The 143,834-nt window shown below is 44.2% G+C and overlaps 4 protein-coding genes across 5 annotated transcripts; 3 read left to right on the top strand and 1 right to left on the bottom strand.

The window, feature by feature from the left end:
• The first annotated feature begins 41,936 nt into the window (after positions 1–41,936).
• Positions 41,937–62,500, top strand: CHGB (chromogranin B). Its single transcript, XM_054970981.1, has 5 exons — positions 41,937–41,955; positions 46,427–46,473; positions 48,581–48,674; positions 57,021–58,759; positions 62,143–62,500. The coding sequence occupies exons 1-5, from the start codon at positions 41,937–41,939 to the stop codon at positions 62,224–62,226; spliced, it is 1,983 nt and encodes a 660-aa protein (XP_054826956.1). The 3' UTR covers positions 62,227–62,500.
• A 5,487-nt stretch (positions 62,501–67,987) lies between these two features.
• On the bottom strand, positions 67,988–84,840 carry TRMT6 (tRNA methyltransferase 6 non-catalytic subunit). 2 transcript variants are annotated; one of them, XM_054981663.1, is made up of 11 exons: positions 84,355–84,840; positions 81,317–81,444; positions 80,081–80,190; positions 78,277–78,368; positions 78,109–78,192; positions 76,260–76,384; positions 73,063–73,424; positions 72,432–72,517; positions 70,701–70,803; positions 70,533–70,619; positions 67,988–68,845 (listed from the first exon to the last, which is right to left on the bottom strand). In XM_054981663.1, exons 1-11 carry the CDS (start codon positions 84,459–84,461, stop codon positions 68,684–68,686), a joined length of 1,446 nt encoding a protein of 481 aa, XP_054837638.1. In that variant the 5' UTR covers positions 84,462–84,840; the 3' UTR covers positions 67,988–68,683. The 2 variants fall into 2 exon arrangements, with proteins under 2 accessions (XP_054837638.1, XP_054837647.1); XM_054981672.1 differs by having other exon boundaries at positions 73,069–73,424.
• A 226-nt stretch (positions 84,841–85,066) lies between these two features.
• MCM8 (minichromosome maintenance 8 homologous recombination repair factor) lies at positions 85,067–121,708 on the top strand. The gene is made up of 19 exons (XM_054978609.1): positions 85,067–85,105; positions 88,392–88,539; positions 89,022–89,096; positions 92,185–92,267; positions 94,819–94,968; positions 96,552–96,652; positions 98,233–98,431; positions 98,649–98,734; positions 99,213–99,364; positions 101,743–101,941; positions 104,873–104,903; positions 105,918–106,058; positions 106,261–106,402; positions 114,785–114,980; positions 115,763–115,982; positions 117,526–117,735; positions 118,667–118,743; positions 119,339–119,528; positions 120,808–121,708. The coding sequence occupies exons 2-19, from the start codon at positions 88,401–88,403 to the stop codon at positions 120,898–120,900; spliced, it is 2,484 nt and encodes an 827-aa protein (XP_054834584.1). The 5' UTR covers positions 85,067–85,105; positions 88,392–88,400; the 3' UTR covers positions 120,901–121,708.
• A 3,188-nt stretch (positions 121,709–124,896) lies between these two features.
• CRLS1 (cardiolipin synthase 1) lies at positions 124,897–137,193 on the top strand. The gene is made up of 7 exons (XM_055001477.1): positions 124,897–125,455; positions 129,873–130,010; positions 131,011–131,140; positions 132,472–132,557; positions 134,542–134,610; positions 135,421–135,512; positions 136,862–137,193. The coding sequence occupies exons 1-7, from the start codon at positions 125,069–125,071 to the stop codon at positions 136,947–136,949; spliced, it is 990 nt and encodes a 329-aa protein (XP_054857452.1). The 5' UTR covers positions 124,897–125,068; the 3' UTR covers positions 136,950–137,193.
• Positions 137,194–143,834: the final 6,641 nt, after the last annotated feature.

Below are 143,834 nucleotides of genomic sequence, written 5' to 3'. Positions count from 1 at the left end.
CTCCTGTGATGTCAAAAGAAGAGAGGAAGAATCACTCCCCAGATTATTCCAGGCTCAGTTTGAGGTCAGGAGTGGCTGTGTTGACCTGCCCCTTTTTGACCATTATGTCGAGTGATTGTGTGGCCTTTGTACTGGAAATGCAGAGCCCTTTGCGCATGCGCTCACATTCCTCTCTTTTGCTCTTCCCAAATGAGCAGGGACTTGCTCTGCAATCCTAAACAGACTCGCATCCCTCTAAATCCATGGACGACAGTGAGCTTAGAAGGGTGTAGCTCTGTTTAGGACCACACTGTAAATTACCAGACTTAAACCCTGCCCTTGATGGAAGAATGACTAAGGGGGCACTCTGTCAAGATATCATAAGCTACAGGGCTGTTGTTGATCTGTTCGTAGAGGGTTGGATCCAAGTACTGCTAATATAATAGAATTCCCTTGCCTTCCTCTGGAGCACCCCCAATCTCCCCAAGATACTCCTTCTGGGGGACCGAGGACCCTCAGGAATAGCATGCAGGGGCAAAGTGGGTGGATCTGCCAACGTCATCCTTCCCCCTCCTATACTGCTGATAGAAATGCCTTCCATCAATGGAAAACACCCATTAGATCTTCACGCCTCCCATTCAGATAGACTCCTTGATAACTGAGCTGTCGCCAGTAGACCTGTTGCAAGCCTTCTGTTGTGTTGATAGCTGTGCCTATCCACTTCAGATGGGGAAAAGACCTTAGAAGCCCATCCAGAAGAGAAGGGGCCGATGTGAAGAACTAAGCATGGAGCAAGTGTTTGCAGAAATCCTCAGGGTGCTCCTCTGATGCCATCTTCTTTCCAGCTCCTCACTGATGAAGTTGAAGATGATCCCCAGTTCCCAGGTCCTTATTTGTAAATCTAGCCACAAATGCTGGTGTTACTTGAAAAGCTCTGCAGCCCAAAATAAGTTTTGCTCCTCTAGTCGTACACCCACAAACAGAGCCAGTGTCTGCATACCCTGAGGTGGGGCAGCTGCTGGGGCCCAGGACTTCTGGTGAGGCCCACTGCTACCAACCCTTCGCAATTGCTCTGCTGCCTGTGCTCCCAGCCTCACCCACTGCCCAGTGCTGTTCTAGGAGGGTGTGCAGGTGGTGTACCGTAGTGGTGCTCCTGGAAGCCATGGCTACGGCACTCCAACCATATACACTGTCAAATCCCATTGAGGAAAGGGAATATCGCCAGTGACAGCGGCTCTGAGCACAGGCAGCAGGAAGGTTTGCTAGCACGTAGGGAAAAGATGTATGGGTAGATGTGGAGCAAGTGGGAAGGGGTATTTGTGGTGAGCAAAGGGAAGGGGGATCATGGGCACCCTCTGTCCAGAGCCCCCTAAAATCTTGAACTGGTCCTGTCCACAAACTAGGAGGACTCTTCTGTGGCCTGTGTTGCTCCGTGGTTGAAAGCCTAGATTTGGGGTGGTCCAAAGCTGATTTGGGGGACATGGAAGGAATGCCTCCATCACTTATTCAAGACATCTTAGCAATACTGAACAAATGAGATTCCAGGGCACCCAATTTGGAAGCCCTTGGCCCAGAAGCCAAACTTTGGACCTCAGAATGTTTCCTTGTAGAGCCCAAATCTAGGGTGGGGGGAGCATCTTCCCCCAGTTTCTTAATCTTTATTTCTCCTGGTGGCATCCCACTTTGGAGCAGATAGCAGTAAATTCAGGGGAACAGCCTAAGTCTCCTTGCCGGGCAAAGTCGCTTGAATCTGGGGATACTGGAGAGCCAGTTTGGTGTAGTGGTTAAGAGCGGCAGGACTCTAATATGGAGAACCGGGTTTGATTCCCCACTCCTCCACTTGAAGCCAGCTGGGTGACCTTGGGCTAGTCACAGCTCTCTCAGAGCTCTCTCAGCTCCACCCACCTCACAGGGTGTTTTGTTTTGGGGGAAATAATGGCATACTTTGTAAACCGCTCTGAGTAGGCATTAAGTTGTCCTGAAGGACGGTATATAAATCGAATATTGTTGTCGTTGTTATACATGGCCAAAATGTACATATGGTGTGGTGGTCCAAAGCTTACCTTCAGGCACTGAGCTTTTTAAGTATCATCTATATTTGTGATTCCCCCTTATCCCACACCGGCTCAAAGTGCCAAGGGGGTGGCAACGTATGACTTACAATTCGTGGCTGTCGTACGGCTAAGTGTGTTGGGTTGGGGAAAGCAATGGTGAACTACCCTGTAAAAACTTCACTGCGAGACTCTGCAGATCTCTCTCGACGCGCTATAGGACAGAAAGGCCTGGAGGGGGACGATCTACAGAGTAGCCGAGGGTCGGACGCGACTGTGTGGCTTGGATCGGATCGGGATATTTGTGATTAGATTGTATGCAAGGAACTAGGAGATGCAGGCTGGGGACTTCTGCTTCATCCCAAATAGTCATAGTATGTCATTTTAAAATCTCCCCTAGATCCCTTCTAGCAATGTGGCAGGAACTGATTCATGCCAAGGGACTGCCTGGTGTTTGTTAGGTAAAGGCAGACTCAGCCAAGCAACTGAATGATGATCTATTTTATTTTTCGAAATAAATGAAAGGGATTGCGTCAGCTCTCTTCTCATTGGCGGCTCTGCATTTTTCAACACTTCATAGTATATGAATATGCCATGGCATATGGTTGCTAAACTGAGCACAGAGCAGCCAACTTGCAGGCTGTATAAATGTATCCCTTTTTCATGTTACGTGTGGGCAATTCTTTTGTGGGCTAATTAAAAATATGCTTGATTCAGTGTGTTCTTAGCGATTTGCTATTTTTAATGGTAGTCGGAGAGGTTCATTAAATAGTGCTTTGCAAGAATGGGCTCCTCTAAAGCAGCGAATGGGAGCTGTAAGTAACAAAGGACGGTGTCCAAAAAAGTTCCGTGGGCTTCAATGGACTTAGAAAGATGTAGATGGATTTAGAAGGGTGTCGAGTTCGAAGAAACATCAAGAACATTGCTGAAACAACAACAGCAACAACATTTGATTTATATACCGCCCTTCAGGATGACTTAACACCCCCTCAGAGCGGTTTACAAAGTATGTTATTGTTATCCCCACAACAATCACCCTGTGAGGTGGGTGGGGCTGAGAGAGCTCCGAAGAGCTGTGGCTGACCCAAGGTCACCCAGCTGGCTTCAAGTGGAGGAGTGAAGAATCAAACCCGGCTCTCCAGATTAGAGTCCTAATCACTCTTAACCACTATACCAAACTGGCTCTCAGTTTGGAAATTACAATGGTTAGATTCTGTCTTGGTCTGGGCAGGTTTGCTTATTCTTGGTGCTGGCTTATGTGAAATCAAACTGTTGACCTACTATATTATATTTGTTTTGTCTTCTCTGAATGGCAGTGGGGTTTTCCTGAGATACTTTTAATTGGGCATGTGGGGAATAAGCTAAGAACCCTGTGGCGCAGAGTGGTAAACTGCAGTACTGCAGCCCAAGTGCTGCTCATGACTTGAGTTCGATCCTGGTGGAAGCAGGTTCAGGAAGCCGGCTCAAGGTTGACTCAGCCTTTTATCCTTCTGAGGTCGGTAAAATGAGTACCCAGTTTCCTGGGGTAAAGTGTAGATGACTGGGGAGAGTCGGTTTGGTGTAGTGGTTAAGAGCGCGGGACTCTAATCTGGAGAACCCGGTTTGATACCCCACTCCATTTGAAGTCAGCTGGGGGACCTTGGGTCAGTCACAGCTCTTTGGAGCTCTCTCAGCCCCACCCACCTCACAGGGTGTTTTGTTGTGGGGATAATAATGACATGCTTTGTAAACCGCTCTGAGTGGGCATTAAGTTGTCCTGAAAGGCGGTATATAAATCGAATGTTGTTGATGTTGTTGTTGAAGGCAATGGCAAACCACCCCGTAAAAAGTCTGCCAAGAAAACGTCGTGATGCGATGTCCCCCCATGGGTCAGTAATGACTCGGTGCTTGCACAGGGGACTACCTTTACCTTTATGGGGAATAAACCTGTGACTTCCTGCATACAAAACATGTCCTCTGACATTGAGCTAAGAACAGATCACTAGAAGGGCTATTTCTCCCATATTGTTAGTCAAATCATCAAAAATTTCCACATGGCAACCCTCTTGTGTTCATAGAGTTCTCTGTAGAAGAAGCTTAACAACAGCATTTATTGGGGTGCTTGCAGGCAACATCTAATAATGTTACATGCAATGTCAGCAAATTCCATAAATTAATTATGTCTTGGCTGAAAAAGTACTTTCTTTTATCTTACTTCACTCTGTTGTCCATTAATTTAATTTGGTGATCTATTGTTACAAGGGATGAAGAGAATTTCTATCTACTTTCATCAAACCAGGCTTAATCTTATAAGCCTTTATCATACAACCTCCCATTTTAAGAACAATCTATATATAATGACATTGGGTCTAAAACACATAGGGATGAGAGGTACTCCTGCTACCGCTAGCTGTGCCTCTGAATTCTTATAGACCATTCTTCATCATTCATCAGAGAACTGCTGTAGCATAGTGGTTAAGTGGTTTGGATTGAGAATCAGCACTCTGCTGGTTTGAATCCCACTATTGCCATGAGCTCAGCAGATAGCCAGTTTAGTGTAGTGTTTAAGAGCGGCAGGACTATAATCTGGAGAGCCAGGTTTGATTCTTCATTCCTCCGCTTGAAGCCAGCTGGGTGACCTTCGATCAGTCACAGCTCTTCGGAGCTCTCTCAGCCCCACCCACCTTACAGGGTGATTGTCGTGAGGATACACTTTGTAAACTGCTCTGAGTGGCGTTAAGTTGTCCTGAAGAGCGGTATATAAATCGAATGTTGTTGTTGTTGTTGTTGTAGTTATTGGGTAAGCCGCTTTCCTCAGCCCCAGCTCTCCAGCTGTATGAGAATAGCAGTAACACTGATTTTATTCACCACTCTGTGTGGGCACTAATCTGTCTGGAAAAAGTGGTATATAAGCCCACTGTTGTTGTTGTTGTTATTCTGCAAGCAACATCCAATCAAAACTAAAATGGTCTAGGTGTGCAGTAGAACCTGTCCTATCTCCCCCACCCACCTCATTCTTTGTCCAACCAAGCACACTACAGAAGTGGTGATATCCTTCTCTTCTTTGTCACAGTTTCTTGTTGAAGGGCATATCCATGAATGCTAATTTTTCCAAGCCTGACTGAGTGTCCAGCCTTAAGGCCTCACCAGGTTTGCTTTTAAGAATCATTGTTTCCTGAGAATGCATCTGGAGGGTGGTTCTTCAAATGGGTCGGTTCATAGGTAAGAGAATCAATGAACCCAAATCTGACATGAAATCACAACATTCACAACCCAGTGGGGAAACATTTTAATTTCCGTAGACAGTGTTGCAAAAAGTCGCTGTCTTATCAAACAACAACAACAAAACCCAAAGGGAACACACAATGCAAAAGTACTGAATTAGAACTCATCGAGAAATTAAACACTACTTGTCATCCTGGCATAAATAAAAACTTGCATTTCCTTATTACAATTTCTAATAGCTCCATAGTTCCCACTTTTTAGAAATATTGGTTATTGGCAGGGCTGGCTCGTCCATGGAGGCAGGGCTGGCAGCCGCCTCAAGTACTGAAGTGGCGGCGGCAGCACTGGCAGCTGTGCAGAAGGGCTGGGAAGCCACTCACATGCCGCCCCGGCCACCTGCCGGGCCTGGCCCGCAGCTGCTGTGCCCGGCCGGGAGTGCCTACTGGAGATGGGAGCACGGGGCAGTCTGAGCGGGCAGCCTCCCAGCCCTCCCATTCAGTTGCCCCGTGCTGCCGCCACCGCCTGCACACAGCTGTGGGCCAGGCGCGGCAGGCAGCCAGGGCAGCGTGGGACAACTGAACGGGAGGGCTGGAAGGCCACCTGCGCGCCATCCCAGCTGCCTGCCATGCCAATGGGGCCGGCTCGTAGCAGCATACTGCGTGATGACATCACACGCAGTAATGTCATCATGCAGTCCAGGTGCATGCGCGCGAGCGCGCACACGCACGCACGTGGGGGCAGCAACAGCCCTGAAGCTGCCCCCAACCTCTGGCACCAGAAACTCCGGCACCAGCCCTGGTTATTGGTAACAAATTTTATCATAGTATGCTATACAAATGTCAGTTAATGTTCTTAAACTTCAGACTGCTTCTGTGTGATTGGCTGTATTTATTCTACTTCATTATTTTGTTTAATTGTACCGCAAGAGGGGTTTAAATCTTTGGCTTCTTTCATCATCCATTCAGTGTAACAACAGCAACATCAATTTCAGTCCCTTACACGTGATAGATTTGTGACAGGGTTCACACCAAGCCGTTCTCTGCCTCATCTCCTTCCTTTCCCCTTGCATCTGTAATTTTCCCCACAAGGATTCCCAATATAATTTCCATAGCATTTCTGACTCATGAAAGCTCATGCTGAAATAAACGTTTTTAGACTTTAAGGGACCGCTGGACTTCTGTTTTTATTTAGTACTTCTGCAACATCTTTGCGGGGCAGATGGAGAAATGAAAATGCCCCAGGAGCAAGCCAAGCCAAGTGATCCTTACCATCAATTTGGACTGAAACTTGTTCTGCACTGCTGTCACTCAAGTCTGAGCTGAGAAGCTGGCCGCTCTGCTTGGACCCAGACAGAGGGCCAACTACGTGATCAAGTGGAGCGCAAGTGGAGCGCAAATGAACAGGGAGGAATACACGTGAGTCTGTTCACTTGCCGTTTAAGGGTCATTCGTCACGTGTAGCTTGGCCCATAGTGATCAAGTGGAGCGCAAGTGGAGCGCAAGTGGACAGGGAGGAATACACGTGAGTCTGTTCACTTGCCGTTCAAGCGTCATTTGTTGCTTGTAGCTTGGCCCATAGTGATCAAGTGGAGCGCAAGTGGAGCGCAAGTGGACAGGGAGGAATACACGTGAGTCTGTTCACTTGCCATTCAAGCGTCATTCGTCGCGTGTAGCTTGGCCCATAGTGATCAAGTGGAGCACAAGTGGAGCACAAGTGGACAGGGAGGAATACACGTGAGTCTGTTCACTTGCCGTTCAAGTGTCATTCGTCACTTGTAGCTTGGCCCATAGTGATCAAGTGGAGCGCAAGTGGACAGGGAGGAATACACGTGAGTCTTTTCACTTGCTGTTCAAGCGTCATTCGTCGCTTGTAGCTTGGCCCATAGTGATCAAGTGGAGCGCAAGTGGAGCGCAAGTGGACAGGGAGGAATACACGTGAGTCTGTTCACTTGCCATTCAAGCGTCATTTGTTGCTTGTAGCTTGGCCCATAGTGTTGTGGAAGAAGGCAGGAAGAAAAGCTTTGCCCCTTGTTATCATCACCGCCCAAGCCCAAGCCGAGCAGATCCTGCTGGAGCATGGTCAACAACACCATTGGGTTTCAGCTTGCTCCTTGTCTCCCACTGGCTGTCCACCAGGAACTTTCCCCATAACTTAAAGGACCAGTCCACCCTTTGGGGACCTTTTTGGTCTGCAAATCCAGCTCACCCGATGGTTTCTACTATCTGTGATTCTCCCGGCAAAGACGTCTCCAAAGTGAAAGGCTTATAGAAAATCTTCAGTGCATTTTTAAAAAAGAATGTTATAGCTGCAGATGTTGTAAGCGTGGTGATGTTCCTGGTCAGCGTTCGATGCACTTCAGTGTGCCTGTCAGCATTAGCCGTGACAGCCGGCTTCTAATTTCATTACCCTGATTGGTTTCTCTTCTATATCGTCTCTTATAGAGGATAACTTGGGGAGCGGGGAGTTGATAGAGATCTCCCACATGGCTCTGGTAGAAACAGCAGGGATAGAAACTGTAATGCTATTAAAACAGAGCAATCTGGTTCGCGTGTCATGCAGCGGCAACATCCATCAGTCATATAAGCAGGTGTCTTTATATCTGACTTGGCTATTTATGAGCTGTGTACAGTGCTTAAGTGATGCTTAAGAAGTATAGTGAGGATACAACGCATCTCGCTTGCAGAAAAGCAGTAGATGTTCAGACAACTGGCTCAGACTGAATGAATGATATATTCGGCCCCCCTCCACTTTCTCGGCAAAATGTTCTGTTTTAGGAAAGAATAGGATATACTTTTGAGCAGCTGTGGGTTTTGCATTTCTGTCTTTCTCCTCCCCCCCAAACCCCAAACCCTTCCTACTTGCTTCCAGTCCATGTTTTCTTCTTTATATTTAGTATTCATTTAGACACTCTGAATGGTCAAAGTGCTTCATGGCTCAGTTTGATCCTAAAGCAAAGAGATGGTTTATTTTAATGACAATTAGTTTGGGAAACCAGGAATTGGCTCACAGATGATCACAATCCGTGGTTCGCCTTGACAAGCATGGGTTTCATCACATTTACCCTAGCCAGGCAACTCTGTTTCTGTGTTATGTGTCGTTGAGTCGCCTTCAACCTATGGCGACCCTATGAATGAAAGTCCTCCAAAACATCCTATCATTAACAGTCTTGCTCAGATCCTGCAAGCTGGAGGACGTGGCTTCTTTTATTGAGTCAAGCCATCTCCTTTTAGGTCTTCCTCTTTTCCTACTGCCTGTCAGGTTCAGAATGCTTCCCTATATGTTGTAACCGAAGAGACTCCATTTTAATTCTTTTAGTGTTCTGAGTGCTTTCTTCACAGGTGCCAAGATGTTCCCTAGCAGCTATCTCTCAGAAGAGGAATGTTTTGACTACAGCTTTTCCAGTCCTGGGAAACTTTCACTTTCTCAGCTTCAAAGGGATTGTTTTGAGAACTATGGGGGGAGGCTGGGCCTACTGAGTCTTGTACTTTGTACTGTATTCTTTGCCTCTCATTCGTAACAATACACGTGTACCAGCCCAGATATTGCATCTGGGCCAGTGGACTATAATGGTTGCTTTTTTCAGTAAATCTTTTGAAAACAACGGACTCTTGTCTGATTGCAGAAGGTAGTCTGGATACAACTATTATTTAGCCACAGATCTGACACTGCCTTCCACTTTTCCTAGCATTACTGACTTTTCCAGATAATCTTATCTTCTCATGATGCAACCAAAAGTATGATAGCCTTAGTTTTGTCATTTTAGCTTCTAGGGAGAATTCAGGCTTGATTTGATCTAGTACCCATTTATTTGTCTTTTTGGCCGTCCGTGGTATCTGCAAAACTCTCCTCCAGCACCACATTTCAAATGAATCAATTTTCTTCTGTTTCTGAAGAGTGTGTTAGAGTGGTGCTGGGGAACAAGCTAGTATTAAGCCATGATGTTGGCATTCATACATCATTTGGGGAAGGGCTGTGACTCCCTGGTAGAGCATCTGCTCGGCATATAGAAGGCCCCAGGTTCAATCCCTAGCCTTGAAAGTTTCAGGTAGGAGGTGATGTGAAAGACCTCTACTAGAGGCTTTGGAGAGCTGCTGCCATCCGAGTAGACAATTCTGACCTTGATGGACCGCTGGTCTGATTCAGTATAAGGCAGCTTCATATGTCTATGAGTATCATGTGGAACCATAGTAAGCTGTGATTACCAACTTCAGATCATGGGGGTGGATCCAACCAGTTTTTTTGCTCAATCTATTCCAGTTTCCCACCCCGCTGTAGTCACCATTATACGTGGCTTTAGTCCACATGGGTCACATAATTCCCAGCATAGTCTTTTCCATGATTAACAGAGTCATCCCCTTCCCTCTTTTGCCTGTAGAAAAGCTGGTAGGAGACAGTCCAAGGGTTCAAATCCTGATTTGATGGACTATAACGTAGGCATAAGATGTCTGCTTAAGCTGCAGCATCATGGCTCAGAATCAGCGATATGGAATGCATCGTTCCATAGGAAGAGGTGCTGGGATCTGTGCACCTCCATTGACTTAGTTGCCACCAATGAGAGGCAGTACTGCAGTTTGGGGCAGGGTTTGGATACTGACTGTGAAATCCTAAGCAGAGTTACTCCAGTCCAAGCCCTTTGAAATCAATATTAGGTTGAAATCGTTGGGCTTAGACTGGAGTAACTCTGCTTAGGATTTCACTGTGAGTGTGGGAATAAGCACGGAGACAGAGCCCCCATGCCAGATATATAGTTTCATTTGGTTCATCCGTTGATCTCTGCATGATCTACCCATTCAGACAATCCCACAAACCACAGTGGGATATCCTGTCTATTGAGGCTGGCCTGAGGCCAGCTCTACTCTCTTTTAGGTCCTTTCTCAAATCCTATAGGGCAGGTCAGGATTAGAGATGGGCACGAACCACAAAAAAACGAATGATGGGGTTCATGGTTTGTGGGTTTTCATGAACCAGGAAACACGAATTGGCATGAACTAGGGCAAGTATACGAACCAGTTTGTGGTTTGTGTGGTTTAAATGACCTTTCCGGCCACTTAGCCGTGGCAGGGAAACAGGCATTTGACAGTTTAAAGGGACCTTTCCTGCCTTGCAAGGGGCAGGTCCCTTTAAACTATCAGCTGGCAGGCAGCGGGGGGATCCCCCCTGCCCCCTGCCAGCTGATAGTTTAAAGGGACCTGCCGCTTGCAAGCAGCAGTAAAAGTTTATATGGCCATTTCCCTGGGGAAATGGCCATTTAAACTTCCCCTTTAATACAACCCAAATGAACCAGTAGACCAGTTCATGGAAGTGTGTGGAAACGAGCTTCCACAAACCACTGGTTCGCGAGCCACAAACCAACCTGGTTCGTGCGTTTTTTTGTGTCGTAATTCGATTTGTGCCCATCTGTAGTCAAGATTAATATCCCCATAGTGCAGATGGAGGCTGAGAGAGAGAAAGTGTCGTTTGCCTAAGGACATCTCATGAGTTCATGACAGAGATGACCTTGAAACTGAGGAACTTCCAAATTTGTACTTCCAATTCAATTACACCTCGAAGGTCCACCAAAGTCAATAGGTTTAGTAGGAGGTAATTCTGCCTAGGATGGGAACTGCTAGTTTCTTAAGCATTGCACTACATAGTAAGAGGAAATCATGCCTGTGCAAGAAGGATTGTGTTTTACTTAATAGCTTTTCAGCTATAGAGCCGCAGCGGTGTGGGAGAAAAACAAAACCTCCTTTTCTCTCGTTCAGCCTTTGGGGAGCTTTCATTAGTATTCTCACTATTGGAGCACCAGAGCCTGTTTGCCAAAGGGCAAAAGGCAGAAGCAGAAACAGCACTCAGAAGCAAAATGCACTTGTTTGACTTTATGAATCTTTCCGATTTGCAGCCTGTTCACAGGCGACAATATTTTAACACTTTAATCCATGAATATAGGGCAGCAGCTTATTAGCCAGAAAACTTCTCTGATCCATAGTGCCTCAAAAGCAGATGGCAAAATGCGACGCATAGTTTATTTGGAGGTGGTTTGGTGGGTGCCCACACCTACTGATTTCTGGCCAACGCGAGACCACTTTGGCATTGGGATGCAGAGCAGATAGAAATGCTGGAAGGATGCCTGGGAAATCCATCCTCCATCAGATCTGCCTGTAGCATGGAAAGAAGGCACAAGATGATGGTAGATCGATACATTCTGTGACTGTGATGTGTTCTGCTAACTTGGTAGGGCAAGAGCATGGACGTGTACTACAGATGCTATGTCCACGCCTTCATCTGGAATACCCATACTTATGCGCAGTCCCATTTGTGTCCAAACTAGCCCAAATTATAGTGCCTTGAGAATTCTGTACTAGAATAAGATGACAGGATGCACGACTTGGGTCCAATCCCTGGTATTTTCACTGAAAACAAAGCTCGCTGGCAGGAAATTACCCCACCTGATCTGAAAGTTGGAACGCTGAGGAATATGGATTTGAAGAAAGGGATTTTATATACCACTTCTGTGCCTTTCAGTATTACATGCCTTGCACTTTTTTATGCTCAGGAGCCATTGTCGTATTTGTAATGCAACCTGTAATAATATGACACTTGAAACAAGAAGACCAAAGAAGAATGTACACTGAAACTCTGTAAGAACTGAGGACTAAACAATATACTGCTTGTAGAGATGCACCTGTAGAAATATTACACAGATGTTATATTATCCTATGGGATTCCAATAGTAATCAATACAAGAGAGCCTTTTGTAAAAACTTTCAGCATTCTCTCTCTCAAGGCTGCGAAAAGGGAGAGAATGCAGAAGTGGGGGAACATTCCTTCCTGCCCACGGACCTCAGTTATCTGAAGGCCCCAAGGCTGCCAAGATGAGACTTCATGGCACTGGTGAAGGTAACATTGGCAAAAGGGAGGTGGGCAAAGAGGAGGCAGAAGGTGTCCTTCCTAGGGGAACAGGTACAAGGACAAGATAAGGAACTGCAAATTTTGGAATTCCCTCAAGTAGGTAGCTGACCTAGATTTGCGTCTTCCAATCAAACTAACCCTAGACACCTGTGTCAAAGACTACGAGCCAATAAGATAACAAATATTAGAATATTGTAATATTATTATAATTAACCTGAGAGTATTAATTGCCTTGCACTTCTATTGTAGCTTTGATGAGCTTTGGACACAAGGAGACCACCTACTCCTGTGTAAAATTGCTCCTCCATTGTTTAAATTAAACAATCTATTTTGCTTCAATTCAACAGGACTCCGGGAGTGTTTTTTTCATTGTGGTTTGGCTAAGAGAAAGAGAGATACCACAAAGGCACAAAGTTTGTGCATAACAAACTCTGCCAGTTAAAGCAGGCAATTCCTGGGCTACATGGCTAAGGCTATCGTACTTTGATCAAATCATGAGAAGACAAGATTCTCTGGAAAATTCAATAAAGCTTGGAAAAGTGGAAGGCATTAGGAAAAGAAGAAGACCTAAAACGAGATGGCCTGACTCAATCAAAGAAGCCATGTCCTCCAGTCTGACAAGTCTGTTAATGACAGGATGTTTTGGACGTCTTTCCTTCATAGGGTCGCCATAAATTGGAGGTGACTTGATGGCACATAACACACACACACATGTACCAGTGGTCTGTCTTAGAACAGAGTAACTTCATATATATTGTCAGGGGCACCCAACTGTATCAAACTCCTCATCCAAGACAGGCTACGGGTGCACTCTTTAAAGATCTTCCCACCAGCCAGGTGACCAGTGATGGCTTGGCTAGTCCTTGAATAGCTGGTCATCTGACAATCAGCTTCACTCTCAGGGTGGGAAAAGGAAGAAATTATTCCCAGGCTGCTATGCTACATGCCTCCATGGGGCTTTTGGGTAGAGGGAAGCCGCTGGGCATGCCCCAGGCATGGTTGGGACATATAGAAAGCCTGAGGGAGGATTCTGGACCAGCTCTGGCTCCCAACTCAGAAGGGAGTAGTGCAAGGGGAGAGGAGGTGGAATAGATTGGTGCTGACAGGGCTCATTTCGAGGGGGAACGCACAGGAACGCAGTTCCGGCAGTTCCCCAAAGAGGTCACATGTCAGGTGGCCCCGCCCACCTGACTCTTGGCCATTTTGGGCCCGTTTCAGCCTGGATTGGGACTGAAACAGCCTGGATTGGGCCTCTGATGGGTGGTGGATCACTCTCCCACTCAGCAGCGGCCCAATCTTGACCATTTTGGGCCCCTTTTCGGTCATTTTCAGCCCCTTTTTGCCATTTTGGGCCCAATTTTGGCCCTGAATGGCCAGGATTGGGTCCACAACAGCCAGGATAGGTGATGTCAGGGGTGTGTGGCATACACAAATCAGTTATGCTAATGACACACTTCTGGCGCTGGCAAGGGGCGTGGTGTATGCTAATGAGTTATGCTAATGAGTTCCTCCCGTTCTTTTTCTACGAAATGACCTCTGGGTGCTGAGCTCCTACAACTCTCCATCAAAGGCCAAGGGGAAGTTGCCGTTGGAAGAGGATTCAGCATTGTCCCTTTCCTGAGGTTTCAGAGGGGGACAAACCAAAGAGTTAGAAAGATAGAGAGGTCAGGCCACTCTGTTTACTGTTTACTTCTCTGACTGTCCTTTGATGTGTAGATTTCAGGACTTCCTCCTCCTGACTTCCTCCCTCTCACTTCTCTTCCTGGCCTTGTTCCAGGCAACACCTCTCTCCCTCTCCTCCCTCCATCTTGGCAGCATAGATGCAGGCCTTGTCCTAGCATCCATGCCCATCCTTAGACTAGACAGATAGTTGATCTGTCTCTCTCCCTTTCCTATCAGAGTATGGAGTTCCTACAATAAAGAACTCTTATTTTTTTTCTAAATATAAAGCAAGTGTATGATTTTCTCTCCCGCACACACACCAGCCAATCACCTATAATCACACTTCGTATGCCAAATGATATACTCTGCTAAGGGCCCGAACATGGAATCCTTCAAATAGGTTTCTGGGGCCTACATATGATTTATTTATCAGTTGCTTTTCAGCCAAGTTGGATCCTAGATCATCACGGTTGTGGTCTGGGATCTGACACAGGTGTATTAGAAGCAACTGCAGCTAGGTCCAGGGCTTGGGTAGAGGGTGGATGATACAGCAGCACTGACAAAGTTAAGCAAGTCTATTGAGTTGGTAGACCGCCTGGGAAGTCTATTAAGTGGCACCTTGTGTTGAGTTCCACGAGGGAAGAAATGCAAGTTCTTCTCCCTTGGACAGTTGGCAGAGGTGTGCGGCATATCTTTTATGAGCAGTGATGCTCGGCGTGTTGTAGGCTATCAAGATTTCCTAGTATGGATGATCTGTGAGAAAGAGTTGGCATGTGTTTCTCTTTAAAATGTAGGGATTTTGCCGAAGCCTTTCTATTACGTTTTATGAAATCCATAAAAATCAATATGAGAGAAATCCTTCCACAAAACGTGAGAGGCAACAGAGAGAAATACAACTCAGAGCTTCAGCGCAGAGCAAATAAATGTCAGGATAAACTTTGGTGTTTTTTAAAAAAAATGCTTATTTACTAAGCTCCAAATAGCTCCTATGGAGATACTATATTATGATTGCAGTACAGCTATCTTTAATTTACAGAGCTGAAATTAGCCTCTGTGAATCTTCTAGCACAGTTTAGCACCCTCCGAAGAAATATTATTCTTTATTGAGCTGCGGCCTTATTTAGAAATGAAGCTCTATAAATATTTAAATGTGTGAATTATTAAGACTGTCTGGCTAGCCCAGGATGCTGAGAACATGAAAAGGGAACAGGGCATTAACAGATAAATCACCACTATCAGTATTCTCTCTCAAAGTAACTATTCTGAAGCCGGAAAAGAGTGATACGGCTTATACTTTCTCTACAAGGGATAGATTTGCCCTCCTATTCTTAGACAAGTGGCCTCAGCCCTGCCACAACAGTTGGAGTAATGCAGTGATTAGACTGTGAGACTACGACACTGAGCCACTTTGGTGTAGCTGTTAAGAGCAGCAGGACTCTAATTTGGAGAACCAGGTTTTATTCCCCACTCTTCTGTTTGAAGCCAGCTGGCTGACCTTGGGTCAGTCACAGCTCTCTCGGAGCTCTCTCAGCTCCACCCACCTCACAAGCTGATTGTTGTGAAGATAATAATGACACACTTTGTAAACTGCTCTGAGTGGGCGTTAAGTTGTCCTGAAGGGCGGTACATAAATCGAATGTTGTTATTATACGATCTGGGAATGCAGGTTCAAATCCCCGCTCTGCCACTGAAATTTGTGGAGTGACCTTGGGCTAGTCGTTTTCTCTCAACCCAACCCACCTCACAGGGTAGTTATTGTGAGAATAAAATGGAGGTGGGGAGAACAATGTAAGCCTCTTCAGGTCCCTATTAGGGAGAGAAATAGTCTATAAATACTCAAATAAGTAAATAATCCAAAACAGAGGACTAATAATAACAAGATGGCATCAGGGGATCTAGTTTACCAAGAGTCCAGTGTGTTGAAAATGTTCCCACCGCTGATATCTGCTGTTTGCCAGTCAGTAGGCGATCTGAGCTAGCTATTAGCTGTGACGATTAAAGGCAGTAGAAGACCTCTGTATGCCTCATGGCCCCTATAGAAGACCAGACTCAACAGATATGGAGATTCTAGAATCCAGTTAATGCCAAGCTTCCGTTCAAATCAGTAGAGGAGGTATCTCTTCCCTTTTTGCCACTCCTAAAAACCTGGTACCCTAAACAATTGCTCACGTTTGCCTGGTGGTCAGGCCAGCACTGATGTCTTCACATCTCTCTCCCCTAGTTCTAAGGATATTCTTCATTTGAACCTACTGTTAATCTTGCCAAGTCCCCAATTCTCACATGTTCTTCTTCTTCAGGAGCTTTCTGCAAACTAAGGGATTGGATCCTAGCAGCTTTTCCACTGGTGCACAAGGGAAGAGGGGGCTTCTCTCACCCACTTCTACTCCTTGCTGTGTGACTCTGTCTCACATGGTCTTTTGTCCACGTGAGTCGTATGATCCTTAGCACTGCAGTCAAAGGGGGCATTTCCTCCTCTTGTTTTGTGTCAGAAGGAAAGCTGGTAGGGTCTAACCTAATGACTACTAGAGCCTCATTTGGAACCTGACTAAATTTACAATGCTTTACTCAACAAGGAGACGTGCACAAGGATGACTTTCTAGTACCCTGGAGCAAACAAGAAAAGAAGCTCCATAAAGGACTCTCATTTTCTCGTGTGCAAGCAGCTGTCACCTCTGCCAGGAGGCAATCTTCCCATTTCAAAAAGCAGTTCTCATCATTTATCAAACATGCACAATTAGTGGGAAAACGGTGCCTTTCAGAATATTTCTCAGCTCGTGTTAAATTTAAACCACAATTTACGGCTGTGTTAATACACTCTCAGGTTCAGTTTCCATGGCAAGTTATGATCTGTTTCCATTTTCTTTTGCAAACAGATAATCTGATCTGTCATTTCCAGAGTGCAAATGGGGAAATGTGCACAGATTGATTCCAGAAGTGAGAGCTCCAGATGTAAGGAAGATGTTCTTGATCAGTTCAAGCCACTATCACACTGTCCTAAAAATCAGTGTAGGGCAAAAAATTTTTTTCTCTATGTGGATCTTTTTTTCCCTTTTGGAAATTACGCAATGTGTGTGCTGTCAAGTCACAACCAACTTATGGTGACCCCGAGCAAGGAGTTTTTAAGGAAAGGCAAGAGAACAGCGGGTTTGCCATTGGCCTTCCCTTGCAGACCAAGTCCAGTCTTCCTTGGAGGTCTCCCATCCAAGTACCGACCCCGCTTAATTTCTAAGATCTGACAAGATCAGGCTATACCATGCTATTCCACCTCCCAAGTCACTCAAAAGCATCATTATGAGAAAAACATTATATTTACTGCTCAGAACAAGCATACTTCAGCTGAGGAGCTGTCAGATGTCAAAAACAGCAACATTTTTCAAAGTCAAACATGTTGAGAAATACAGTTTGGAAATATATCTAACTCAGTGAACTCCAGCCTTGACCTGGATAGCCCAGGTGAGCCTGATCTTGTCAGATCTCAGAAGCTAAGCAGAGTAATTGGATGGGAGACCTCCAACGAAGACCAGGGTTGCAGAGGCAGGCCATGGCAAACCATCTCTGTTAGTTTCTTGCCATGAAAACCCCATCAGGGGTCGCCAGGGCCGGCAGCAGCATTTCTGGTGCCTGAGGGAGCTTCAGGGGTGTTGATGTGTGTGCACCCGGACTGAGTGATGACATCACTGTGTGTGATGTCATCACACGGGGGCAGGGATGGTGCATGGGTGGCCTCCCAGCCCTCCTGTTCAGTTGCCCCATGCCGCCCTGGCCGCCTGCTGCACCTGGCCCTCAGCTGTGTGTTGGCAGTGGTGGCAGCACAGAGCAACTGAGCTGGAGGGCTGGGAGGCTGCCCGCTCAGCTAGCCCAAACTGCCACTGCCAGCACATGCTCCTGGCCGGGCGCAGCAGCTGTGGGCCAGGCGTGGCAGGCGGCATCCTCCCTCCAGCTCAGTTGCTCTGCGTGCTGCCCCAGCTGCCTGCTGCGCAAGGCCCACAGCTGTGTGCCGGCGGTGGCAGTGGTGGTGGTGGCAGCAGCACGGAGCTCCTGGCCAGGCGCAGCAGCATGAGGCAATTGAGCTCCGTGGCGCGCACCCCTGCCCCCTCACCCCCTCTGGCGCCTTAGCACTCAAGATGGCTGCCGGCCCGGCCTCAATGGGTGCACCGGCCCTGGGGGTCACCATAAGTCAGCATTGACTTCAGGGCACTCTTCACCACCACCACCAGTGAACTCCAAAGTTGTGATCTCTTTTCTCTTCATTTATTTTTTTTTAGTGGTGTGGTAAGGATTAAAGGAAGTACTTCTTAAGCCAACAACTAATTAAATTGTGGAGTTGCATGCCAGTGGGCATTGTGATGGCCCATGAGCATAGATGGCTTTAAAAGGGGATTAGACAGATCGACGGAGAGTTCATGGTCCATTAATAGCCATGGGGAGTAAAGAGAACCTGTCCCAATTACAGACTCACACAGGCAGCAGGCAGGGAAAAGTTCCCAAGTTGTCAGAGCAGGAAAAATCAAGGTTCCAAGGTTCAGGAACCATGGTGTCCGGGGTCTGAGGCTCCGCCACTGGACTCGCTGGGAGTAGACGGCGGGAGGCAGCCAGGAGACAGCAACCCAGCAGCCCCAAGGGACACCCAGGTCCAGGATCTGCCCGCAACAGGGAGAGGGAAAGAGGCACCCAAGCTGCAGAGGGTTAAATGGGGCAGGTGAAAGCCGGCTAGCCCCACCCTTCGGTGGGAGGCTAAGAGCCCAGGCTGGGAGAATGGGGACAGACAGGAGGAGATCAGACCAGGGGGAGAAAGCCCAGGAAGCAGGGATAGCAAGCTGGCAACAAGGCAGCCAGCAACCTTACCTGCAGTGGAGGAAGGGCAGCCCCAAGCCAAGCCCCAGCCTGCAGACAGGCTAGAAGGAATCAGCCAGGACCAGGTGGGGCTTGGCAGCCAGCCCAGAGCACACAGCTGTCGATGTCTGAAGCAGCTAGACAAGCTACCCCAGTTGTCGCTGCTTGAGACAGCCGAGGCCGTGGCTAGAGTGCAGGGTGTGTGTGTGGCTGACAAGTGGAGCAGGGAATTGGTAGAGGGATAAAAGGGAAGTCCACCCACATGGTGTGGTGGGTTGTGTTGGAGTCAGAGTTGTTGGAGGTTGGATGGAGAAAATGAGCAAGCAAGGAAAGAAGGTAGTGAAGGAGGCAGAGGAGGAAGATGGACACAGGAGCAGAGCTAGGTTGAGCGGGCTTGCTGGTGGCTTGAGAGGGTGCATGGGTGATGTGTACCTCCCCTCCTTCCACAAAGTAGGACCCTGCATGATCCCTAGCAGCATCCCGGTGCCAAAGCCAGGTACCCTGGCGCCCAATGCAGCAGCGCCCGGGAGAAAACCTGACAACAGGTTAGACAACACTCACAGCTTGGAGTCCAAAGGGGTTAAAATCAAGTCCCCAATAACAGGCCAAGGGCAGTTCCAAACACAAGCAGCCAGGTCAGTAATAGGCAGACACATTGCTTTCACACAGCCACTCCCTCCTCTGCTGCTTCTAAGCCTCACACTGTTCAGCCACATGTGCTGCATCGTGCACCTGCCAGCCGTCTCAGTCCTGCTCCTGCAAGCACTCATCATCACTGTCGATGCTGGGCCGGTGCTGAACTGCTGGCCTGGCACTGCGCCTTCTGGCTTGGAGGGCTCTCCTCTCCCTCCTCTGACGGCGCTGCCGAGGCTCTGATGATGAAGGGGGAAAGCTGGCTGGTGCTTGGCTCCCTTTTGCCAGCCCAGGGCTGGGAAGCTGAGGGACTGATGTGCTGGGACCTGGCTGTGGATCTATGTCTGATCCTTCAGAGACTGCCTCCTCCTGCAGTGCCTCTACCACTGGCCGTGGATCTGGGTCAGGTTCACCAGCTGCCTCTTCCTTGGAAGAGTCCTCTGTGTCTCCCTGTTCTGCTGGGCTGGTCCGGTCCACGACAGAACCTCTTACTCAGAGGCAGCAAATCTCTGAAACCCAATGCTAGCTGGCAATATCAGGAGAAGGCCTTGGCTTATCTGTCCTATTTACTGGCCCTCTATAGCAGCTGGTTGGTGACAATATGAAACAGGACATTAGACTTAATGGACTACTGGTCTGATCCAGCAAAGCTCTTTGTATGTTCTTCTCTGTTTTGCTCCATCACTGGACATTCTAACAACATATCCTTGACAGAACTATACAGGGCTCGATTAAACCTCTGATTTGTGCTTTGGCCTCAAACTCTCAAGTTACAGGATTAGAACAGATGCTGCTTTCCCCGTTCTAAAAATGCACATGGATCTGTTTGCTTGCAATGTGAGGGCGACTGTTTTGTTGGTATGGTTATGATATGATCTAGTCAAAGCCCATGTGAGAGGGTGCAGCAAATCTTGGGATCTGGCTGCAAATGAGTATGCAGAAGAAGAGAGGCCTACCAGATCAGCAAAGCACTGTGCTCCAACACGAACCCTGCCGGAGACAAAGAAGATTCCGTCCAAAAATGTAATTGAAGAGCTGGAGAAGTAGCAAGCAATTATAATGCTAATCCCCATTCTTCAACTGAAGTTTACTGGGTGAGGTTGGGCTAGTGTGATGGATGGCCTCTAATGCCACCCTTCGGGCATTACAGCAAATCCCGGCCTGCAGGGGGAGTATACAAATACAGCAGTGGCACCAGGTCATGAAAAGTTGTGGAACCTCTGGGAGACGGTTGGGAGGGAAAGTTGGGTTTTGCCTCAGATAGGGCTTGAGGAAACAATAGAGATAGGGAAACCACCAGCAGGTTAGTTAAGTAGTTAAGTTTCCCCCACTGAAGGAAAAGAAGACATATATAGCAAAGGTACATAGGGCTCAGGGGCTGAAGGAGAGGCAGGGATAGAGTAGAGCCTGTGTTGCCTTAGGGAAATAGTGGGTTAGTGACTTGTGAGGGGATTGAGGGAAGTATTCTTAGAGATGTGCTGCTTCAGTATGATGAGATTCTTGGGTCTATTGAGAAGGTCCAAGTGAAATCTTCCTACCCCTCTCTCTTTGGAAAGAACAGCCTGTCAGCTCAGAGCCAAGCTACAAGTGACGCCTGACACAGGTTGGACACTTGTCAGCTTCCCTCAAGTTTTGATGGGACATGTAGGCGTCCTGGTCGTGCAGCTGTAATGGAGAGCCAAGCTGTAAAACCAGGACGCCTACATTTCCCATCAAAACTTGAGGGAAGCTGACAAGTGTCCAACCTGTGTCAGGCATCACTTGTAGCTTGGCTCTCAGTAAAGCTGTTGGTTTGAGAGACTGTAACCATTCTAAAGCAGAGCTTATGCTATCCATTGCTGTAAGTAACCAATAACCTGTTGCATTCTTTGTCTTACCTACCATACCGCTAAGAAATAAGCCCTTCTAAGGAAGAGACAAGAAACTTATTCCTTTTGTTGTGAAACAAAGGTGTTGCAGTGAATCATTCCAGGGGAAGGGACCAGATGGAGGGGAAGTGGTAGAAATTACCTCAGATTCTCATTCTAGCTTCCCAGCAGCAGCACGTAATCTAGCACGGTTGTTAACATTGCCTCACTAACCACTCACAACCTAGGGCACAATGCAAATCAGTTCAGTCACTGCTACTGGAAGGTATGATGGGAGAGAATAGTGTAACAAAGTAAGCATCTGGCAGTCATAGCCAGTCGTTTTCTTTTGGCTTAATCTACCTCGAAGAGTTGCTTTGAAAATGAGAAAGGGAGAACTATGTGTACCTCCATGAGCTACTTGGAGGCAAGCCAGAGTAAATTTAATAAAAATGTAAATAGTAAAGTTAATAAAAATTTAATACAGGTTAGAAAGTGCAGGCCTGGAAGCCGGTTCCATATCCAAATGATGGGTTGTACCCCATGGAAGATTTCTACACGTGCGCATGTGGGAATGCTTAAATTCCTACATGCTGCCTGCTTGTGCTAAGTGCAAGCGATTATATCCCTGCCGTCTCCTCCTCTGTTCATGACATAGCCCAAGTTGTTTCTTCTGGTACAATTTCAAAACGCAATTAAATGAAATCAAATGACCCACCTCTTGTATAGATTCTATTAATCCATAAATCTGTTATTTTGTTAAAAACTATATTAAAGTGCTATGTGTAGCTGCAGCTGCCGCACGGCTTCTTGGACAAATGGAGACGCGCTAAGTACATGTTCCTTTCTTCTCAAAAATTGCTAGACTCAACCCATTGCCTTATATCACATCTTGTTGACAATCCGTATGACAGAGATGGGAGGCCCAAATTCTTCCCTGTCAATTTTCCATCTGTGCAGCTGAAGGTTTTTATTTTTTGAGGAAATTTTGGTGTCGCCCAGTGCGGTAATTTACCTGCTAGCTGTGCAGCTGACCTGAATGGAGGGTTAGGGAGAAATTGAGATGCCTCCTCCTCGTAATATAATTAATAGTGGGATTTTCAGTGTAATTAGCAGACTAAACGCACGGCAAGAATGCACTCACCCCGCTACCTATCCCCTGAGCTTTACTCTCCCTCTCCACCTTGCTATCATTATTCATTTTACACATTCGTCCTTAATGTTTTGCCTCTGTTTTATCTGCTCACAATGGATTGTTTTGCCTACAAAAGGATGGAAGACATTTTTTATGGATACAACAATTAGCATCCCTTAATAGAGGCACGCTCGTAACTGCTTCGTTTCCACTGATCAGAGAACAATAATTGTGTTCCATAGAGCTGTTTACTGGAAAATAATGGTTCAGAAGCAAAGTGCCTGTTTCTCTTCTGATTTTAGGCTCCCACCCCCACTTTCATCTCTCATGTTTCATCAGCGCAGCTTCAAAAGGTTTAACAATGAAGGTCGAGTTTGTCTTTATCAGTAGTCTGTATGCCATTTTGCCCTGTACAGGTGTACTTTGGCCCAGGGGTCATTTTTTAGAAAAAGAGCTGGAGGAACTCATTAGCATAACTCATTAGCATATGCCATACCTCTTGACATCACAGGAAGTGTGTCATTAGCATAACTGATTTGCATGTGCCACACCCCCTGACATCACCTATCCTGGCTGTTTTGGACCCAATCCTGGCCATTCAGGGCTGAAATTGGGCCCAAAATGGCAAAAGGGGCTGAAAATGGCCAAAAAGGGGCCCAAAATGGTCAGGATCAGGTCACTGCTGAGCGGGAGAGTGATCTACCACCTGTCAGAGGCCTGATCCAGGCTGTTTTGGCCCCAATCCAGGCCGAAACGGGCCCAAAATGGCCAAGAGTCAGGTGGGCAGGGCCATCTGACATGTGACCTCTTTGGGGAACTGCCGGAACTGCGTTCCTGAGCATTCCCCCTCAAAATGAGCCCTGCTTTGGCTGTTTTCACACTGCTTACCAGCCATGGATCATCAATTCCCGAGCAAAATCACACCAGGAAGACACTGCTGTTCTGGGAGCTCGGCGCAATGTTCCATGGCCGGTAAGCAGTGTGAAAACAGCATCTATAATAGAGTTTGTAGGCTGGTCACCTAGAGAAAAGATGAAAACACCGGTTTTCGGTGCAGCCTCACATATGCAGGATCTTCTAGGAAGTTCTGGAAGGAGAGCATTAGCTCCCGACATCCTGCCATGTGCATTATGAGTTCTACCGAGCCAACTGTTCCTTGGATTGTTCCTTTTGCATCATACCGGATCATACTAAAAGCATTATAAGGATGCAGTCTCAGTGCTCTTGCACTGTATTTTGCAAAAAGTTTCTGTAATATATTTATTTTGTGACTTGAATCTAGGCCAGTTGGACCATCACCACTGGTGTTTCCAGAGATGCCTCTATATTTATATAGGACTATATAATGAAAACAGCTGGACTGATACCCCAAAACTTAGCTTTGCATCCTGTTTTGCATCTACACTGCTTGAGTTCAAAGATGATATCTGTACCTAGGGGTAGGTTGCTATATACTGCGCCGGATCCTGACTGCATTTTCCACTAGCAGAAGACACTTCTGCAGAACTGAACTTCCTTGCCTCCTCCTTTTGTTGCAGCTCAATGATCATCAAAATGCTGCCCCTGGGGGATAGGAGACCCTCAGGAATGGCATGAGGGGCAAATCTGGGGGTCTGTGGCTAGGAGAGGAATTGTCAGAAATTGTACCCCCTTTTGTTAATGAAAAATTTATTCCGGATCCAGTGCCTTGTTGACAGGTGTCTGTCAGTCTCCTGCCAACCAAAGGGAGTTGCGCATGGGAGTTTTGCCTGGGCTTCACCGAACTCTTCCAGACCACATACCATGTAGAAAGATGCAGCAAGATGCGGCTTCTTATGTACCTTGTCACTGGTGGTGGCTTTCTTTCTCTGGTGTTGTGAATGTTATCCAGGGCATCTTTTCCAGTGAGGATGCCACCATTTGTTTTGTACAAAAGGCACGGATATTTTTCCATTGGCTCTGGTGAGATCACCCATGATTTGGGATGACCAAGATGGGCAAAATGCTTGTCATGTTTCCATCAATGTGCCCTTTGGTTTCAAAAGCTCCAGTCTTGTTAGTTCCTTTGAATGGGGATACCAAACTAGCGGATTTCCCCTCTTCTGGGAGCCAGTTTGGTGTAGTGGTTAAGAGCGCGGGACTCTTAATCTGGAAAACCGGGTTTGATTCCCCACTCCTCCACTTGAAGCCAGCTGGGTGACCTTGGGCTAGTCACAATTCTCTGGAGCTCTCTCAGCCCCACCCATCTCACAGGGTGTTTTGTTGTGGGGATAATAGTAGCATACTTTGTAAACCACTCTGAGTGGGTGTTAAGTCATCCTGAAGGGCGGTATATAAATCGAATGTTGTTGTTGTTGTTGTTGTTGTTATTATTATTATTATTATTATTATTATTATTTAATAACCAATCAGTATGACCACTTTTTCACACTGCTTTCAGAGTAGGGTGGCAAATGGTGATATGATGACATAGAAAAGAATAATCATAAAAAAGATATCAGAAGAATAAGGCGGCCAGCTCCTTCTAAGTTGTGGGTGCCACTCAGCATCACTTCTGTGCCAGTTTTGTGTAGTGGTTGAGTGCGGGACTCTAATTTGGAAACCTGGGTTTGATTCCCCACTCCTCCACTTGAACGCAGCTGGGTGACCATGGGTCAGTCACAGCTCTCTCAGAGCTCTCTCAGCCTCACCCACCTCACAGGGTGTTTGTTGTGGGGATAATTATAATATACGTTGTAAACCATTCTGAGTGGGCATTAAGTTGTCCTGAAGGGTGGTATATAAATCGAATGTTATTATTATTATTTATGACCTCTCTGAGTGGTCTGTTGGTTTCTATGAAAGTGTGTGATATGCCACAACAATTTGCTTTTCACATCCATGGAGCTATTCAAGAACTACATATTTTCATAACAATTGAAATGTGATATCTCTACTAAAAATACCCAAAATAAGTTTCAGTAGTATACTTATCTTGAGACTGGAATCTAGTACAATTAGGCTGTCACCAATGTTTTCAGTTATCTTTGTCTAGGTCTATGCTGTGAAGACCATTGTAAGTTTTGTTTTTGTTTTTGCATATGCTGGGAATTTTCTTTCCTATTTCTATCAATAGCATCATTCACACAGTGTAATAAACAGACATCAGAGTGCATCAGTAGCTTCTTCCATCAATGTACTAATTCAAATAGTACTGGGGCTTCAGAACGCTGTTTTTCGGTTTCAATAATAGAGAGTGCTGTACCTTAAAAAACTGAAATAATAGTGTTCTCTGCAACCTTACTGAAGAGCTTTGCATCCATGGGTTAGGACTCTCCCTTGTCCCTCCTCCAGCTGCAGTCTCAAATGCCCCTTGAAATGCTGCCCTGCAGGGGTCATTTCATAGAAAAAGAGCTGGAGGAACTCATTAGCATAACCCATTAGTATATGCCACGCCCCTTGACAGCACCAGAAGTGTGTCATTAGCATAACTGATTTGCATATGCCACACCCCCTGACATCACCTATCCTGGCTGTTTTGGATCCAATCCTGGCCATTCAGGACCGAAATTGGGCCCAAAATGGCAAAAAGGGACTGACAATGGCCAAAAAGGGGCCCAAAATGGTCAGGATCGGGCCACTGCTGAGCAGGAGAGTGATCACCACCTGTCAGAGGCCCGATCTGGGCTGTTTCGGCCCCAATCCAGGCTGAAACGGGCCCAAAATGGCCAAGAGTCAGGTGGGTGGGGCCACCTGTCATGTGACCTCTTTGGGGAACTGCCGGAACTGCGTTCCAGCATGTTCCCCCTCGAAATGAGCCCTGCTGCCCTGGCATTAATGGGACCCTCAGAAATGGGAGGAAGTTGGGGGGCTGCAGGAGCGGGGAAATTGTCAAAAAATTGTCCTCCACCTTCTTTTCATGGGTATTCCCTCCTGGATCCAAGTCATTGCCTTCTCTTTTAATTCATTTGATTTGCTGGTTGTAAAAGGAAGATCAAATATGAGCTCAGTTGGATATACCACTTATCCTAATACATCTTAGGAAAGACTTGGCTCATTGCTTCTGTAACCAGAAGCCCATTATAACAAATGTCGGAGGAACCCAGATAGATATGAATTACATCAGAAATAATGTTCCAAAGGGAGTGTTTACCTTGAGGATAAAGAGATTTGCCATTTTAATGCTGTTTAGTTATTCCTAGTATGTGTTCATTTTACTTTCTATGGTTGCAGTGTAAAAAAAATGCAAAAGATCATAGAGTAATATAATAGCAGTAATATAATAAGATAATACCAAACTCTTGGGTCACTAATGCTCATTTAGAAGAGAACATTTACACAGATGTAATTTCTTCCACCATAACCATAGAGAGGTGGGAGAAAATCTTATCTTCTATGAAAATGTTGAAGTCACAAGAATTTTGCCCTATCTTGGGCTGCAATCCTATGCTGGGCATTTTATTTACTTGTTTATTTCAGATATTTGTTTTACCATACCTTGCCCGTAATTTTTGCCTGCCTTATGTCATGATTAAAGCAATTGCTATAATAACAATAACAATAACAACAACACTTGATTTATATATTGCCCTTCAGGACAACTTAATGCCACACTTAGAGCGGTTTATAAAGTGTATTGTTGTTATCCTTACGACAATCACCCTGTGAGGTGGGTGGGGCTGAGAGAGCTCTGAGAGAGCTGTGACTGACCCAAGGTCACCCAACTGGCTTCAAGTGGAGGAGTGGGGAATCAAACCTGGTTCTCCAGATTAGAGTCCTGCCGCTCTTAACCCCTACACCAAACTGGCTCTCCAGTCCAGTTAAAGTGTAGTGTTAAAGTCTCGGTCTAGGATCTAAGAGACCCAAGTCTGAATTTCCACTGTGTTGTGGAAGCCTGCTTAGTGTCCTAGGCCAGTCACAACCTCTGAGCTTGATCTACCTCACAGGGTTGTTGCGAGGATAAAACAGAGGAGACGAGAAGCCCTTTTGGCGACCCTATTGGGGAGATAGGCCAGGTATAAATGAAGTAAATAAGCAAACAAAGGCAGAACAGTCAGATACAAATACCGTAAGGATGATTTTTCCTGCCAGGGGGACCTCAGCTGGAAACTGACTACTTCTAGTGTCCATTTCTGGATAATGCCTTGATTTGACAACACCTCGCTGTGCCTGTACTGTTTTCATGTTAAACGCTGTAGACACTTATCAGAGAGATGCAGGTGGTTTGCTCCGTTTCTAGTCAGTATTTGGGTTTGGAGGAAATAGGACAAAAGGCCGGATATCACCGATCATTTCATTCTCCCCAGGAATAATCAAACTGCGAGGAAGAGAACAAATCCTTTTGTAAAGTGTCTGCCCCTCTCTGGGGCTCGTTCCATTTCCTTACATCACAACACATTATTAAATAAGAGGCTGTTACCGTGGCAGTGGCTTTCGCGAAACCGTCTCCTGGTGGCATTTGGTGCGTGTCTGATAAAATTAACAGAGGTGACAAAACTTAATGGCCAAAGATGGGCCTGGTTTGAGACAAAGATCTGCGCAGAGAAACAGGAGGGAGGGGAGCGCGTGTGAGTCTGGGTGAAGCTGGAGGAGGGAAGACCGTTCCTTTGGACAGAGAAGATCTGGAGTTTCCTAAGCCTTGGGGAAGCCTTTCCGGGCAGGTTCAGTGTAGTTCGTTCATACGTGCGCCCACCTTTTCAGACATGGAGGAAAGGGGAGGATTATATTCGTGTGTGTGTGTTAGAGAGACGGAGGAAGAGAGAGATTCAGGTGGGCAGCCGCGCTGGTCTGCAGTAGAACAGCAGGATTTGAGTCCAGGGGCACCTGAGAGCTTTGGAGAGCTCCCTTCGCAGAGGAGTGTTTGGAAATAACGCCTCAGTCGAGGGGCTAAGGGAAACTGCGCAGCTGTGAGATCCTCACCTAGCCAAGTCGTGTAGCTTGTGCCGGTGGGGGTCTTACTGCAGTCCTGCTGCTTTTTGGGAACCGGGGCGGTGGTGGGTAGAGCTAAGCCGATGAAAGGTAAGGGGAGGCTCCGTGCAGGTCCTTGCGGGGAATGGAAGCTCTCTGCCTCCAGCATCTGGGGGCAGAGTGTTTGTCTGGCTGTCCCGGGGACTCTCCGCCCCGCTCCCCTCTCCCCCGGGGTCCACCGCTGACGCAAGCGCCGGCCCCCTCGCCTCCCCCGCCCGGCTCTGGCGTGTCCCCCCTCCGCCTCCTCCCTCCCTTAAATAGCGCGGAGCTGCGGCCAGGAGGGAGCCGGCGGCGAAGCAGCTTCAGCCCGCAAAGGCAACCGGAGCGCCTCCTGCCCGGCTATGGTGCCTTCCGTGGCGCTGCTCAGCCTCCTCGGAGCCGCCGCTCTGGCAGGTGAGTGCGGGCAGCGGGGCGCGGGGCAGATCAGCACCTTGGACAGCGGCGCGGAGAGCGGCTGGGGCGAGGGGAGCTCAGCCCCTCGCCTGGCCGGCTGGAACCCGCAGGGGACGGGCAGCCTCCATCCCAGCGCTTACCGCAGGGAATAGCCCACTCCGGGCGGCCTCTGGCTCCCTCTCAGGGGTACGGCAAGGTTGCTCCATTCATCCGTCCCCATTCCCAGCAGTCCTTCCCTGCCCGCGGTTTATTTATGCACATACAGAGCGTCGGTGAGTCTAGGAGATACTCACTTCAGTCTAAAGAATCGCAAGCTCTCTCCGATGCCTAGAGGGAGCTCCAGCATTCATCGTCTTCTCCTCTTCAATGGGCACAGGCAATCTTCTCCCAAAAGCATTTGGGATCAGCCCAGTGAATGGGCTCCTTGCACTGGTGAGAAGCGCGCACTGGAGTTCCAGTGGGTGCAACCGTGTGCTGTATTAGGGTCTCTTTATAGCAGTGGAGTGGCTGAAGCCAACACAAGGAAAGGTGTATTTTGTACAATGTGTGTGTATTTTCCTTATATACAACCATGTGAGTATGTGAAGAAGGGACTGCTAAGGATGTGGGTACAGTAACTGATTTGGCATACACAAATATGAAAACACACTGGCATGTGGATCGATCATTTAGAGCTGAAACTATATCATGGAACACCCCTTTCCCTGAAATTAAGTATCTGGCAATGTTGAAGAAAAGTGACTTCTTTTACACCAGGACAAGAATAATACCAAGAGACGAGACGATCAGCATTTTCACACCTTTGTTTAATTATATTACAGTGTCTGGCCAGATTGATCAGCAAGGGCCATTTAAATACATTATTAATTAAAGCCCAGCTAGGAGATGTCAGTTGTTCAAAATGATTAAGTTAATTATGTTGTGTCTCATTAAAACAAATACTCTTGGGATGAGATTTACCTGCCAGTAAAAGGAAACTGTTTTCATCTTGGAAGATTGCGGAAGTTTTGCTGCTGCTTCCCTCGACCCCTGTAAAAACTAGACTGAGGATACACCTATACCTTTTCCCCCAGGATGAAACACTGGATCCCAGTGCGTGGATTTTATGCTCTTCAGAGTTCAAGCCGAGCAAAATGGCATAGGAAGTGGGACAGGTGCAGGAGGATCCAATTTATTCTCGAGAGGCTGGTTTCCATTAAAAACAAGATGAAGCATCCTTTGTAGGAAAGGATACTATCTGAAGAAGGGCTCTTTGACCCTTGAAAGCTTACCCCCCCAAAAAACCTTAGAATCGTAGAATCATAGAAGTGGAAGGGGCCTTACAGACCATCTAGTCCAATCTCCTGCCTCAATGCAGGAACAGCCTAAAGCATCCCCGACAAGTATTCATCCAGGCACTCCTTGAAGACTGCCAATGAAGGGGAATCCACCACATCCTTAGACAGCTGCTGAATTACTCTTACCGGTCTCTATGGTGCCACTGGACCCAAATTCTGCTGTTCTGCTGCAGACCAACAGGGCTACCTACCTGAAACTCCCCTTCGTAGGAAAGTCTCTGAAATGCTGCCCATGGAGAAATGGGCACTTAACCAGAGATTCAGAGAGATGTGGACTCTATGAAATAGATGGTGGTATACTAGTAGGATACAAGATATTTCCATAAAGGCAAATGGAAAATGATGCTACTTTGATAGCTAAATCTAGCACGGCTTGATGTTTAGGGTGTCAGACTAGGGGCCAAGCTACAAGTGACGAATGACACAGGTTGGACACTTGTCAGCTTCCCTCAAGTTTTGATGGGAAATGTAGGCATCCTGGTCTTGCAGCTTGGCTCTCCGACTGCTGCCCAATGGACTTTTCAACTGTCACTTCTCCAACATTCTGCCAAGCTGCCTACATTTCCCATCAAAACTTGAGGGAAGCTGACAAGTGTCCAACCTGTGTCATTCATCACTTGTAGTTTGGCCCTAGGACTATAGAGACCCAGTTTCAAGTGTCCATTCGGTTTTGAAGCCCGCTGGGTGAGTTTGGGCCAGACTATTTCTCTTTCAGCCCCAAAATATCTCACAGGATTGTTGTGGGGAAAAAAATGGTGAAGGGGGAATTGCGTATCTGAGTACATCAGAAAAGCGGAAAGTTGGAATGTAAAATGTAACCGAAAATGTATTAGACGTCCCAATACACAGATCTCCCTAGACAACAAAATGACTAATGTCAACAACGTAGTTGCACGAGTATCCTATTTGATGATGGGTAGGGAGACCACCTCGGGGGCCTGTGCCTGTGAGACCCCACAAAACAATTTTTGTATATTAGTTATCTATATTGCTAAAGAAAAAAAGTCTCGCTGCAGAAAACATATGCAAAATGAGGTCTCCTCTTCTGGGAGGGAGGAAAACAAACAGGAGAACTGAACAGACAAAGGACTAAACAGTTGCAGAAGAAGACTTAGGAGGGTCATAGAATCATAGTGTGCAATGCTAGCGAATGCTTCTTCCATTTTCTGTTATTCGGCATCACAGATCTCTGCCCACTCAGTCAGTAGAGGTGCAGCAGCAATACCAATGCCAGAGCCTCTGCAGGCAATGTGGAGGGTGTTATGAGCTAAAGGATGCTGAAATGCTCTAGGCAGGTAGATCTCGGCAGTATTGGTCAGGGGACTCCAACGCAGGTTGCAGGTCAGAAGGGCTGCAGGGAGGGTGAACTTGGAAAGGAGTCTCTGGGAGGCTCAATGACAAACCTGGTTTGCCTCTGCAGAATAAGCAAAATGGCTCTGAAAGGCAGCCAGTAGCTCGATAATGGTATAAATACTAAAAATGAAAAATATTTCATATTTATTTGCGTCATTTATACCACACCTTTCTCCCCAATGGGAAGCCAAAGCTGCTTACACTGTTCCTGCCTTCATTTTATCCTCACCACAACCCTTTGAGGTAGGTAAGGCTGAGCGTGTGCAACTGGCCAAAGTCACCCAGCTAGCTTCCACAGCACAGCGGAGATTCAAACCAGGATCTCCCAGTTCCTAGTCCAGCTTTCTAACCACTATACCACGCTGGCTCTCTTCTAAACTTGTTGGGGAGGGGATTGCTTTGCAAGTGGGCCCCCAAAGTACAGTAAGTTTAGAAGTTAGCCTCACTTTAAAATTTATTTATTAGACTTTTTGTCTGCTCTCCCCCCAAGCGGGCTTAGAGCGGAACACAACATGACAGTAAACATAAAGATAAAAATAGTGATAGCAGTTATAATTATAATAGAACATCATAATATAACACTAAGTGCATATCCCCATTTTTGTAATTATCAGGACCTGTGGGGTAGGGAGGCCATCCTACCCCACAGGTAGGATGAGAAGTGCTGTTCTAGAGCAGGGGCCCACAACCTATGGTTCTAGAGCGAAATGCACCTCCGTATGGAACCAAATATAGCTCTTTAAACAAGAAGAGGAAATCTTTTAAGTTACATTATATGGGACGATAGCTGGGATGCTAGAATAACTAGTATGGGAAGCGAATGGCAGGCAAAGATTTTATGGGACTGAAAGGCTTCTTTGGGATGCTTTACCAAAAGGGCAGAGGAAAATAGTTTCTAGGAATCCAAGTGCAAACCATACACATGCTTATGCCAGTGCACTACAATCATCTAATGAAGGGAACTTTGACTCTCTAAAGCTCATACCTTGGTAATTTAGTTAATCTTTAAGGAGCTGTTGGACCCAGATCTTGCTCTTTGACTGCAGATCAACACAAGCTACCCACGAGAAACTATCATCACACAGGATCATCCGGTGTATTTCTTCCTTATTGTGAGATTCCACGTGTGCCAGTTCCTAATAAAAGGCTAGCAACAACTGGTGTTTGGGCTGCAGAAATATTATGGGTTATCAGTCTGTGCAGAAATTGTGGATGGGGATCCTACATTTAAGTGAAATACACTTCTAACATTCTATCATTCCAAAGGGCAGCACAAAAAGCTAGATTCAGTATTGCGGCAACATTTAATCTATTGTTGAATGAGAGCCAGTTTGGTGTAGTGGTTAAGAGCGCAGGACTCTAATTTGGAGAGCTGTGTTTGATTCCCCACTCCTCCACTTGAAGCCAGCTGGGTGACCTTGGGTCAGTCACAGCTTCTAGGAGCTCTCTCAGCCCCACCCACCTCACAGGGTGTTTTGTTGTGGGGATAATAGTAACATACTTTGTAAACTGCTCTGAGTGGGCATTAAGTTGTCCTGAAGGGCGGTGCATAAATTGAATGTTGTTGTTGTTGTTGTTGTTAATGTCCTTTCACTGAAATAGTCCTTAATGATAGGAGACAGTTGCTGTTGTCTGGAAATTTTGCTTGATCGTTTTCTTATCTCAAGAATGCCATCTTTACCTATTATTTGTGGGAGATTTTCACTATGTGCTTGTCCACAGCTGAAACTTTGCAGGTCAGATATGAAACCTAAGGCTGAAGCAGGTGTGCTTTTTAAAAAGTTGGCTTCAGATCAATGGCTCCTCTAGGCTTTCCCTCTTTTCTCCAGCAATGGCAAACAGCAGCTGTTGCCAAGGGCATGCACATGAAATAGCCATCATAGCCAAAGATTTAAAAACAGCCAGAGAATGAGATTTTTGATGGAACTGTATTTTCTGCATTAGTTGAAAATCGAGGCTAGGAATACTGGATTCTTGTTAAGGCTCAGCCGGGAAGGTAATATGTGAAATTCCCCTCCTGAAATGCCTCTTCTCCCCTTCAGTGAACATCTCTTCACTCCATAGGACAAGACTTGGCCTCCTCTCATATTTGGCATCTATTGCTATTTAATCTTACAGTTCAACAATGCATTGAAAATGTTGCATTGTACTGAATGCACGCTCACACTCATATACTGATGGTGGGTACAGGGCTCATTGGGTCCAGTTGCCACCAACAAAGCATTGGGTTCTGCATCCTGGGTGGACTACCCAGGTAGGCAGAAAATAATTCCTAGGCATTTCATCCTTAAAAGAGAAAAATGAAACAAAATGAAAATCTCCCCACAACAACCTGATAAACATTGAGCAAGGTCTCTAGATCTAAGAGTTACAGTCTACTGAGAACTCTTGATTTTCAGCAAAGGGGCAGAGGAGAAGTGGAACACTGAGAAGAAATGGGAGAATTGGCCTGCTGTAGCTCCTATATGCTCATAGTATTCAGTAAGGGTGTCAGGGCTTGTCGCTGCCGCCGCTGGGCAGGGCCCCGGCTAGGCCAGCCCTGACATCAGAGTGGCACCAGGGATACTGCAGGACCCTGCTCTGTGGAAGGAGGGGCGGTATACATCACCCAGACTCCCTCTCAGTCCACTCGCTGGCCTGCTCAACCTGGCCTGCTTACCCTCTGCGTCCTCCATCATCTCCTCTTCCCAGAACTTTCCTCCAAGCTTCCACTCTCGCACTGCTCTGCTCTCACTCCACACCACCACTCCTTACTCACACCCACCACCTCAGAGCTCTTCCCAGCCACCTTATATAGGGCTTCCTTTCCCCACCCTGCCCTCCTTCTAGGCTTGTTCCCTCTCCTGACTTGGCCCAGCTGTGCCTTCCCTCAGGTGTTTCCCTCCTACCACTAATCCCTTCTTGGCTTCCTTGCCTTGCTGGCAGGGTGGAGTTGAATGCGAGCCATCCCCAGCTGAGGTCTCCTTGGCCTTGCTCATGAGGAGCTGCCCCAGCCAGCTTCTGTGCTGCTGAGCATGCCTGGCCTTGCTTGCAAGGAGCTGCCCTGGCCAGCTTCTGGGCTGCCTGCTCATTGATGCCGGGCGGGGCTATCCATCTCCTTCCCCAGAATGCCTGTGGCAGCTCCATCTGGAGGGGCTTGGCTTCTAGCACCTCCTGAGCCAGGTTGCTGTCCTCTAGCCAGGGTGTGGCTCTGGGTTGTAGTGGCTGCTTCTCCTCCTTGGAAGGTAAGGGCTCTGTCTGGGCTGTTGCTGGGCCCCTATTCCCCCTGCCTTGGCCCTTTCCCCCTAGCCTGCTTAGCCCCTTCTCTTCCCCCTGGGGGGTGGGACTAGCTGGCTTTTCCCTGCTCCCTCCAGCCTTCTGAGGCTTTGGCCTTTCGCCCCTTCCCCCTGGAGTAGGCAGGTTCTGGCTCTGTTTGCCAGACAGAGCAGTTGAACTGCTGTCTCCCGGCTGTCCCCTGCCGCTGCCTGTCAGCAAGTCCGGGGGCTGGGCTGCTGACCCTGGACAAAGGGGAGATTTGAGTTGGGGCCAATTTCTTAGGGATTCATTCCCCCCAACAATTCCTCATAGGCCCCCAACTTGCCATTCATTAGTAAATTAACATTGCAATCCTATGCAGGGTTATGCCAGTCTAAGATAATTGATTTAAATTGACTTAGAATGGAGTAACTCTGCATAGGATTGCCCTGTAAGGCATTCTGGTTGTTTTCTTCTGGGCTCTGACTCTCTTTTAGGGAATATGGCCTTTTACTAAGCCAAATTTCCGCTTAAGTGAGTATTTATTGCATGGTGATTCTTATTCTGTTTCATGTAATCAAAAACTGAACTCCAAGAATATTCAGTATTGTACTGCGTTTTTTAGAAATGCATGCAGAGCAATATAAGTTGTGGGGATATACTTATTTTCGGATTAACCTGCTTAATTTGCAAGTTTCCCACCCAGTATTTTTGGGGATTGTTTTTTTTTTGTAGAAGTTTGGATTTTATATCAAGAAGTAGAGAGCGTGTAGGGAAGATAAATAAGCGGAAGTGAGAGCATATGGGAAGGAAGGTGGCATGGTACAGCACAATCTCACCAGATCTCAGAAGCTAAGCGGGGTCAGTACTTGGATAGGCAATCACCAAGGAAGACTCTGCAGAGGAAGGCACTGGCAAACCACCTCCGCTTCTCACTTGCCCCTTCCTGAAATCACCATAAGTCAGTTGTGACTTGATGGCACATACGCAATCATGCATGAGAGCATATAGACAGAAGGACACAAATTGAATTCATATAGAATGGAGTATCAGTTTGACCGTTGTTATTCTTGCCCAACTCTAGGAGGTTTTTGCAAAATTTTCTCAGTCCATCTTGTTTGTGCACTCAGCACTCCGTACGTGGAGCTCCAGGATCTGTGGAACTGTTTGCCATTATAACAAATGGGGAAGCTCTTGCATGAAGGGAGCTACCACACGGGTCTGGAAACTCCTGCACCCAGTGTAGATTCCGGGCACCAGAAGAGAGTCCATATTTCCTGTGTGCCTTTATATAAAGCTTACAAATATCAATGGCAATGATTAACATAAGAAGCTGCCTTAAACCACGGCAGGCCATTAATCCATGAAGCCTACTGTGACTTGCAGTGGCTCTCCAAGGTCTTTGGCAGAAGCCTCTCTAATCTTGTTAGGCTCCTTTAACTGGAAAAACAAAAGACTGAACGTGGTGGGACCTTATGCCTGCAAAGCAGGTACTCTGCCATTGAATACTGAAACCAACGCTAAAGCTCTTTGCATTCTGAAATGCTGTGCCAAATAAGCTGCCACAAATTTGTTTTTTAACATACGGAATCTCCTAGATGCGTGCAGTCGTCTGATGAAATGTCCCTGCATAGCAATATTCTCTTAGCAGGAAATTACCACATTAAGCTTTGCAAGTTTCCATGGCAATGGATTCCTCCAGGTAATTTTGCATTACAAGGAATTAGTTTGTTTTGAAATATGTTACTATCATCAGGTGCTGCCTAGTTTACAGTTCCTCAGTTTCCCTTTGTGAAGGACTCTCTTAAATGGCCAGATGGCAATCTCTCTACCCTCCTAGAGATGGGCACGAACCAGAAAAAAACCGAACCATGTGGTTTGTGGCTCGTCAAATTTCACAAACCACGAACCATGAACTTTCACGAACCTGTCCCTGGTTCAAGAACCGGTTTGTTTGGTTCATGAAAACGTCACATCCAGATCAGAAAATCATCACTTCCGGGCCAGCAGTAGGTCACTTTTGTGTCAGCAAAAGATCTACAGGAAGTCCATCCCTTGTTGCCTAGAAAACTGATTGATTAGCACCAGGCTGTCTGCAGTGACAAACCAAAAAACGAACCAAATGAACCAGCTTAAAGTTTGTGGCAGTTTGTTAGAAATGGGATCTGACAAACTGCTGGTTCGAAAATCATGGACCGGCTTGGTTCGTGCTTAATTTTTGTTCATATTTCGCTTCGTTCCCATCTGTATACCCTACCACCTCCCTCCACGTACCTTGAAACAAAAATGTGATTATGTTTTGGGGCACACTTGTCTTTCTGGCAGCATACTGGTTTATACACTGGATAGTTGCTGTTGTAAACCATTAAGTAGTATACTAAATTAAGAGTGTCATTCTAAGCAGGTCTGCTCCAAATCCTACTCAGGTCTATTTAATGGGGCTTACTCCCAGGAAAGTGTTCTGAAGACTGGACTGCAAATGTACTAAGCATGCAATTCCGTTAGCCTTGAAAACTGGTGGTTTTCAACTAATGAAGCTGACACACATGTAAGCACCAAAGTTAGGTCATCAATCTATCTAGTCCAGTTTGTCAATTCCATATGGAAGCAGTTTTCCAACACAAGCGTTCCTTCCCCCAAGGCATGCTCGGAAAGATCCTTCCAAGATGTTCGCATCTGAGACCTTCAATATGTGAGGCATAAACTCTACCATCATAAATTTGCAATGTGATCTCTAGTGTCTCTTCCTTTTTTGAATCCAGCTTGAACATCTGGTTTTTCTTATTCCATATATAGCAAGAGTCTATGCTGTAGAACTTTGAGCATCACTTTGCTTGCATGGGAAATTAATGCAATAGTCCAATAGTTGCTGCACTCTTTGGCATCTCCCTTTGGAACAGATCTCTTGTTCTTCCTTTTTAATTGTTGTCTTTTATTTCTTTGCACTGGTTATTATAATAAATTTCTTTGTCTCTGTGTGCAAGTCGCTGAAAAGCTGCATTTAGAATATTGACCCTATTTTTGTTACCTTTTGCTTTTGCTTCTCGTCTTATCTTTAGCAATTTTAAGAGTTTCCTCAGTCATCCATTTAGGCTACTCCTTTCTTTTGGCTACAGGTATAGTCCTTGCACATTCTTTCTTGATAATAATCTCTCTAGTTTAATTAAACTTAGTATTGCAAATCTGTTTTTTTCATTCATAGGGTCGGCATAGGTCAGAGGTGACTTGACAGCACATAACACACACAAACTCTACCACACTGTGTATTGTCGAAGGCTTTCACGGCCGGAGAACGATGGTTGTTGTGGGTTTTCCGGGCTGTATTGCCGTGGTCTTGGCATTGTAGTTCCTGACGTTTCGCCAGCAGCTGTGGCTGGCATCTTCAGAGGTGTAGCACCACACTGTGTTCAAGTCCTTTCTGGGTTGCTGACCTGCTGTGGTCACTATGAGATATAAAATAAGCCTCTAATCACAAGAAATATTCTGTGTACTATCTGATTTTGGATGTATTCTGGAGCAGATCTTTCGAACATACTGACTCTTCCCAATTCCTACTCCTCAATGTAGTATTTGTAGTTCACTATTAACTAGCATGGGAGGGAAGGCGGTATACTATATAGCCTGATCTCTTCAGATTGCAGAAACTAAGCAGGGTTGGTCCCGGGACCACCTCTGTTCTTTTCTTGCCTTCAAAACTCCTTGATGGGGGCGGGGTCACCGTATGAGCTTAGGAGGGTGTAACTCTGCTTAGGATGGTCCGGTTAGTGCTGAAGAAGCTTCAGTGCTCTGCTTTCTGTTCTGCTCAGAAGATTCAAAAGATGCATAAGACATCATTTGGGAAAGCAAATCAACATAATACGGCAATGCAAGCCTTTCTACTCCCTTGATGCAGAGTTCATGCGAGGGAAAGATACGGCCAGAGTGAGCTGTGCTCTGGGAGTGACACTGTGTGCAAGCAGATGGTCCTCTGTGGTCCTTTGCCAGATGGCCAACGCCAGCCTTTGATGCTTAAATTTACAGCACAGAGAATCTGACAGTGTTGCATTTGGCTTCCTGAAGCGTGTCTCTTGAGCGCATCAAAGAGTTCTTCATTACCATATATAACATGTTGCGCTTTATTCAGATTCCCTTCTGCTTTAGCTAATCACAGGCGAGGCATAAAAGAGGATAGTCTAGTTAGGACCATGTTTCCAAGAGGGACCAGCAAGATGTTTCCTGAAACAAATAGGGCACAGAAACAACCACTCTCCTGTACACAACTGTTACTCAGAGATATAGGCAGGGCTTTTTTTCAGCGGGAATGCGGGGGAACGGAGTTCCGGCACCTCTTGAAAATGGTCACATGGCCAGTGGCCCCGCCCCCTGATCTCCAGACAGAGGGGAGTTTAGATCGCCCACCATGCCGCTCGGAACCATGGAGGGCAATCTAAGCTCCCCTCTGTCTGGAGATCAGGGGGCGGGGCCACTGGCCATGTGACCATTTTCAAGTCTGGAGATCTGGGGGGTGGGGCCACCGGCCATGTGACCATTTTCGCCGAGGGCGATTTAAACTTTAAAAAACTCCCCCCTTGTTCCAGCTAACCTAACGTGACATCATTATGCAGTCCTGAGTTCCACCACCTCTTTTCCCAGAAAAAACCCCCTGGATATAGGTAGGTAAAGGCAGTCCCCTTTGCAAGCACCGAGTCATTACTGACCCATGGGGGGACGTCATATAACGATGTTTTCTTGGCAGACTTTTGTTATGGGATGGTTTGCCATTGCCTTCCCCAACCCAGAGATATGGAGGCTCTGAATCTGAAGGTTCAGCTATTGTGTCTAATAGCAATTGATGGAGCTATCCATAAAATTGACTAACCCCCCTTTCTAAGTCAGGGGCCATTACCATATCTCATGGCAGTTTCCACCGGACAGGTGTGACCTCATCTTTGTACTCCTCTTTCAAGAACAGAATTCCACAGGTCAATGTTAGACCAAGCTAAACAGTTGCACGTGCCTATTTGTCAGTCAATGCTACGTATTCCATTCCATAGTTGCAAGATTACCTCTTAGCCAGAGGTGGAGAACACCCCTCTCAGCCAGGCCCATCAATTTACCTGGCCCTTCATGGTTCTTATTTAGGTAGCTTCACTCTGCTATTGATTTCATCCAGTCCCTCACTGAAAATGTGGTGGAATTCCAAGGAGACATGGAAAGCCTTGAGCCAATAGGTTGGAAGAGGAACGTGCTCAAGTTTTGGTGAGAACCATTAGCTCAGTGGGACCAAAGGATTCTCCATATATGCAGTCTAAGCTGTTGTTTGGTGTTCTTATTTAAGAAAAGACAGAATCTAATAAGACGGAGTGAAATAGCTGCATCCTATCACTAGCGTTGCATGGTAATGGATGACAGATATCTTTGGGCAAAACTAATTTGCCTGGGGATAACTACAGAAATAATTTACTGCGTGCGTAAGTCCTAAGAGGGCTGTTCCAATGTTTTATTCAGTGCGCTTCCACTCTGCCTTGATGTTATTGTTACCTCCTTTATTAAACACTGAATATTATATATCTTTGTCCCACAATATTGCTTAAGAAACTTTGGCTGCGCGTTGCTTTTGAAGAGGTTGGTGCATTGGCATTGGATCAGTCTTAATTTTCAATCTGGGGAGAAATATTGGTTCTGGCCCCAGCGCTTGATCCTCGAGGGATGGCTTGAAATGATGGCTTCTAAAATCCTGCACTGTGTGGATGGTTTGTTTTTTTTAACTGCGAATGGGCCGGTATCAGATGGATCACTGTTATCTCTGTGTTCCCTTTTTTCATTATTAAAAACAGCTTCAGCAAAAACAGTTTGCTTACAATGGTGCAACAAATGGCATATGCTCCTTTGGCTTCAGACCAGAGACATTGCAGAATGAGTCAGCTGCCCTCATGGAAGTGAAAAGAGAGTGTGAGTCAGATGATAAGGTGGTGGTAGAGAGGCAGGGAACAAGATCTAGAGATCCCCTGATACAAGAGGGTGGAGGAAGTGCCATTCCCACTGCATGACTCATTCTTAAGTTTATTATTTTTTTCAGGGCTTTTTTTCTGGGAAAAGAGGTGGTGGAACTCAGTGGGCTGCCCTCGGAGAAAATGGTCACATGGCTGGTGGCCCCGCCCCCTGATCTCCAGACAGAGGTGAGCTTAGATTGCCCTCTGGGGGCGGGGCCACCAGCCATGTGACCATTTTCAAGAGGTTCCGGAACTCCGTTCCACCGCGTTCCAGCTGAAAAAAAACCCTGATTTTTTAAATTAGTGCTGGAAGTCCCAGACAATGTAAATATTCAGAAACTTGATCATGCCTCCTTCTTCTTTTGTTCTCATTCGAATCCGGGACATTTAATTTTTTTTAAAAAGCTTATATCAATCAACAGCTTCAGCAGAATACAATAATATTTTGTAGTGGCGATGGAGGATCATTAGTATTAAAAATATACAGACTGACTAGAACAAAAAAGGACCAAATGGTAAAAAAAAAAAATTGTACTAGACCAGAATGCTTAAATGGAGAAAAAAATTAGGTAATTACTTCCACACAAGAAAGTGCTTACAGATGGTGATATACTCCTATTGGCTGCAGATGGAACGAACTGCAAGCACATAAAGCAATATGTGGGAGGACTGTATGCCTTTGAGGTATTTTCCAAGCTTTTGTGCTTTGCCTTTTTTAACAGCTCAGGGGGAAAACAACAGGCAAGACAGAGGCCTATTGACTGAAGTATGTAAAAAGGGTTCATTATTACATTTTTACCTCACTTAACGAGCTCCTAATGGGCTCAGGATGATATAGAGCAGTGATCGCCAACATGGCACCTGTGGATGCCGTGGTGCCTGCTGTTTTTTTTTTAATACTTACTTGCTTCTTCCTCATAGCAGTGAGTAGGGCTGCCAAGTCTTTAGTGGGGCTGTTTTGGGACATTTTTCTAATGGTTTTATTATAGTCCTTTTACTGTCAGATTTTGTTATATTATGTTAGCTGCCTTCTTATGTAGGAAAAAGGCCAGGGCTCATTTTGAAAGGGAACGCACAGGAACGCAGTTCCGGCAGTTCCCCAAAGAGGTCACATGTCTGGTGGCCCTGCCCACCTGACTCTCTGCCATTTTGGGCTCGTTTCAGCCTGGATTGGGGCCAAAATGGCCCGGATCGGGCCTCTGACAGGTGGTGGATCACTCTCCCACTCAACAGCAGCCCGATCCTGACCATTTTGGGCCCCTTTTTGGCTATTTTCAGCCCCTTTTTGCCATTTTGGGCCCAATTTTGGTCCTGAACGGCCAGGATTGGGTCCAAAACAGCCAGGATAGGTGATGTCAGGGGGTGTGGCATATGCAAATCAGTTATGCCAATGACACACTTCTGGTGATGGCAAGGGGCATGGCATATGCTAATGAGGTATGCCAATGAATTATGCAAATGAGTTCCTCCAGCTCTTTTTCTACGAAATGACCCCTGAGGAAGGCGGTATGCAAACATCCCAAATAAATAATATTGCACTCGTCAAAGGGCACCCAGTAAGCCATATTATGTATTCATTTCGAAAATGTTTATGCTGCTTCTCCAGGGAACCTGCCTGAGGCCGCTGAGCTGGAATTTAACCTTACAGCTCCATTCAGATATCACAAACAAGCCACCGTTTCTTTGTGATGTGAACAAATCTGAAATCCTCAAGTTTGTGTATTCCCTCTCTCGCTTTAATCCTGCTTCATGCAGACTGAGGAGGAAAGGCTTATAGGCTTAGGATTTCTTTGCTTTAACTACGATTTCTTGAGATTTCTATAGTCAAGCACTTGGAGTTGATTGTTGCCCGGAATCTGGGGCTCTAAAGCAGGATTAAGTGAAATTTTAGAATCCTGGCTTGTGGGCAAAAAACATACCTCACTTGGCTCCTATGTCCATATTTGGATGTCATAACAAATTGTGGTTAGAACGAAGACTTCATAAACCAGGAAGTCTTCAATCTTGGTATGGCATGCAGGAGAAAGAGGAAGGGGAGAGGAAGAGAGTGCAGGCCCAAAGATTTCATGCTTGTTCACACTGAGAACAAACTAGGACTTGTTCACTGCTTAACAGGCTGATTCTGCACTCTCAGAATATGCCCTGATATTTTCTTTACAGCAGAGTTGTGATGGGGTATTAGCAGTGCAGAATGTTTACGTCAGCGGAAGCCCAGGGCCAGACTTTCTTCACCCTCTTCTTCCCTCTATGTCCTGATTGGTTGAGCTGCAACATTTTGGCGCGTGTTTTCCAACCCCTCTCTCCCCCCCCCCTCTGTTCAAGGGCATTTGCCCTATGTTCCTAACTGCAGTTTGTGTGCAACTGTCTTCCTGCATTCATCAACTGCAGCCATCCCCCCATTTAATTTTTTTTTTTTAAATTGCACCATTGCATCATTACCATACACTTCTAAAATAAATGTAATGCACTGGCCCACCAATCGATTGTTTGATTCCTAAGAGCAGACAATCTTATCTCATTACCATTTTTAAAAGGAATGTTGGGACCTAGCATTCATTCCTAGGGATATTTTATTAATTTTTTTTTAAAAAAATTATTGACAATGGTCAGACTGTCTTCCTGCCCCTTTTGTCTAAAGAAAAAAACTTAGAAATTGAGAGATCGGTGTGAGCACGTATGTGATTCCCTGCACTGCACCAACATGTTGATGTAATTTGTCTGCATAACCAGAGCAGACCAAAGAGTGCTTCCCTTCCCCGCCCCCACATCAAAACTTGAATTTTGGACAGTGACAGGCTAAAGGGATAAAGGGGATGGAAAAGGACCATTGCAACATTAATACATTGCAACACATGCACAATTTTTTTTTAAAAAAAGAAAGTAACTGATGCTACTTCTGACGCATAGACAAATTCCCCTGTTTACTCCGAAACAGTTCAGGGGTTTAAACCTGGCGCCCACCTGGTGGAACTCTCTGCCTTTGGAGACCTGAACCCAGTGCGACCTATTGTCGTTCTGATAGGCTTGTAAGACAGAGATGTTCCACCAGGCCTATGGGGGTTGAGGTGGGTGGTTTCTCCAACCAGTCTCTCACCAGTGGGGAGGAGGGGACATGTAGCCCTCCTAATTTAAGTTGTCATCAGATGAATGGCCACCCTACCCCACGGGCGCTGATATTTAAAAAAATGGGGATGCATTGGGTGCGCCGTATTATGATGTTTTAATATAATTGTAACTGCAACCATTGTTTTTATCTTTATGTTTACTGTCATGTGGTGCTCCGCTCGGATCCCGCTTTCAAGGAGAGCAGACAAAAAACTGAATGAATGAATGAAAGAGAAAGCAAAATTCAACACACATTCGAATAAAACAACGTGCAAAAGGCTGGAAAACCAAATTGAATTGCATTCTCTTGAACCAAATATGGAAAAATATCGCCAGGGCTTTTTTTCTGGGAAAAGAGGTGGTGGAACTCGGTGGTGGAACTCAGGACCACACAATTATGTCAGTTTGGTGCTGCGTGGAGGGCAATCTAAACTCCCCTCTGTCTGGAGATCAGGGGCGGGGCCACCAGCCATGTGACCATTTTCAAGAGGTGCCGGAACTCCGTTCCACCGCGTTCCTGCTGAAAAAAAGCCCTGAATATCGCAATAAGCTGACCATGCAGAATCAGCCTTAGTGAGGGAGGGAATGTGGCATGGTATAGCTTGATCTCATCTGATCAGGGCTGTTTTCACACGTCTTTCCCCTCATACAAAATTGCGTAAAACTCACGGAACTACGGCATCTTCAAGGCACAATTTCCCATCATGATTCTGTTTCGGGCACGATTTTTGATGTCATTGCGCCATGAAATGAAATCATGATGGGAAATTTGCCTTGAAGATGCCGTTGTTCCATGAGTTTTGTGGAATTTTGCGAGAGAGGAAAGAAGCGTGAAAGTGGCCCAGATCTCGGAAGCTATGCAGGTTTGGTATTTGGATGGGTGACCACCAAGGAAGACTCTGCAGAGGAAGGCAACGGCAAACCACTTCTGCTTCTCATTTGCCTTGACAGCCCCTTGCTGGGGTTGCTGTAAATTGATTGTGACTTGACAATCACACACTTGACACACACACCACTATTTTTAGCATGAGGAGAATTTTATAATTATTTCAGGCTGCTAAATGTTTTGCATGATGGTTAGGTTTTAATGTAAGTTAATTTTATAACAACAGTCATAGTTTATGATTTTGTTTTATTTTGTAAGCTGCCCCAAGAAGGTTCTCTAGGGAGGTGGCATATAAATTATCCATATACATACATACATACCTGCCAATGAGTGAAAACTTTTTTGTTTGGTTTAGTGTTCCCTCACTAACTTTTACTAGCCCTCCTCCCTGTTTGCATGTTTTTGTGTTTATGTATTTATATGTTTTATTTAACTGTTTTAATATTTATATATTTAATATTTATATTTTAAATGTTTTGTAATTTTGAATATTTGAATTTTTAAATGTTTGCTGCCTTGGGGACCTTGAATTGGGTGGAAAGGTGGCATAGAAATGTTTGAAATACATATATACGTATGACATACATGCTTAAATAAGCCCAAGATTAGTGATGTGGGAATTTGCAGCGGCTGCTCAAAATATAAGACTGAACACTGGCAGGTCTGGCATTGATAAGTCTTTCTGCACTGCTTGAAGATAGTCTCAGGTGAATAGCCATGTTGGTCTGCAGTAGAGATGGGCACAAACCGAAATACAAACCAAAGTTTGTGACAAACTGGGTTGGTTCATGGTTTGTGGTTCGTGAACCGGCGGTTTGTCAGAGCCCATTTCTGACGAACCGCCACAAACTTTAGGCTGGTTTGTTTGGTTCATTTTTTGGTTCATCACTGCAGACAGCCTGGCGCCGATCAGTTTCTTAGGCAACAGGGGATGGATTTCCTGCAGACCTTCTGCTGGCCTGGAAGTGGCTTTCTGCTGGTCTAGAAATGACCTTCTGCTGACCCGGAAGTGATGATTTGCTGACCTGGATGTGATGTTTTCATGAACCAAACGAACTGGTTCACGAACCGGGGCAGGTTCGTGGCAGTTCGTGGTTCGTGAAATGCGACGAACCACAAACCGCATGGTTCATTTTCCCCCCAGTTTGTGCCCATCTCTAGTCTGCAGTAGAAGAGCAAGTTCTGAGTCCAGTGACACCTTAAAGACCAACAAGATTTCCAGAGTATAAGCTGTTGAAAGTCAAGCTCCCTTCATCAGTTGGTCTTGAAATTGCTACCGGACTCAAATCTTGCTCTTGCGCTGCTTGGATAAATCAGGCCACTCACCTCATCAATTGGTGCGCATCACAAAAACACAAAACTCTCTAAGAACTATGTGCTGAATACCAGCAATCTCACCGGTGCTTTCTAGTTCAGTGCTCTCTTCTTATTTTAACTTGCTTTTCTCTTACTTATGGAAACTGTTGCAATGATAAAAAGTGAAGCAGACAATACTAGAAATGAGAGAGGAAAAAAATTGCAACTGGAGAAGCGTTGTGGCGTTTTCTCCCTATCCTCTGCAAAACACATATTTTTGATATTTTCAATGTTGGTAGGGAAGACGCATATGAGGCCCTTTTAATTTTGGAGCACAGCTTGGAAACTGCAAGTGAAACAAAAACTGCAGTCTGTTGCTGGATGTTCAGTGCAATTCTAAGCAGAGTTACTCTACTGGAGTAACTCTTCTTTGGATTGCATAGGTTGTTATTTTAAAAAGTTTGGGAACCTAGGTACAAAGGTGAAGACCAAAACACCTTTTATAAAAACTTTTTAATTGTGGTTAAAGTGCCTTGAATACCCAATTGTTGCCGTGCAAACAAATACTTCAAAATGCTGTGCTGAGGTGTGTTCTGCCGTTCTTAGAATAATATGGCGATCTCTGCTTGTAAAATTCCCCTTTCCCACAATTTTCCATGTCTCTGACCTCTGAAATTTTTTTCTTCAAAGGTGTTAGATCAGCACCGGTGGAAAAAGATGATCACGTTGAAGAAATTGTGAGTAGAAAAGGCCTTGTTAACATGGGGATTGAGGCAAGATAATTAAGTTTCCTGCTACCAATTATCACTCTCTTCTAAAACTTATCAAATGCACCAAATATGTGGAGCTCAGAGATGCTCATTTGTTTCAATGGATGGCACAGATGCAAAGTAATGAACCTTTAGAGCTGTCTCCAATTGAATGGACAGCTCTTGTGGGCAGGATGGCTCTGAATATTCGGTGGAACCTTGTGCTCTCAAGGTACAAGTTCAGAACAATGGAACCCCCAGAGCTGAATAGAGGCATAGGATTCTTATCTTATTACAGATACTAATTTCTGCTCTAATCAAACTACATTGTACCTTTACATCCTGATTCCCTTCTTTGTTTCACCCCTTTGACCTCCTGACTGGGATATAAAGGCTCAGGGATCTCTACTCCTCCTTGTATCTGAAGAAGGGAGCATTGACTCCTGAAAGCTTGCACCCTGAAAATCTTGTTGGCCTCGAAGGTGCCGCTAGACTCAAATCCTGCTGTTGTCCTCTCAAGCAATGTTTGTATTAGGCACATATGTTTTTATTGTACAGTGTAATCTGTTTAGAGTAGAAAGTGACATCAAGAGCTCTTTTGAGGCTATTACCCTGCACATTATTAGGTTGCTCAAGTCCCATTGAAGACACTGGAACAAGCAGCCCGACTGTGTACAGGGTTGCAGCCATAGTTTACAGAGGCGTGGTTCAGATGACATGACAAATTCATGGTTTAATAGATAAACTGGTTAGCCTGATGGTCTAAATGCCATCGACTCCACTAACTCTGGTTGGTTAGGCTATGTCAAATCAGAATAGCCAGGTACGGTCTCACTGGAGAATAGTAGCAGCAGCAGATGTTCCGATCAAGCATCTTGTGTGCATTTTGTGATTTGGGACTGAGGGTGGGGCCCAGAGAAAATCCTTGTCTGGGGACCCTTGGTGGCTCCCGGCAGCCCCGAACTGATGTCTTAATTCCTGAATGTCACAAATGTGAAACAGAACAACAAAGGATGCCATTTAAAAACTGAACAGAAATTCTAATTTTTCATTCAGTTGAGAGATACAGGAAACGCAAAAGCCAAGTTAATTATCACTGGGGGTGGCGGTGGCTTTTTTATAGGCTGTATTGGGTGACCATCGCTAATAATTTGGTGTAGCAAAGTGACCAAGCTTTCACTGTTGCCCTCACCCACCTTTTTATAAGACAAGAGAATCTGGAATAACTCATTTAGTGCTATGAGTGGTAAATGCTCTGTATAAACAGACCATAGTTAAATGACAAAGAAGGGGGTTCCCAGCAATTGGGAAATAAGAAATACTGCCCAATAATTAGTTTGGGCTGAAGGATCTCCACCATGCAAGGGACCCGAGATCTGGGTCCATATGCTGAAATGCAGCCTGACCTGGGCCGTTTTCAGACGGCTTACCTGCACCCGGGACGTCGCGCCACATTTCAGATCGTGCCGGGGAAAATGCGAAATATCGCATTTTCTCGCGTGACTTTTGCACAACATCGCGCAAAACTCGCGCAAGAAAACGTGATATTTCACGTTTTCCCCAGCACGATCCGAAACATGGCGCGACGTCCCGGGTGCAGGTAAGCCATCTGGAAACGGCCCTGTAGAGTCTCTCTTCTCTTCTCAAATCCTCCCCCATATTCCAAAACCATTTCAAGCATTAAATGCAAAACACAGAAAACCTAACACAACATTTCACTAACCTTTTCTACCCTGTTGTCCTCAAAACATGTTTGGGCTGCAGCAACTTTTCTCATCCTGGATTGATGAAAAGTTTTGGCTTAGTTAACTCAAGAAGGTTGTTCAACTGCTTGTGCTTGTGCTTGTGCTTGTGCGTGTGCGTGTGCGTGCGTGCGTGCGTGTGTGTGTGTGTGTGTGTGTGTGTGTGTGTGTGTAGGGGGAGCAATTATACACTGTATGTTACATTCACTTAATTTTCCTCTTTGTTAGAAGACAAAAGATTATTGGTATTAAATACAGCTTCAATTTTGTGTTGACTTTCTGATTAGCATGATGGGCCACAGTCAGAATTCTTAAAAAAAAAACCTATCTCCCCTTACTCCATTTTCCTCTAGGTCACACGATGCATCGTAGAGGTCCTTTTGAATGGTCTATCAAAACCCAATGCTCCACCAATCAATCCCCTGTGCAAGGAGTTTCTGAAGAAAAGTAAGTGCCAACCTAATAAGAATCTCATAGGCTCATCCATCTCTGCCCTTACCTAGTAAAATTGTTTGGTAGGTGTGACTGTTTCACACATGCATATCATAACCATCCAAGAATCCATTCACAAAAAAAACCCAAACTATCAGACAATTCATTGGTTCAGACACCAAAAGCTTTTTCACATGAGGTGGCCCACCTGACCCTGGCTGTACATTTGCAACAAGAATGCCGCATGTGACCCAGTCCATCAAGGGGGTATGACTGCAGCAGCCTGGAAGTAAATCCTGTGACTGTGACATAAGAAAAATGTATCAACATATGCAAAGAGATATTGCTCTATTGCAGGGTGGCCAAACTTGCTTAGTCTAAGAGCTACATAGAATAAACGTCAAATGTTTGAGAGCCGCAAGACATGATGCATTGAAATGACTTCAGATGAAGAGGAAGGTTTGGGGGAGTGTCCTGAAAGTGACATCACAGGAGGGGTGGGTTTTTGGTGCAGTATGCTGGAAGTGACATCATCAGAAGGGGTGGAGCTTGGGAAGAGCCATCACCTGACCTTTGACTTGGAAGTGACATCACAAAAGTGATGAGGCATTCTGGCAGGAGGCCAGAGGAATGATGCATGTAAACACGACCTCCTATCTTGACATGGCCAGTCCAGCCTCCTGGATCCACAGTGTGGTAATGTCGGGACTTGACTACTGTAATGCACTCTACATAGGTCTCCCCTCCAATTGGTGCAGAAAGCTGCATCTTGATTATTATCAAGAGCTAGACAGAGCATACATATTACTCTCGTTCTGCAGTCACTCCGTTGTATACCCATCGGTTACTGGGCTCAGTTCAAAGTTTTGGCTATCACGTACTATCACCCTTCATGCCCTTGGCCCCTCATATCTACAGGACTGCCTCCATCTCTATACTCCACCATGGCAACTTTGCTCATCTAAATGGGGCCTTCTGAAGGTACCACTCTGCCAATGGGCAAAAGCAATATTTGCCTGTACATGCATCTTCTCTGTTGTGGCTCTCATCCTATGGAATGGCCCTTGAAAAGGTCAGGAAAGCTCCCGCTCTGCTGGTTTTCTGCAAACTATACAAAACTGAATTATTCAAGGGGGCTTTCTTACACAGGTAAGATGGCTGTGATGTAAATAAATGATTCAGAGAGATGCTTTGGGAAAAGGATAGGGACTATAGACGATACTACTGTGTACTGTCTGTTGCTGCAGGTATGCTGCTACTGAGAAGTTTCCATGTTGTTTAATATGTCATGTTAAATTGCTAATATTTTGTTTCAGCTGAGCTCTGATGAGATCAGGTTTGCTGGGGCATTTGTCCTGTTAGGGAAGCTTATAGATAGGCCACCATAACTTTCCCCAGTGGAGGAAACAACAGCTCTCTATGGTCACTTCAGGTTGGGAAAACAGCAGGAGGGAAAGAAACCTCTTCTCCCTGCACATGGCAGTCCCAGTTCGAATCAGACCCCTATGTGCCTGAGAATTAAGATTCAAAAATTCCTGGGAGCTCTAAGCATGGAATTCCTAGCACCCATCTGATTTGGCAGTACACACAGCGGACATGGATTGGATTCAGAAACAGTGTACTATGTAGTCAGGCCTTTAATGTGGAGGACATGCTCAGCATGCAGAAAGTTCTGGCAGCTCCAATTAAAGCAGTGTTTGCCAACTTTTGGGTTCTGACCCTAAAGTGAACTGCCAGGCCTGTGAAAATGGTTCCTAGTGATTTGCTGTTTTATTGATTTGTGCATGCTCTGTTTTTTTCCCCTTAAAGTGGTGTCACCATACTATGTAAATTTGGACTGGTGGGTCACCCATATCAAAAACTTTGGGAACTACTGACTCAAAGGATCCTGGGTAGCAGATATTGACAACAAATCCTTTCCCCCTTAAGAACTTGTGAGTTGTCCCCAGTTGGAGCAAACAATACTAATCAGTGATTTGGGTCAGTATAAAGAAATGTGAGTATATATGTACTCACATAAATATTTCCATGATTCCTTGTGGGGAAGGCACTAAACAACTCAAAGATCCCTTTTCTAATAGACACTTAAAATGGGATGTGTGTTGTGTGTGTGTGATGTGCCATCGTCACCTCTGACCTATGGCGACCCTATGAATGAAAGACCTCTAAAACATCCTATTATTAACAGACTTTCTCAGATCCTGCAAACTGGAGGACGTGGCTTCTTTTATTGAGTCAAACCATCTTGTTTTAGGTCTTCCTCTTTTCCTACTGCCTTCCACTTTTCCTAGCATTATTGACTTTTCCAGAGAATCTTGCCTTCTCATGATTTGACAAAGGTACGATATCCTCAGTTTTGTCATATTAGCTTCTAGGGAGAATTCAGGCTTGATTTGAACTAGTACCCACTTATTTGTCTTTTTGGCTGTCCATGGTATCCACAAAACTCTCCTCCAGCAAGACTCAAAGATCCCATTTCTAACATACACTCAGGGCTTTTTATCAGCTGGAACACAGTGGAATGGAGTTCTGAAACCTCTTGAAAATGGTCACATGGCTGGTGGCCCCGCGCCCTGAGATCAGGGGGGGAGTTTTTAAAAGTTTAAATCACCCTTGGTGAAAATGGTCACATGGCTGGTGGCCCCGCCCCTGATCTCAGGGGGCGGGGCCACCAGCCATGTGACCATTTTCACCAAGGGTGATTTAAACTTTTAAAAACTCCCCCCTTGTTCCAGCTGACCAAAGTGACGTCATTGGCCTTGGGAGCATGCATGCACTTTGCACGCGCACATGTGGTACCAGGGGCACCACCTCCCGCCAAGAGTTGCCCCCTGTGCTGGCAACCCACTGAGTTCCACCACCTCTTTTCCCAGAAAAAAAGCCCCGCATATACTTAATATGTGTCATAGTGGATCATACTTATAAGGGGTGTGACTTCCATAAATAGGATAATGACTTAATGTATTGGAACTTAGCGTATGGGCTGATTAACTAATATATCAAAAATGAAATATTGTTGTATGACTGGAATGTGTTCTTCAGTTAAAAAAAAAGAGGGCCATTCTCTGTTACGTTCTGCTTTCAAAGAAATTGCCTGCTTGCATTTCCCTACCGCCTGGCTAACAATGCCGTAAAATGTAGAGATATGAGAAAAATTCACTCTTGTTAATGGGTATTGCTTCTCCACAGAGAACAGTGACCCCCTTTGGGGACGAACAATTGGCCTTTAATTCAGGCTTCTGCGCTTTGTGCCACATTAACAGAAAAAGTGATACTCTCCTTGGGAAAGCTCTGATTTCTCTTTTACAATGAGCGTGAAGATTGCCGCCGCGATGCTGCCGCTGTATCTGCAGACAGCTAGACACAGTTGCTATCTTCTCCACATCACTGTGCCTCTGGGGGGCTGTCAAGGGTCTTTGCATGGAAGAGATTCTAGCGAGTGGAACTACCCCTTGATCAGGTATGGACAAGCGTAGGGATCATAATTCCAAAGAGAACATTTTGGGAGGCTTGGTGCTCAGCACCAAGTTTGTGTGAATGAGCTCAAAAGCATTCTTCCTTTTAAAGAGACGCATGCTTAGGTGAATTGGTATAGTGTAGAGGCTAAGAGAATCTGGGAAGTCTGCAGTTCAAATTTTGCCTGCACCGCAACTCTACTAGATGGCTTTAGGCAAGCTGTTCTCTATCTGCAAAAGTCTGCAATATGGGAATAGTTTGAGGAGGAGCTATGGCTCAATGGAAGGGCATGTTCAGAAAGTCCCAGTTTCAATCCCATTCCATCACAAGCTGAAGGTAAAAGGTATTGAGAGACCCTTGAAATTACAGCTGTGCATAGCAGAGCAGAGCAGAGCAGAGCAAAGCAAAGCCATAACCATAACCATAACCATAACCGGAGCCCACCAGCCACATGTACAACCTTCCAGTAGGCATAGATTGCCAACATCCAGGAGGTGACTGGAGATCTTTTGAAATGACAACTGATTTCCAGGCCACAGAGATCAGTCCCACCTGGAGAAAATGGCTGCTTTGGCGGGGAGGACTCAATGGCATTTAGGGTTGCCAGGTCCCTCTAGCCTCCTGGTGGGAGGATTGGCACCTGGCACTTACCTCTCCCGTGTTCCATGCAGACCTTCTTCATGTGTGCATGCACGCCCGCGCCCCAGAGCCAGTGTGATGATGTCACTTCTGGAAGTGATGTCATCACGCTGGCCACACGGTGCCATCACTTCCGGAAGTGGCGGCAGCAATGGCGGCCACTGCACGGGTGGAAGGGTGCTCCCTGTGCTCCCCAGGGGCTGAATTGTCTGCTGTGGGGCCTGATTCTACCCGAAACAGGCCTGCTTCGGGGCATGATTCAGGGCACAGGGGCATGCACCCCAGGGAGTATGCCCTGGGGAGTGCGGCCCCCCGCCAGGCAAGTAAGTGGGCGTGGGGGGGAAAGGGTGGGATCTAGGGATCCCCCCACTCCCGGCGGGGGAATCGCATCCCTAACGGCATTATACCATGTTGAGGTCCTTTCCCTCCCCAAATTCCACCCTTTCCAGGCTCCACTCCTTCTGTCTCCAGGAATTTCCCAACCTGGAGCTGGCAATCCAAGTGATCATCAGAGCATGCAGATATTTATTTGTTTATTTATGTCATTTATAGTCTGCCTTTCTCAATGAGACTCAAGGCTAATTAATACAATCAATTTCAAGGACATTTTTATAAAAAATGCCATAGGGTAAATAAACACAAGTTTACAAAGACATAGCATTAGTAAGGATCCTGTACAGTTTTAGTATGCACATATTGACCTCTGAACTTTTTCAGAGTACACATTCATGTACATTGACAACTCCTTGAGAGTTAGGGATGGAGCCTGGGGAGGGCAGGGTTTGTGGAAGAGAGGGACCTCAGCAGGATATAATGCCATAGAATCTGTCCTCCAAAGAAGCCATTTTCCCTAGAGTGGGGGAATGCTCCTGGGGGCGGCCATGGCTTGTGCGATGATGTCACTTCCTGGAAGTAATGTCATCATGTGAGTCAGGTAGGTGCCAGGTCCCCCACCTCCCTTCGGGAGGACAGGGGGAACTGGCAACCCTATCCAGACCTCACCAGGAGATTGGCAACCCTAATCACAAGCAGTGTGTGCTACTGGTTGGTAGGCTCCCAATATGCAGGAGTGTAACATCAGAAAAGGGCTACAAGTTAATGTACCTAGTGTGCTCTTCATACCAAAATGTATTGGTTGTGGCTTCTGTGACATGTTTTGCCGCTATCAGTTTGCTGCTATCAGTTTCTAGGCCATCTCAACTGTGGGCCCATCCCTTTGGGACCAGCTTTCATTCAAAGCTCTTTTTCATAGGCCTTCAGGGAAGGGCCATTAACATGGTCTTATTCCAACAGGCATTTTTAAAAGTTGGAATTGTCCTTGTGGCTTTGAAACTGCTGGCTATGTTGTTTTATTTGTGTAGTACAGGTGGTTGTAGATGGATCTGTCAAAACCGTTTTGATCGTGTTGGTGACAGTGCATGTAGTTATCCGCTTTGGACTTTTTGGAGGAAAGGCAGGTTAAAACAATGAAATGAAATGAAATGAAATTTAGCTGGCAGCAGCATGGCTGAAGGAAGATCAAGAAGATCTATGGAGCATCTGCAAAAGACTGGGTAGCATTTTGGAGTGTTATATTATTTGCCATTTCTATGTGAAAGAAGCAAGGTAAAAATGCTCTACATCCATCAATCAATGAATGTATCAAGTGAGAATACACATTCTTGCAAATTCCCTCATGCTATTTCTGATGTTCTGCCATAATATACCCAAGCCAAACTTTTGAATCCGTTCAGGGCTAGATGGTTTGTTTGAAAAAGCTCTTATAAGGTACTCTCTCTGAACAGAGAAAAAATGCACATGCAAGGGAGAAATCTTCTAGCCTAGTTATCTTGGTCACACAAGCATTCTAAGCTGGTATAGAAGGCCGTTCAATGTGACGGGCTGAATTGGCTCATTGGGGAATGGTAGTTATTCTGGATTAATCAATACAGAACTAGCATTTTGGTGCATACTGGTGGGGCTTCACAGATATCCTTCCATCTGAAAGTATGAAAATTAAGAGAGAAGTTGATCTGATAGCATAATAACCACGTTCATTATGTAATAATAACAATGGCAACAACATTAGATTTATATACCGCCCTTCAGGACAACTTAACACCCCCTCAGAGCGGTTTACAAAGCATGTTATTATTATCCTCATGACAATCACCCTGTGAGGTGGGTGGGGCTGAGAGAGCTCTGGAAGAGCTGTGACTGACCCAAGGTCACCTAGCTGGCTTCAAGCGGAGGAGGGGGAATCAAACCTGGCTCTCCAGATTAGAGTCCTGCCGCTCTTAACCACTACACCAAACTGGCTCTGTAAAAACTAATTTGGAAAGTCCCAATGGTGGCTTGATAAAGAAATAAAATGGACATCTGTTGAAGTTATGGGCAATAGGTTTGGTACAGACAAAAAAAAATACTTCTTTACTCAATGAGTAATTAAATTGAGGGAATTCACTGCCAGATGGTTCAGTTATGGCCGCTAGCACAGATGACTTTGGCTACTAGCCGTGATGACTAAAGAGAACCTTCACATCCAGTAAATCTCTGAATAAAAATGCTAGGAAGGAACACGAGGGGAAGGCCCTGGCTTCTATGTGCTGTTTGTTGGTCCCCCCCCCCGAGCAATTGGCTGGCCGCTGTGTGAAACAGGATGCTGGAATAGATGGACCACGTCTGCCCCTGAAGGGCACCTTTTATGTTCTTCTGCTGGGGAATGGCAGCTCCGTATAGAAGTAACTCAGGAATTACTTCTATATCAGAACATTTTTATAAAATGATATATCGGTGGTATATGTCCCCAGATAAACTAGCTAAAATGGCCAAAGTTATTTCAAATAAATGTTGGAAATGCGAACATGAAGGGACATTTTATTACACTCTTGTGTATGAGTTAAAGTTACTTTATTGATGAGATATACCAGTATCAGTTCTGTTTGGACAGAAGCATTGGCAGAAGTGACGCAAAGTGAGCAAGCAATGTTAATTATAGGGGAATGTTCCCGCCCCTGGGAAGAGAAGACCGTTAGGGTTTTGGCGCGAAGTGTCGAAGCAAAGGAAGAGGAGGGGAAGAACGGAAGGATGAGCTCATCCTAGTTCTCAGGGAGGATGAGACGGCCCGGGCTGGGGGACTTCAAGGCCACATTCTCAGGCTGGCCGGGCGAAAGCAAAACACCTGCAAGGTAAGCAGTTAACAGCCAAGCAGCAACTGTATCCCCTTTGCACATTCTCAGAGGTACAGAAACACACAAGACAATCATGGCAGATATACTGGGAGTATCTGACATACTGTCATAAAGCAAAAAAAAATGGTCACAAATCCATATGATAATACAGAAAATTTTAAAGACTGACATACCACATACAAGACTAACATAAACCCAAAGCCTTTTTTGAGGGACTAATGGACAAACTGTTGGAAAATAATTATGGTACCTTATTTTTATATATGACAACAGTGGCAAGGTTTTTATATGCTCAGTGATGGAAAGTACATTACTGCCATCAATAGATGACGGGATTGTGAAAATGTTGAAGTTAGCTGAGGTGGATAAACTTACGGCTTTGATTATAGATAAAACATTCTCTACATTTATAATGAATTAAAAAACCCTTATTGACTTTCTGTGTGAAACAGAAAAAAATAAACGGATGATTTGCGGATTTGACTTACAAGAAGATAAATTTGGGAAAATTTAAACAAAAGTGGAGGGATATTTAGAAAAGGTTATATTAGTAAGACTACAAGTATATTGTTTGTAATGATGTATGTTTTGTAGAGAAAACTGAAAATGGTTCAATATATATGTATTCTTTTACTTTTCTTTTTTCTTTTATTATCCCCCCCCTTTCCCTTTAATGGGATTTTAATCTTTTTATTAAAATTAAAAAAAAAATAACAGCAAAGGAATTACAGTGGCACAGGGCTAAGATGTGCCTGCTTTTGAAATTCAATATTACAACCCTCTTTTAATGCTTTTGTGGGCAACAAACACTTTCATAGTTATGTACTATTTTTGTTTTATGTAGCAGAAACACTGGTGACAGATGCACGTTCTCCTATTGTTGGTTAATCAGCTGATATCAAAAGAGAAAATGGATCATGGGAATTGATTCTTTTTATCTGGTTCTCCTCAGCCTTCCAGATGAGCAGCAAGGGAGGGGAGGACAGCAGTGGGAGATATCCAGTGGTGAAAGGTAGTTGCAGCCAGGGTGTAAATACACAGTTGTACACTCTACCTCACCAAAAAACCCACAGTTTGGTTTGTTTATTTTGTTTAGGCAGCCCGCAAAAGCCAGAAGAGAAGAGTGTAGGCCAAGACATAGAACTTAACCCAAGGCTCTCGTCAAAATCCAAAGACCCGGAGAGACCACCAGAAGGGACTGTGAAGGAAGGATTGAATGAAGAAGAATTTAAAAGACAGACCAAAGGAGGTGAAAAGTGGCATCCAGAGGAAGCAAAACATGAGGAAAAAGACGACCAAGAAGTTGCCTCCCAAGGGAGCCGTTATTCTTATGATGAAGCCCACAAAGAAGAAAAAAAGAATGAGAATGAGAAAGGAAAGGAAGAAAATGGAAGCTATACAAGAAATTACCACAGTGAAGAAGGAAGCAGAGAAAAGAAACATAATGAGGAGGTGGAACATGAACCTCTAGACAAAAAATCCCTTTCTACAGTTGGAAGGGGATCTGAGGGTGATTACAAACATTCTGTGGGCCTAAAGCACTCTGAGGAAAGTGTACATGGCCAAGAAAAAGGAAACCAAGAAAGCAAGGAAGAAGAGGAGGAGGAAGAGGAGGAAGAAGAGGAGAGCAGTGAAAAGTATCACCATAGTTTTCGAGAATATGAAGACTCCTACGAGAAAGAAGCTGATGCAGAAAAACGAGGCCACAAACCAAGAGAGTACCACAGGAAACCCAGGTTGGGCAATTCCTCTGAATATAGAAGGCATCATAATGGTGAGAAGAGAGATTCACCAGAAGAGTCAAGTGAGGAAGAAGGCGACTTCTGGGATAAAAGGAGCCACTGGCCCAAACACTATCATGAGACAGGACATCATTATGAGGAAAAGAGAAACTCTGGGGAGATGCTTGGTTCTGAAGAAATTGAGGGAAAAGACAGGAGTAAAGAGTTTCCTGACGGAAAGTATCACAGCAATGAAGAGGAAGATACAAGACATGATGGTGGGGAAAGTGAAGAAAAACAGCACCGCTATGAGAGAAAAAGAATCCACGAGGAGCCTCAAAAGGAAGTGAGACACCATTATGAGGAAAGGAAGCCTCACAGCAAGGGAAGTGAGGAAGATATGGGCAAGCAACATAGTTATGGGGCATGGGATGAGAAAAGACATCTTGACAGAGAATGGCAACATTTACAGATGGAAGAGATCCCAAAGTCTCCGAGTATGGACATGGAGGATGAAGAGCAGAGGTTCTACAGCCCGGAAGAGGAGACCAGGGAAGAAAAACGGTATTATCCTGGTGTCATTGAGGAGGAGCTTGAAAAGAGACACCACAATGAGGGGAAAAAACATGGGATTAATAAAAGGACATTCCTGATTGAGGAGGGCTATCCAAGAAGCCACTATCTTGTAGAGAATGTGAAAAGAGCTGCAGCTTCATACATCCCTTACTTCCAACAGCTCAGATGGAAGAATAGACATGCTGAAAAGAAGGATGATCTGCCCAACCCATTTTTGGAGAGTGAAGAAGAATCCAGAACCCACCTAGATGAAAGAAATTTCTTTCCGGAGTATAACAATTATGAGCCGTGGGAGAAAAAGCAACTTATGGATGGCCTGAATCACAAACACAATGAGAACAACCGCCATGGGAAAATCCACAAATTTGATGTAAAGCGAGAATACAACAAGATGGATGAACTTGCCCATCTTCTGAACTACAGGAAGAAATCGGCTGAGTTTCCAGAATTATATAGCTCCAGTGAAGATGTGAAGAGAGGACACCTGATAAGAAGTGGTGAGGGCAAACTCAGCCAGAGGCCTCTGACACAAGAGGAGGTATTTATTTATGATTTGATATGAAAGGCTAATGGAAATAATTTTTGCTTAAATTAAAAGCTTAACTTCCGCAATATAGATATATTCAGTGTCACACAGCAGAGAAATTCCCAAGCTCCATAATGTGAGTTGGTTCCTGCAGCTGTGGTAAAGATAGCACCTCCCTGATGGAAGAGGGTATCTTGATGTTAATAGAATGGATTTTTAGGACCCAACCCAATATATAGGTAATGTCCTCCCTGTTCACATCCAGGCAGCATATAGAAATTACCATCAGTGGCCTGTATCTAATATGGCATTTTCCTGCACTCGTTCTTAGAGTCCCATCTGACCCCCCAAGAAAGATCATTCCCGGGTTTGTGAGATCACTGTGGAGGAATAGCCATTTAGGGTTGCGGGGGAAAGATAAGGGGTGAAATTATTCTTCCACGAGCCAAACGCTTCTAAAGGAATGGAGTTATTCCATCCAATCTCGCCTCTGCTCACTCCAGCCCCCTGACCCACATGGCTATCTCTCCATATAGATATCACAAATCCTGGAATGACCTTTCCAGAGGTTGGAAACTTTTCAATGCAAATTAAAGTTGGGTTTAATGTGAATTGCGTAGTCTGCTAATGTTTCCCCACTGTTACCCGCAGTAACGGTCAGCAAAACTGGGTTCTTAGGAGAAGTATTGAATATTGTAAAGTCTGAATTTAAAAATGTTTGGGATGTCTTGAGGCTTAAATGGGCTGTTAGCGTGAATTGTCTCATAACACGAGTGCAATACTTACTTTGGCCAAAACGTGCATTAGATGGCTCCTTCACCACATGAATATATTTTGCTGTACAAACATGGATGTAGGTTAAAGTTGGTGGTGCCCCAGAGAGATTTCTGCCGCCGGTTGAACAACAGTTTAGAACATGGGATATGTCATTCCATAGGAAGAGGCAACGATTGTCCATGCCTTTGATGTGGCTGCCACCAATGAGAGACAGCTTTGATGTTCAGAACAGGGCTTGTATTCAAAGTAGGGGAACAAGCAACGCTCGAGTGACACAAACCTTTTGACTTCTGGTTTGATTTGGGAGAGTCATCAATCTCTGCCTGATCTGCCCACACTGCAAATAACTGAATGATACAGTGTAGCGTAGGGATCCCAGACCCCCCAGTGGGGGTGGGGGATCTCCCACCCCCACTCCCCACACCCCACCACCACTTACCTGAGCAACGGGGGCGCACCTTCCTTGTGCACTCCCCCGTGGCATGGTATACTCCTGTGCACCGCAGCCGCTGGGATTGGGCCCGTTTTGGCCCGGATCAGGGCTGCTGCAGAGTGCAGGTGTGCTCCTGTGCTCCGCAGTGCTCAAAACGGGCCTGATCCATGGCAAACCGGGCCTGTTTTCAGCAGCTGCAGAGCGCAGGAGCGCTCCTGTGCTCTGCAGCGCCCCAAAATGGGCCCGTTTTGGCACAGATCAGGCCCGTTTTTGAGGCACTGTGGAGCGCAGGAACGCTCCTGTGCTCCGCAGCACCCACATTGGGTCCGTTCTGCCATGGATCGGGCCCATTTTGAGGCGCTGCAGAGCGCAGGAACAAAACCGGGCCCAATCCGCAGCAGAACGGCCCGTTTCGGACGTGTTCTGCAGTGCCCGGCCGCACGATGACGTCACCCCCAAAGTGACGTCATCGCGCCTGTGGGGGTGAGTGCATGCACACACCCCTCTCTCCAAAGTTAAGTGCCAGGCCCTTGTCCCCCACCAGGAGATTGAGGGGGCCTGGCAACCCTAGTGTAGTGGTTGCAGCCATCCATTTTTGGTGGTACATGCTATGAACTTGATAGTGCAAGGGTTATGCCATACATTATGGATGCATGTAAATAGACGAGAGAGGGAGATAGAGTCAAGACAAAGCTGATCATGTTCTTTCCTTTGTGAATGAAGAATTCCCAAGTAGCGTGTAGATCTTCATATGCTCAAGGGAACATATAAGAGAAAACCCTCCTTCCAGCATCCCTCACGTAAGCCATGCAGGGTTTTAAAGATCAACAGCAGCACTTTGAAACAGGCCCCCCTAAAAATGGGCTACTGTCCATCAAAAGCTCTGTGCCTGGGCTTGGAACCCTTTCTCCTTCCCACGCACTTTTCAAAGGCAGCCCTGTACAGAGCACATTTCAATAACCTGCTTTGGAGGTTGCAATACATATTGTGATAGCCAGAACCATGCCTTCCAGGAAAGCACAGTGCTGATTTTCCAAATGTAGTTAGAAAAGAGCACTCTTGGCTGCAGCTTCCACCTCAATATCTAAAGGTAAAGCTGGGTCCCAAAGGGGAAACCCCAAATGCAAACCCCATCCAGCATGGGAGTGTGACCCCCATCCAGAACATGCCAAAGTATAAGTGCTCAAGTTATTTATGTAGGCTGGAGAGAAGTGCTCTTCTTGCCCCCATGAAGCAGGAAGAGGAGTTTGCTAGAAGGAAGGAAGTCCCTGCGAGCAGCAATCAGAGTAGACAGAGAGACAGTAGCAGAACAGACAAGAGGAAGGCTACAGAGGAAACTGACCCCGCCTAACTCGGCGGGTTCCATGCTACTGCTGAGGAGTTAAAGAGTGTGGAATGGCTGAAGGCCACTGGCATAGGATAATGGTCTTCAACCAATTGGACGGGACTCTTAGGTGGGTTGTGATTCCCCTATAGGAGGTGTCACTTTTTTGGTGCCTTTGGGAGGACCTGCTTCATGGAGAATGGAGGCACCAAGCCTCCTGCCTCTCTTTGTGTGAAAGCAGCAGCAGGTCGGGACAGTGAAATCACACAGCGGGGAGGATTCCATCCTCATTGGCTGTGACACGTGGCTTGTTTCTCGCTATGGTGTGCCTCCTGGTGCTTGAGTTGTACTATTGGATGGTCCCCAGCTCTTTTGGCCTTGACACCAGCGAGGTCATAATTCTGGCTCCCCTTCTTCTTCCTGATATGTTTGTGGCACAGGGTATCCTGGTTTGGGCAATATCGAAGGCTAATTCTCTAGGGAATAAGATGTCCTTGTAGTATCCCACAGGATAGGTAGAACAGCTTCCCCCAGCCTCCCTGAAAGATGGGAACAGAATTACTGCAATGCAATACCGTTAATCCCCAATCCTGCCATATGTTGGCAGATGTGATCAGCACTATGATAGGTCATGGAAAAGGCAGCTGTGCAGAAATTAACATGTGCAAATCAACCATGACGAGATAAAAAAATTTCCACCCTGGGCGGTGGCAGCACCCCTTTGATGTGAGTGAAGACTGCTGTTATGTTTATCCTTTTGATCTGTACCGCAATCAAATGTTACTTCATACTAATTTTAAAGTGGAATTGAAGCCTGTGATTCTATGAACTACAAAGGATCTCCTTTTCCACGCTATACAGGAAAAGGAACTGGAAAATCTGGCCGCTATGGACTTGGAGCTACAGAAAATGGCGGAGAAGTTCAACAATAACCGGCGGGGATGAATATTTTCCTGGCATGATATGGGTATGGTAAAGTGTAGCTTTATTGACAGTAACCTATATTTATTGGTAAAATCACTGCCATCACTGATGTTCCCTTCCTAACAGAAATGCTGTTCACTGTGCACTAAATATATAATGATTAACACACCTGCAAGCATCTTTCTGTTGCAAATGTGCTAGGAAGATCAGATTAGCATGAATCCTAGCAGATAGGCATACATCCAAAGTAGATGTTTTTTAACATGCGTGTGGCAATAATTGTGTTTGTGTTATTCAGAAATGTACTATTGGTCTCTTTGTTTGAAATAATAAAAAACTGTTGTCTAAAATATTATATGGCAGTCTTGTTTGCAGAATATCCCACTAGTCACATGAAGAGGCTATATTATATATTTAAATACTTATACCCCACTTTTCTCCCCCAATGGAGACCCAAAGCAGCTTACAACGTCATTCTACCTTCCTCCATTTTATCCACACAATTACTTTGCAGGTTAGACTGAGAGTGATTGACCCAGCAAGCAACAGAGGGCAGATTCACATCTGGGTTTTCTAGATCCTTGTCTAACCAACTGTTACCCAAATAGAAGGTCTCCTTAATTGCTTGGGGGAATTAGCATTAAAGGAGACACAGCAAGAGGGGATAACTAGGAATCTCCACCTATGTATATGGGGATTGTTCCCTTAGAGAACTCCCAGATAAATCAGGCAGATGTTCAACAGGAAAGGGTTTTTTAATTAAAAGAGAAATAAAAAGGGCAAGCATACAGAAAACACACAGCATGCACACAAGGCTAACTAAATCACGGAAGAAATAATTTGGGATAGGGTGATAATTACCAATCCTGAAGGAGGGGTTTGTGGGCGCAATGTTTGGGGGGGGGGGGGAGGTGAGCGGACTCAGACATATCTGAGGGTGCATGTATGGTTCCAGTATACACACCCAGAACACATGGCTGGGTCATTCAGTTATAGAGCAAAATGTATCCTGGTGCAAGGTTGAGGTCTTGCTCCCCAAAACAAGACCTTAATGGCTTGTCCAGAGGTAGGACAATAAATTGGGAAAGATATTACTATCTGGGATGGACTATAGGTAAAAATATTGCTTGGGTGACCTGGTAGCTGCTGGGAAAGAAGGCTATCAGATGTGAAAGGGGATTAAAATATCACAGTTGTCCGATGAACAGAAGCCTCAGTAAAGAAAGTTATGTGCTGGTGAGATCTCTCTACCACACCAAAGTTTAGCTATTTCCCTGTTTTCCTCTTCATACCACCGGCGAGATAGTGCTAATCATCTGTTTAGCAGGAGAAGGGGATAATTTTCATCAACCAATGTTGAAGCAAACGTGTGGCAAAATTATTACACCATCCTTGCTAGTGGTAATAATCATAGCTCTGAATTCGATGCATGGAAACCACCACAAGTATGAAGTGGACCCAAATGAACCTTAGCAGGAAAGCTGCATGCTAATAAGCATCTCCTTAACGAAGTATGAGAAGAAAATTATACCTTGTGAGGCTTCAAATAAGCAGCCCTCTAAAAGCACCACAATGGCATGATAAAGAAATTGCATCGTATTTTATCCATAAAAGGCAGAAAGGCATGAGGGCCTGGAACAAAGCAAAATGCCTGTTATACCTTTTCATTACAACTGAGAATTCTGTTACAAGATTAGATGGTATCCAGTATTCAGGGTCTTATGCATTACGAGGGTTTAAAACAAACAAACAAACTATATAGGGCATCTTGTCCATGGCGCCCAGTGCAACATATGTAGAAAACAAAGGACCACCAAATTGATATAAAGCAGAACATTATCTATCCTTTGGATGAACATTCTAGCCTTATGGGCTACTCTGTCAAGGACCTCAAAAAGATTGTCCTTAACGGAGGTGGCAAAGCAGCAGAACCAGTGCAAAGAATTTATTACTTGACCCAAGGTCTCAGTGAGGCCTTTGGATCTTTTCTCATTAATAAACATGAGGGAAGAAGTTAAGATCTCTCATTTTAAGATTCCGCCAAAGCATTTCCTTTAAAAGTCCGTACCTTTATATACTTGTTTAATCTATTTCAACATTTGAGAAAATGACAAAATGGGGTTTGTGCTCTTAAAATAACCACAGTATTGCATGATGCTGAATTTGACATCTATGAACAAATTCAAGAGGAAGATATGCACAGAAGTGTAAAAATAAAGTGGACATATAAAGTAAAAGAGACAAAAACGAGGTGGCAGTAGGGTTGCCAGCTCCAAGTTGGGAAATTCCTGGAGATTTGGGGGGAGAAACCTGGAGAAAGTGGGGTTTGGGGAGGGAAAGGACCTTGGCATGGCATAATTCCATAGAGTCCACCCCGCAAAGTAGCCATTTTCTCCAGGTGAACTGATCTCTGTGGCCTGGAGACCAGTTGTAATTCCGGGAGATCTCCAGCCACTACTTGGGGGCTGGCAACCCTAGGTGGCAGAGCTGGCATCTACTGGTTTGTGAGGACCAGATGTTTTCACAAGGCCTTAGCCCAGCTACACCAGGATTGCCGCCATCTTGGCTGCCACCTACTGGGCATTAGAAATACAGCCTAACATGTATAGGTAATGCTTTCATTTTGCTTTCTTGGCTCATGATGATGTGGAAAACATGGTTTTTGTTTTTACTTTAATATTGTTTGTGGGGTAGGCTTCAAATTTGATTGGAGCAGTGGTGAGAGGGAGGGAGTACTAAACCTTTCCCCCCTGCAGTCCATTTGCCTGTTAAAAATTGCTCTCCCTCAGCGACCTTTCTCCTTAGAGGGGGATAAGATACACCATCCTGGTATCTTTCCCCCCATAGATGGGAATGTAGCTGAGGGATATTGCGATTGAGTTACACTAGGAAGGGGTTAAGTACCTCCACCACTCATTGGGATCTCCTGTGCATCATTCAAATATATATTTGTAGTCCAACTATCTCACAGTAGAAAAGATCAAGAGTCCAGTAGCATCTATAAGATTAACAACATTTGTGGAAGGGTATGAGCTTTCGTGAGTCACAGCTCACTTCTTCAGATACTTGAAGTGAGGTATCTGAAGAAGTGAGCTGTGGCTCACGAAAGCTCATACCCTACCACAAATTTTTGTTAGTCTTATAAGGAGCTACTGGACTCTTGGTCTTTTCTACTGCTACAGACAAACACAGATACTCATCTTGAACCATCACATAGAAACACAGGTCTGCAAACCTGGAGTCCTCTAATTTTACCCTCACAAGAGACTTGTGAAATAAAATAGTGGACTCGGTTCATCCAAGGCCTTTTAGAGAACTCAGCCCGATTCCCACCTCCAAACTCAACACTCTCTTAACTTCCCATAACAGCTCTGAGATTTGCCCATATTAATTCATAATTAGTGAGCACTTACAATGGTATAAACTGCTTCATTGTGGCAAAATGCTGAACATTTAGCTGTAGGCTCCCAGCAGTTGTCAAGGTATTTAAATTTCTGAGCTCAAACAGAGGAGACAAATAGGAGGCCTATTCCTGCCAAAAAATGCAAGCTGTAGGATTCAGGCAAAGGAGACTTTAACCATTCAAATGCCACTCAAGTTTTACTGTTGTGAGACTGGCTCTCTCCCCTTTGATATTTATTTACTTCATTTATACCCAGCCTTCCCCACAAAAGGGGAGCCAAAGTGGCTTACCTTGTTCTTCCTTTTTTTATTTTATCCTCACAGCCCTGTAAAGTGGTTTAGGCTGGGAGTATGTAACTGGCCCAATTACACCCAGCAAGCTTCCGCGGGAGACTGAAGAACTGTACCTCAAGTGTCTCAATTATAGGGTTGCCAGCCTCCAGATGGTGACTGGAGATCTCCTGGAATTACAACTGATCTCCAGGCCACAGAGATCAGTTCACCTGGAGAAAATGGCTGATTTGGAGGGTGGACTCTATGGAATTATACCATGCTGAGGCCCTTTCTCTCCCCACACCCTGCCATCTCCATGTTTCACCCCCCCCCCCCCAAATCTCCAGGAATTTTCCAACTTGGAGATGGCAACCCTACTCAGTTCCTAGTTCAAAACTCTTAACCACTACACTATACGATATTAGCATTTTAAAGGAAAGAATACGTATTTTTTAAGGACTTGTCTGCTCAAAAGCAGTCTCTGCTTTGATACTGGTATTTTAAAAAGGGATAAAGAAAGCCAGTGGAGGCTGAAGGGTTAACTCCCCCCTCCTTTCCCCACACAACCCTGAGGCAAACAGAGGCCACACAAACCTACAACTTATATTTTATGGACCATGATCTTAATGAGCCCATCTGTGGGGAGGGCAGGGTATAAATAGAATAAAATAAATAAATAAATATCGGAGCTGTGGTTTAATTGCAAGGGCTACCAGTAAGTCAAAAGTCTATTTCAACAGCAACATAAGATTTGAATAAAGTATCCCAGAGACGCACTTACAAATGTGAGTTAAGCAAATACTATTTGTTTCCTGTGCTGGGCTAAATATATATATTTATAAGCTGCATGCAAAAAGATGCTTCATTTATTTATTTATTTATCGCAGCATCTTTCGGCATGCAGCTTATATTTTTGGAGTTCAAGTACAAAATCAGAACACTGTCCACGAGGAAACTACATCCAACAGGCATCCTGTTGTATTGTTATGTTATGTTGCTGAGGAGAATTACACTTTAAGAACAGCTTTATACCAACGGTTACACTCTGTAGGAGGGTGAAACAACCCAGGTTTTGTCAGTGTATTAGTTTTTAAAGCTGCCAACAGCATATGTGACTGCTGAGCCAGAAATTTTGTTGGCAAACACCTGAATTTATACCCAGCCTTCCCCACAAATGTAAACAGAATCGGTTGGGGGGCATTTCTTATTTCTTCAAAACTGGCATCCTCTAGCAGGCTGAAATTATCTATCCAGCCTTCCTCCACAGGCCTCAGTCTTCTTTGAGTCCTTGCTCTAATTCCGAAAAATGAGACATTCTGAAAATACAATGACAGCCAGCATGGTGTAATGGTTAGATTGTCAGACTAAAAGCTGGAAGACCCAAGTTTTAACCCCCAGTTTGCCATGGAGACTCACTGGGTGACTTTGGGCCTGTCACACCCTCAGCCTAGCCCATCTCACAGGGCTGGTTGTGAGGATAAAATGGAAAAAGTTGTAAGCTACTTTGGGAGAAAAGTGGAGTATAAATGAAGTAAATTTTAAAAACACAGTAAGCAGTAAGACATAGACTAGGAAAAAAATGAAATCCCATTAGATACATCACAACTGGCACAGACTTGAAGGATGATGCAACGTGAAAGAGACTACGCTATTCTCAGGGTTTGACTTCAGAGAAAAAGGAAGTTCAAAAAACTGACCTACACCATCCAACATGATTTGTTACTTTATATCATTAGAATCAATTGCTGGTAATTAACTGCCCCTCTCCACCAAAATACCTGTTGGCCTATCTCCTTCCACTGTGATCAGTCAAATTTGAAGTCTTCTACCAGCCTGAGGGGCATCCTCCAGCTTGTGGATCTTTCTCTAGTAGAAGAGCCACACTAGTTGAAGGCTCCCGAGGGTGACGGAAGGCTTCATACTCAACTCAGCAGAGTAGCAGGCCCCAATGAATAACGATTATATCCTCCCTCCAAATCCTCAGAGGGGCTTACAATAAAAGAAACTCAGTACCAAAAATAGTATGTCCACGTTTCTCTCCTATCAACATGTTTTCACGCTCAAAAGAAAATCACTCTTGTATTAGAAAAAAGATCCTCAGAATTTATTGAAATGCAGATTTACAGATCATAAATTCTACATAATACAAAAGTTGTCACTTTTTTTTTTAAAAAAGGAAAGAGGCAAACCAACGTTCATGAAAGAATAGCAAAAAATGAATGACTGGTATTTTGAAATTTACAACACACACCCAAGGTTTCTTAGTCCTTGCATTCAAAAGTAAAGGGTAAAAAAATAGGATGTTCTCATGTCAAGAGTCCTATATGTTCATCTGCAATGAACTTGCATGATTTTGCAATACTAATTTCACCTTGTAAAAAGGTGTCAGAGGCAGGTGCAAGTCACAATTTTGTCATCAAAAGCAGGTGCCAGTGGAATTAGAAATAATGCTCTTGCATAAATTCAAATCTTATTACTTATAACAGAATGGAAGAACCCAACCATTTTTGCAGCATCTCTAGAAAGACTATGGTTTATGATCCCCCATTTTTTTCACTACCTGAACTTTAAAATAGACGTTTGAAACTATGGCACTACAGAAGCCTGGATTGGTTTGGACAGCAAAGCATTCTACTGTTTAAAAGCCTCTTTTCAGCTGGTAGCCATTCCTGAAATACATTTCCTCTGTTTCCGGCAGCAACTGCAAGGCATGTACATTCTTCTGTGCTCTTAAACAGAGTTAGCAATAGAACACAACGCAGTTCATGTCCTAAGGAATTAAAGGAAACATCTTCTTTAAGTGTTAGGGGTCTTGAAGTTTACGTTTTTTGGATGCTGGTTCTTCGGTTTTCTGTTCTGAGCAGTCATCAGTTTTTAGATTCTCGTTTATTACAGTGATGCCTGTCAACAGGTACCCTCCGCCGCCACTCATTGTCAATTTGGGATGACTTCGATCTGGCAAGATCTTTACAAAGAACAAAAAATAGTACACATAGTATCACCAAAAAGAGGAAAGCCCCTTAGGGTTGGATCCTAGCTAGAGATGGGCACGAACAGAGAAAAAAAACCCCCAAACATGATGTTTGTTGCCATCCACGAATAGGGACTCACGAACACTTATGAGCATGACCTGTTCACAAACATGTTCATGGTTGGCTGTTCGTGGGGGCCAGCAGGCTCTCTTCCAGCCATCATCCAAGTTTGGTCAAAATCCCTACCGCACCACTCCCAGAAACCTGACCTGAGCAGGCAGCAGGAAAGGTACCAATAATAAGTGATAGCTTGGCTCAGAGCCTGGCAGCAGCCCTGGAACCTGAAGGGGTAGATCCCTATCCCACCACACACAAAGAAAATTCAAGCTCCAATGCACTCTATCAAAATGCCAACAGCAGCTGTCTCTCCGTCTCCACTGCCAAAGCTGGGAGCCCCCCTCCCCCCGGTCTTTGCTCCCTTGTAACAAATTTGGAGCTCCACACTTGAAAGGAAGACCTGCCTATCAAGCTAAATTGGGCTTAGACTGGGGTTTCCAGGGCAACAGCAGGAGTTCAGACAATCCCTGTCTAAGTTGCCAAGGGAATTGATTGCAGGTGCCAGACTGTCTGGCTTAATGAACAGCAATGAACGAGGCTTGCAACATCCACCTGTTCGTTTAAGAACAGGGCCTCACGAACAGCTTGTTCACGAACAGCAGATTGGGCTGTTCATGGCTTTTTTTTTGTTTGTATTTCTGTTTGTGCCCATCTCTAATCGTAGCAGCTTTTCCTCTCAATCTTACTTGATTCCCCTGTTCATTACTTTTGTCCACGCTGCACCCATGAACTTCAGCATAATCTTTTTGGGAGGTCAAAGGGACTCTCTCCTCTCTGTTGCCACCAGAAAAAGCTGATAGGATCCAACCCTTATTCTACAAGGTCAATATTCTTCACCTTTTAGAGAATGTACAGCAATGTATTTATGTACAATCTGAGTATTCAACAGTTGGGCACTGTTACAGAAGCTGGAGAACGTGTGTCAGAATGACATCACAGAGGTTCCAGAAAATTGTCAACACCATTTTGAAAATACTGGCAGGGAACTGCCAAGTGCATGTAGTAGTGCATAATCAAAACAGGAGGCAGCCCAACCTTTCACTTGGTTCACTAGAAAATAGGTAATTGTGATGATGCACACCCTGCCTTACATGGATGTTTATTTAAGCCAAGAACTATCTACTTAAGCTCATAGTTACCCCACCCCCAAAAACTGGGCAAAGGGGGACCCTTCCCAAGCCTGCCACCTAAGTTCTTTTTAGCGGGAGATTCTGGGAATAGAATCTGGGATCTTCTGTCCGAAAAACAAATGCTCTAGCACTGAAACTCCTCCACAACATTTTTTTGCTGGTTTGAGAAAACTCTAGGCCACACAGAAGCCAGGGAACTACGGAATGCCTCACTCAATAGCCATGGGTTTCTGTTTGCTATAACCATGACCCCAGAGTTCGCCTTACTCCATTTTTTTCAGAATAATAATATATAACATAATTTTTTCTTGCTTGGACTAAGAGCAGCCTTCATTTTTTGAGAATGATGCCTGATAAAACATTTACTGTATCTGCGATCTGGAGCTGAGAGATTGGGGGAAAGTAATCAACTTCCTCATTCACATTTCCTTACCTGATAGTTGCGTAACCAGGTTTCGGAAAGCTTCAGGTTAACAACCCCGCCTTTCTCTCTCAGTTTTGTGTAGCATTCCAGTAATGGCTAAAAGATAAAGGGGGGAAATGGTTAAATGAACTCGCTTGGAAACTTTGATGAGAAAAAAGAAAATTGTATTGGATTCACCTCTTTATATTGGCAGTAGACAACAAAAGGCCTCGAGGGAGCAACGAATTCTAATAACGAGAGCAATAAAGGCGCTGGATGGAATCGACTGGCTACAATTAAACTGCAAGAGAAAGTTGTGCACAGGTTAGCTCTATTCCCCAAAACATCAGTTAAGAGAATAATGGCTTGTGTCCTTCAGTCTGCTTTCACCTATGGTCAGGCACTTTTGGATACCTCTGGGAGGGAATGATTTTTCAAATTCCTCCCTCCCATAGCAGATCCTCGCCTTTACCGTGTTGTTCATGCATGCCCTTTGGTCCCCAAAAGCAGAACTGGAGGTGGGGGGGGGCAGGGGAGGAGACTCAGCAGCTGAAGGAATGAGGTGAGAAAACCCTGTTCCTTGAGCATCATTGCTGATTAGATAAAGAAAGGCGATTTCTAAGTGAAGTTAATATCCTGGCCTTACTAATTTTTGTTCTGGAACAGAGACTGAGCAATACCGAATGCATTTGTGGCCTGAGGAACACTCTCTGAGGAACCTCAAACTACTTAGTGGCCAGCTCCAGGGAAGTGATAAAATCTCTTTGAAAGCCACTGATGCACACACGGATTATTAAATCTCACCCAATACGGAAAAAGGAGTACTCAAGAAGGGAGGAATTTCAGTCACAATACCACTGGAAGCAAGCAAAGTTAGAAAAACATCACACACAAGATTGGTAAATCCAGAATTATTGTTTAGAATACTTTGAAGATGGTCTGGGTAGAGGAATGAGTGTACATGTATACATAAAATAACCATATGTTATGTTTGGGTGGGAAATACAACCCGAAGTGTTTGCTGTTTGAATTTGGACAAAGAGGTGAGATCACTGGTCCTGGATGTAGCAGGATGGCAAGAAGTTGGGGCGGGCGGGGGGGAGCCGCAGGGATCCTTGGAAATCTACTGCTGGATTGCTTCTATTCGGGTCTGCTTATGTAATTGTAAATTAATCAGGAAGATACCAAAAGTCTTTAGAGCTTTCTATCTCAAGAAAACTTAAGGTGACGATACTCTTGGATTTCCAAATGTTCAGGCAGAAGGGTAGCACTTAACAATATTTATAGCTTAGTGGAGGACTGTTCTGTCCTCAAAGATCACTGCATGGATGGTACTGAATAAGGGGATGAAGTCTTTAAGGAAGGATTTAAGGTAGATCGAGAGGCCACTATGCCAAAGGCAGGCCAGGAAACATCAAAATAGTGCAAATGCTGTGAGAGACTGTGTAGTGCATAGGTTAGAATGTCAGAATAGACTCTGGGTGACCTTGGGCCACTTTCAACCTAGGCTGATTCCACACACGTTGGATAATGCACTTTCAATGCACTTTATCAATCGTTTGAGGTGGATTTTTTGTTCCGCACACAAAAAAATCCGTTCCAGATTATCTATAAAGAGGGCTGGAAGTGCATTATGCAACGTATGCGGAATCACTCCTAGTCTAGCAGGGAAGATATTGGGGGAGGAAATGGGGCAGTCTCAGGAAGAGGCTGAAGCGATGGGTGAAACACGAGAGTGAGATGGGGCAATCCAGGGCATGGGCACTGTTGACTTGCACCTCCAGAACCGAGTACTGAGAGACCACAAAAGACAGACTGACCTGTTCTGCTTTGCCGGAAACCTACCTTGATCTATTCTATTTGACTTTCTGAAATGAAAATAAGACACTGCTTCGGGAAAAGTATTTAGTCTTATGTAATCAAACTTACCCATCAGCATCTTTGTCTTTCAACAAAGCTGCGGCTTCTGTCAACTTTTTCCTCCTTTCCTCTTGTTTCCTTTGTTTGTCATGCATCTGAGAAGAACATAATTGAGGGTTGGGTTTTTTTTAGATATTTTAAGCAGCGATACAGGAGCTACAGGAAATCTTTTTATGAAACTTTATGGATACCCCTACACAGAAAACAAATCATTTGCATGATGCTCTTGCTAATTTATTTTTAAACAATAAGAGTGGCCTGGGTATATGTTGTTATGTTCACGTCTTGCCATTTTCTTGTCATGATGGGGAGGAGTAGGATTGTGGGTCGCTGTATAATGTGCCGTCTCTATCATTAAAACAGAATTGTTGTGGGAGGCAAGAGATTCTCCAGTAGTTGCCATAAATAAATAAATAAATAAATAAATAAATAAATAAATAAATAAATACAAGTATGAATAAGCCCCTGAAAGAACTATGAGAGCATTCGGAGTTCTCTCAAAAGGTCCTGACGTCAACCTTAAACCAGGATAACACAAGAACTGAAGCTACACGGTCTCTTTGCAGTCAGTGTTCACTGGTTGGATGGATTCTTAAAATTAAAACATTTCTACAGCATGGAAGAAAACTAGTTACTCAACTCTTACAGTAGTCTTTGTTTTATCGTTTCCCAATGCTTCCCCATCACTAGGAAGATCCGCCATTTCTTGCTCTTCAGGCTGACAGGACTCCATCGGTATCTCGGTGCCGCACTCCGTATCTGCTTCTTGTACGGAAAGTTGCTTTTCATCCAGCGATCTGTCGTCTTCGTCTGCCAGCGGTGTGCTCCCTTCGGTTTCTGAAGATGATGCCTCAAAAGAGAATGTTCCAGAGAGAAGACTTCCCACTTTGCTGAGAGGGAACTCGTAAAGTTTCTGGAAAAAGGACTCCGGAAACCCAAAACAGTTTGTGGCTGCTCGAACGACTCCACCTCCTGGGTACATCTGAATAATGGACCCATAACCTGCAAACAAGGGTCACCGTTAACTTCATATTCATCTAAAGTCTGCTGCAGTGCAATAATCTCTAGCTAACGCCCTGCATATACATGAATATGTGAAGACGTGAAGCTGCCTTCTCCTAAATCAGACCTTTGGTCCATCGAAGTATGGTCTATTCAGACTGGCTGCACCTCTCCAGTGTCTCAGGTGAAGGCATTTCACATCAAATACTACCTGATCCCTTTACCTGGAGACACTGTGGATTGAACTGGTGACCTTCTGAATACCAAGCAGACGCTCTGTCACTGAGCCGCAGCCCCTCCACTGTGCATACTCAAAGGATAGAAAAGAGTCCACTGTGCATACTCAGGGGATGGCTGCAAGATCAAGTGATGACTTGCGTGCAAACAGAAATGAAACTTTATAGTAGTTTCTCATCTTTTTGAATAATGCTTTTCAATGGGGACAGTTCATATAATAACCTAAGCCTCAGCAATTCAGTAAGAGCTCAAGCGACATATATACGTCAATAAACAGGCACCATAGGAAGTCCCACTGACAACTGATATGAACAACAGGAAGGTTTTTGGGACTGAACATAATATTTAATGGGCTGGATCCGATGACTCCCTTCCGCTAAGTGAGAAGCACTCCTCTGACAGAATGTCTCCTTCTAACACAGAAAGGCTCCACACTTAATAGAGAAGGAAGATTCGAGTCCAGTAGTGCCTTAAAGACCAAGAAGATTTCCTGGGTATAAGCTTTCAAGAGTCAAAACTGCCTTCATCAGATACCTTCAGATGACGAAGGGAGCTTTGACTCTCAAAAGCATCTATCTTGAAAATCTCAATGGAAATCTACTGCAAACCGCCACAGCTCACTGCTTGACTCTTACTAGAAGGGAACCAACTGGATTCAACGCTTCCATTAATGCAGCAACTTGAAATTTCAAGCCCAATGAAACAAAGATTGCCAATAGAGCAGTCTACAGAAAGATGGGGGAAATTTGGTCTTCCAACGCCTATACCTCAAAGTCAATTGTCACTAAGATGCAAACCTACAAAATAGTTAACAGATGGTGTATGACTCCAAAGAAAAAATCCCAGATCTCTTCCTCATCTTCGCCTAATTGCCGGAAAGATTGAGGAGAAGAAGGAGATTTTGCCCTCTGCTGGTGGAGGTGTAAGCACATAGAAAAATTCTGGAAAGAAGTGCTAAAGGAAATCCGAAAAATAACAGGGTATGAAATTCCTCTGGCACCAGAAATTATCCTGTTAGATCAATGGGATAATTGGCAGACCCATATTCCCGCATTAAGGAGAGACCTAATAACCACCTTACTGGTGGCTGCAAAGAGTGCAATAGGTACGCTTTGGAAATCTTAAGGCTACCCCCTCAATTGACAGCTGGCATAAAAAAATTTGGGACCATTTTATATCGGAAAAGTTGTATGATAAAATCTATCAAGTAGAACACTTTCCAAGAACAACTAATTTTATGGAGAAATGGTTTCCATTTTTTGAATACCTGGAATGTAACAGCTCCTTACCCGGCTTTAAAATTTTTCATACATATGCAAATATATAAGTTATCTATTAGTTTCATAGAGTAATTGGTGAACTTTGTAAGAAATCCCTCCCTCTGTTAGATCAGCTATAATTCCTTATACTGTAATAACCTGTACTTTGTATAATTATTACTTATTATTAGCATAGAGTTCTTGTGAGTTGTAAATCTTTGTATATTTAATCGTTGTTTATTACTTGTGCATTTTGTGACTTTATGCATGTTTTTAAATTTGTGTGTGTTTATAGTTTAACAGTTTATAGCTGTGTTTTATAGTTTTAATAAAATTGTAATAATTAAAAAAATGAATGCAGCAACTCTGTGCAAGGCTCTTTACTGCCTCCTGCTTCCCAGTGTACCCACTTGTGCCCCCAAAGGGCTTGGTGGGGGGGGGGGGTCTCAGAAACACAGAGGAATGTAGGATGGGAGAAACAGGCAGAAATCTCACCCCACAAAAGGTTCTGCTGTGTTTTCAAAAGCTGCTCCGCTTGTGCAAGTGTGAAGAGGGATTCCTGCGAATTCTGGCTTCTTAAAGCAGGCCTCCTCTCCCCAAGCATCCCACACAGTTCTCAAGGGTCCCCTGACACTTAGCAGCAGTTTTTCAGAGACAGCAAAATTCCCTTCCAATAACTCCCTCCATTTGCGGAAGGCCTGGATCCAACCCTATGGTTATGATCCCAAGAAAAATGAAACAAGTTCTACAAGCCCCTGAGTGACTGCGGACTTGTTTATAGCTGCACATCCCATTTTAAAACTACAGGGAGTTTCAAAAGCCGTTTGGTTTATCAACGGGGCTCTACTACCCAGTGGAAAAAATCCACTGGGAACGGCTCAGCTCTCAACCATATCTAAAGTAACTCCAAGTCCTGGAATAACTGAATCAACAACACCATGCTGCCATTCTTAAAACAACTATTCACAAGTGACCAGTCTGGGGCAGTGAGCGATTACTTACAGCAGGAACAAAAAGGGTCTTCCAGTTGCTTATTCTACACACGTGAACTTCTCAGACAAAATGCAAAGCAAGGGGGAAGTGAGTGACAGACCTGAGATTTGGTCAACGGCTTAACGATTTCACACTTCTTGGGGACTCGACTAATGAATTAGGGCTGCACATTTTTGGTCCAAATGCTGTGCATTTGAAAAGTGCTTTTCCAACACGAATGCCTTACGCGCATAAGAAAACCAAAGGTCAAATACATGTTCTATAAAATGATGCTTTCATTTTAACGCTTGTGCTCTCATTCCAAAAGAAGCCAGTATCTAGGAACCGTGAGGCTGCCTTTTCTTACCTCCCATCCGTTCCATTGCTGCGCCCAGCACCAATCCTGCACAGGTCTCCATTATGATCATCTTATTCCCGGCATGGACGTTTCCCCAAGTCAACATTTGGGCTAGAGTATCATATCGTAAATGGCTAGAAAAAGAAGACATCTTACTCTCAGAGAGACAGTAAAATAGTTTGTTGCATGGATCAATTAATAATTCAGCTTTAGTAATAATGGTTCTTTGTGAGGAACACAGTAAGACATAGCCAAGCCCAAGACTTAAGTGGGTGAGAAATAAGGGTTGGGCCAATAATGTCTACCCACGGTCTGCAAAGCGCTTTTTCTAACAGGGAGGTTATCATCATAAAGAACTATACAATTCCAGCTCAAGTAAACAGAGGAAAACAGCAATAATATTTCCTAAGCCCTCAGGAACAAGAAGGAGAACAGATATTAAACATTTCACTGTGAAACATTACAATACTGAAGACTTCCTTTTATGGGACGTACCACGTGTTAAACATGGATCCCTGTTATCAGCCTGTTATTTAAAGGCATGTTGACTCATACTACTGATTTCAGATCAGCAAAAAAAACAACAGGTTGATAGGAATCCAAAATCTAAAAATATGAATTTCTGAGTTTGCACAAACTGTTGCCAGGCTGCTATAGGTAAACAGGAGTGTTACACACGTTCTATTAAACAATGAGAGTGTGTAACATGAAAAGCGGACCAGTGTGATTTTTGCACTCTCAGGGTATACAGATGTCTACAAAATGTTTGATATTTCACCCTTATTCTCCAAAATGAAAATCTCTAAGTAGAGCGCAATAAACTTCATTTGTAACATTCTCTGAAGTATGCACTGGTGTATGTGTATTTCCATAAAAGCAGAAATTTGGGACTGTCAGTATCTCCTGGGTCCTAGACTGTAAGCATATACTTTCCTCTTAAGAAAGCCAATGAGACTGTCATTGTTCAAAGTTTCAGCGTGTGGCAGGCTATGAGACAAATCCTGGGTGATGGGGTGGAAAGTGCCCTCAAGTTACAGCTGATTTATGGCAACCCCTGCTGGAGTTTTCAAGGCAAGAGACTAATAGAGGCAGTTTGCCATTGCCTGCCTCTGCAACCCTGGTCTTCATTGGAGATCTCCCATACAATTACTAACCAAGGCCAACATTGCTTAGCTTCTGAGATCTGACAAGATCAGGCTTGTCTGGGCTATCCATTTCAGGGCAAGATCCCAGGACATTTGGATAATTTCACAGGTTACTCTGGGATTTACAACAGCCAAACAAGCAATAAAAACTTACTGACTTCTACAGTTGTCAAATTAATTTGAATATCTAGATCCAGAACTCTCTCTTTTTAGATTTTGTCTACAAACACTCAAACCATGTTGCAAGAGATATGCCTCAAATTCCACAACCTTGCATGTGTTTCCCAAACCAGTTCAGCCAAGGACAGAGAGGTGATCTACTCTACACATTTTTCAGAATGTACAGTCTTCCAGATCATAAATATTCAGACAGTTGTTGAGAAATAACATAAGCTTCTCCAATAAACCCAATATATTTGATACGTTCTAACTATTTTTGTCAAGCCAAAAATGGAGACTGTTCTAGTCTGTCATGTAACCACTTCCTTGTCCATTATGTCTTTTAAAGTATGACTAAATTTGTTATTAATCCTGAAAGCACTATAAATCCTCATTGCGCAGGTTCCCCACAGTTGCCAGAAGAAAGCAAGATTTGCTGCCCTTATCAATCTCAAGCAAGTCTATTTTTTAATATAGATCACAGTGTTTCAAGGAGAGATTTTGGAGTTTAACAGACCAGGTTTCCGAAAACACTGAAAAAAATTAAGCCTTACTTGATTTTTCCTGGTTCTCTTGCATAGTACATTGTTGAAAGAATTCGGGTAGACGGCTTTATGATTGTAATGACTGCCTCATACCTGCAAACAAATCACAGCAATGATATTAAAATGGCAAATGATCCATCAGCCACTAAATACTCTGTTTTCTACTACTGAACTTACTTTTTCTTCTTTTTCTTTATGTATTTATCTTGGGCAAATTCTGTCTTGTCTCTGAATGTGGCACTGTTTTCTATCAGCTGCTGAACGATTTCCTTTAGGGAAGAGAATTTTAAATCATTTTTCTGTATAATATAAGTCTGCTTTTAAAAAAAGATTCACTTGAAAATCGTAAGACAGGTAAGCAGTTTCTAATGCAAGTTAATATTTGTGGTTGATGACATGGGGTTGGCCCTAACCTGGATGGCCCAGGCTAACCTGATCTCATCAGATCTCAGAAGCTAAGCAGGGCTGGCCTTGATTAGTACCTGGATGGGAGACCATCAAAGAAGTCCAAGATTGCTATATAAAGGCAGGTAATGACAAAGCACCTCTGAATGATCTCTTACCCATGGGATCACTACAACTTGGTTGTAACTTGACAGCATGTTACACACACACTGGGTCACTATTCTGCCAATGTAACAGCAATTATGAAGGCAGAGAGGCACTTTCACTGCTGGAGGAAAAGATGGTGACATGCACACACACACCCCGCCTGCAGACCCATACACTGACACACACACCCTCCACTGTTCCTGAGGGTCCCTTGGATTTCTTTGAGGGTTTAACTTTATCGGCGGTACTTCGGTACCCATGAAGCTTTGCAGTGAATTTTTGGGGTACTGAATTTCAGCTAATACGACTCAACTTGGGAGAATTTGAGGGGGCAGGCTGCAAGTAATATAATATAATATTTACTCAAATGCAAGACTATGTTTTTTCACATGTATGCCATCAAAAATTAAAAAGAGGGGTCATTTCACATTCATATACAAGTTACTGATATACACAATAATATATATGTCTGTGTGCATCGTCTGTAATATTTTAAGGGAGTTGCCTTACATTCAGGGTTGTCTGTCTTTTCAGTAAATATGGTAACAAAGTAAGAGTACAAGTTTTAAAAATTGGCAATAGTGCAAAAAAACAAAAACAGAAAAACCCCAACCAGCTACCTTCCTTTTCCAAAGGCACTGAGGCACATAAGCTACAAATACTCTTAGAGTAGCCTGAGGGTGAGTTCCCACAGAAACAGAGAGCTAAGCTACAAGAGACAAATTACACAAGGAGGAGCACATGAAGGGAGTTGCAACGTTAGCCGTGAAGCTGAGTTTTAAAAGAGTTCAGAAGGCGTTGTCAATTTCCCCTCTCTACAGAGCCCTGAGATGGCTGCTCAGAGGGTTTATTTCCTCTTTGCCTGTTAGAAGGGGAAGTGAAACTGACAGCGCCGTCCTGGAGGCAAAAAGGAAATTAACAGACCCTCTGAGGAGCATCTCCCTGGCTCTGTAGAGAAGGGAAATTAACAAAGCCTTCCTATCACTCTTAAAACTCAGCTTCCTGGCTAACATTGTGACTCCCTTCATGTACTGCTCCTCGTGTAATTCATCTCTTGTAGCTTGGCTCTGAGTCACTGGTTCCTTCTAGGGGACATGAAAAGGCTCCTTCTTTAAGGTTATGGCTTATGGTCATGTGCCAATGTGCCTGGCTAGCCCGTGGATAGATGGGTAAAGGATATGGTATGGGAGAAGATGGATTGTGCCAACTTTTTCTTCTCATTAAGAGGGATTCTCTTAACACAGACAATTTCCTTATTACATGATTTTCCAAAACAATAGCAATAAAATAGTTTCTCTAAGGAAAAACAGGCAGGCACCCTGGCTTGAAGCTGCGGTGCCATCAGATACTGTAAAACTGCTCAGGTGCAAGTAGGAAAAGTATGAGATGGACCACTAAAGCAACATCACGCGTCCCAAATGATAGTTACCTGTCCTTTAATGCCTTTATCCTTCAAAGCCTTTATATCATCGTGAGTCAGTTTTTGAGATTTTCCATCATCAACTATGTTCCGGTTATCTGTGCCTGCTTCCTTTGTTTCTGAAGAATTAAAAAAAAGTCTGCATTTGTGAGACATTCATGGAGGACTGCCTTCTAAGAACTAAACACAGAAAGTTTAACTCAGAAAACATTACTCCAGGCTTAATGTGGGGTTTTTGTCACCGCTATACTATTGAATTGTACAAGTTGAGCAGTAAATAAATGTTCTTGGAAAGTTCAGTGATAGCATCACAGAACTGAAAAGGCACTATAAGTACAAACAAAAAGATTTTTGAACTAGCCAGAAACATTTCAGCTACACATCAATTTTTTAAAAAAATAGGAAAAGTAAGATATCCAGGAAGGGATAATAAACTTAGGTGCATCTGAAGGCCAAGACTGCATAATAGCAAACGTGTTACTGATTCCTATGACCCATTGAGTTTCATAACAAAGACTCTTCCTCCAGAGCAAAAGGATTGATTTCTTAGAAAATGCTGTACAACACAGTCATACTCGCTATAAAACTGGTAACGAGAGGAGATGAGTTCTCCCCTTCTAAGAAGATAGTTTCAGGTAGGTAGCCATGTTGGTCTACCGTAGAAGAGCAAGATTCGGGTCCAGCAACACCTTAAAGACCAATTTGCTCCTGAGGAGCTCTGACTCTTGAAAGCTCATACCCTGGAAATCTAATTGGTCTTCAAAGTGCTACTGGACCTGAATCTGGCTCCCCTTCTAAGTAATTTTAACAGAGAAAGTGTGTGACAGTTTCATTTAAGAAATATTTATTCTGTCCCCTCGAGGAAAGGACAGCTGGCTGGATCCTCCTCTTCCATTCCAATGGCAGCAAGAACATCTTCTGTCAGTGGAAAGCACTTTGGGAAAATGGAGTTGGCAGCAATTCAGTGATTTAAACAGCACTTATCTAGAATAAATAGCAATAATTTTTGTACACTGTTGAGACTTTCATTTTCTGGATTACTAATCTCTTCTTCATCTTTTTTTTTAGAGCAATACTGAACAGATTTGGAATGTATACAGAACCAAGAAAATGAGCTTATTCTTTGGTTCCAGCTGCCCTAATATTACAGGAACAAAATCATACTTTGGTTAAGAGAAAGACCCAGATATACAGAATTGCATTTACTGTATTTCTGCCAGCAACTGGGAGCCGGCTTTCTCCTACCTGCAGTTGCTTCTTCCACCCTCTTCTTTGGCTGAAGGCTTCCCCCACTAGTCACTTCAAAGGTAGTTCCATAAATATGCCCAATGGCATTATCCAGATAGAACCACTGTTTTTCGAAAATAATTTTTCTGAAAGAAAAATCAGAAGTACATCAATATCCTGCAGTAGTCACATTACTCAATCTCCTAAAAACTAAGCAAAACATGTAAATACCTTCCAGATTACAATGCAAGAAAAAAACCAATCGTCGTAGCTCCTCTAAAATTAATGGAGAAACTACACCCACAATTAATTGTAATCACCATTTGAGTAAAAATTGCTAATTACTGATAGCTTTTAGCACCGCTAACACAGATTCTTTGGGAGGAGGGATGTAATGATTTAAGTGTGTGTGTGTCTTTAAATGCTTGGTGTGGTACAGATGAACAGTGGGGGTAAAAGAGAGGGATGAGTGAGTGAGATGACTGGTTGATGACTGAGAGTGTGGGCAGAGTGAATGCAGTTTTCAGTTACTGAGTGGAGAGAAAAGATCTAGTCTAGGCAAAGCAGGCAACCTGTGTGGAAGCCTGAGGGGATTCTCATTCTAGTTCAGTTAGGCAATGTGTGTGGAAGCCTGAGGGGATTTTCATTCTAGTTCAGTTAGGCAACCTGTGTGGAAGCCTGAGGGGATTTTCATTCTAGTTCAGTTAGGCAATGTGTGTGGAAGCCTGAGGGGATTCTCATTCTAGTTCAGTTAGGCAATGTGTGGAAGCCTGAGGGGATTTTCATTCTAGTTCAGTTAGGCAATGTGTGTGGAAGCCTGAGGGGATTCTCATTCTAGTTCAGTTAGGCAACCTGTGTGGAAGCCTGAGGGGATTTTCATTCTAGTTCAGTTAGGCAATGTGTGGAAGCCTGAGGGGAATTTTCATTCTAGTTCAGTTAGGCAACCTGTGTGGAAGCCTGAGGGGATTTTCATTCTAGTTCAGTTAGGCAATGTGTGTGGAAGCCTGAGGGGATTTTCATTCTAGTTCAGTTAGGCAATGTGTGGAAGCCTGAACTTTGTGTGTCTGTGAGAGAACTTTCATTCTATCTGAAGCAGGCAAACTGTCTGTGCGCACCTGAGAGAGAAAGCTTGTGTATATCTGTATATCTGAGCCTATGAAAAGAAACTTTAAGAACTGAGAACTATCGTAGAAACCATCAAGCTTAAATAATAGTGTGAAACAGATATGCTTCTTGTAAAAATAAAGGTTTATTTTGTTTTTATCTCATCCCAGAGTATGTTATTCCTATGTCCCATTCCTTTCCTCATGGCCACAAAGACAAACGAAGGAGTCTGACGCTTGGGCACGTTATTAAAAGGGAACTTTAAGTTAACTATTTTGGAATATAATTCCTGGTGGCAGCAATCTACCCAGGGGGTGCAAGAAGAGAGTTAAAGGCAAAATTTAAAAGACGAAGAAAGGGGGTCGTAATAAGGGACAGTATGCGCAAAACATATTCAGGACATTCGTATTTACACATGGGCAGTGGACTGCCTGCTTAAGGCAAGTAACAACTGGCCTTGAGCCCAGGACATAGCAGTGGAGAAGAAAGTATGCTCATATGGCTATAATTAATTTAGGAAAACAGTATCATCGTGATTGTTTCAAGAGCATTACTGTGTATCCGTAACAGTGCTGAGATGTAGCTTCCCTGGCGGAAAAACTCAGTGCAAGTCTATCCTGGGTACTGAGCGACAGATGCGGCAGTGGGGTGTTCATGGTAACAGGAGAGGCATCAGAAAGTAAGATAATACAAATATATATTTATGGAGCTGCTTCTGGCCACAGCCTTGGCACTGTTTGTATACACAGCATTTTTGTCACAAGACTGAACACTAATTAGGACAAACGAATGTCCACGATTTACATAAGTATGCCTACCAAAGTATGTGTGAGCACTGATGCTGGTAAGAACTGAAAAGTGAGAGAATGATTTATTTGATTTGCATTCAGCCAATTTGACTTATGGTGTACAGAAATGATACGCTTGCATAACTTAAAGGGGGTGTGGTTCAAGCAACAATTTTGAATGAAAGAATATGCTGGGACTAGGAAAGATGATCTACAGTGAATAATCAACACATGAATACATTGGAAAAGCAGGAACTCATGCAATGTAGCATGGTGTAGTGGTTGGAATGTCAGACTAGGATCCGGGAGACCCAGGTTCAAATCCACACCCTGTCATAGAAGCTCCCTTGGGCCAGTCATACGTTTTTAAACCTAACCTACCTTGCAGGATTACTAGGAGGATAAAACGCAGAAGAGGAAAACAATGTACACTGCTTTAGGTCCCGATTGGGAAGGCAGCATAAAAATGAAATAAACAGATAAATACAACACTGATTTTTCTGTCATCCCTGTATCTTGCATGGCAACAAAGACTATTACATTAATTAGAAAGGTTTCTACCAGGATTGTATCTTCCATTTATGCCTCTGTCCAATAAACAGACTATTTTGATTTCCTCAGTCTTAGAGCACTTGCTTTGCATGCAGGATCAATCCCTGACATCTCCTGTTAGAAGGATCAGGCAGTAAGCGATGGCACAAACTTTCTCTGGAAAGCTGAAATGACTTTGAAATGAAGCCTTAATAATGAAACACCCACAAGATGAGGCAGTGTAGTGTAGTGGCTAGGGTGATCGACTAGGATCTGGGCAACCCAGGTTCTAGTCCCCACTCTGTCATGGAAGCTTGCTGGGTGTCCTTGGAGTAGTCACCTACTTTCAGCCTGACCTACCTCACAGGGCTGTTGGAGGAGAGAAGAATGAGAAACACAGCATCAAATGTCTTAACTGTGGATTATACTGTATTGACTTGCATGGTGCAATCTGCCTTGGTTCTCGGTGAGAAAGGCAGACTACAAATAACAACAACAATAATAACAATAATAAGGCAGAATAAATAAAGGATGCTTGTGCTGAGAGAGTCTCTCTCTGTTTTAGATATAAGGGAGGCTGAACAGTAAAGGGAAGCTAGCCAGCCTAGGAATCTGTTCCTTATTTCCCCTTACCTTCGTTTCAACACAGAAACCGCTTTGAAGACTTCGTCCCGCTTGAGCACAGCGCAGTCCCCTTCGCGGATCACGTTGAGGGGACCCGATGTCGGGCTCTCCGCCATGAGCTACACACGCGCGGCGCCCCTCCGCTTCTTTCCCCAGCTGAGGCAGCAGCCCCTTCACCCGGCGCCGGCTCACGCTCCTCGGAAACAGAAAGTGCCTCCTCCGCGCATGCGCCAACGGGACGGAACTGAAGACCTCAACCGCCGGGTTTCTCTATATGGTTTCGCCTCCATTTTGAAGCTGAAGGACTTCCTCCTGTAAAGGACGCATGCGCAATGGCTATTCTAACTTTAAAAAAAAGTTTTAATATTATCTGTTTGAGCGTCTAAGAAAATAATGGCTAATAGCAAAAAGTGAAAAGAATATTTCCGTACTATATGACCGAGGTTACTCCAACCTATCCCTACGCTCTTACTTGGTGGCTAAGAAAAACACAACTGCGCATGTCGTCGGGTAACACCAAGGCCTTTTCTCCCTGGGTGCCTATGAGAGATGCGGGCATCACAATAAAGCCATGAACTACGCATGCGTCCCGGGAACCTCCTTTTATTTACATGTAGGCCTCGCTGTGTAACTATGGCAACGGAGTGCCGCCCGGTTCTTACTGGCCCCGCTTCCGGATGTGGGAGGAGACTTGATTTTTTTGCGCCAAAGTAGAAATTAAGGAAGAAAAACGGTGGGAGGGCTGGCGGCGAGTATAAAGGTGAGTGCTGTATTTTAAGGTTGCCAACCTCCAGGTACGGGCTGGAGCTCTCCCGGAATTACAACTGATGTTCAGTTAACAGAGACCAGTTTCCCTGAAGAATATGGCTATTTTGGAACTTTGTGGCATTAAGCCTGACGAGCTCCTTCCCCTCCCCAAACCCTGCCCTCCCCAAGGCTCCTCCATCAAAATCTCCAGGAGTATTTCAACTTGAGGTTGGCAACCCTATTTAAAATTATCGTGAGACGTAGTGAAGTCCCCCCCCCCCCCCAAACTTCGGGTGTTGGGAAAAGCTTACCTGGCTGGGAGATTCATTTGTGCTGAACACTGAGTCCCTTCACAACATCCCAGCCAAAAAGTTCCTTCCATGTTGAAAGGTAGCATGTCGGGGGAGTACTTCTTACCTAGGAGTCTCCCTGCGATGTTAGCTTTCAGTAGGCACAGAATTCTATTTTATTTTGTCCTTTCTATCATAATTGGCCTCCCAGGTGGCTTACCTACAGAGTAGCAAAATATAAAATGTAGTAATGTAGTAGTAGTAGTAGTATAAAATGTAGTAATATAGTTCCCCCACTTTCCAGTCAAGGAAAGGGAACTAAAGCCTTATTACTTGTGCCACTTAAAATCTGTACATAGTTCTCTTCTGACTTTGGAGATGCCTCTATACATCCCCCACATCCTTTAATGCTTGTTTTCTCAGCCATAAGGGCTAGAAACTTTCATTATAAAGTGAACTAAAAATTCTTGCTTGTGGTCCAAATTCTTACCTCCCACCTCCACAAGTACACAAAAAAGCTGAGATTGGCTAATCCTTCAACCATTCTGTCACTACGGCTTCGCATGGTGATGGCGAGGTCTATTCTGCCCCCTCCCCAAATAGATTGCTTGAGTTTATGCTTGACTGCCAAGTATTGGTGGTGTCTGTGGGGTTGGAACTTCTTCCCCTGTGCAGTTTTCACTCTGTTGTTAACTACTCCTCTACATGTGCCCTCCCCATAGTCCTTAAGACCTCATTTCCACTGCTGCTAAGAACAAATAAGAGCTCTTGCTATCTGGCTAATGTATTGACTAATATCTACCCTGTGTTTCTGTTTGCAAAGCAATTACGATGGCTTCATTCTGATCATAAAATAAAAGACAGTTCAACTAAAACATCAGCGTGAAACGTAACAACCTCAGTATAGACACACGGTAAACCAACTGCAGTCCTTCTCTCTGATGGTCTTGGTGTTGGCCAAGGGCCCTCAGTAGGCTGGTCCTGATGGATGTTTTGCCAGGCTGCTGTCTCTCCTTCAGTGATGGAAGACTATGCCAGCATGTGACCCTGCAATCTGAAGTGGTACAGCCCTGACACAGGCTGGAACCCCTTACTGAGGACTGATGTTGTTTCCTTTTCTAGCTAAGGCTTGAAGGAGTGTATTTGTTGTAGGTTCTCATGAGATGAAAGGTAGATCTACAGCAACATCAACAATGTCTAGTTATTTATGGAGCGTTCCCCCTCCCCCCCCTTTGGCAATATATTTTAATAGGTCTCTTGGCCTCTACAAATTAAACCATTTCTAGATTTATTTTCATTTTTAAAATTTTACTTCATTTATACTCCATTTTTTCTCCTCAGTGAGGACTCAAAGTGGCACACATTGTTCTCCTCTCCTCAGTTATATCCTCACAACAACCCTGAAAGGTGTTATTTCCCATTATAAGAGCAAGATTTGAGTCCAGTGGCACCTTAAAGACAAACAAGATTTTCAGGGAATAACCTTTTGAGAGTCAAAGCTCCCTTCGCTGGATATGTTAGAAGGGAGCTTGACTCTTGAAAGCTTATACCTTGGAAATCTTGTTGGTCTTTTTTTTTCCAGGGCAAAGAGGGGTATAGAAAGAAGAGGGAGGGATAACGAGGTCAAAGGAACAGTAAGATTTTGTACTACAAGAGTTATTAAAATACAGAGTGCACAAAACATATTTTAATCAGAGTTCATCAGCTTCTGTGCATTTTCACGTTTACCTTCACAAACTAAATACGTTCTTTTTCCTACTCAGTGTTCAATTTTGGATCAACTAAAGGTCAAAACGAGCGGTCTCCATGTACATTCTTAGTGCTATATCTTAATATGGACTAATGCTTCTATACAGATCATTTCTATTTATCTTAACTTTATGCCAAAGTTTCCATATCAAATATCATTAATATTTAACCATTTCCCATCTTATCATATCCTAATCTTACATTCAATCTGTAACAATATATCAATATACAATCTTATTCAAATTTCTAAAACGAAAACATTTTATGCAATCTTACGACCAATCTTGTTGGTCTTTAAGGTATTCCTAGACTCAAACATGGTTACCCACCTGGAACTAGCCAGCACATGACACACTGATGCTATATTTCCATGCTGGTTTACATCAGATGTTTCTGTAGTTCACCTTTTATCTTCAGTAAGTACCTGTTGGATGCTGTACAGGTTACAAGAAATTTCACAGATATAGGGACAAGGCATGTATACTCTTCAAGTAGTATGAGGTATGAGAAGCTGCCTTGTATTAAGTGAGATCATTAGTCACCTGTTCTGGCTCTCCCTGGTCTTTGACTGTCACCACCATTAAACATGGCAAAACATGGGATCAGACTTAGAGTCTTGTACATGCAGAAACTGACAGTGAAATCCTAAACACAGTTACTCCAGTCTAAACCCATTGATTTCAAAGGGCTTAGACTAGAGAAACTGTGTAGGATTTCACTGAGAGTTATTTTCCCTCATTTTGAAATCCAGCTAACTTCCATTCATTGCACCCAAACCACCTGCTGATGTTTTTGTAGTTTAAATTGTAACATGGAACAAAACAAAAGCATCTAATTACTATTCTAGGGATTTGTATCTAAAGAGGACCTTCTCCTCAACGAATCCCAAATCATCCCCACTTAATCCCATCCCATTTATTAATGAGAAAACATATTGTTAAGCCCGGTTAGCTTCTTATTTATTTTTATGCATTTAATTTATACCATGCCTTTCTCTCCTATGGGGACCCAAAGTAGCGTATGTTGGTGTCCTCTGTTTTGTCCTCGCAATAATCCTGCCAGATAGGTTAGGCTTAAGAGTGTGTGACTTCTGTGGCAGTGTGGGAATTCGAACCTGGGTCTCCCAGATTCTATTCCAACATTCTAACCACTATGCTACTCTCTCTCTCTTTACATGCATTTTTAAAAATGTTGTTACGTTCTTCCACTGTAATCAGTCCATTACTTGTAAGTGATAATGTCATTTGCCGATGGAGTTAGAATGCTGAGATGAGCGCTGAGTCCAGGGGTAAAGGGCCTGGGCCCAGAGGAAGAGGCTTCCAGTGGTGGAGAGGAAGAGGAGGATGGCGAGGAAAAGGACGAGGGCAGAAAGGAGACTGGAAAAACACTGCTGGGAAGTCAGGATCAGGTATGCTAACGTTACAACATAACTTTACTGGGTTTTGTTGCTGGGACTTTTTAGTTCTATGTTTGTTGGTTGGTGCAAGAATAAGAACAACACTGATTGCATTTTATTACATCTGTATCCTCATTTCTTCCATCCTGGAAGTCGAGGAGTTGTATGTAGGGTTCTCTGAGGATTTCCATCCCGGAGCTGACCAGACCCAGGCCTACGTAGCTTCAGTAAGGATGTTGCGTCACATGTCTTCCAATGTGCTGCACAGTAACATTTATGTAATGTCTGGTCTCTGGGCTTGCAGTACTGGGGAAGAAATCTGGGGTGGATTGCAGAGCTGAATCGCATGTTCAACTTGTTTCTCTGTATTCCCTATTCTTTTATCACGTTGGTTCTCAACTGTGAACTTCTTAATATATATTTCTACCCTGTTTTTCTTAAAATTGAGAATTTCATGCCCACTATCACTAACTGATAGTTTTGATTCTTTGCAGCTCCATCCCAGCTTGTTCAAACAACACTGGACCCAGATACTCCTTACAGAGGCTGGAAGCTTTATTTCTCTGAAGGTGAGCTTTCTTTTCTGAAGTACATGGCTGCTTGTAGAGAGATCTGAGGGCTGACATTTTAACTTGTAAATCTTCCCTTTAACACCATGAATGATGAAGCTAGTTCCTTGATCTGGTGACGACTTTCCAGTAAATAATCAAAGTAGAATTGCTTGTACAGTTTTGATAATTGTACTGTGCCCCCTTTGTGCAATAAGCACACAAAAGTTTGCAGAAATTCTAGGACCTGCTATATTGACTGAAGCCCAAATTACAGTTTCCTACATGAGGGACTCAAATTAGTTCTCCCACTTAGATGGAAATATTGGCTTGTAACATGTGGTTCCAAATATTTCTGCTTTTATCAGAGGTACTTTGGTCCCTCATCATCTTCCTTGTCTAGTTTATTTATTTATTTTATTTATAGTCTACCTTTCTCACTGAGACTTAAGGCAGATTACAAAGTCTACTTCAATAAGATCAAGGGCTGGGATATTAAGTAATCAGGACAAAAATAGGATATGGATTGCAGAAATTTGAAAAGAAGCAGAAATCCGATACAGAGCTGAAATAATGCTGAAACAAAATAGAAGCAATTTAACATGACATTTTAAAAGTGGAAACTACGTAGTAGCAGCATACCTGCAGCAACCGTCAGTACACAGTAGTATAATCTACTGTCCCTATCCCTTTACCAGAGCATCTTTCTGAACCAACAGCACAGCTCTATTGTTTGTGTAAAAAGTCCTGAATAATTCAGTTTTGCATTATTTGTGGAAAGCCAGGAGAAAGGGAACTTTCCTGCCCTCTTCAGGCAGGCCATTCTGTAAGGTGGGTGCCACATGCACGCCCCCCGTCCCTGGACTGTGTGATGACGTCACTGCGAGATGATGTCATCATGCTGCAAGCTGGCCCCATTGGCCGGCGGGTGGCTGGGATGGTGTGTGGAGGCTGCCTGCGCTCCGCACACTGCCCCGGACGCCTGCCATGCCTGGCCCGCAGCTGCTGTGCCCGGCCAGGGTCATGTGTTGGTGGCGGCGGTGGCGGTGCGGGGCTGGTCCGCAGCAGCAGCTGCGGGCCAGGCACACCAGCTCCGTGGCATGCGCCTCCGTCCCTGGCACCCTCTCCGGCGCCCCCTTCAGCACCTCAGTGCCCGCAGCGCCCGCCTCACCGCCTCGGTGGTGCCGGCCCTGGCAGTAGTTGATTTCACCCATGTGTAGGGTGATTTCTTGCAGAAGGCCCTTTTCAGATGAGCAAAGCTGCCATGGTGGAGTATAAGGCGAAAGGTGGTTCCGTAGATATTAGGAGCCAAGGCCATGAAGGGCATTTGTACGTGGTAGCCAAAACCTTGAATTGAGCCTGGTAACTGATGGGTAGTCAATTGAGTGATCAACCTATAGGAATAATATTCATTCTTCACCTAGCTCCTGATGATAACTGAGTTGTGGTGTTCTACACCGACTGTTGTCTCTGAGTTGACTTTGATGGGAGATCTATGTAGAGTACATTACAACAGTATTATCTAGTATTATTTGTCATGTAGAATGATTTTACGCATTTCTACTTTCAATGTCCCATTGAACTCTTGACTGTTCCTAAGAACAGCCCATCCTGTGCAAAGCTAGGTATGCCTTAGTGTATAGAAATCAGTGGACCAAGGCACCCTTGATTCTGCTCTAACTGTGCTTAAAACTATAGTTTGTAGTACAAAGGTTTCTGTTGAAATCATAGGTATTGGAATCAGTGGGTAAATATTGGTAGGATTGTATTATCTTTATAATAGGTCCATTACCACTTGGAGAAAATAATTGCTATTATATCTAATAGTAGAATTGATGGCTCATGCCAAGTATGAAAGCAGAAAAACCTGGCCACCCACAGATAGGGATGAAGTTTCTTCAGATTTGTGGGCGGCGGGGGGGGGGATCCCTGGGTATTAGAATCATATAATGTTTTAATTAACTTAAGACGGGCCCCCCAAAACAGCTTGATGAATACTGAGCATGTTCCAGGAAACACAGAATATGAAGAACCACTGAGAATTGGCTGAAGGTTGGGGGGGAAACCCATATGGAGATCTGGAGATTGGCCTGGACCTGCCCCTGCCAGCATATAGAATCCTGGAGTAGGGAGCGTGTATATGTGAAAGTGTGATATTTCCAAATGTCTGTTTTGCCTCTCCTGTGCAATTCTTTGGGGACTCCAAATTTGTTCCCGCTAACAATAGACTTGACAATTGACTGCCTATCAGCAGAATGTCAGGATAGGGATTTCTGCATCTTAGCAAGGGGCCTCTCCAGGAATGCAGAAAATATGACTGTGTTTGTTTTTAAATAAGAAACACAACTCCCCTGCATGCTTACTCTCCTAATCCTGAGAGTTACTTAAAGCGGGGTGGTGGTGGTGGTGGGAGAGATGGGGAAATTGATTTTCTTATACCCCTAAAAGGTAGTATTATCATAGAGAGGGAAATTTGAGCAATTCCCTTCCACAATTCAGCTGTTTATCCCTATGTGATTCGTTGTGGGCTCCTAGTTTGTAACTGATAGTACAGAAGATTGAAAAACGTCCTGGAATCCAGCATAAAATCTTCAAGAGTTGCCAGAAAAATTCAAAATGCCATCCGTTCCTTTTTTAAAAAGATGTGACTTCTAATAAAAACAACATCTACAGATTAGGGCCTTTAAAAGGTTCTGCCCATCAAACAAGAACAGCGGTTGCTTATTCCAGAGCGTTTTCAAGACGGTTCCTATTTGGTGGCATGGCCGTCCTGGGGATGTTGGGAAGGCCCCTGAATTTTTGGTCTTGTAGAATTATTGCTAAGCAAAATTATTTAGGTCTTTTTATGTTTGCCTAATCAGTTTGGTTTATAAGGTTTTTATGGATGGATCCTAGCCTGTTTGTTACTTGTAATGAAATTTTAGACTGGGGGCTTTAATTGTTGTGGTTGTCAAATCATTATAATCCACTTCATGTTCTTTGGAGAAAGACAGGCTAAAAGTATTTAAATCTGATTAAATGTGTATACCTTTAGTGTATAAAATTGGGGGGACTTAGGGGTTTGAATCTCTAAATAAATATCTAAACTCATGGAAATTGCCCAATTCAGCATATGACGGCAACTCCCCTTTCGTTCAGAAGATTGGAGCATTTGAAAAGTTTTTCGTGGCTCGGATAGACCTTTATGATAAGGTAAGGCATGCCATTATGTTATCAACACCTGTCCACCATGTATGTTAAGATCTTCAGGAGAGGCTTTAATGTGGTGACAGAAGTAATGTGGCCTTTACTTTCGAAGTGTTTTTCCTACGTAGGCCCCTCTTAGTGAGGCTGAGCAGAAAAGTTGTGTGTACGGGCCATGGGGGAGATTGTAAAAGCATTCTGCAAAGTCTTTGTGTATTGGTGTGGTAGCTATACTTTGAATCCTTTTCACTGACTGCAGGGGTCATTGCCTAGAAAAAGAACTGCAGGAACTCATTAGCATGACTCATTAGCATATGCCACACCCCTTGACATCACAGGAAGTGTGTCAGAAGGCAACATCCACCCCTCAGGCCCCTTTCCCCAAAAATCTCCAGGTATTTCCTTAAAGCAGAATGAACTCAAAGCAGCTGACCCTCCTCTGGAGAGCCAGCCCTGCTTGCTTGCACGCACGCACGCACTCTCTTTCACAAGTCACAAATGAAAATAAAGCAGCAGAATGAATTGAAAGCAGCTTACCCTCCTTTGGAGTCCAACCCCACCCAGCTTTCACTCACTCACTCACTCACTTTCTCTCTCTCTCTCCCTCCCCCCCCCTCTCTCACGAGTCACAAATGAAAATAAAGCAGCAGAGCAGAATGAATTCAAAGCAGCTTACGTTCCTTTGGAGAGCCCTCACCGCTTACAGCCCTCAAGGACAGCCCATGCCCCCACCCCGCCCCCCAGTTCCTACCAGGAAAACCAGGAGGTGGTGGTGCTGCTGCTGCTGCTGCCTGCTGCTAAAGACAAGGACAGCCTAGAGGAAAAGGAATCACGTGGGTGGGGCCAAAACCCACGTGACCTCTTTTCAGATCTACCAGAACACTGTTCAGGCGTATTCTGCCTCCAAATGAGCCCTGACTGACTGTATTTTCATTGTTTTTTCTCACAACTGGATTTTGTGTTGCTAATTTGTCTTAGTGTATATATGATTTTATGTGATGCTGGAGGAGAGTTTTACCAATACCATGGATGGCCAAAAAGACAAATAAGTGGGTTCTAGATCAAATCAACCCAAATTCTCCCTAGAAGCTAAAAATGACAAAACTGAGGCTATTGTACTTTGGTCACATCATGAGAAGACAAGACTCTGGAAAAGTCAATAATGCTAGGAAAAGTTGAAGGGAGCAAGAAAAGAGGAAGACCCAAAATGAGATGGCTTCACTCAATAAAGAAAGCCACGTCCTCCAGTTTGCAAGATTCAAACAAGTCTGTTAATGATAGGACATTTTGGAGGTGTTTCATGCATAGGGTTACCATATGTCAGAAGTGACTTGATGGCACATAATACACACATGCTGTGGATAGCCATGAGGGCCTTGGTGTCCAGAAAGCTGTGCTATTAATATCCTCTATTCTAAAATCCAATTCAGTCTTAGGCCTTGAATAGTAAAGGACATCAAAGAGATCTCCCTTGCTTTGCCTGGATCTGTATGTGCTCAACCACATCCACTGCATGTGTTAAGCCTTCACACAGCTTATTGTACAATACCCCAATAACAGTATGGCTTAGTGAGGAAACAGGAATACCCAGGCCAGAAGTTTCTTCTTGATTCAAAGAACAGCTTGATAAAACCATTCAAAAGGTTCCAGGGTGTTAGTGAAGCCATATAATTTCTGTGGTGATTGAATATCACCTTTCCTTTAAACCATTTCAAGAGGAAAGTATTAATGATATCAGGAAAACACTTGATTTTTTAAAATCAAGTTTTATTGTAAATCATGAAAAAAAAATGTTAACTAACAATCATTTAAATACATAAACAACCATGAAATACAATCACAACATCATGTTCAACCAACAATATAATCTGCTATCAGTATATATTGTACATTATTATGTCATCTTTTATATGTCTTTAGCATTGTGAGTCAAGAATAGCTTAAGCCTGAATGAGGCTTTATGTTTCTTTGATATAGTTTTTGGCTTTTTAATGTTCTAATTTCAGAAATTTTCGATATGTCATTGATGTATCTTGCGATTCTTTAGTAGAAAGATAGTCTATAAATGGTTGCCATTTTTCTACAAAACCTAGCACCTTGGTACAGTCTGTTGAATACTGTATACTATTCGCTATTTTTTCCATTGCCATAAGCTCCCAAACTTTGTTATACCACGCATTTATATCAGGTGGTTGAGGTGATTTCCAGCATGATGCAATGGTTGTTTTTGCTGCTACTAAAAGTGATGAGATCAATTCTCGCCATATATCCAAAAAGATAAGTTCAGGCCTAAACGGTATCTTATAATTCGTTATTGATTTAATATGTTGTAATATTTGCTTCCAGAATGAATCTGTATAAGTACATTGCCACCAGCAATGCGCGTATGTTCCTGTTTTGCCACATTTTTTCCAGCATAGTGGCAAATTGTTGGAGGTCATTCTAGATATTTTTTGTGGGGTAAGATTCCAACGATGAATAGCAAAACACTTGATGACAATGATACAACCTTTGTTGAAATGTTGTGACAAGTCTACTTCCCCTGTATTTCATTTTATAGGATGAAATAGAAAGGAAAGGAAGCATTCTTGTGGATTATAAAGAGCTGGTTCAGGATAAAGGCGTACTTGAATCAATGCCTGATATTTCCGCTGAATTTAGGGATATGCCACAGAAAATACTGGACTGCATGGGCTTGGCAGTACATCAGGTAAATACCTCAAATGGGTATTGAATAATACAGTTTTGAGCCTAAAACGCTTACAGAATGTAGGAAGCACTATTGTTGGGGGCAAGGGGAGTGTAATTTATGGTTGTAAAGAAGCAAGGCTGCAGGGGGAAACAAGGGCTGATTCCGCACACGTTGGATAATGCACTTTCAATGCACTTTAGCAATCGTTTGGAAGTGGATTTTTTGTTTCACACACGAAAAATTCAGTTCCAAATGATCTTTAAAGAGGATTGGAAGTACATTATCCAACATGTGCGGAATCAGCCACCATTTAAACTCTATAAGCACTGACTTGGAGGTAATTCTATTGAATTCTATGGGACTTCTTCCCCAGTAAATGTACATAGGCTTGCAATTCAAGTCTCCTATTCTAAAAAATAATTACATTTGGGCTACCAACCCTTTTGAGTGGAACAGTCATTCCACCACACTACCCTGAGTACTTTCCTCTGTAAGATCAGGGCTAACTCACTGCCAGTTCTGCCCTAAGCAGAGTTATGCCCTTCTACAGGTGTTGAATTCAGTGGGCTTAGAAAGGTGCAACTTGCCTTAGGATGGCAGTGTAAGTGTATTTTGTAATCTGCATTTTCTCTATACAGTAATGCCGCCCATAACGCTGCTTCATTATAGCATCTTTCATCCCAGGTGTCATTTTTAAAAATAAAACATGGGGGAGGAAGCTGGCTGGCAGCTCTGTGGCCAGACTGGCCTTGCCAGAAGTAAATATGGCTGGGCTGAGAGTGACATAGTGCTGCTGTGGGCAGGACAGCCACCTCCAGACTATGCTGAAGAGGCACAGAAGACCCACACAGCTGAGGAACAAGGCCTCCGGATCTGTGGGCCTGCCACAAAGAAAGAGAGTGCAGCTCTCCCATGAGGAAGCCTCAACACGGAGAGCAACCCGGAGAGGCTTCCCGGAATGTTCCGGCACAGGACCCTAGCAGAGGCAGTCAACTGGTGACTTCCACCTCCTCCAGTTGCCACCGTTTGTGAGAAATGGTGGTACTGTGAACATAGCCCATTAGAACCCGTGCTGTCAAGACCTCGTTATAGAGCTGTTTTGCTTAGCACTCTGTTTTCTGAAAGAGAACCAAGGACTGATCTCATTTGACCGGAGGAAAACTCTGCTGAACTGGCAAGTGCTCGTATTGGTATCATGCAAAACACAAAGGTTAGGAAAGGGATTACTTTTTAAAAAAGAGTTTCTATTGGGAAAGCTTATTCTGATTCTTGTAATTTTTTTTTTTATGCCTACTGGAAATTCTTGCTCTCAAATATCATCAGCATCTTAGGAGGAGGGCTGTGGCGTCCGCATTGCCTTAAAAAATAACCATTCATAGGACTCAAGTGTGTATAAAACTAAAATCCGTTGAGATTTTCTCCCATTTTCTTTCCTGGATTACATTACTGCAACATGTGGGAATCCAAGTCCATATACCAGATTTTTAGGTTTCTAGGGCCATTGTTCTAGAAATATCTACAATTGGTATCAAACCTTTCTCGCTGTTTCTTTTAACTTGTACAAATTCCTTGAAGTGTTTTTTGCATCTTTTGTTCTTGAGGTGCTAAGCAAAGATCTTGAGAAACACGCAGCAGAATTGCAGGTGCAAGGACTGTCCATTGACAAAGAACCCATAATCAACGTGCCGTATATCCATGCAAGGTAGCTGTTCCTTCAAATTGATTTGGTAGCACACTGTCATGCTATCCCTTCCATCAGCCAAAAAGATTTAATATAGCATTAAAAACACATCTTTCACATGCATCTAAAGTGAATAACATGCCTAAGTGAGTTTTTAAAACATGTACAATTGTGAACACCCCTCCCCTCTCTCGTATCCCAAAGATGCTGAATTTTTTCTTGTACCAGTAATGGAAAAGTAGAGATGGCAAAGAGCGGTGACACCACTCAGATGCACTGTGGGGCCCTTAGAAGGTACTGCCTCACATCCAAGTTAGTCAGACCCATTAATTAACAATGGGATGCATATCTTGGTTCTTTGGATGTTTATTTGGAGCTAATTCTCTGGAGTTCAATGGGACTTTCTCCCCAGAAGAACAAAATCTGAATTCAGTAGCACCTTACAGACCAATAAAATTTCCCAGAGGAAATCTCTCTTCTTCGGATACAAACTGACAAATCATATCTGACTGAATGAGCTTTGACTCATTGGGAAATTTTGTTGGTCTGTAAGGTGCTATTGGAATCGAATTTTGTTTTACTTCCACAGATTAGTACGGCTACCCACCTAGATCCATCTCCCTAGAAGGTGTACCTAGGAATGTGTAGGATTCAAAGGAGTGCGCTTGGGACACATCATAAGACAAGACTCACTAGAAAAGACAATGATTCTAGGAAAGGTGGAAGGCAGTAGGAAAATAAAAAGACCCAATTCAATAAAGGAAGCCGCGGCCTCCAGTTTGCAAGATCTGTGCAAGGCTGTTAATGATAGTTTGTTCTGGAGGTTTTTTATTCATAGGGCTGTCATAAGTTGGAAGTGACTAGATGGTACATAACACACATATGCAGGGGAGTGTGCCCTGACCTAGATAGCCCAGATGAGCCTCATCTCGTCAGATCTCAGAAACTAAGCAGGGCCGGCCTTGGTTAGTAATTGGATGGGAGACCTCCAGCGAAGACGAGGGTTGCAGAGGCAGGCAATGGCAAACATTTGCAGGGGAGTGCACACCTCTACCCTCAGAAGCCCCCTTGTCGATTGTATGCCTGCCCACCCCATCTGGGGCTTGCAGAGCCTCAGAACTGGAGAGGGGAAGAGATTTGTAGCTCCTGGTTCTTCCTCCTGTCCACTGAGTCTCTCCTGCATAGCCTGGAGAGAGAGAGAGCCCAGCCCTCTCCTCACTTGCCTGTTTATAAGCCCTTTATGAGGTCAGCGCAACAGGCTGCCCATGCCCAATGAGCTCGCCTGAAGTCTTATGACAGCTACCAGTCTTGTGAGACTTTGGGGGAACTGCAGGCTACATCTTGTTTCCCCCTCCCATTGCCTGGGTCAGGCGAAGCCACTGACAGTAGTGGCCCCCTTGGGGTCTTACAAATTTGTGGCAGCCTCCTCTGTTATCCTCATAGTAGATTTCTGAGTGACCATCCCGTGGCTCCAGGGTAAGTCTGTGGGAGGCTCCCAGAGAGAGTGTATCCATTAGAAAGATTAATGTTCTTTCTGTTGGGGCGGTTACACTTAAAGCACCACTAGGTAATATCTGTTCTTTCTTAACCACTTTTTTTAGAGTGTACAACTATGACCCGCTTACTCAGCTAAAGAATATTCGAGCCAACTGCTACGGGAAGTACGTTGCGTTGCGCGGCACTGTTGTGCGTGTCAGCAACATCAAGCCTCTCTGCACCAAGATGGCATTTATATGCAGCGCCTGTGGAAATATTCAGAGTGTGTCTCTGCCTGATGGAAAATATACGCCCCCTACAAAGGTAAACAAATCACTTTTAAAACTTCATTAGCTACCTTTTTCATTATGCAGCATTATAGACACTAATAAAAGGAGACTTCAGTAAAATGAAATTGCAATGTGTGATTTATGGGGAAAGAATTCAAAGCAAATTAACTGCCCCCCCCCTCAAACGAAGCCATTTCAGGTGTTGTAATGTACATTTTATTAGCTCTAAACCTGAACATCATCTGTTTTAGTGTCCTTTGCCTGAATGCCATGGACGATCATTCACTGCTGACAGAAGTTCTCCTTATACCATTACTGTGGACTGGCAGTCTATTAAGTAAGCACATAACACCTGTTCCTTCAAATAGTTGAAATTTTGTATCTTGACTGAAAAGTTATTTCAATGATTTTAGCTCAACTCGAATAATAGGCACATAAGGAAAACACTGGTACGGTCTTCTGAAGAAATCTTGTAATTTGCTTATCTTAATTCTTACATGACGTAAGGAGCAGAATGATGACTTAAAGTTGTTTCTGAAATGGTGATGAATAAAAATAAATCCAGTTAATAGTCGGGTGGTAGTAGGAATAATGAACATGCAGCACGAATTGAATGGTGCGCATATGCCCTCTGAGAGTAAGGTAATGGATCTAGGTTGCACAGAATTTGGAAAGAGGCCGCAACCTGGCCTACCTCACAGGGGGGCTGTTGTCACAAAGGAGGGGAGAATGATGTTGTAAGCTGCTTTGGGTCCCCGTTATGGAGGAAGACAGGATATAAATATCATACTAATGAGTTGTGCCGTATGTTCTAGGATTCAGGAGCTCATGTCAGATGATCAGCGAGAAGCTGGAAGAATTCCTCGCACAATAGAGTGTGAACTGATTCAGGATCTTGTAGACAGCTGTGTCCCAGGAGATGTGATTACCATCGCAGGAATTGTCAAGGTGTCCAACACTGAAGAAGGTAAGCTAAATTTGGCCGTACTTTGGAATCGAATTGATGTGATACTTTGGAATCGAATTGATGTGATGGTAAAGAAAATATTTAACAGCATGAAAACATTAACTGTTTAATGTGTGGGGCTGGTTTCACGGGGACTTCAGTGTGAGAACCAGAGGCTAATTGTTAATGGCTTCTTTCCATGGGGCCACATTGTAACAGTACTTTGTGTTCTAAAACTGGAAATCTTGGGTCTGAATTTCAGTAAGGCATCTGATGTCTCTATAAATACGTATCTGCTTTCGCCGCACAATGGACCTCAGGGTGGTTCACAGAATGTGACTGAGCACGTAACAAAAAATGTTAAGAACAATGTGCTTACCTTTAGGAATTAAAAATTAAAAGTGTAAAGGAATTGAGCTTTCCAGAAAAAAGACATTGGGTATATTTTAGTTTATTTATTTATATTGACTTTTCTCACTAATGGGCCCCGAAGTGTCTTACAGCATTTTCCCTTTCTCTATTTTATTCTCACAACAACCCTGTGAGGTAGGTTAGGCTGAAAGTATGTGACTGGCCCAAGGCCACCCAGAAAATGTCCATGGTAGCGTGAAGATTTAAACATGGGTCTCCCAGTTCCTAGTTGGATACTCTAACCACTACGTCACGCTGGCTGTCCCACTGGCTCTCCACCCTGGATTGGATCCCACCTAGCATTTTTGCCAGTAGAAGAGGGGGTGATTTTTGCAGACTTCTCCCTCTCGCCGCTGCAGACTTCTGACTCCTTGCTTGTGCTGTTCCTGGGTGGCTCACAGGAGCAGCAAATGGGGCTGGAGTGGAGAAGCAAGAAAGTTGCGCTCTGCTGGTTGAAATCCTTCCATCAGCAGTAATTTTGGGTGGGATCCAAACCACTGAGCATACCACCCCAACCAAAATCCCTACAGGCCACTGAAACACAACTTGGCTGAGGGCCCTTTCATAATAGGCCTGTCTTAAAAGCTCTCCTGATAGCTACTAAGGAGGTGGTAGATCTAACCACTAACTGGTAGCCTCTGAGAACGTCCTTGAATGGGCAATCACAGAATGAGAAGGTAGGAGAAACGGTGTCCATGCACGGGCTCGTATGGGTGATGTGCAAGTAGTAGCAAGGCTTCTGATGTATTCCCAAATCCATGTTGCTTGAGGTGTTGGCTGTCGCCTTAGCCATGCGCCTACATGTGCAGTCTCTTAAAAGAGCAAGGCAGCTGGGATAGGAATGCTGGCATTCTCTGCAAGGCACTGGGCTGATCGGAAAAGAAGAGGGGAGAGATTTTGACAGGTGGGTTGGAAAGGCTGGTTGTTCCTGTACAGTGTCCATTGAAAAGCGGAATGCTGAATGAAGCAACCCATTGCAAGAGTCCTTTTTGACATATCTGGTAGTCTTGTTGCTTGATTACGGGCACATCTTTTATTAGATTACAAAAAGTATCTTCTGAAAGCAAACCAAGAACAGGTAGTATATTCCTTGGTGGTCACAGTGTTCTCTACTTTGCATTAGGACAAACCAAAAATCACAACTACATTGGACGTCCAGACAACTTGCTTGTTGGGAAAGGGACTGAAAGCCCACCTGGCTTTATTCCTGCTGTGCCTAATTCTAGGTCAGCCATCAGTAGGCAGTTCATATTCAAAGCTGCTTCACTTGTCTTTATTTGCAAACGCCAACTGAATAACCCACCGTGTGTCAGGCTAGTTGAAGAATCTCTTCCATTGTGATCTCTTCTGAAATACTTAACCATATTCTCACCATACCATCTTCAATCATCCTGCCAACAGCTTTATAGGGATCCAACTGGGAAAGAACTATTCGCGGTGACCCTATTTTCTACTCAATTACTTCTCCAGCCTCTCCTTCCCCATGAATGCTGAAGACACCTATTTGTTTTCATTTCTGGAAAGAAAGAGTGTCAGATCCTCTTAGGCATAATAGGTTGGATCTCACCAGTTTCCCACCCTTTCCCTAGGTACATTCTGTGGCCCCTGCAAAGCTAATGCTTGGTCATTGTTGATAAAAAGCCATGGGCGCAGAGGGCCGCAGTGAGGGTGAGAATTGGGTAAGATTGGCCTTCCCCTCTCTTCTAGCAGCAGAACATTGGCTGCGTACAACTCAGTGTTTCTGCTGACCATTGTCTGATATCCATTATGGAAATAAAGCATCTTTCATTACAAGTATCTGGTTTATCTTAGAACAGCCCATACTGATAATGTTTGTCCAGGTATTCCAGAAGCATTAGGAAACCGTCATCCTTTGCGTTGTCCTTCACACATTTTAAAAACGAAACCTACTGATTACTGTGAGACCTTGTAAACTACAGCTTTGAAAATAGATATTAAAAATACCTCTGTTCTGACAATTTTAACAGGAACATCTAAAAATAAGAACGATAAATGTGTCTTCCTATTATACATCGAAGCAAACTCAATCAGCAACACTAAAGGACAGAAAGTCAAAGATTACGAACATGGGATGAACCATCGGCCGTGCATGGAGTTCTCACTTAGAGATCTTTACGCTGTCCAGGAGATCCAAGCGGAAGAGAACCTGCTCAGACTCATAGTCAAGTATGTAACAGACATTAATTTCCCATCCGCCTTTGCTTTCTTTCCTACTTTGGCATCCCATTCTTCCTGCACATAGATATTAACTGTAGAGCATGAGCCATTGGTTAAACATGAACTTGTAGGTAAAAATAACTGCAGAATTTTCACACATCCCCAAAATAAGTTCACTTGTGGAAATCGGCATGTTTCACTGTGTTCTCAGCCTCTGAAGGAGTAGGAGGAGGATCATATCAATGTATACTTTGCCCTAGAAAAGCGTTTTTAGTTTTTAAAAAGTCTCTTAATTCCTTTCCCTCTTGATGTCCCCTTTTTCTTCATTCCTAATTCTAGAACCTTCAATTCCTTTCTGTCATGATAATGCTTCTCTTTCTCATGTCTTGCCTTTCCCACAATTCCTTTTAGCCTCAGATCTTTCTTTCTCTTTCATTTTACGCAGAAAAGTATAAATGCCGGAGAGAAAACAAAGCCAATCTATGCCCCTTCTAAGATTTGTAGTGTTGTGGGTTTTTTTAAACCTCTAACAACACTGTAAACAATTACACATTTCCTTGTGGTATATTTCTACCCCTAGCCGAAGTCCAATTCCAACACGAGGAGGGAATCCCAACCCTTTGTCGTCAAGTGTCAACGCACATGCATGAGTTACAAACTTAAATGGTTTTATTTAACTTCTTCATACATGTAAGCAGGGCTCATTTCGAGGGGGAACACACAGGAACGCAGTTCCGGCAGTTCCCCAAAGAGGTCACATGTCAGGTGGCCCCGCCCACCTGACTCTCGGCTATTTTGGGCCTGTTTCGGCCTGGATTGGGGCCAAAACAGCCTGGATCGGGCCTGTGATGGGTGGTGGATCACTCTCCCGCTCATCAGTGGCCTGATCCTGACCATTTCCAGCCCCTTTTTGCCATTTTGGGCCCAATTTTGGCCCTGAATGGCCAGGATTGGGTCCAAAACAGCCATAATAGATGATGTTGGGGGTGTGGCATATGCAAATCAGTTATACTAATGACACACTTTTGGTGATGGCAAGAGGCGTGGCATATGCTAATGAGTTATGCTAATGAGTTCCTTCAGCTCTTTTTCTACAAAATGACCCCTACATGTAAGGAATCTCTACTCACAGTTCTTCTAAATAACGAAAGGAGAGAGTGCATCTTTCATGCATAAAGGCGCTTGGTGGAGCTTTGTAGACCTAGTGAATGTGGTGGAAAAAAAAGAGATGAGTTGCAGCTCTCCCTGCCGAGGTGTGAATGTACAAAGGAGGCCCTTACAAGTTTTGGTGGACTCTGAATGCCCCAGGAACTGAAACCTGTGGGGTAAAGGTACTACAACTCCCAAGATGCATTTCTCATAAAACTATCGGCATGCATTCTAGTCTAGTACATATTGATTAACTGGAACAGTACACCAATTATTTGAAAAACAAAACCTATGTCTAAGCCTAAGTTATTAGATAATTAATACAAACTTCCATGCATTTTAAAGGAAAGCATCTAAAGAACATCTTTTAACAATTTCTAACACTTTTGTACCTTGGGGTATATTTTCTACTCCAAGAACATATCTCTGATGTGAGGTAAATATTTATCAGGAAGTGTCATCAGTTTGTCATGAAGATGCTCTGAAGAGCACCTTAAAGAGCTTTCCTGAAGCAGCATTTTATTAAAAACTTCATGGGGTATTTTCCTACCCTATTTTCCTATGTGGACTGGAGTGAAAAAGCTACCCAAGCTACCCAACAGCAAGATGCATAGATTTCTGGGACTGTTTTTTTTTTTTACCCCAGGTGCCTTTTTGCTTACAGTAAGAAAATTACTTTGGGAATACTGTAGGGTTGCCAGCCTCCAGGTAGTGGCTGGAGATCTCCCGGAATTACAACTAGTCTCCAGGCCACAGAGATCAGTTCACCTGGAAAAAAGGGTTACTTTGGGAGGTGGACTCTATGGAATTATGCCATGCCAAGGTCCTTTCCCTCCCCAAACCCCACTCTCTCCAGGTTTCTCCCTCTAGATCTCCAGGAATTTCTCAACTTGGAGCTGGCAACCCTAGAATACTGCCTACTACTGAACAAGGGACCAGAGGAGAAGTCTCTAGAGCCACTTATCTCTGTGTTCTGCCATTTTAGCAAAAGACCACCGGGGGTTGATCATGAGGAGCAAAGTAAATGAGGGAGAGCTGCAGTTGAAACAATGTCATGCCTTTAGATCTAAAGCAGCAAAAGTAAGAAAATCTGAGGGCTAAAATATGCTGACAGTGGCAGACAGGATGTCCCCTGGGGCAACAAGTCTTTTAGGAAGTCTTCTCAGGGACAAGAGGGTTTCATTTGTGACCTCGTCGATTCTTCCAGTGGAGAAGGCGATTTTGGCCATAACCACACTGATGACATAGGAATGTAATTTTCCTACTGAAAAAAATCCTACTGAAGAATCTGCCCCCCCCCCCATCCTCACTTCTTTTTCAGTCTGTAAATCAAAAATAAGATACATCCTGTTCTCTTCTCTAATTGATGCCTGGGAGGGGAGAGAGGAATGCCAAATGTAGGACAGGAAGCAGCCTGAGCAGGATTTATGAGGTGATACTACAGAAGGATCGTAAAACCTTCTAAAACCTTTGTGTGTGTCTGAAGGATCTGAAATATCAAAAAGTTGGATTCTGCTGAATGTACAGAAGTAGCGGCAAGACTTGCAAGAAAACAAAAGCAATAGTTCTGCTAACTCTGTTGCTGCTGGCAAGATAAGAGTGAAGCCATGTGTATTCCATGACAGAATGTGATATTAGGCAAGGATAATAATAACTGCGCTTATATACTGCTCTTCTAGACAGATTAGTGCCTCACCCAGAGCAATGAACAAGCTAGTGTTGTTATTATGCCCCCAATACAATACTCTCAGTTGTGTGTGTTAACATCACATTCTCCTTTTCTCTCCATAGCTCTCTTTGTCCTACTATCTACGGTCATGAGGTAAGTGCATCCTGACTAAGAGAGCCAGTTTGGTGTAGTGGTTAAGAGCGCAGGACTCTAATCTGGAGAGCCAGGTTTGATTCCCCGCTCCTCCACTTGAAGCCAGCTGGGTGACCTTGGTCTAGTCACAGCTCTCTGGAGCTCTCTCAGCCCCACCCACCTCACAGGGTGTTTGTTGTGGGGATAATAATGACATACTTTGTGAACCGCTCTGAGTGGGCATTAAGTTGTCCTGGTGGTATATAACTCGAATGTTACTATTATTATTATTAAATTCTAAGCCCTTGAAAAGATCGGTGGTCACCGTTTTTGTTGTGCATTCATGAAAGTCATGATGTTGTTACACCTGCTTCAAAGGTGAATTCTTTCCGGGTGGAGACATGAACGCATGAAACTGCCTTATCCTGAATCAAACCTTTGGCCCGTTGAAAAGTCAGTACTATCTACTCAGACTGGCAGTGGCTCTCCAGGATCTTAGACATGGGTCTTTTGCGTTTCCTCCTGTGTGATTCTTTTACCTGGAGATGGTGGGGAATTGAGCCAGAGACCTTGTGCGTGCAAAGCAGAGGCTCTTCCACTGAGCTGCGGCCCCTCCCAGTTGACAGTGAGTTGGAGATGTCAAGTGTTTGATTTAAATTTAGCCATCTTGAGCAGGACTCTGGAGCAGTGGCGTTCCCTAAATAAATTTGGCTACGTGCTTGGAGCATTTTGTATGATTTACACAGCAGTTCATTGGTACTTTTATATACTGGTATACGTGCATAACTTTCTCCATGAAAAACTGTCATAGTTATTCAAGTTTTATATTTGTGTATTTTCTTTTTGTGTCGTCTGGAAAATTAATATATAAAAAAAGATGTGAGGGATCTCCCCTAGTATAATCTTCCTAAGCTTAACATCAAATCCTATAATATAGACCTGAAATGCTTCAGAATAAATTACCTTGCAAGGCATATTAATGTTTCCACTTCTGTGCTTTGCCACTTGTTTTACTGCCCCTGTTTGATTTAACAGGTAGTGAAAGCTGGTTTAGCACTGGCATTATTTGGAGGATGCCAAAAATATGTGGATGATAAAAACAGGATTCCTGTTCGTGGAGACCCGCATATCTTGGTGGTTGGAGATCCAGGACTGGGAAAGAGTCAGATGCTACAAGTATGGAATTATTGGCTCATAAATACAGCTTTTTCAACGTTCTGTAATCCTCAAAAGTTTTAAAAGAAGTCGCACTAGCTATCATGTTTTGATGAAGGCAGAAAAATACCACAAGTCCTTTTTCCTGTGTTTGCTCTTATAGTATAACTATGGTAGCCCAAACCAGGCACACTCAAGAAACATTTTCCATTTGTTCCTTTAGGCTGTATGCAATATTGCTCCTCGCGGGGTGTATGTTTGCGGCAATGCCACAACCACATCTGGCCTGACCGTCACTCTATCTAGGGATAGTGCCTCCGGGGATTTTGCTTTGGAAGCGGGTGCCCTTGTGCTTGGAGATCAAGGTACTGTGTGAAGCTATTAGTTTTCTTGCATAGACAGCCTCAGCTAATTTTGACCAATTTATTTAGCAGATGATATACTGCATGGCACTTTTAAAAAAACGATCGGTTCACTGTCCGTCTTCTGTGCAGCCCCACATGGGACTGCGCCTGCGCAGGCCTGCCGACCGGATTTTTCTTTTCTAGCAAACGTCCACTAGGGGGCGCATGTCCGCTCCAATGCGCATGCGCGGCCGTTTCCCGCCCGAGCGACATTGGGCGACGTCGCCCCCTTTCCCCTCAGTTTCTTCTTTGCCGCCGACCGGTAAAGATCTAGCTGTCCGCTTTGTGAGGAAACTTTTTCCTGAGGAGATCGATCGATCGAGAACATGTCGGAGAAGTCGCTGTTTAAGCGTTGTTCCACCTGCGCCACGAAGATGACGAGGACGGACAGTCACTCTGTCTGCCTCGAGTGCCTGGGCGAGGGGCACATCGTCGGGAAATGTGAGCACTGTCGACGGTTCACCCCGAAGGCCAGGGCTGAGAGGGCGAATAGGCTGAACGCCCTGCTGTGGAGAAGGGCGATGCGGGTTTCGGGGGCTCCCGGTACCCCGGGGGGGCCGCCACCGGCTGGTGGGACTGTTGACACCCCCCCTGAGATGGGATCTCAAAGGGCCGCTTCCACTTCGCGTTCCCGCTCACCGGATTGCCGGCATGCCCAGCGCCCGACCCCGGATCCGAAGGAGGCTGCGAGTTCCGCGTCGGGTCGCAAGCACTCAACTCCGAAGTCGGATCCGACTCGGAAGCGGCGCTGTTCCAGGTCCCCGTCGAGGTCGGAACCGACCGCCACACCGGCTCCGAAGGTGCCGAGGACTTCATCGGATCCGAACATCCCTGCTGGGTCGGCTCCCAAGCCGTCGGATCCGACACCGACTCCGACAACGTCGGCTCCGGAGCCCGCTGAATCGGCTCCCACCGGCCTTGATCCGAAGACGGGCCCCCGATCGGATCCGAAGGACTCGGATCCGTTGGCCATATTGCCGGTTCCGATAGACCGGAACCGAAGCTCCAATCCGACTTCGGCCCCCAAGGGCGGAAAGAAGTCGAGGAATAAGACGAAGCACAGGCAGTCGGCTTCGGTCCAGACGGATGAGGTCCTCTGGGAGAAACCCTCGACCCCGTCACCGCACCTGTCACCTCCGTTGCACCACTCCACTGATGACGATGGTGACCTGCCCGACGCTACACCTCGGTTTGCCCACACTTGGCATTCGGGTGACTATGCGGACAGGGAGGACCGGCCTTATCACCGAAGTGGTTATGACAGACCTGGTTCCCTGTATGCCAGCTCTCCGTCAATTGGCAGGGAGTATTGGGGTGACACTCGGAGTGAGTTCTCCCACTATGGTTCTCCCAGGCACGTTTCGCCTTACCATCCTGCAGAACCTTATCAGGGCCCGAGTCCCAGCCCTCCATCTGACCCGTCACCTGACGAGATCATCATTGGGACCGGTCGTGTGTCACCATCTGAGGACTACCGGCTCTATTCTGAGCAGATGGTCAGGATGGCCCGTTCTCTCGACATCGAGATATCGGCTGTGGATCCTAAGCCAAAGGACAAAATTCTACAATATGTCCAGTCCGGGAACCCTCCAACTATTGCTTTCCCGTTCACCGAGGGCTTGGTGGAAATCATCCATGACATCTGTGAGAAGCCAGCTTCTGTGTACCCGACATCCCGCAAGCTGGAGGCCCTGTACAAAACACGGGATGACGTTTGTGCATACCTCTTTGCACATCCACCTCCTTCTTCCCTCATTACGGAGGAAATGCAGAACCGTCAACGCCAGGGGTCTTATGCGGTGCCCATTGACAAGGAGAGCAGGAAGCTGGATTCCTTGGGCAAGAAGTTATACTCCTCTGCCGCCCTGACGCTGAAGATCTCCAACTATTCAGCCATCATGGGGGCGTATCAAATATTCCTTTGGAACCGCATGGCGGTCTTCATGGAAAAACTCCCGGCAGACCAGAGAGTGTTGGCAAAGGTGATTCTCGATGAGGCCCTGCGGCTGTCTCGGCAACAAATAAATGCGGGCCGTGACACAGTTGATACCTCTGCGAGGGCGTTAGCATCCTCCGTTGTCCTCCGCAGACACTCGTGGCTTCGCACAACTGCATTGCCGGTCGAGACACGTAATAAAGTTGAGAATCTGCCCTTTGAGGGTCAATCCCTGTTTTCCTCCAAAACAGACGACTACTTGTCGCAGAAGCGCAAAGATCGGATGACAGCCCGTTCCTACGGCATTCTTCCGACCAGACCATCCACCGAGAATCGGTTCCAGTATCGCCCTTCACAGGGCTATCGTGGACGGCAGCAACGATACCAGCTGTATCCACGTTATGGGTCCTACAGGCAGTTCCAGCCTCCTGCAAGTTCCTACCAACGCCGGAGGCCTAGCTACCGCCCTCGTCGCGGTCCACAAGCCCACGATGCCAAAGAGTCAGCACCGCAGCCAAAGCAGTTCTGACTAGAATTCGAACAGTCTGTCGTGTTTGGGAACAGATTGGTTCAGTTTGCCTCTGCATGGGCGGAAATTACGTCCGATAGTTGGGTTCTTAAAATCGTTACAGTTGGATATAAAATTCAGTTTGATGTTTACCCAGTGTTGTCTCTTCCTGACCACTCATTACAATCCTCTTCTGATAACTTACAGGCTGAGGTTGTAGCGCTACTGGAGAAGGGGGCTGTGAAGGAGGTGCTCCCTCAGGACCCCCTCTTAGGTTTTTACTCCAGGATGTTCCTGGTAGATAAAAAGGATGGAGGTGTACGACCCATCTTAGACCTACGGGAACTGAATAAATTCGTTCTCGTCAAGCGGTTCAGGATGCTTACCTTGAACACAGTCCTCCAGTTGATGCCTGAGGACATGTGGTTCGCTGTCCTGGACCTCAAGGATGCATATTTCCATATTGCCATCCATCCTGATCATAGGAAGTACCTTAGGTTTCTATGTAGCAATAAAGCCTACCACTACCAGGTGCTTCCCTTTGGTCTTTCAACAGCCCCACGAGTTTTTTCTAAGTGTATGGCTGTTGTAGTGGCTTATTTGAGGGAACAGGGTTGTACCATCTATCCCTATCTTGACGATTGGCTTCTGGCAGCACCCTCTGCTGATGCACTCTTGACCCAGATTCATACGGTGCTGCTCACCTGCTCCAGGTTAGGACTTTTGGTTAACCTGCGAAAGTCTAACCTTACCCCATCCAGAAGAATACTGTTTATCGGTATGGAACTGGATGGTGCTGTAAATAGAGGTTTTCTGCCCAGGGAGCGTGCCTTGAAGATTGGCAGGATGGTGAACCTTTTTTCTAAATGCAGATTCCAATCCGTAACAGCTATCCAGAGGTTGCTGGGCCTCATGGCCTCTTCTACAGCTGTCACCCCTATGGCCAGGTTGCATATGCGACCTCTCCAGCTGTGGTTCCTCTCGGTCCATGATTTTGAACATGAGTCCCAGGATAAGCGATATTCCATCCCCAGGGGTATTCTCCGGTCCTTACGATGGTGGCTTGATGAGGCTAACCTCCTTGGGGGTGTTGCGTTTGGGTCCATCCAAACCGAGATCACAATCTCGACTGATGCCTCCACGATAGGATGGGGAGCCCAGTGTGGTGCCCTTAGGGCACATGGGGTCTGGTCTGACCAGGAGAGAGCAGATCACATTAACCTGCTAGAATTGAGAGCGGTCCGTTATGCCCTTATCGCTTTCGCAGACACGCTGCAGCAGAAAGCAGTTCAGGTGCTCACAGACAATTGCACCACGATGTTCTACCTGAACAAGCAAGGGGGCACTACATCCAAGGCCCTCTGCGACGAGGCCGTTCGGATCTGGAACTGGGCCGTGGACAGAGGCGTGTTCATTCAGGCGGTCCATATTCCTGGCACCACCAATGTCATCGCGGACACGCTGAGTCGGATGCGATTCGACAGCTATGAATGGACCGTAGCAGACAGTTACCTGAACGCCATCTTTTTGGACTGGGGGTTCCCAGACGTAGACCTCTTTGCGGTAGAGGCCAACAAGAAGGCCCCGCAATTCTGCTCCAGGGGAGGGCTAGGTCACCGCTCCCTTGGGGACGCGTTCCAGATACGCTGGACAGGGCACCTGTTTTATGCCTTCCCTCCGTTCCCACTGCTGTCTCGGGTCGTCAGCAAAATCCAGAGGGATGGGCCGCACTTAATTCTAGTGGCCCCCTTCTGGCCCAGACAAGCATGGTTCCAACATGTCATGCAGCTTTCACAGGGGTCATATTATCGGTTCACACTGAACCCGGACCTTCTGTCCGACAAAGGGGTTTGGTATCACGACCTACCCAAACTCAACCTCACTGCTTGGCACATTCGGGGACGGAGGGGATGTCTGACAGGGTAGCTGAAATTTTGCTGAATGCCCGTAGGGACACCACTCGCAGATCATACGCAGCTAAATGGAAGCGTTTTGAGGCCTGGGCTGCTGCCAACGCAGTTAATGTTTGGGATTGCCAGTTGTCTTCTGTGTTTGAGTTCCTCCTGTCTCTAAAGGATGGGGGACTCTCTAATTCCTCTATTAAAGTTTATTTGGCTGCCATTTCAGCCTTCCACCCTAAAATAGATGGGAAGACGGTGTTCTCCCACAGTTTGTCGAAGTCTTTTTTGAAAGGGTTGTGTAATATGTTTCCACAGGTCAAGGAAATTGTTCCCCAATGGTCACTACAAGTAGTATTGGCGGGGCTTATGAACTCACCCTTCGAACCACTGGCCACCTGTGATTTAAAATGGTTATCCTGTAAAGTGGCCTTCCTGATTGCCATTACATCTGCCCGCAGGGTTAGCGAGCTTGCTGCCCTTAGGTGGGATCCTCCCTTTTTGAAGGTCCATCAGAATAAGGTGGTACTGAGACCTGACCTTCGTTTTAGACCCAAAGTGTCCACTCAATTTCACACCTCGCAGGACATTGTCTTGCCTGTCTTTTTTCCTGACCCTTCCAGTAGCTCTGAAAGGGCCTTACATTCCTTGGATGTGAGAAGGGCTATTTTATTTTACCTACATCGTACGTCACAGTTTAGGATTGCCAAACAGCTGTTTGTGTGCTATTATGGGCCCAGAAAAGGAAAGGCTGCTACAGCCCAGTCAATTTCTCGCTGGGTTACTCAGACTGTTAAGACCTGCTACTCGCATGCTAAGTTACCTTGCCCTTTGGAACTAAAAGCTCATTCCACCAGAGCACAGGCTGCTTCTGCGGCCTTCCTTAGGGGCGTGCCCTTGCAAGACATCTGCAGGGCTGCAACGTGGTCGTCTTCTGACACGTTCGCTAAACATTACGCACTAGATGTGTGGGAAAGGAAAGAGGCTGCTGTTGGTAATGCTGTGCTTCAGTCTCTTTTTCGGTGAGAACACATGCCCGCCTCCTGGGTAAGTGGCTTGTGAGTCTCCCATGTGGGGCTGCACAGAAGACGGACAGTGAAAACAGAGTTGCGCTTACCGTAACTACTGTTCATTGACGTCTTCTGTGCAGACACACAACCCTCCCTCCTACCCCGCTGTGTTCTTCCAGATCATGTGAAGGCATTCGGCGGCAAAAGGAGAAACTGAGGGGAAAGGGGGCGACATCGCCCAATGTCGCTCGGGCGGGAAACGGCCGCGCATGCGCATTGGAGCGGACGTGCGCCCCCTAGTGGACGTTTGCTAGAAAAGAAAAATTCGGTCGGCAGGCCTGCGCAGGCGCAGTCCCATGTGTGTCTGCACAGAAGACGTCAATGAACAGTAGTTACGGTAAGCGCAACTCTGTTTATTCTCTGCGGGTTAGATCCAGTTCAAGAAGACTTTGAGGACTGCACAAGGATCACTGATCTTCCTAACTTGCCCATCCCACCAGCAACCCTTTGCAAATGTGTTCATGGAGTTACAAGACGTATGTGGAACAATAGCCACACAGGTCAGAAGTCTACAGTGGCGAGGAGGAAGAGAGTAGAATCATTCCCTTCTCTCGCTTCTGTCGGTGGAGCTCGGCTCAAGCAAGAAAGAAGCAGGAGGGGACAATTCCACCCCTCCCTCCTCCCTACTGCAGCATCCCAACCCACATGGCTGTTGGTCTGTGCAGGCCCCTCAGCCATGGGAATAAACTTTCCCATGGCTGGAAAGGACTGCTGGGGGTGGGCATCTGTGAGCATCAGCATCTTCTGCTGGCAGCTCATGGGAATCATCGCAATAGCGTCATCTTACTGGGTTTTAAAATCCCAGTGAATTCTGGAGTGTGTGCGGTGCGTGTGCGCTTTTGTTTGGTGGACTGGAGTTTCATTCTTGAATAAGATTTGCCATAGGCTGTGGATGTCTGCGGCATACACACACTAGAAGTGAGTTGTAACTAGCTCTGCTCATGTTTGAGCCACTCCCATTAAACTTAATTGCTAGCACAGAACGAGATCTACGGGGCATTCGTCACACATCCAAATTTCTGTGGGCAGGAAGCAAGCCTGTTTGCACACCTTGTTCCTCCCCCGCAGCTCTTACTTGGCAGCCAATCATGCAGGATGGTCGAGTCAGTGTCTGCTCAGATGCGAGTCTTTTCAGTAGCAGTGCTGTCTTTACCCCCGAAACATCTTCCCCAAAGAGGTGAGGCCAGCACTGCAAGGTGGATGTGTCCCAGAGGGCTTTTCCTATGTGAAGATTGACAGTTGATAAGTAGATTTTTTTTTTCTGACGTGAAAATATTTGGTTGCCTTAATATTTTTCAATTACTTTGTTGTGTACTCTTCATCTTTGATGTTAACCATTTCAGGCCCCCATTTGTGGGGGAAAGGCAAGGTACAAATGTGCTGAAGGGTTGAGTCACCTCTCAAGAAATATGGCTACTTTGGGTTAGTTTTCTTCACAGTTTGAAAATTATCTTTGCCGTACAGAGTTGCCTTGTGCGAGCCGCAGCGCAGCCAGTGGAAAAGCCAGTGTGCCTGAGAGCAGAACCACAAGTGACAAAAGGCACAGATTGGACACTTGTCAGCTTCCCTCAAGTTTTGATGGGAAATGTAGGCATCCTAGTCTTGCAGCCTGGCTCTCCGACTGCTGTCCAATGGACTTTTCAACTGTCACTTGTCCAACATTCCGCCAAGCTGCCTACATTTCCCATCAAAACTTGAGGGAAGCTGACAAGTGTCCAATCTGTGCCTTTTGTCACTTGTGGTTCTGCTCACAGTGGCTGGAATATTGGACTAGAATCTGGGAGACCCAGGTTCGAATCCCCACTCTGCCATGGAAACTCACTGGGTGACCTTGGGCCAGTCACATCCTCTCAGCCTAACTTACCCTGCAAGATTGTTGTGAGAATAAAATAGAGCCTAGGAGAGCAACACAAGCTGTTTTGGGTCCCTGTAGGGGAGAAAGGCCAGATATCAGTGAAGCAAATCAGTAAATGAGTTGAAGCATGGTTTGATCCCTTTCTGCGTTGCCAAAAGGTACTGTGACTCCTAAGTAGGTAGTTCATGCACAGGGTTAAGTATCGTGCTAAATCAGGAACCATGTAAGTATGTGCCATCCATCTCCGGCAGCACTGTCAACTTGAATAGTACCACTTGAACCAACTGAACAGGGCTGGTAGGGATGGCGACTCAGTCCAGTCTTTCCTTTTTCAGGCCATGTGGTTGGTGTTGGTGGGCACATATTCTGGCACTTGGTATTGCTGTGTATGCATACATCATTTGCTTCAGAAAAAGTATGGACTCTTTTTTTCTAAACAAGTATCTAGTTGCCTTGTGCGAGCAGCAGCGCAGCCAGTGGAAAAGCCAGTGTGCCTGAGTGGAGCACTACAATGCCAAGACCACGGCTATACAGCCCGGAAAATCCCCAACAACCAAGTATCTAGTTGGGTGTCTCAAATCAGTCAGAACTGATGTCTTGACACACACACACAAACACACACCTCCATTTTCACTGTCAGATTATGATTCTAATTTAGAAGAGAGAAATACAGGTTCAAAGAGCTGCTTTGGACATAATTCCAGAGGAGTTAGCCGTGTTAGTCTGTAGTAGCAAAATAGTGGTTCTCGAAAGCTTATGCTACAGTAAAGTTGGTTGGTCTTAAAGGTGCTACTGGACTCTTTACTATTTTCGACATAATGGGGCAGATCCTGTCCCTATTGTCCCACTCCACTGAGCAAAATTTAGAGCCTTCCTCCAACCTAAGGAGTTTCCCTCCAACTTAAGGAGTTCTTTCGTTGGAGGAAGGGCCACTTAAGATGGAGGGCGGTTGGATCCGACCCCGTTCTCTCTGATCCTTTTCCTCTGATGCTGCCCACTGTCATTGTGATAGTTCAGCAAAGAATGCGTCTGCCAATGATTTTCTTCCCCCACCCCTTTGTGAAAATTATTTCCAGGTATTTGTGGAATAGATGAGTTTGATAAGATGGGCAACCAGCACCAAGCCTTGCTGGAAGCCATGGAACAGCAAAGTATCAGTCTCGCAAAGGCTGGTATCGTTTGCAGCTTGCCAGCTAGGACATCGATAATAGCAGCAGCCAATCCAGTTGGAGGTCACTATAACAAGGCCAAAACTGTATCGGAGAATCTGAAGTAAGTACTTTTACAGTGTTTGTGGTGTTGTTTTGAACAGAAATGAGATAGGTGGGAAGTTTCCTGTTGTTCATGCAAAAACTCAAGGCTACATTGTAAGAAACTGCTTGTGTGCCTGTTGCCCTTCTAGGAGGGAATGCGCTTGTTGTTTTCTCCAGAATGCACAACTTGAATTGTTTTTGCTGAAACAATGCAAAACCGAATTACTCAAAAAGGCTTTTCACTCAGATAGGAGGGCTGTATTGTAGATCTCAGATGCTTTGCTACTGAGAAAGGGACCATAGACTTCACCACTATGATGCCCTATGTACTATCTGTTGCTTTAAGTATGTGCTCCTGTGAGCTACCTGTGCTTCATGTTGTCTAATGTCAGCCCTAGAATTGCTTATGTTCTGTTTCAGCATTTCTTCAACTCTGTATTGGATTCTTGCTAATGCTATGTCTTTGTAAACTTGCATTTATTTACCCTATGCATTCTTTATAAAAACATCCTTGATACTGACTGTACTAATCTGGTACTATGTAATCCGCCTTGAGTCTTAATGAGAAAGGCAGACTAAAAATGACATTATCATCATCATCATCATCAATAATAATAATTTTGTGCAGCTTCTTAGTAAAGATTTGGAAATGTATGTTGTGGCTTTCTTTGAACAGATCTTGTGCATGTGAGTTCTTTTCCACATTGTGCTTTCTAATACGTTCCACTGTAGAAGAAATACATAGCTAACATCCTACACCGTTACTGATGATGTGCTCGTTTGTTTTCCTCCATACTGTAGAATGGGCAGTGCATTATTGTCCCGGTTTGACTTGGTGTTCATCTTGCTGGACATACCAGATGAAGACCATGACCACTTGCTCTCTGAACATGTCATGGCAATGCGTGCTGGGAAACAGACCGGGCATAGCAGTGCTGTAGCGATGCGTGGAAACTCGCAAGGTTCACATGTATCAGTCCTTGAAGCCATTCCGGATAAGCCATTATCAGAAAGGTTAAAGGTAGTGTAATCTGTTTAGGTCCTTAAATTGAATTGAATTAAATAAAAATAATAATAACATACCATATCATCGTGGAATGAGCAAAGACTGCCTTGATATGGTGTTCTTCAGAAGGACTTGGGGCATTTATTAGAAGAAGGAGCTTGAGCATTTATTTTTCTGCATCTCCCACCAATCCCCCTCTTGTGTTAGGTCTGTGATGTTGTGAGAGCTTTAATCTGCACTTCATTGTCCTGTTCTGACTTCTTGAGTCCTTGCTTTCTATATGCTTCAGTTAAACTTCACTTATGATGCTTCTGTGCACCACAGATCCTTCCTTCATTCCCTCCTCCCTCCAACTTGTGTACTCTCGCTCATTATTTGTTTACCTCTTTTTTTCCTCTCTATTTCTGCTAAATACTTAGTTTCTTCTACACAGCTATCTATTAATCTTGTAGCAAGCTCTGCCTATTTTTGCAGAGTTCTTAACATGTCCCGAATCTCCTTCTTACTTGTTCTGGATGTAATTCCCCCCAACCCCATTCTAGCCAGCTGCTTGAGAGGGATCCCATGGTTGACAGTATTGAAAGACACCGAGAAGTCCAGAAGCAACAATCAGGGTGTGCTCTCGATGTCAGCTGCCCAATGCAGGTCATCTAACAGGGAGCCCAAGGTAGTTCCTGCATCACAGCTAGGACAGAAATCATACTGAAAAGAACCTTTAGGCATTTATTTTCCTTCCAAAAACCCTGGGGAGTTGTGCCTTGCCCCAGAAGGGTAAGGTGGAAATCGTGGTTGGAAATTATTTTAATCCTGAGGATCCCATGACGGGTTTTTTTCCCAGCAAAGAATGACTAACAGCCTCCTTTAAGACTGCTGGAAAGGATCCTTCATGTAAAGGAGGTGCTTGGTAGGTGCTCCAGTCAGAACTGTCTTTGGCAGATCTTGACAGCCATAGAATAAGAGTTGAGAATGCAAGTGGTGGCATGCAAGTCTCCAAGGGTTCAGTCCATGTGCTTGGGCAAGGCCAGTCTCAACAGATAGCTAGAAAGAGGGCTGGTGGAAGCTTCGGGAATGACTTCAGCAGCTTCTTCCAGGAGGGCTGGGATCCAAAATCCTTTTACCAGGATCAGGGTCACCTATAGCTCTTTTACTAGTCGTGAGCACATGATCCCTCTGCACATTCAGTCAATGTGCAGATAACTAAAGGAGGCACGAGTGTGCTGGTCCCACCTTGATTGGTGGCTTGTTAGTGCTTTCCCCACTAGTTGAGAAAGTGCACATGTGTATGCTCCCTCTTGGTGATGGAGGGGCACTGCTTTTCAAATGTTTCTGAACATAGAGAAGGGATATATATATATACATGCTTCCTCCACATGTAGGCACGATGCTGACAAACCACCAATGTCATGGGGCTTGGGAGGCAAAGGCAGCTCCCCACATGCATGTCCCCCCCACCCCCGTCCGTATATTGACTAACCTCATGGAGGGGTTGTGCTCTCAGAGCCGTTATGTTGGTGGAACTGGAACCCTTTAACACCTGAACTATATTTGTCATTCTTAGGTCATTCCCGGAGAAAGTTTTGACCCAATCCCACACCAACTATTAAGGAAGTACGTCGGCTACGCTCGGCAGTATGTACATCCGCGATTATCTCCAGAAGCTGCTCAGGTCCTCCAGGATTTCTACCTTGAGCTCCGACGGCAAAGCCAAAGGGCGGACGGTACGCCTATCACGACAAGGCAGCTTGAGTCCCTGATACGTCTTACAGAGGTATGCTTTCATTTCATACTCATTTCTTTATTAGAAGTTTTACAACTTCTGTGCATATTTTTGCCTGAGATTCTACTGCATTGGGAAGTGAAAAAGACAGTATGGTGATTCTTGCACGTACTTCTATCAAAAATATTTTATTTTGATCAGTACCCAGTTGGAGTGAAACCGGATCAAAATTTCCAGGTTTCTTGTGGGAAAAACTCTCTGTTCAAGAGGCAGCAGCTTGACCTTGGTCATCTTCTCTTAAAATCCTTTGAGCCTTTCATAGTCACTCTATATCCCTTGGGTGAGAGTTTTTGTCACTTTCTTCCATAGATTGGCATCTAACTAGAAACAATGGTCTGTATCTAATCATGTAGTTTTACCAATTACCCCCTCCTAGAACAGGCCACTGATCCCTCTGATGTTTTATACTTGGGAGGGGTCAGCGGACCTTAGGGAACGACATAGAGGGCACAAAAAGAAGATCAGCAATGGGAGGGGGAATTAGTGAGAATTGTTCCTTCCACCTTCTGAAGACACTTTCAGCAGTGCATGGCCGGATACAGGTCATTGTTTTGAAATTTGATGCTACAAACTGTAGGCAGCATTCCTGATAAAATCTTGCCACTGGTGACATTTTTGTGTGTGGGGGACCCCCCCTTACTGCAAATGCTACTGCAGCATGAGAAATAGTAGTATTAGCTGCCACTGCCATTAGCCTGTCTGCTTCTGCTGCCCCCAGAAAAAAACAGTTCCCTTTTCCACATTTCTGCTGCCACGGGCCTCTTGAAAAATAGCACGAAAAGCTATGCTTACTGAAGTACGTGGTTATGCTTGCCACTGGACTTGTAAAATGTAGCAAACCCCACCTAAAGAAGTTCTCCTCTTATTAAATATGCGGGGAGGTCAGGAATTAGATAAGCTCAAGTATAATTTTTCATTTAAGGCCCGATCAAGGTTGGAATTAAGAGAAAAAGCCACCAAAGAAGATGCTGAAGATGTCATAGAAATAATGAAATTCAGGTATGTACAGTAAATGAAACCTGATTGTAGTAAAACCAATACTTGATGGGGCTCCCATAGGTACCTGGAGCTCTATGTGCCTCCTTCATTCACTTTGGTTAGCTACATACATCCCCAAAGGATTGTCTTTATTTACTAAGAGCACCATGTGGAGTCCCACAAGTGAATGTCTGTTTCAAATCGTTTTAACTGTGTTTGTTGTGCAAACAAATGGGTTATTAGCTAGTAGAGATGTTGGGCTAAGTGTGATGAGGAGTTGGATCAAAAATTCTGTCTGCTAATGGCAGAGCCTTCCATTGGTGGAACATACTTCTTCCACTAGAAGAAGGACAATGAACATCCACAAATAAGTAACATAGACCGATTCCGGTCATATATGTTCTTTTAACATTTAGAATAATTGTGTTGTCCGTAGTCCTGGTCTCTCCCTAAGATTTATTTGCATGTTTATCATTTGCAAACTGATGTAACCTGAAAAGAGTCCAAGGAGGATCTATACTTTTAATACAGTAGTAGCTATTGTTCAAATAATTATTAGGATTTGCAAACTGTCGTTGATATGGGTGTGTGCATGTTTGTTTTTTTCTGTCTCAAGCATGTTAGGAACTTACTCGAATGAGTTGGGGCAGTTGGATTTTGAGCGTTCTCAGCATGGCTCTGGTATGAGCAACAGATCACAAGCCAAGAGGTTTGTTTCTGCCCTCCACCGTGTTGCAGAAAGAACCTACAGCAACCTCTTTGAGTTTCAGCAGCTAAGGCAAATTGCAAACGAGGCAAACATTAAAGTAAGTCGAAAACTAAAAATGTGTTGAGCAAGGGATGAAATTTACAATTGTTTTCCAGGTGATAATGCTGCTATATTAAAGTTATTTTAAAAAATTATTCCTATCTCTCTACTTCCATAGCTCAGAGCCAGTTTGGTGTAGTGGTTAAGAGGGATGGTACTCTAATCTTGAGAACCGGGTTTGATTCCCCACTCCTCCACTTGAAGCCAGCTGGGTGACCTTGGGTCAGTCACAGCCCTCCGGAGCTCTCTTAGCCCCACCCACCTCACAGGGTGATTGACGTGGGGATAATAATGACATATGGTTGTTGTGGATTTTCTGGGCTATATCGCCATGGTCTTGGCATTGTAGTTCCTGACGTTTTGGCAGCAGCTGTGACTGGCATCTTCAGAGGTGTAGCATCGTTTTTTCAGTGCTACAGCTCTGAAGATGCCAGTCACAGCTGCTGGTGAAACGTCAGGAACTACAATGCCAAGACCACGGTGATACAGCCCGGAAAATCCACAACAACCATTGTTCTCCGGCCATGAAAGCCTTCGACAATATAATAATGACATACTTTGTAAACCGTTCCGAGTGGGTGTTAAGTTGTCCTGAAGGGCGGCAGTGTATAAATCGAATGTTGTTGTTATTCAGTGAGATCCAAACATTCAGTTCTAGCTGTTGCTCCTGTGATTTTTGTTGTTTGCATTCTTCCTTCTTGGGAAATCTAGCATTGTGATCTAAATAATATCGTCCTTTTTCTAATCTACCCTTGCAGTTTTCTGCATATTCTTATGCTTTTTACATATTTCATTCTGTGGTCGCTTAAATATGGGGTAGGTAATGTCTGGCAATTAATAGTTTAATTGACTACGCTTTATGATATATGTACTTAGATTTTTGCTTTATTGAACATTACTGATGAATAGAAATGTTTCAGATGCATTAAACAGACCTACAGCAGAAGCTGTATTCCCCAGGACACAGGACTTGGTGCGACTTTTCATGCAGTTCTGACAGCAGATGTCAAAGCTGCCTGCCTCCTTGAGGCATATGTTTTGGTGGAAGGCTTCCACAAACAAAGACACCAAGAGCTATTTTCTGCTGGGCTACAACATGCCATTGCTTCTTCTTGATCCTGCTCTTACCTAAAATAGCATTCCGCAATGCTTTTTTCACTACTTTTGAACTTGCATATTGCAATTATATCGAAAGGAATCTTACACCATACATTTACATTACATGTGTCTCATTTGTTTGTCTAGATGACATAGCTAGTGCTTCATTATTCTTTCAGGTAGCTGATTTTGAAAATTTTATTGGATCTTTAAACGACCAGGGCTATTTCCTGAAAAAAGGTCCAAGATTATATCAGCTTCAGACTATGTGAAGAAACACCAGTAGAACACAGTGTTGTATTGCGGTAAGGATGATTACTGTCTTGGCTGAAATTCAAGATCATTTTAAAAATTAATAATTCAAGAACACAGTCTGTGTATTCCAGGTGTTACAGTTGTACAGAGACTCAGTGGGGTATTTGTATAATAAGAGCAAATGATTTGGTTACCATTTGCAAGTGCTGTAAATGTAACTGTGCAAATGACTGAGATTGGTGCATAGCTCATAATTTAATTTCAAGAAAGAATCTCAAAAGTTCCTGTCAAAATCTTAGTTTTTAAAACTATGAATGCCGTAATGTAAGATGCCGGTAGATTTTGATGGTGAATATTGATTCAAAATATCCTTCAGTGTGGAACAAGAAATGGACAAGGAAGCCTTGTGTGAGTGGGGAAGGAGAGAACACAGGAACGCGTAGCTTGTTCATGATCCTCTCTTGAGGCAATCTGTCGTTAAAATGTCTTGAAAACTGAGTCAACAGTAGCAGTTGCTTAATATCATTTTGTAATATTTTTGAGGGAGAAACATAACTTGACGTTTCACAATTTTTCACGTTGATACTTTGTTCAAAAAGGTTTATTCAATTTAAATAGACAATTCTACTTTTTTAAAAAAAAGTTCACGCTATACGGAAATTTCAGTTTTTAAACTGAAAAAAAAAAATCACACTTGCTTTATATGTTTAGAATTTTGTGAATGAGTGTTTTAGTTGTATTAAAACCCCTGCACCAACTTTAAGCTATTCACAGGATACAAGGGTGGATTGTTTAAAATTAAAATGAAAGCCTTGTTGAACTTCATCAGATGTTCAGTTTGTGTTTATCTGTTGAGCATATAAGCCAAACTTCCACTTATCGTTCACGTGAATAAAGCACCGGTATAATATCTATAATATTGTGCCAAGAGGAACGCTGGGCTTTGTTGTATGGTATGTGCTTGGGGAGGACAAAAGGCAGTGGTGTTGATTCTGCTCTTCTCCATGGTGACGTGGCCTGCCTCCCAGCTTGGAGGAGAGGAACAGCTGCAAAGACAAACAGGGCAAAGAACACTTTGCATGTGTTCATGTCCCTGAAGGAAAGAGAACAATTCCTGCAGGGGCTTTAGAGGACTGTTGATTAGGAGTGAATGCATTCAGTCCTAATCACCACCTGGAGGCAAGCAGCAGCAGTTCTCTGTAGTCCCCAAATGCCTTGAACGTGAAGATCTTGGGGCACATAAAGACTAGTCAATGAAATATTTTCACCCTCCCCTTTGTTCCAGTAGGGATCAAAGTGGCCTTGGGCCCTTTTTTTCTCTTACTAGTACTCCTTTATTTATGCTTCATATGGGAGGAGGGCCAAGTTGCTACACTTTGAGACTGAGCTGTGCTGCTAGCTTATCTCGTCAGCAAAACACAAAATATGTCGTAAAGACTTAAGGGTTCGGTGTATGGAGGTGACTGTACTTTTTGACATTTTGTAAACTATGTCTACGGGTAGGGGATTACAGCATATACAATTCCCAAAGGTGTGATGTCTTTACAAGCCATGGTGTTCATAATAGATCAGTCCTCCCCTGTCCTGTCAGTCTGCTCAGAACTAATTTATTGTACCTTAACCGAGGGTTTAATATGGCTAGGATGTCAAGCTACGTTGTCGCCTCTGCGGCAAATGACTCTGTGCTTCTCTTAAACTAGAACAAGCAGTACCAAAGCAACACTATTAGTTGTAATGGTTAGACAACCAGTGTGGTGTAGAGATTACTATTGAAGCAGGATCTGGGAGACCCAGGTTTGATTCTTCACTCTGCCATGGCAGCTTGCCAGACACACACTCTCAGCCTAGCCTACATCACAGGGTAGTTGTGAAGATAAAATGGGGGAGAAGAATGAAAACTACTTTGGGTCCCCACTGGGAAGAAAGGTGAGAGATAAAGAGATAAATAAAAATGCCTTTAGTAAATCACTTCACTGATACTTTAAGAGTCTTAAAAACTTAACTTGCCTGCTATGACAGGATATGGTTGCTTAATTACATTTTCCGAGTTGGCCTCTAGTCATTCTACTGTGCACATTCTTATCCTGTTTTAAAAATCCCAACACTCAAAAAACAGTGGGAGAACATTTTAATCTTCCAGGGCATTTCATTGCTGACCTAAGAGTGGCTGTCCTCAAACAAGAGAAACTTTAAAGGAAGATTCCAAGACAAGGTTGCTGAAATTGAGTTTATTCACAAATTCGGAACGATGGACCCTAGTCTGAATAGGGATATGAGATTCTTCTCTTGCTACAGATGCTAATTTTCTGTATTGCCTCCCCTCCGCTAATCAAGCTAATTAGGTAAGGTAAAGGTAGTCCCCCTGTGCAAACACCAAGTCATTACTGACCCATGGGGGGGCATTGCATCACGACGTTTTCTTGGCAGACTTTTTACAGGGTGGTTTGCCATTGCCTTCCCCAGTCATCTACATTTTAGCTCCAGGAACCTGGGTACTCATTTTACCAACCTTGGAAGGCTGAGTCAATCTTGAGCCAGCTATTTGAACCCAGCTTCCACCAGGATCGAACTCAGGTCGTGAGCAGAGCTTGGGCTGCAGTACTGCAGCTTACCACTTTGCGCCACAGAGCTCAAGCTAATTACATTTCACATTATACCTCCACATCCTTTCTCCATATTCTTTTCACCATCCTTCCCACCATCCTTTTGACAGGGATATAAATACTCAAGATCTCAGTTTCTACTTATATCTGACAAACGGGGCTTGATTCTCAAAAGCTTATAGCCTGGAAACTCTGGTTGGTCTTTAGGCTGCTACTGAATGTTGCTTGCTTTGTTCCCCCTGAACATCAATTTGGCAGTTTACAAAGCTAAATGAAGGCAATGGCTAACTAATCTGAAGTGTAATTGTAGTAAATTGCAGATCACTCTCCAAAAAGACGGAACCTGGAACATGAGCAGCACCCACATTCATACAAACAAGATCACGTGACCTCCTTTTTATTTTTCCTCTTCTCTACCCTTATTTGCAAACTCCTGCCTACATGTTGACTGGCAAAGTGAGGGAGAAGAAGGCCTGTATGATCCTTGTATCAGTGTCTCCCCCTATCCAGTTGCCGTAGTCTTTCTTGCTTCAGCCAACAGCCCTTCAGTACAGGAATAGAAGCTTTACTCTAGCCTCTGTTGCTTTCAGGCTTTGAACTGCATTATACTGCCACCCCTTTCAGACCTGGGAGTCTTGAGTTAATGTTCACTTCATCTGATGTGAGGCATTGCATGAAGTGCTCTCTGATTCATGACAAGGATGTATCTCGTTTCTGCTTAGGGATGCCAACCTCCAGGTTACCTCCCAGAATTACAACTGATCTCCATACCACAACGATCAGTTCCCCTGGAGAAAATGGCTGCTTTGGAGTGTGGACTCTATGACATTATACCCTGCTGGGGTCCCTCCCTTCCCCAAATGTTGCCCTTCCTAGGTTCTACTCTCAAAATCTCCAGGAATTTCACAACCGGGAGCTGGCAAATCTAGGTCCAACAGAACCTTGGAGTTAGGGGAACTGAGCAAAGAGTCACGTGACGATAGAAATTAGCCTTTCCTCACAACACGTTTAAGCAGATTTTAATGAATTTACCTGCCTTACTTACCGCCCACCTTTCTCATCGACTCAAGGCGGTTTACGCAATGTGAGTGAGTACAGTACAGCCAATTTCAAGGTATCTCAATGCACGTGTAACAGAGTACATGCAAGTTTACAAAGGTTTAAAACCAGTAGAAATGGAGTTGCTAGCTAATGCAATACAGCTTGCTCTCCAAAGCAACCACTCCCTCTGGAGGAACTGATCTCTGTCGCCTGGAGATCAGTTGTAATTCCGGGAGATCTCCAGGCCCCACCTGGGTGTTCACTACCCTCGTCCAGACCCCGTTAAGATAAAAAACCACGGGAATGCGTGCCGCCGTAAAGCACGCCGGCGATGTCGTAAAAGCCACGCAGGCCCCGCTCGGTGCCCTCTCAAGGTAGACGGCTGGGAGCTCCGGCTGGGTTGGATGGAGGCGGGCGAGGTGGCGGCCACCGGCACCGGGAGGAGAGGCGAGGAAGAGGAGGGGCTTGCGCCTTCCGCCCCTCCCTCCAGCGTTCTCATAGCGGGCAGGGAGGCTCAGGCCGCCCACCGCCTCAGCGAGCCATGCTGACCGCGGCTTGGTTGTGCCGAGGCGCCGCCGGCAGGTGGGGGGTCCTGCGGAACGCCAGTCCGGCACGGCCCGTCGCGGCCACCGTAGCGCGCCGCAGCAACAGCCGCCCTCGAGCTTCGCTGGCGGCCGGGCTCGCGCTGGCCTCGCACCCTTCTTCAGTTTGCGGGAGCCCCCGCCATCTACTGCGCGTGTGCAAGCCCTGCCGCGAGCGCTTGGGGGCTTCTGCCTCCGCGGGCGGCTTCCCCTTGGGCTGTTGTGGCGGCGGCGCCTCTCGTGCGGCCAGGGAGCAGCCGCGGCGCTCCCGCAGCAGCGATGAGGGAGCCTCTCGGCCGCCGGAGCGAGATGCTGGAGGGGCGGACCGACGAGGGTATGCTGAACTGGTAAGGGGGATGGGCGGCGATGTGTTGTAAACGGTTAAGCGGTTTGGGGGGGGGGTCACGTGACGATAGAAATTCGCCCTCCGCTGGGTCGAATCTCGCACCTGCCAGGAGTTTAGCAGGTGGCCTTGGGTAAGGCACTCCTCTCAGCCTCGGCTGTATTGTGGGGATAAGGATAACAAAGACTTTGTTTGCTGCTCTCCCGGGCACTAATCTGTCTATTTAAGTGCAGCTATTATTATTAACTTTATATGAGTAGGAGTTTGGGTTTTTTTAACATAGGGAAGGCTGTGTGTATTTATCTGTTTAATCTATTTGTGGCCTTGGAAAGTTGGTTGAGGAAGGCGAAGGACGCTCTGGGACTAACTTTCCCTGCTGTTGACCATGTGAGAAAAGAAATTTCAAACATGAGGGGATAAATAGGCTTTGGTCTTTGATGTAATAAAGAAGGGTATTGTTTGTTTACATAAGAATAATAGTGTGCTTATATACTGTTCTTCTAGACAGCTTAGTGCCCCACTTAGAACCGTGAACAAAGTCAGTGTTATTATCCCCACAAAACAGCTGGGGGGCTGGAGCTGAGAGGAGTGGCTTATTCAAGGCCACATATTGAGCTCTTGGCAGTGGTGGGATTTGAACCAGTAAAATGCTGATCCACATCCCTGCCACTTAACATACATGCCTGTAGCAAGTTGTTCTTCCTGGCATGACATTGTTCTTCGCTGGAAGACATTGGGTCAGTTACTCTCTCAGCCTAACCTACCTCACAGGATGGTTGTTGCAAGGATAGGGTGGGGAATGGTGACGTCAGCTGGTTTGGGTCCTCAGTGGGGATCAATGCAAAATTGTAACAATTTAAATAAAACTAAAAATGCTGGGCTCTTTTTAAAATGCAGGGTGACTCTTTTGTTATGGAGGAGAATGCTGCCATCATGTCAACTGGAAGGGGTGCTACTCAGATACTAGTTAAAGACGCTGTAACATTTGATTCCAGCATCAACTCTGGTGGATGAGAGTCAGTTTCTAATGTGTTGAAAATAGTTTCAGGTGGCTAGTTGTGTTGGTCTGTCGTAGAAAAGCAAGATTTGGTTCCAGCAGTACCTTAAAAACCAACTAGTTTCCCAGCTTTTGAGAATTTAAACATACCCTGGAAATCTTGCTTTAAAGTCCTACTGGATCCGAATCCTGTACATGTAGTGAAAGTGGATCCCATTAGTATAGTTTCATCTGAAGAATTCCAAAAAGGCTGGAGCAAAACTTTATTGGCATTTAAGGTGCTGCAAGATTCTTGTTCGTTTTTGCTGTGAGAGACTTATGTGGCTACGTCTCTGAAATTGTTGGAAGTGAGAACCAGGCTTTCCTTTTTCCTGTATAGTTTCCTGTGGTAAACTATAAACATAAGAGCCTCGTGGCACAGAGTGGTAAGCTGCAGTACTGCAGCCCAAGCTCTGCTCATGACCTGAATTTGATCCTGACTCAGCCTTCCATCCTTCCAAGGTTGGTAAAATGAGTACCCAGTTTCCTGGGGCCAAAGTGTAGATGACTGGGGAAGGCAATGGCAAACCTCCCCATAAAAAGTCTGCCAAGAAAACGTCGTGATGTGACATCCCCTCATGGGTCAGTAATGTCTCGGTGCTTGCACATGTTTACCTAAACATGCCTTTTTCTTCTGGAGCAGCTTGCTGAAGGCATGTATATTTAAGTTATGGATTTGGGATTCCCTTCATAGGTAAGCAGCAATACCCTCATTTATTATATTTGGGACAAAAGCCTATTTATCCACCTGTGTTTGAAGTTCCTTTTCTCACATTGTCAACAGCAGGAAAAGTTAGATGCTTGCTGTGCAGTTTGGCACAGATCCACCGTGGAAACTGGTTCCACCCAGGCTGAAGGAGTTGAGGTCACATTTTGAAAGGTTTTCCTTTGGCTTTTCTCTGTCCATGCTTTGTACAAAAAGTCCATCTTGGAGGTGGGGACACTTAGAAGGTCATTCAGATTGTTTACTGTTAATGATGAGAAAATTGCTGTTTGTGAAAACAGGTGCTCATCTAATAATAATAATAACATTCAATTTATATACCACCCTTCAGGACAACTTAATGCCCACTCAGAGTGGTTTACAAATCTAATGATTTTGTTTGAAGAGTTAGCTGGCTGGTGTACCATATCCCTGTGCTGAGATTTGACTTAAGTTATCTGGATGAAGAATTGTGATTTGCTTAAATGTAATTTGATCGGTGGGTTACGCTGCAAGGTTTCCTTACAAGTGGCCATGCACGTGGATGGTTGCACGTAGCAGCTATTGCATAATTCATACATATATTTGCATAATATGCTCTTAATATGTACTGTGAGATTAAGCAGTGACTTAAACGTGTGTGATGGAGCCATAACAGATCATTACAAGTACTTCTCACTTTGAAAATGAAATCCTGCCCTTAAGTCATAGTTTTTATTATTATTTTTATTGTTAAATATTCAAAATAGAAACATAAATCTTACAAGCTGGTATATCAACGGGTTACATAAAAAGTTTTACACATTCTTTTCCTTATATAATTTACTGAGCAATAAAAGTCAAAAGCTTATTGTCTGTTTTCCCTTATACTTAAATTGTATTTAGTGTTAGTATGATGCTTATGTCTATAGTATAATTCAAAACTTTAAAAAAATTTGAAATGATTTTTTTGGAGGTTGGAGACTAATTGCTGAAATATATTCAAAAAATGGATACCATTTTGTCGAGAAGTCAGCCCTCAAGTCATAGTTGACTTAGGGTGACCCCTGATGGGGTTTTTGTGGTAAGAGACTAACAGAGGTGGTTTGCCATTGCCTGCCTTTTCAACTCTGGTCTTTGTTGGCGTCTCCCATCCAATTACTCACCAAGGCTGACCCTGCTTAGCTTCTGAGATCTGACGAGATCAGGCTCTCCTGACCTCTCCAGGTCAGGGCTGCTTTTCACTTTAAGCACATCATATTTCAGTGGTGTCAAGTTCTCACACTTTTCAGCTATGAGCTATCAAATGCTGAAAAAATTAAATGACAGAGAGTGAGGGAAAGCAATATTGCTGGTGGCTGATCCAGTGAAAGGATGTCCGCTTTCGTTTTTGCATGGGTGTTTGCTTGTTTGAAGACACCTCCAATGTCAAAACTTCTTTTCAGAGCTGGCAAGTGCTGACTGAGCATATCATTTCTATTAGATGTTTATTCCCTACTTTTTTAAAAACCTAAAACTTTCTTGGCTCCTGCAACTCAATTTTGTGGTTCTTTGTTGCCACTTGTAAACACTGTTCTACCTTCAATTCTTGAACATGCTAATAATTAAAGTAACTAGATTTTTTTTCCTTTGGAATCATGAAATAATTATAAAACTGGACTGACACTAAGTAAGATTTGTAAAAAAAAATCTTGGTTTATTCAGATGCTATGCATGCTTAAGCTGAGTTTAGTGAAGCTTTTAATTCTGGCCATCTTCTCCCATGTGGTGGTATAACTCAAAGAATGGATGGAAATCTATTTCAGCTCTTTCAGCATATTCAGTTACATGACAGGACACAAACATTAACTGGAGTAAATTGTCTGTTTGGAAACTAAATTAGGGAAATTTCCTTATTTGTCTGATGAAGGGCTTACATCTAGTGCTGAGTAGTTATTGTGGCAATTTGTACTAAATTTAATGTGTTAACAAATTGGAGGAAAGACCTTGGAAAATTTTCTTAGTACCAAAGGTATTGAGCCATGTCAGTAGGACAGAAACATCTGTTTAAAGATTGTAATAATGTTATGAAGAACCCTTACACATTTGAGCAAAAATATCAGTTTTTAAACTTGTTGGTAGTATTCAGTTAGTATGTTACACACAAATCGAGATCTAAAACTGCAACGTGGTAGGTTTCAATGCAACAGAGCTCTTCAGAATTTTTTTCCTAACCTTGATTCAAGGTTCAGAAGTGATTGTGCAGAGGAGTTTTATTGGTACAGTTACGATGGCAACTTCCTTGAAATATAATAATAATAACATTCAGTTTATATTTACCACCCTTCAGGATGACTTAACACCCACTCAGAGCAGTTTACAAAGTATGCTATTATCCCCACAACAACAAACACACTGTGAGGTGGGTGGGGCTGAGAGAGCTCTGAGAGAGCTGCGACTACCCAAGGTCACCCAGCTGGCTTCAAGCGGAGGAGTTGGGAATCAAACCCAGTTCTCCAGATTAGAGCCCCGCGCTCTTAACCACTACACCAATCTGGTTTTATCATATCAAAACAGACTGAGTTCAGGTTTGTGTGTTTGTCTTACAGTGCAGTGATACTCCAGCATAAACCAATTCAAACCACTGAGCTTTGACTGGAGTAACTCTACACAGAGTTGTGCTAAAAGAGTTATTCAGAGTGCCTGCTCTTTTTGTTTCCCTAGTATGAAAACCCTTGGACGATCCCTAATTTACTTTCAATGGCAAGGATCGGTCTGGCACCAGTTTTGGGCTACTTGATTGTTGAAGAAGATTTCAACATAGCTTTGGGTGTATTTGCTCTGGCTGGCATTACTGATTTGGTAAGTCTTATAATATAGTTCTGAAATGTGTTTTGCTTTTCGCACTGGGGCTGCCAGGTCCCCTTATCTTCCTGACAGGAGGGTGGGAACCTGGTACTCACCCTCATGGTGTCTGGAGTGTACTCCTTGCGCATGTGCAAAGCGCTCTCCTGTGTGATGATGTAACTCCTGGGAGTGATGTCATACCACCCCAGGAGCGCAGCCAGGAGGCCTGTTTCCACACCTTCTCCCCTCCCCTGCTGCCTAGGTGAATGGTGCGGAGGGTGAGAGCGAGGAATCCCCCATCCCCACCAGGGGACCTGGGTTCCATATTTCCTACTATATTTATTTTAAGAGTTATATCTTGAATAATGTTACAGAACAAAGTTTTTCTCGTTTTGGTTTACAGTTTAATAAAGGATGCTGTGACTTGAATACATGTTTTGACAATCTTATAATCTTTGTCCGTTTCTGAGAGAATGAGAGAAATGCGCTTTCTAAGGCTGCCTTTAATTAGGGATGTTAGAATTCCCTGTGAACAGGAGCAGGACACATGTGTAGGTCCTAATGCAACTTGTCATTAGTAAAGCACTGTTGCTTAATGCGTTTATGCTACCACCATTTACTGATGCTTGATTGAATTCCCAGGATAGCATGTGCTTATTATTAGTGTGTAAATTGACCTGTTAGGCGAATAGTGTGTGCAGTGCCATGCTTTGTAAACAATTGAACAGCTAGTCTTCTGCTACAAGCTAGAAACCAAGGAATGGTGTAACTCATTCCATATGCCCAAGAAGGTTTTTCTGGCTTATGTTTCTCGATGCCACGTTCCAAACCTCTGTTGAAGTCGAGCAGACTTTCTCTAGAATCATCTGTGAAATAACATTGGGTCTGCTGGTCAAAGAAAAACAAATTCACAGGGCCGTACTCAAGTCTTGAGGTTTGCCTAAAGCAGCTCTTGGCCAAGGTTTCTAAGTCTACATTAGCATTCCTTTTTTTCTATTTAAACTTACGTTTTCAGTTGGATGGCTTTATTGCACGGAATTGGGTCAACCAAAAATCTGCACTGGGGAGCGCCTTGGACCCTCTGGCCGATAAAGTACTTATCAGTGTCCTGTACATTAGCCTTACGTATGCTAATCTTATTCCAGGTAAGAAAATAGCCCTCCTTCAAATGACTGTTGTTTCGGAATGATTGAAAGAGAAGGAACTTTTTAATGGTAGAATTTTGGGGCAAATGGTAGAAGTTTGGGGCAACATGACTACAGGGCTGAGGCTGATCAGTCAAGCATAATGTGGTGTAGTGGTTAGATTGTTGGGTTTGGTTCCGAGTGACCTGTGTTCAAATTTCCATACTGCCATGATGCTCACTGGGTGACCTTGGGCCAATCACTTCCTCTCTGCCTAACAAAGAGTTGTTGCTAAACCAAGAAGTATGTCATGGTGCTCTCCTTGGAGGAAGGGCAAAATGAGAACGGACCAAATAATCTAGCAAAATTCACACTGAAAAGAAAATGTAGTTTATACATTCCTTTAATTGAAAGCATTGCTGTATCACACGGCATTCATTTATTAATCCAAGAGGAATTAACTGTAACTTTAAATAGTTACGAAAGATCTGGAAGTATTAACAGTGATTAAAGTAATAATTGGTCTTGGACAGGGCTTTTTTTCTGGGAAAAGAGGTGGTGGAATTCAGTGGGGTGCCCTTGGCCTGCGAAAGCGGGGAGGGCGGAATATAAATATAATAAATTAAATTAAATTGGAGAAAATGATCACATGGCTGCTGGCCCCGCCCCCTGATCTCCAGACAGAGGGGAGTTTAGAATCTAAACTCCCCTCTGTCTGGAGATCAGGGGGCGGGGCCAGCAGCCATGTGACCATTTTCAAGAGGTTCCGGAACTCCGTTCCACAGCGTTCCAGCTGGAAAAAAGCCCTGGTCTTGGATAGAAGAAGTCACAGGGTTCATCTCTGTCATTGGACATTAGAATTGATTGGAGACATGCACACAGTTCATCATGAAGTGATTCTTATGTATACGCTGCATATTTCCAGGGAACCAGACATAGAGATTACTTGTGTCTGAAATTGTAGCTAGTAAATCAGCTTGAAATCACCAGTTGGTAGCCATTTGTCCTTTGATGTTCGCATGCATTTTGAGACGCTTTCCTAGCCTGCTCTGATTCTAGGAAGGACTTTAAAATTCTGAGTCTGTAGCAGCCCCTGAATATTAAGCAATGGATGTATGTCCTTTGCTCCTGACCCTTATGCACTGTGTTCTAATAAATGGCAGACAGTCTGTTATGATAGCACATGGAATACCACTAATTTAGATTGAATGGAAGAGATCAAGAGATTTGTGTGTTGTCTTTAAGCACTAATGAATCTTGATGCTGTGCCTGCAGATATATAGTAGGTTTTAATGGCCCCTCTGCAGGTTTGTACAGATATATTTAAATACATTTTGTTTTTTCCTCCCCAGTTCCTCTTACTTCTATGATCATTTTAAGGGACGTTGCATTAATTGCTGCTGTTTTTTATGTGCGGTACAGAACGCTTCCTCCACCAGTAAGTAACAGTTGTTACTTGCTTCTTAAAAATGTTGTGTATATAGCTTTGTGTTTAATGACAGAATGGGGGGGGTGGCAGCAAAGAGGGTAAAATAATGGGTAAATCTTTTTTTGAATGCTGCCCCAAACCAAAGGTGTTGGAGACTGGAGTACAGAGATAGGGAAATAGGAAGATCCATTTGGCAAGTGGAGCTCCTGCTTACAGTTCTTTGGATCTAACTCCTGGGTACTCTGAGAGTTCCTAATTGTACTAAGGAGTTCTGAGGAGCCAGGAAAATGAAGTCCATATTTCAAAAAGATATGTTTACAGTTGTCCGATAATAGAAAAGCCTGCTTTTATACTCTGTCTTTCCACCTTAAATGCTCTTCTAGTACCATTATTATCTCATGGTTGAACTCACATTTTAACTTGCTTTAATAATGTTACATATCAGAATGGTAAACATGAAAAATTAGTTTCTTCCTTCCATCTATTTCTATGCTGCCTTTTCGCCCAGATAAAATGCCCAAGGCAGCAAATATCAAGGCATTAAAACATATAAAACATAAAACAGCATTTAAAATGTATTTATAAAATATTTAAGAATGCATTAGAAACATATAGACATGTAGACACAACCAGGGAGGAGGGGCAGTAAGAGTTTTACTGGTCGTACCCCAAACAATACAGAAAAAATTTCACCTACTGGCAGAAAACTATTTCAGAAAGAGGCAGATGAAACTCCCTGGGGAGGGGGGTTCCAAAGTTTCAGCACCGTGACCAAGAAGCCCCTCTTTTCAGGGGCAACCTCTTTTGGGTTGCCATCCATCTGGGGCACCCATACTAAGGCCTCGGAAGATAAGTGGAGTAGACAAGTAGGCTCATATGGGGAAAACCTGTTCATAAGGTATGCTGGCCCAAGCCATGCAGGGTTTTAAAGGTTAGTACAAGCACTTTGATTTGGTCCCAGAAACAAATTTGGAGCCGTGTAAGTGCAACAAGACTGGAATGATATGGTTCCCATGATGCACAGCATTCTGTACTAACTGTAGCTTCCAGCCAGTCTTCAAAGGCAGCCCCATGTAGAGTGCATTACCGTAATCTAATCTAGATGAACAGGGCATGCAGCACAGTGGCAAGATCTTTCATGCCCAAGAAGAGCTGGAGCTAATGAAAGGCACCCCTGGCTTTATCCAGCAGGAGGCCTGGGTCCAGCAGCACCTCCCAAGCTATAAATTTCCTCCTTTGTGGGGAGTGCAGTCCCTTCCAGACGAGGAGATATTCTCATTCCTTTGTCAAACGTCCCCCCACTTGCCACCAGTATGGGGGCAGAGCAGCAGTCCTACCTTTGAGTTTCTTCCACAAATCCCTAAAGCCCCTGAAGTTGCCCAGCCACCACTGTGTTCAAGAACGGTACATTTGAGACTGGATGGTAGTTACTCAACTCTCTTGAGTCCACAGTTTGATTTCTTTAGGTGTGGATTCATCACTGTCTGCATTATGGTAGGAGCTGCCATTCCCCCTCTCGGGGAGGCATTTAGCCCCCCAGCAGATTTGTACAAACTGGTGGTAGGTCAGGAGTATGACCTGCACTCTGTATGGTGCTTGTTATTAACTGAGAGATGGAGGGCATGAGATCCTGAACTGTTCCCAACAAGGTAGCCTTAATATGGATGTTGAAATCCCGGAAGCAACCAGCCTAGGAATCTTCAACACCACCTCCACTAGTTCAGGCAAGGAGACGGTTGAATAACAGGGCAGGCAGTACACCAACAGAATTCTAGTCTCACAGTGTATCATGAGATACACACTCTCACAATCGGCAGAGTCCTGGAAAGGGCATTGAGCCAGGGGGATAGAATCACAATAGACTATTTCTTCTCTGTCCTCCAGCCAAGTCTCAGTGATACATGCCAGGTCAGCCTTCTCATCTTTCTTAATTACATCAGTGGGCTTCTGTTTCCATTCTTAGTGAAGCTTTTTTCCCTTTTCCCTTTCACAGAGAACGCTTAGTAGATATTTCAATCCATGTTATGCCACTGCTCAGTTAAAGCCAACATTTATTAGCAAGGTAAGAATAACTGGTATGTCTTGCTATTCATTCTGCATCTGGTCTGTGTCATTCTGCAGCAGTGTTGAGAGAGACTCTGAGATGAAAACTACATTGTTTGCGAGTGCAGAAATGTGCATTTGCTCCATCATGGTGTCTCTGCCCCACTTTCCTCCATGTTTGTCACAGGAGGAGTTTGGAGCACATGTGACTGGGGATTGTGACAGACTAGTGAAAGCCAGAGACTCTGGGACTGTCATCCCTTATCCTTCGGTGTGAAAGTCCCTTAAGTGAATGTTTGCCAACAACAAAATCGGGGGGGGGGGGGGGGATTGCAAGGGGCTTCACTTCCGTCCTGCCTTCCCTCTCGCCAGCCAGTCATCACATTGGGCCCAGCCCCTTTTTTTACTCGGCCTCAAGGGTTCTGTCCAACCCATTTCCTGATGGAGGATCTGCAGTGTGTCTGCATCTGGTCTCACAGTATGGGTCAACTTCCTCCCTTTTCTTGTAAGAGGGCAGTAGGTGATAGTTGCGTTGAGACGATAATCCTTATGCATTGCAATAAAACCTTTTAAGCCATGCTTTTCTTGGTGGGAGCAAGGTTCTGCAAGTTCAAGGCCTAAATCTTTCAACAGATTGGAGGGCAGGGAGCTGAAATAGTCTAGATAGATAAAAATGAAGTGCTTGTCATTCCTGTTGATTCCAATGGACAAAAACTTAAGCACAAGCGCGCATCTTATTGACTTTGATGGAATGTAAAAATGCTTGACGTTGGCTGGATGGTGCTCTTAATGACTATAGCGTTCACTTTTTCATTGAATCTTTTATCAGATGAACACGGCAGTACAGCTAATCTTAGTGGCGGCTTCATTAGCAGCGCCAGTTTTCAATTATGTGGACAGTGTATATCTTCAAACATTATGGTATGTAAACAGGTTTTTTTATGATACTGTTGGTTTGTGAGAGAGGTGGGAGTGTAGGCTATACATAGATATAGATACGGATTTGGTTTGTTGCTGAGTTCAGGTTAGCTCAGCTGATTAGCTGGAAGTTTACAGCTCACCCTATGACCAAATTGAACCAAAATATAAAGTGTAAAATTCAGTCTGATGCATATTTACCTGGAAATGTTTCACTGAGTTGAATGGAAAAATGACCTTAGTGCATTATATCCATAAATGATATGTATCTGGTATGGTGCAATGGCTGAGCTTTGCCAAAAAAGAAAAAAAAGGGGGGGGGGGTCCCTGATTCCATTTGCCTGTGCAGTGAACTCACCAAAAGGCATTTGGCAAGCCATTCTTTCCTGCTCTGATCTATAATATGGAAATAATAAAACTGACCTACCTTACAGGCTTACTGTTGTTAGTATTACCACAGTCTAACGTACTCTGCGAACGCTACCTCTAATGGTTAGGAAGGCCAAAGAGCATATGCTTTGGGTGGAGAAAACCCCAGGTTCAGTCCCTGACCTCTCTGGCTAAACAAGTTTTGGGACAGCAAGCTGGGTGTGTCCAAACTCAGTGGGCTTATTCATGGCTAATGCCAGATCCATGTCACATTGTGGTGTTATGTGACCATGCTTTGGGGCTCTCTCTTTTTGCCTCTCTTATTACACTCCACTTTTTGTCCCACACTTCCTCTTTCACAGAAAACCGTATTTGCATTTTCCTTTCAAAACCAGGATTAGAATCAATTTTTTGGAAGGCATTTTCAGTCTGGGTGTGAAGGTTAGCTCAAGCCATAGATTTGTTAAATTGGCAAACTCTGATGCAAGAAGGAATAAGAAAGGGGTTGGATCAGAGGCACCCAAGCACATTCATCATGCAATCGTGCTATGGTTTGGTGTTGCATAATTTTATTTTATTATTTTATTACATTTGTATTCCGCACTCCCTGGAAACCAGGCTCAGCGGATCACAGTAGGCATATAAAACAGGCAGCATAATAATTAAAACACTTCAATAAAAACATCGCAGCTTTCTTATTTCTTAGCAACCTAATACAGGCCTGTTTCATATGTTAACCCGCCAACAGGCTGTGCCTTTCTCTTTTTGGTTTATATTCGGAGGATTCCCTTACCTTGACTGTTTCATATGTTGACAATTTGATTCAGTTTAGGTTTAGCTTGAGCAGCCAGTCAGCTCAGCCTTCTTAATCAGTATTAGCTGCAACAGCCGAAACATGTTTTAATCCTTGCCTTGAATAATCGGGGGTGGTTTAGGCCCCATCCTTTACTTGGAAACTAATATGCATTGTGTTCTCCGTCAAGGTGCATCACCGCTTTCACGACAGCAACCTCTGCATACAGTTACTATCATTACGGTCGAAAAACAGTTCAGGTGCTAAACAACAAATGAAGTCCTGCAGTGGGATTGCTCACAGACCCATTGGACTTTCACTGGAATGGTGTTGCCTGCAATATATCTGGACTATGGATGAGGATAAAGAACATTATTTTTTAAATAACTTTGTCTCAATGAAACTGTCTTCACAGTAGAGCTATTATGAAGTTAATAGGAAGTTTGGATCATGTAAATATGCAGAATTTTCAATGTAATTTTTCAATTTGTTACAAATAAAATATAATTTTTTACGAGTATACTTAAGCACATGCAGATACTAGTGCCTGCTATCATGTGTTTTGCTGATGCATTTTCAGAAGTTTGTACTTAGTTCTGGAGGATTTGAGGTAGTCGCACTACACCATTTGGTACATCTGATTCATCGTGGAAAATTTGGCACAAGCACAGCCCAACAGATATTTGGCACAAGCACAGCCCTTATACTGAGTAAGGCATCTTCCGTTTATGTGAACTGAAATTTCCCTGGAGAGCGCTGCATTCCGCTGTGGAGACTGTTGTTTGCCTTCCTGGTAATGTGATTGATGGGCTGTATGATGTTGTGGAGCCCTTTTTTACAGTTAAAAATGAAACCATGACACTGCACGCCCAGTGGCATAAAAATGCTTGAGAGTGCAGCTGTAACGATACCACAACAGCCTACGACACAATGTTCCACTAGCATTAAAGCATTCTTGCACTAATAGGCTGCTGAAAAGGCCGAGGATCAAAACAGATGGTTTTAGAAGGAGAAAGCTGTTTATGGATTTTTTAAAAAATTAGAAATACAGTGAGATTGGGATCCTAATGTAAGGTGAAATGAAGGCATGCATCAAGATGCTTTAATATTTCACATCTGATATGGAATCATTTAGACAAGCCTGTCACTATCTTAGCCTCAGCCTTTCCTGCCTACTGTCATACCCTACAGGCTTGTTGTAAGGATTTCAATGAAATAATGTGTCTGAAACGCTGCATAAATACTGTTATTATGTTCTGAATAAATGTGGAGCATGTTGCCTATGGACATGTCGCTTGACATTTTTGCTTAAAATCCTGTTGCCATCGGAACTAGCATTTGTCATCGGCTTATGCTGAGATTTGTGGTTAAAATCCATTTTGAAAACAGTTTATTACCGACTGTCATGCAAAACAATGTCAATAGGAAGCCGTCAAGTTTAATCTACTAAAACTGATGGCTGGCGTAGTGAATTTCTTGAAGATACTATATAGCCAGAGACACTGATCCTTTTATTCCTCTGGTACAAATATAGAAGCTGCTTTTATACCAAGTAAGATGCTTGGTCTGTTAAGGTCAGTACTGTCTGCTTTGACTGCCAGCAGCTCTCCAGAATCTCAAATGAAGATATTTTACATTACCTACTACCTAGTCCTTTTAATTGAACTTGGGGCCTTCTGCATACAAAGCAGGTACTCTACCACTGAGGCGCAGCCCAGTTCCTCAGCTAAGAAATGCAGAAAGAATATCAAAAGCAAGGAAAGCCTTCCTCCTCCGCCGTGTAGTTGACGTAGCACATTGAGAAGTCTGGCAGGAAAGGCATAAAAGGGACTGGTCAGATTCAGTAGCTAATGGTTCGGGCTCCGGATTGTGTTTTTATTGAAGATTCTCTTGCGCCAACAAGAGCATAAATGGTCTCGGGGTGATCTGTAGCTCCTCGTGCAGGCAAACCAAACAGGCAAGAGCTCTGCAATGATACCTGTTGGGCTGAACTCACCCAGTGTGCCAGTAAAGGGGGAACAGTTGTCTGGCTCCATTTTTTAATTTAATGTTTAAAACTTCATAAAATATAGACGCAAAAATGAAGGACCCTAGATTTCAGAATGTACGTGGCATGTTTTGCATGGAGTAAGCAAAGTATTGCACTATAATGGGATTGAATAAACTGAAAATGTATTTGTATGTGTTGGCAAGGCTTGCAAACTCACCAGATACGAGCTTTCTAGGGAAATGAAGGCTGAGCGAAGTGGAGGTGATTGGGGTTCTCCTCTATGTATATAAATTATTTTATAGTATGGTTTATATATAAACTTGTATAAAGAATGTACACCAGAAAAAACATTCATATGCAACCTCTGGATGCTGCAGTTTAATTCTCTCTTGTGGTATAAACTGTATTCGTTAGATTTTGAAGATAGGATTTTTCCAGTTTATCAAGATGAAACACAGCATGACATTCTATAGGAGCCGCTCAGGTATGTTCTTCCATAGAATACATGGTTCACACTGAAAATTTAGGAGAACTAAATGGTGACAACTTGGGTGTGCAGGATTGCCAGTTGTCAACACGTCTGCACTTTCAAAAATAAAGCTTTTCTAACCTTTGGACTCCTGTGTCTAATTGTGCTGCTAGTTTGCTTCCGACCACTTGAACGGACAAGGCTCTTTGAAGTTTGTCGATCTCTAAAAGCTACTAAAAGGAATTTTAAATCTAGAATTTAATTTTTAAAAAGCAGTGATTAAAACTAAATCTGATTCCTGACTTGGGTGTGTGTGTGTGTGTTCATTCATGCCCATTCCTATCACATCAACGTAATCTTAGCAACAGTGTACTGTAACGCTGTAGTGTATAGTGAACAAAAGCCAGCATGGTTACAGTGTCAGACTAGGGTCTGAGAGACCCAGGTTTAAATTCACTCTGCTGTGAAAACTTGCTGGGTGATTTTGGGTCAATCATATACTCTCAATCTAACTACCTCAAAGGATGGAGTTTGTAAGCATAGAGGGGAGAACAATGTTATATGCTGCTATGGATCTCTGTTGGGGATAAAAGCTAAGGATAAATAAAAATAATGCTCCTGTGTGCACCTGTTTCAACTTCAATTTTATTCCAATCAGTTTGTGTGGGTTTCTATCCCTGATTTTGAATTATCGGATATCATCCAGTACTTTGGTAAATTAAAAAAATCACTCTATGTAAAAGGGAAGTAAACAGCTCTGAGATGAGGTTGTGTGTCTGATCAACATTATTAATTCAGGCAAAATAAAATGCAGCCCAAAAGAGGCTCCGGATTTTACCAACAACTACAGCACAATTGCTGGAAGACTAGCAAATTAAAAGTTAAAGAGTAAGACATTTTAGCTCGATAGCTTTATGCTGCTTCCAAAGAGCGGTGAAAACAAAAGGCATAGTCTGGGTGGGTGTTTATACTCTGCCTTTCCCCCACAATATCCATGGTGACTAACAATAGCTTAAAATATAAAAATAGCAATTATCAAATGATTAAAATAGCAGTGTTTAAAAGTACCAGATTAGACCAATCCATGGAGGATACCTGGCTGCTAGTCTTGATAACTTAAGGGAACCTCTACATCCAGAGGAAGTTAAATAAAATACTACTAGCACTCTCGCATTATAGTTTGGAGCTATTCTCAAAGAGTATCTCTAGCTGTTCCTAAAATGTACCAACCCCAACTAGGCAGAATCTGTGCTGAACACTATCACACATGAACAATTGAAATACCTACTGAAGTAAGCAGGTGCTTCTAAATAGCACTAGAGAAAACAGAATTATTAAGCACTTCAGAAGCAGCTTAAGAATTCAACAATAAATGTAAAGAAATAGTTGACAATTGCAAAGCTCAATCCTGCCACCCTCTCCCCCTGGCAGAACTTTGCGAGTATTGGCTACAGGATAGTAATCTTGGTTTAACTCGGGCACGCAAATCCATATTGTTACATAGTGTAAGATGTATAACAAAACGACTGCTCATATTTCAACACAGCTTCCTAGTTAATCAAATTTTATGGATTTGGGTACTAAGGTTTCTTCCACTAGATGCTTCTTAAAATGTCATGGTCGTCACTTTGCTTTAATATCATCTAGACTTACCCAAGCTTTCAACTTGCCTTAACGTTTCCAGCCTCGATGCCAAAATATGCTCATGAGTTATTCCCTATTATGAAATAAGCAACAAGGAAAGGGATTTCAGCCTATAAGTCAGGACTCAGGTGGGTTCTAGAGTTCTATAGAGCTGCCATTAAATTTTTGGGGGGAGGAGGGTGGGAAGGCTCTGCTGCTAGTGGACATATGTAGAGAGCGTGGGCGCCACACCTGGTCTCTTTCCACGTGCCTCCTGAAAGCAGCATGTGGGAGATAAATATTTGGGGGCTACAAAGTGCAGATCTGTAGGGATAAGGTCACTAAATGGAGAGGATTATTTTTAGCACAGGCAGGTTCCAACACACATGCTCCTTGTAATCTCTTCCCCCACCCCAACCTATCCATTCCCTGTATTTTCAACTCCCCCCCCCCCACCAATTTGTCCCTTCTCAGGGCCAAACTAAAGTGACGAATGACACTTGAACAGCAAGTGTATTCCTCCCTGTTCACTTGCCCTCCACTGGATCCACTTGCTGTTCAAGTGTCATTCATCACTTGTAGCTTGGCCCTCAGTCTGCCATTGGCTGCATGGACTTGAACTTCTATCAGTTCATAACTGTTTTTTTTCTCAGTCATGTGACTCAGCCCACACAACTTCCTGTTGCTGGATTGCAGTTTAGTGGGTCCAGTGCTGTTGCCCGGGCATAAAAGGTAGGCCAGGGTCCAGAAAAGCTAAAGACTAATGATCAAGGCCAGCTGGGATGTCATTGCATGCAAACAGAACTGATGACAAGGGCACCAGGCCAGAAAGGCTTGGAAGGGAAAATAAATTTATTTAGTAAAAGATGTTTGGATGGCTCAAGTGGTCTGATCAGTTTGCATTCATGTACTTATTAACATTTTAATGTATTTTGTTTGTTTTCTTTTTGCAATGTCCATGCAAATTTAGCAAAACTAAGGAGAATGGATAGTGTTATTTTTTATGAAAAGAGCAAGAGTCCAGTAGCACCTATAAGACAACAAAATTTGTGGTAGGGTATGAGCTTTTGTGAGTCGCAGCTTCTTCAGATACAGCAGAAGTGAGCTGTGGCTCAGGAAAGCTCATACCCTACTACAAATTTTGTTAGTCTTACAGGTGCTACTGGACTTTTGCTCTTTTCTACTGCTTCAGACAAACACAGCTACTCACCTTGATTTATTATGAAGTATTTTTAGTTTACCATTCCCTGACCCAATATTTAAAACCCCATTTTTCCTCAAACAGTTGTATTTATATTTAGTGGGTTCAGGGTGTGGTTCATTCAATGTTTTATAATATAACTATTACGTGATAAAAAATAAATGTAATATGACCAAAAAAAATCAGGCTTTTATTTTTATTTCATAAACATACAAAAAAAGAGAGAAAGAAATCTGTGCAAATATAGGAGTTTACAACTATGACATTTTATAATATTAAAACGACCAAACTATAGTAAGTATCTATTATAATAGGGGGAAATGTTATCTTAAATGTTTATAAATAAAAACGAGACAAATAAAGAGTAAAATGTGGCTAATATTTCATGATCATAATTGTGCTGCCAAAACATTTCATGTCTTCTACTGAAATTTTAATTTAATAAGGAAAAGGAAAGAAAGAAAAGAAAAATTCTAACTCCACAATATTATACATAAATTATCCCGTTTGATGTGTTTTATCCCTCAAATACTTTACAAATTTATATCACATTTCTATGTGACCTGTTGGTTTCCCATTGTCCGAATCATTTGTTTCCGAGCATCCATGCTGCTTAAATAGTTTAATTTTAAAAGGGCAATTAATTTTATCATATGAAGTATCTTTCAGTTTATCTAACCATTCCTTTATTCATTTCTAAGCGACCGTAATAGCAATGCAGATTTAGGAATGGGTAAAGATTACAGCTGTTGCAATCAAATTGCAACAAATATCCTGGCCTCGGAAATATCCTACTGCCTAAGTGGAAAGTTGATTTGAAAATGGGCATCACTTGTGCAGCTGGGGTTGTGTTTCCTCAAGGTGCCCCATCTACCCACTGCCACATAGCAAGCCTTTATTGAAACTGAAGGGCCTTTCAAAATCAGTTCATAATGTGTGTGTGATCAGGTGTTCAAAGAACAAAACTGTAAAAATCATTCCGAGCTCAAGTTACCTCCTTTTTCCCAGGCCCTAGCAAATAAAATCCTATTAGAACACCTGTCATAATCTGATAGGAAAACGGACAGCCCTCCTTTTCCTATGACAAACAGGAATAATTATTAGAGTGATTATTAGGTCCTTAAATCTTGCGCTTCCGAGTCCATTTCTTCATTAGAGACCAAATGATTCAAAATTGCCGACCATCTCATCCCATTAGAAGCCCCACCTGATGAAGGAGTCCCACGTGATCTTCATACGAGTAGATCCAACCTGGCTGCTTCTCTATAGGACCACCACACATGCAGGCTTGGTGCACAGAGCCCAAGGAAGGAAACTGAAGGACAGCCCAGAAGAGGGACAGCACTGGCCAGATCTACGCTTGGGTGTTCTTCTAGCAAGCAACAGCTGGCCAAGTGTACCGACATGCCAGTTGTCTACTTCAATATAATGGAGTATCAACTCTCAAGGAACAGTCAAACAATCAATAACGAGAATCAGGTATGGCGCTGGGTGCTTTCGGCTTCCTCGCGGCAGCCTATGATTCCAGCTCCAACTGGAAGAAGAAAAAAATACTACTTCGTTGGATTTGACTAATATTTTCCAGTTATATGGACTTTCTGGACTTACCTTGTGGATGTCTTCCTGTTGAATTTCTCGGATTATGTTTATAATAGATGGGGGCACATGATTTGAGTGCACCTGTTTCTGTATTTATACTTGATTCTCGTTATTGTTTGACTGTTCCTTGAGAGTTGATACTCCATTATATTAATTTTGATACATTCTATGACTGATTCTTCCTACTGGTGTGTTTGCACCTTGCTTTGTTACCTTTACTAGTAGGTTCCTCTTTGTATTTACGAGTTGTCTACTTCAACCTGTGGGTCAGGGACCTTCAT

Source organism: Eublepharis macularius, chromosome 1, assembly GCF_028583425.1.
Source record: "Eublepharis macularius isolate TG4126 chromosome 1, MPM_Emac_v1.0, whole genome shotgun sequence".
Classification (NCBI taxonomy): domain Eukaryota; kingdom Metazoa; phylum Chordata; class Lepidosauria; order Squamata; family Eublepharidae; genus Eublepharis; species Eublepharis macularius.
Note: the sequence above shows the minus strand (reverse complement) of the source record. Positions and strands in the feature narration are given on the sequence as shown.

Coding starts and splice junctions, on each gene's coding strand:
- CHGB (XM_054970981.1), top strand. Junction 48,675..57,020: donor CAAGGAGTTTCTGAAGAAAA/GTAAGTGCCAAC, acceptor TATTTTGTTTAG/GCAGCCCGCAAAAGCCAGAA. Junction 58,760..62,142: donor GGCCTCTGACACAAGAGGAG/GTATTTATTTAT, acceptor CACGCTATACAG/GAAAAGGAACTGGAAAATCT.
- TRMT6 (XM_054981663.1), bottom strand. CDS start 84,461: ATGGCGGAGAGCCCGACATCGGGTCCCCTCAACGTGATCCGCGAAGGG. Junction 73,425..76,259: donor AGCAATGGAACGGATGGGAG/GTAAGAAAAGGC, acceptor CCTTGTTTGCAG/GTTATGGGTCCATTATTCAG. Junction 72,518..73,062: donor AAACAAAGACTACTGTAAGA/GTTGAGTAACTA, acceptor TGTTCTTCTCAG/ATGCATGACAAACAAAGGAA.
- MCM8 (XM_054978609.1), top strand. CDS start 88,401: ATGAGCGCTGAGTCCAGGGGTAAAGGGCCTGGGCCCAGAGGAAGAGGC. Junction 92,268..94,818: donor GGATAGACCTTTATGATAAG/GTAAGGCATGCC, acceptor TTCATTTTATAG/GATGAAATAGAAAGGAAAGG. Junction 118,744..119,338: donor ATAGAAATAATGAAATTCAG/GTATGTACAGTA, acceptor TTCTGTCTCAAG/CATGTTAGGAACTTACTCGA.
- CRLS1 (XM_055001477.1), top strand. CDS start 125,069: ATGCTGACCGCGGCTTGGTTGTGCCGAGGCGCCGCCGGCAGGTGGGGG. Junction 131,141..132,471: donor GTATGCTAATCTTATTCCAG/GTAAGAAAATAG, acceptor TTTCCTCCCCAG/TTCCTCTTACTTCTATGATC. Junction 135,513..136,861: donor GTATATCTTCAAACATTATG/GTATGTAAACAG, acceptor TTCTCCGTCAAG/GTGCATCACCGCTTTCACGA.